The 144,179-nt window shown below is 44.3% G+C and overlaps 3 protein-coding genes across 5 annotated transcripts; 1 reads left to right on the plus strand and 2 right to left on the minus strand.

The window, feature by feature from the left end:
• Positions 1-33,435: 33,435 nt before the first annotated feature.
• On the minus strand, positions 33,436-71,569 carry abcb7 (ATP-binding cassette, sub-family B (MDR/TAP), member 7). Of its 2 annotated transcripts, XM_045717799.1 has the most exons (17): positions 71,378-71,558; positions 71,119-71,157; positions 65,085-65,162; positions 64,880-64,954; positions 61,183-61,302; positions 56,338-56,470; positions 54,865-55,133; positions 53,183-53,271; positions 52,917-53,004; positions 52,244-52,418; positions 51,441-51,598; positions 50,997-51,160; positions 47,277-47,406; positions 46,882-47,053; positions 42,510-42,613; positions 37,795-37,902; positions 33,436-36,393 (listed from the first exon to the last, which is right to left on the minus strand). In XM_045717799.1, the coding sequence occupies exons 1-17, from the start codon at positions 71,525-71,527 to the stop codon at positions 36,175-36,177; spliced, it is 2,271 nt and encodes a 756-aa protein (XP_045573755.1). In that variant the 5' UTR covers positions 71,528-71,558; the 3' UTR covers positions 33,436-36,174. The 2 variants fall into 2 exon arrangements, with proteins under 2 accessions (XP_045573755.1, XP_045573756.1); XM_045717800.1 differs by lacking the exon at positions 71,119-71,157 and having other exon boundaries at positions 71,378-71,569.
• Positions 71,570-72,106: 537 nt separating this feature from the next.
• Positions 72,107-87,929, plus strand: LOC106604078 (uracil phosphoribosyltransferase homolog). The gene is made up of 7 exons (XM_014198459.2): positions 72,107-72,502; positions 74,494-74,536; positions 74,640-74,709; positions 77,658-77,720; positions 77,859-78,020; positions 87,089-87,187; positions 87,285-87,929. Exons 1-7 carry the CDS (start codon positions 72,228-72,230, stop codon positions 87,389-87,391), a joined length of 819 nt encoding a protein of 272 aa, XP_014053934.2. The 5' UTR covers positions 72,107-72,227; the 3' UTR covers positions 87,392-87,929.
• A 3,653-nt stretch (positions 87,930-91,582) lies between these two features.
• zdhhc15b (zDHHC palmitoyltransferase 15b) lies at positions 91,583-116,886 on the minus strand. 2 transcript variants are annotated; one of them, XM_045717801.1, is made up of 11 exons: positions 116,628-116,886; positions 116,074-116,100; positions 115,857-115,951; positions 113,944-114,064; positions 113,556-113,625; positions 113,071-113,103; positions 106,112-106,232; positions 105,152-105,284; positions 104,374-104,500; positions 93,419-93,531; positions 91,583-92,142 (listed from the first exon to the last, which is right to left on the minus strand). In XM_045717801.1, the coding sequence occupies exons 1-11, from the start codon at positions 116,743-116,745 to the stop codon at positions 92,093-92,095; spliced, it is 1,008 nt and encodes a 335-aa protein (XP_045573757.1). In that variant the 5' UTR covers positions 116,746-116,886; the 3' UTR covers positions 91,583-92,092. The 2 variants fall into 2 exon arrangements, with proteins under 2 accessions (XP_045573757.1, XP_045573759.1); XM_045717803.1 differs by lacking the exons at positions 91,583-92,142; positions 93,419-93,531 and adding an exon at positions 93,849-93,906.
• Between the last annotated feature and the right edge of the window lie 27,293 nt (positions 116,887-144,179).

Raw genomic sequence — 144,179 nt, forward strand, 5'->3', positions numbered from 1 at the left:
TGGGGAGAATATGAACTATAAACTGGGGAGACTATGGGGAGAATATGAACTATAAACTGGGGAGGCTATGAACTATAAACTGGGGAGAATATGGGGAGAATATGAACTATAAACTGGGGAGAATATGGGGAGACTATGGGGAGAATATGAACTATAAACTGGGGAGAATATGGGGAGACTATGGGGAGAATATGAACTGTAATCTGCGGAGAATATGAACTATAAACTGGGGAGAATATGGGGAGAATATGAACTATAAACTGGGGAGAATATGAACTATAAACTGGGGAGAATATGAACTATAAATTGGGGAGAATATGAACTGTAAACTGGGGAGAATATGAACTGTAAACTGGGGAGAATATGAACTATAAACTGGGGAGACTATGAACTATAAACTGGAGAGAATATGAACTATAAACTGGGGAGACTATGGGGAGAATATTAACTATTAACTGGGGAGAATACGAACTGTAAACTGGGGAGAATATGGGGAGACTATGGGGAGAATAGAAACTATGAACTGGGGAGAATATGAACTATAAACCGGGGAGAATATGGGGAAAATATGAACTATAAACTGGGGAGAATATGAACTATAAACTGGGGAGAATATGAACTATAACCTGGGGAGACTATGAACTATAAACTGGGGAGAATATGAACTATAAACTGGGGAGAATATGAACTATAAACTGGGGAGACTATGAACTATAAACTGGGGAGCATATGAACTATAAACTGGGGAGAATATGGGGAGAATATGAACTATAAACTGGGGAGACTATGGGGAGAATATGAACTATAAACTGGGGAGGCTATGAACTATAAACCGGGGAGAATATGGGGAGAATATGAACTATAAACTGGGGAGAATATGGGGAGACTATGGGGAGAATATGAACTATAAACTGGGGAGAATATGGGGAGACTATGGGGAGAATATGAACTGTAAACTGGGGAGAATATGAACTATAAACTGGGGAGACTATGGGGAGAATATTAACTATTAACTGGGGAGAATACGAACTGTAAACTGGGGAGAATACGAACTGTAAACTGGGGAGAATATGGGGAGACTATGGGGAGAATATAAACTATAAACTGGGGAGAATATGAACTATAAACCGGGGAGAATATGGGAAAAATATGAACTATAAGCTGGGGAGAATATGAACTATAAACTGGGGAGAATATGAACTATAAACTGGGGAGAATATGGGGAGAATATGAACTATAAACTGGGGAGAATATGAACAATAAACTGGGGAGAATATTAACTATAAACTGGGGAGAATATGAACTATAAACTGGGGAGACTATGAACTATAAACTGGGGAGAATATGAACTATAAACTGGGGAGACTATGAACTATAAACTGGGGAGAATATGAACTATAAACTGGGGAGCCTATGAACTATAAACTGGGGAGAATATGAACTATAAACTGGGGAGAATATGAACTATAAACTGGGGAGACTATGGGGAGAATATGAACTATAAACTGGGGAGGCTATGAACTATAAACTGGGGAGAATATGGGGAGAATATGAACTATAAACTGGGGAGAATATGGGGAGACTATGGGGAGAATATGAACTATAAACTGGGGAGAATATGGGGAGACTATGGGGAGAATATGAACTGTAATCTGGGGAGAATATGAACTATAAACTGGGGAGAATATGGGGAGAATATGAACTATAAACTGGGGAGAATATGAACTATAAACTGGGGAGAATATGAACTATAAATTGGGGAGAATATGAACTGTAAACTGGGGAGAATATGAACTGTAAACTGGGGAGAATATGAACTATAAACTGGGGAGACTATGAACTATAAACTGGAGAGAATATGAACTATAAACTGGGGAGACTATGGGGAGAATATTAACTATTAACTGGGGAGAATACGAACTGTAAACTGGGGAGAATATGGGGAGACAATGGGGAGAATAGAAACTATGAACTGGGGAGAATATGAACTATAAACCGGGGAGAATATGGGGAAAATATGAACTATAAACTGGGGAGAATATGAACTATAAACTGGGGAGAATATGAACTATAACCTGGGGAGACTATGAACTATAAACTGGGGAGAATATGAACTGTAAACTGGGGAGAATATGAACTATAAACTGGGGAGACTATGAACTATAAACTGGAGAGCATATGAACTATAAACTGGGGAGACTATGGGGAGAATATTAACTATAAACTGGGGAGAATAAATTATGGGGAGACTATGGGGAGAATATGAAACTATAAACTGGGGAGAATATGAACTATAAACCGGGGAGAATATGGGGAAAATATGAACTATAAACTGGGGAGACTATGAACTATAAACTGGGGAGAATATGAACTATAAACTGGGGAGACTATGAACTATAAACTGGGGAGAATATGAACTATAAACTGGGGAGAATCTATAAACTGGGGAGACTATGAACTATAAACTGGGGAGCATATGAACTATAAACTGGGGAGGGGAGAATATGAACTATAAACTGGGGAGACTATGGGGAGAATATGAACTATAAACTGGGGAGGCTATGAACTATAAACCGGGGAGAATATGGGGAGAATATGAACTATAAACTGGGGAGAATATGGGGAGACTATGGGGAGAATATGAACTATAAACTGGGGAGAATATGGGGAGACTATGGGGAGAATATGAACTGTAAACTGGGGAGAATATGAACTATAAACTGGGGAGACTATGGGGAGAATATTAACTATTAACTGGGGAGAATACGAACTGTAAACTGGGGAGAATACGAACTGTAAACTGGGGAGAATATGGGGAGACTATGGGGAGAATATAAACTATAAACTGGGGAGAATATGAACTATAAACCGGGGAGAATATGGGAAAAATATGAACTATAAGCTGGGGAGAATATGAACTATAAACTGGGGAGAATATGAACTATAACCTGGGGAGACTATGGGGAGAAAATGAACTATAAACTGGGGAGAATATGAACTATAAACTGGGGAGAATATGAACTATAAACTGGGGAGACTATGAACTATAAACTGGGGAGAATATGAACTATAAACTGGGGAGAATATGAACTATAAACTGGGGAGACTATGAACTATAAACTGGGGAGCATATGAACTATAAACTGGGGAGACTATGGGGAGAATATGAACTATAAACTGGGGAGACTATGAACTATAAACTGGGGAGAATATGGGGAGAATATGAACTATAAACTGGGGAGAATATGGGGAGACCATGGGGAGAATATGAACTATAAACTGGGGAGAATATGGGGAGACTATGGGGAGAATATGAACTATAAACTGGGGAGAATATGAACTATAAACTGGGGAGAATATGGGGAGAATATGAATTATAAACTGGGGAGAATATGAACTATAAACTGGAGAGAATATGAACTATAAACTGGGGAGAATATGAACTATAAATTGGGGAGAATATGAACTGTAAACTGGGGAGAATATGAACTAGAAACTGGGGAGAATATGAACTATAAACTGGGGAGCCTATGAACTATAAACTGGAGAGAATATGAACTATAAACTGGGGAGACTATGGGGAGAATATGAACTATAAACTGGGGAGAATATGAACTATAACCTGGGGAGAATATGAACTATTAACTGGGGAGAATATGAACTATAAACTGGGGAGAATATGAACTATAAACTGGGGAGAATATGAACTATAAACTGGGGAGAATATGATCTATAAACTGGGGAGAGTATGGGGAGAATATGAAGTATAAACTGGGTAGAATATGAACTATAAACTGTGGAGAATATGGGGAGAATATAAACTATAAACTGGGAGACTATGAACTATAAACTGTGGAGAATATGAACTATAAACTGGTGAGACTATGGGGAGAATATGAACTATATACTGGGGAGAATATGAACTATAAACTGGGGAGAATATGAACTATAAACTGGGGAGAATATGAACTATAAACGGTGAAGAATATGAACTATAAACTGGGGAGACTATGAACTATAAACTGGGGAGAATATGAACTATAAACTGGGGAGAATATGAAATAGGAACTGTGTAGAATATGAACTATAAACTGGGGAGAATATGAACTATAAACTGGGGAAAATATGAACAATAAACTGGGGAGAATATGAACTATAAACTGGGGAGACTATGAACTATAAACTGGGGAGAATATGAACTATAAACTGGGGAGAATATGAACTATAAACTGGGGAGACTATGAACTATAAACTGGGGAGCATATGAACTATAAACTGGGGAGACTATGGGGAGAATATGAACTATAAACTGGGGAGACTATGAACTATAAACTGGGGAGAATATGGGGAGAATATGAACTATAAACTGGGGAGAATATGGGGAGACCATGGGGAGAATATGAACTATAAACTGGGGAGCCTATGAACTATAAACTGGGGAGAATATGAACTATAAACTGGGGAGAATATGAACTATAAACTGGGGAGAATATGGGGAGAATATGAACTATAAACTGGGGAGAATATGGGGAGACTATGGGGAGAATATGAACTATAAACTGGGGAGAATATGGGGAGAATATGAACTATAAACTGGGGAGAATATGAACTATAAACTGGGGAGAATATGAACTATAAATTGGGGAGAATATGAACTGTAAACTGGGGAGAATATGAACTGTAAACTGGGGAGAATATGAACTATAAACTGGGGAGACTATGAACTATAAACTGGAGAGAATATGAACTATAAACTGGGGAGACTATGGGGAGAATATTAACTATTAACTGGGGAGAATACGAACTGTAAACTGGGGAGAATATGGGGAGACTATGGGGAGAATATAAACTATAAACTGGGGAGAATATGAACTATAAACCGGGGAGAATATGGGGAAAATATGAACTATAAACTGGGGAGAATATGAACTATAAACTGGGGAGAATATGAACTATAACCTGGGGAGACTATGGGGAGAAAATGAACTATAAACTGTAGAGAATATGAACTATAAACTGGGGAGAATATGGGGAGACCATGGGGAGAATATGAACTATAAACTGGGGAGCCTATGAACTATAAACTGGGGAGAATATGAACTATAAACTGGGGAGAATATGAACTATAAACTGGGGAGAATATGGGGAGAATATGAACTATAAACTGGGGAGAATATGGGGAGACTATGGGGAGAATATGAACTATAAACTGGGGAGAATATGGGGAGAATATGAACTATAAACTGGGGAGAATATGAACTATAAACTGGGGAGAATATGAACTATAAATTGGGGAGAATATGAACTGTAAACTGGGGAGAATATGAACTGTAAACTGGGGAGAATATGAACTATAAACTGGGGAGACTATGAACTATAAACTGGAGAGAATATGAACTATAAACTGGGGAGACTATGGGGAGAATATTAACTATTAACTGGGGAGAATACGAACTGTAAACTGGGGAGAATATGGGGAGACTATGGGGAGAATATAAACTATAAACTGGGGAGAATATGAACTATAAACCGGGGAGAATATGGGGAAAATATGAACTATAAACTGGGGAGAATATGAACTATAAACTGGGGAGAATATGAACTATAACCTGGGGAGACTATGGGGAGAAAATGAACTATAAACTGTAGAGAATATGAACTATAAACTGGGGAGAATATGAACTATAACCTGGGGAGACTATGAACTATAAACTGGGGAGAATATGAACTATAAACTGGGGAGAATATGAACTATAAACTGGGGAGACTATGAACTATAAACTGGGGAGCATATGAACTATAAACTGGGGAGAATATGGGGAGAATATGAACTATAAACTGGGGAGAATATGGGGAGACCATGGGGAGAATATGAACTATAAACTGGGGAGAATATGAACTATAAACTGGGGAGAATATGGGGAGAATATGAACTATAAACTGGGGAGAATATGAACTATAAACTGGGGAGAATATGAACTATAAACTGGGGAGACTATGAACTATAAACTGGGGAGAATATGAACTATAAACTGGGGAGCCTATGAACTATAAACTGGGGAGAATATGAACTATAAACTGGGGAGAATATGAACTATAAACTGGGGAGACTATGAACTATAAACTGGGGAGAATATGAACTATAAACTGGGGAGAATATGAACTATAAACTGGGGAGACTATGAACTATAAACTGGGGAGCATATGAACTATAAACTGGGGAGACTATGGGGAGAATATGAACTATAAACTGGGGAGACTATGAACTATAAACTGGGGAGAATATGGGGAGAATATGAACTATAAACTGGGGAGAATATGGGGAGACCATGGGGAGAATATGAACTATAAACTGGGGAGCCTATGAACTATAAACTGGGGAGAATATGAACTATAAACTGGGGAGAATATGAACTATAAACTGGGGAGAATATGGGGAGAATATGAACTATAAACTGGGGAGAATATGGGGAGACTATGGGGAGAATATGAACTATAAACTGGGGAGAATATGGGGAGAATATGAACTATAAACTGGGGAGAATATGAACTATAAACTGGGGAGAATATGAACTATAAATTGGGGAGAATATGAACTGTAAACTGGGGAGAATATGAACTGTAAACTGGGGAGAATATGAACTATAAACTGGGGAGACTATGAACTATAAACTGGAGAGAATATGAACTATAAACTGGGGAGACTATGGGGAGAATATTAACTATTAACTGGGGAGAATACGAACTGTAAACTGGGGAGAATATGGGGAGACTATGGGGAGAATATAAACTATAAACTGGGGAGAATATGAACTATAAACCGGGGAGAATATGGGGAAAATATGAACTATAAACTGGGGAGAATATGAACTATAAACTGGGGAGAATATGAACTATAACCTGGGGAGACTATGAACTATAAACTGGGGAGAATATGAACAATAAACTGGGGAGACTATGAACTATAAACTGGGGAGCATATGAACTATAAACTGGGGAGAATATGGGGAGAATATGAACTATAAACTGGGGAGAATATGGGGAGACCATGGGGAGAATATGAACTATAAACTGGGGAGAATATGAACTATAAACTGGGGAGAATATGGGGAGAATATGAACTATAAACTGGGGAGACTATGAACTATAAACTGGGGAGAATATGAACTATAAACTGGGGAGACTATGAACTATAAACTGGGGAGAATATGAACTATAAACTGGGGAGCCTATGAACTATAAACTGGGGAGAATATGAACTATAAACTGGGGAGAATATGAACTATAAACTGGGGAGACTATGGGGAGTATATGAACTATAAACTGGGGAGGCTATGAACTATAAACTGGGGAGAATATGGGGAGAATATGAACTATAAACTGGGGAGATTATGGGGAGACTATGGGGAGAATATGAACTATAAACTGGGGAGAATATGGGGAGACTATGGGGAGAATATGAACTTAAACTGGGGAGAATATGAACTATAAACTGGGGAGAATATGGGGAGAATATGAACTATAAACTGGGGAGAATATGAACTATAAACTGGGGAGAATATGAACTATAAATTGGGGAGAATATGAACTGTAAACTGGGGAGAATATGAACTGTAAACTGGAGAGAATATGAACTATAAACTGGGGAGACTATGAACTATAAACTGGAGAGAATATGAACTATAAACTGGGGAGACTATGGGGAGAATATTAACTATTAACTGGGGAGAATACGAACTGTAAACTGGGGAGAATATGGGGAGACTATGGGGAGACTATAAACTATAAACTGGGGAGAATATGAACTATAAACCGGGGAGAATATGGGGAAAATATGAACTATAAACTGGGGAGAATATGAACTATAAACTGGGAAGAATATGAACTATAACCTGGGGAGACTATGGGGAAAAAATGAACTATAAACTGGGGAGAATATGAACTATAAACTGGGGAGAATATGAACTATAAACTGGGGAGACTATGAACTATAAACTGGGGAGAATATGAACTATAAACTGGGGAGAATATGAACTATAAACTGGGGATACTATGAACTATAAACTGGGGAGAATATGAACTATAAACTGGGGAGACTAAGGGGAGAATATGAACTATAAACTTGGGAGACTATGAACTATAAACTGGGGAGAATATGGGGAGAATATGAACTATAAACTGGGGAGAATATGGGGAGACCATGGGGAGAATATGAACTATAAACTGGGGAGACTATGAACTATAAACTGGGGAGAATATGAACTATAAACTGGGGAGCCTATGAACTATAAACTGGGGAGAATATGAACTATAAACTGGGGAGAATATGAACTATAAACTGGGGAGACTATGGGGAGAATATGAACTATAAACTGGGGAGGCTATGAACTATAAACTGGGGAGAATATGGGGAGAATATGAACTATAAACTGGGGAGAATATGGGGAGACTATGGGGAGAATATGAACTATAAACTGGGGAGAATATGGGGAGACTATGGGGAGAATATGAACTGTAAACTGGGGAGAATATGAACTATAAACTGGGGAGAATATGGGGAGAATATGAACTATAAACTGGGGAGAATATGAACTATAAACTGGGGAGAATATGAACTATAAATTGGGGAGAATATGAACTGTAAACTGGGGAGAATATGAACTGTAAACTGGGGAGAATATGAACTATAAACTGGGGAGACTATGAACTATAAACTGGAGAGAATATGAAATATAAACTGGGGAGACTATGGGGAGAATATTAACTATTAACTGGGGAGAATACGAACTGTAATCTGGGGAGAATATGGGGAGACTATGGGGAGAATATAAACTATAAACTGGGGAGAATATGAACTATAAACCGGGGAGAATATGGGAAAAATATGAACTATAAGCTGGGGAGAATATGAACTATAAACTGGGGAGAATATGAACTATAACCTGGGGAGACTATGGGGAGAAAATGAACTATAAACTGGGGAGAATATGAACTATAAACTGGGGAGAATATGAATTATAAACTGGGGAGAATATGAACTATAAACTGGGGAGAATATGAACTATAAACTGAGGAGAATATGAACTATAAACTGGGGAGAATATGAATTATAAACTGGGGAGAATATGAACTATAAACTGGGGAGAATATTAACTATAAACTGGGGAGACTATGGGGAGTATATGAACTATAAACTGGGGAGACTATGAACTATAAACTGGGGAGAATATGGGGAGAATATGAACTATAAACTGGGGAGAATATGAATTATAAACTGGGGAGAATATGAACTATAAACTGGGGAGAATATTAACTATAAACTGGGGAGACTATGGGGAGTATATGAACTATAAACTGGGGAGACTATGAAATATAAACTGGGGAGAATATTAACTATAAACTGGGGAGAATATGAACTATAAACTGGTGAGACTATGAACTATAAACTGGGGAGAATATGAACTATAAACTGGGGAGACAATGAACTATAAACTGGGGAGAATATGAACTATAAACTGGGGAGAATATGATCTATAAACTGGGGAGACAATGAAATATAAACTGGGGAGAATATGAACTAGAAACTAGGGAGACTATGAACTAGAAACTGGGGAGAATATTTACTATAAACTGGGGAGACTATTAACTATAAACTGGGGAGAATATGAACTATAAACTGGGGAGACTATGAACTATAAACTGGGGAGAATATGAACTATAAACTGGGGAGAATATGAACTATAAACTGGGGAGAATATGGACGATAAACTGGTTAGACTATGGGGAGAATATGAACTAGAAACTGGGGAGACTATGAACTATAAACTGGGGAGAATATGAACTATAAACTGGGGAGAATATGAACTATAAACTGGGGAGACTATGGGGAGAATATGAACTATAAATGGGTAGAATATGAACTATAAACTGGGGAGAATATGGGGAGAATATGAACTATAAACTGGGGAGACTATGAACTATAAACTGAGGAGAATATGAACTATAAACTGGGGAGACTATGGCGAGAATATGAACTATATACTGGGGAGAATATGAACTATAAACTGGGGAGACTATGAACTATAAACTGGGGAGACTATGAACTATAAACTGGGGAGAATATGAACTATAAACTGGGGAGAATATGAAATATAAACTGGGGAGAATATGAACTATAAACTGGGGAGACTATGAACTATAAACTGGGGAGAATATGGACTATAAACTGGGGAGACTATGGGGAGAATATGAACTATAAACTGGGGAGAATATGAACTATAAACTGGGGAGAATATGAACTATATACTGGGGAGAATATGAATTATAAACTGGGGAGACTATGGGGAGAATATGAACTATAAACTGGGGAAAATATGAACTATAAACTGGGGAGACAATGGGGAGAATATGAACTATAAACTGGTGAGGCTATGAACTATAAACTGGGGAGACTATGAACTACAAACTGGGGAGAATATGAACTATAAACTGGGGAGACTATGAACTAGAAACTGGGGAGACTATGAACTATAAACTGGGGAGAATATGAACTATAAACTGGGGAGAATATGAACTATAAACTGGGGAGAATATGAACTATAAACTGGGGAGACTATGGGGAGAATATGAACTATAAACTGGGTAGAATATGAACTATAAACTGGGGAGACTATGGCGAGAATATGAACTATATACTGGGGAGAATATGAACTATAAACTGGGGAGACTATGAACTATAAACTGGGGAGACTATGAACTATAAACTGGGGAGAATATGAACTATAAACTGGGGAGAATATGAAATATAAACTGGGGAGAATATGAACTATAAACTGGGGAGAATATGAACTATAAACTGGGGAGAATATGAACTATAAACTGGGGAGAATATGAACCATAAACTGGGGAGAATATGAACTATAAACTGGGGCAAATATGAACTATAAACTGGGGAGAATATGAACTATAAACTGGGGAGAATATGAACTATAAACTGGGGAGACTATGGGGAGAATATGAACTATAAACTGGGGAGAATATGAACTATAAACTGGGGAGACTATGAACTATAAACTGGGGAGAATATGAACTATAAACTGGGGAGAATATGAACTATAAACTGGGGAGACTATGGGGAGAATATGAACTATAAACTGGGGAGAATATGAACTATAAACTGGGGAGAATATGAAATATAAACTGGGGAGAATATGAACTATAAACTGGGGAGAATATGAACTATAAACTGGGGAGAATATGAACTATAAATTGGGGAGACTATGAACTATAAACTGGGGAGAATATGAACTATAAACTGGGGAGAATATGAACTATAAATTGGGGAGACTATGAACTATAAACTGGGGAGAATATGAACTATAAACTGGGGAGAATATGGACTATAAACTGGGGAGACTATGGGGAGAATATGAACTATAAACTGGGGAGAATATGAACTATAAACTGGGGAGAATATGAACTATAAACTGGGGAGAATATGAATTATAAACTGGGGAGAATATGAACTATAAACTGGGGAGAATATGAACTATAAACTGGGGAGACAATGGGGAGAATATGAACTATAAAATGAGGAGAATATGAACTATAAACTGGGGAGACTATGAACTATAAACTGGGGAGAATATGAACTATAAACTGGGGAGAATATGGGGAGAATATGAACTATAAACTGGGGAGAATATGAACTATAAACTGGGGAGAATATGAACTATAAACTGGGGAGAATATGAATTATAAACTGGGGAGAATATGAACTATAAACTGGGGAGAATATTAACTATAAACTGGGGAGACTATGGGGAGTATATGAACTATAAACTGGGGAGACTATGAACTATAAACTGGGGAGAATATGGGGAGAATATGAACTATAAACTGGGGAGAATATGAATTATAAACTGGGGAGAATATGAACTATAAACTGGGGAGAATATTAACTATAAACTGGGGAGACTATGGGGAGTATATGAACTATAAACTGGGGAGACTATGAAATATAAACTGGGGAGAATATTAACTATAAACTGGGGAGAATATGAACTATAAACTGGTGAGACTATGAACTATAAACTGGGGAGAATATGAACTATAAACTGGGGAGACAATGAACTATAAACTGGGGAGAATATGAACTATAAACTGGGGAGAATATGATCTATAAACTGGGGAGACAATGAAATATAAACTGGGGAGAATATGAACTAGAAACTAGGGAGACTATGAACTAGAAACTGGGGAGAATATTTACTATAAACTGGGGAGACTATTAACTATAAACTGGGGAGAATATGAACTATAAACTGGGGAGACTATGAACTATAAACTGGGGAGAATATGAACTATAAACTGGGGAGAATATGAACTATAAACTGGGGAGAATATGGACGATAAACTGGTTAGACTATGGGGAGAATATGAACTAGAAACTGGGGAGACTATGAACTATAAACTGGGGAGAATATGAACTATAAACTGGGGAGAATATGAACTATAAACTGGGGAGACTATGGGGAGAATATGAACTATAAATGGGTAGAATATGAACTATAAACTGGGGAGAATATGGGGAGAATATGAACTATAAACTGGGGAGACTATGAACTATAAACTGAGGAGAATATGAACTATAAACTGGGGAGACTATGGCGAGAATATGAACTATATACTGGGGAGAATATGAACTATAAACTGGGGAGACTATGAACTATAAACTGGGGAGACTATGAACTATAAACTGGGGAGAATATGAACTATAAACTGGGGAGAATATGAAATATAAACTGGGGAGAATATGAACTATAAACTGGGGAGACTATGAACTATAAACTGGGGAGAATATGGACTATAAACTGGGGAGACTATGGGGAGAATATGAACTATAAACTGGGGAGAATATGAACTATAAACTGGGGAGAATATGAACTATATACTGGGGAGAATATGAATTATAAACTGGGGAGACTATGGGGAGACTATGAACTATAAACTGGGGAAAATATGAACTATAAACTGGGGAGACAATGGGGAGAATATGAACTATAAACTGGTGAGGCTATGAACTATAAACTGGGGAGACTATGAACTACAAACTGGGGAGAATATGAACTATAAACTGGGGAGACTATGAACTAGAAACTGGGGAGACTATGAACTATAAACTGGGGAGAATATGAACTATAAACTGGGGAGAATATGAACTATAAACTGGGGAGAATATGAACTATAAACTGGGGAGACTATGGGGAGAATATGAACTATAAACTGGGTAGAATATGAACTATAAACTGGGGAGACTATGGCGAGAATATGAACTATATACTGGGGAGAATATGAACTATAAACTGGGGAGACTATGAACTATAAACTGGGGAGACTATGAACTATAAACTGGGGAGAATATGAACTATAAACTGGGGAGAATATGAAATATAAACTGGGGAGAATATGAACTATAAACTGGGGAGAATATGAACTATAAACTGGGGAGAATATGAACTATAAACTGGGGAGAATATGAACCATAAACTGGGGAGAATATGAACTATAAACTGGGGCAAATATGAACTATAAACTGGGGAGAATATGAACAATAAACTGGGGAGAATATGAACTATAATCTGGGGAGACTATGGGGAGAATATGAACTATAAACTGGGGAGAATATGAACTATAAACTGGGGAGACTATGAACTATAAACTGGGGAGAATATGAACTATAAACTGGGGAGAATATGAACTATAAACTGGGGAGACTATGGGGAGAATATGAACTATAAACTGGGGAGAATATGAACTATAAACTGGGGAGAATATGAAATATAAACTGGGGAGAATATGAACTATAAACTGGGGAGAATATGAACTATAAACTGGGGAGAATATGAACTATAAATTGGGGAGACTATGAACTATAAACTGGGGAGAATATGAACTATAAACTGGGGAGAATATGAACTATAAATTGGGGAGACTATGAACTATAAACTTGGGAGAATATGAACTATAAACTGGGGAGAATATGGACTATAAACTGGGGAGACTATGGGGAGAATATGAACTATAAACTGGGGAGAATATGAACTATAAACTGGGGAGAATATGAACTATAAACTGGGGAGAATATGAATTATAAACTGGGGAGAATATGAACTATAAACTGGGGAGAATATGAACTATAAACTGGGGAGACAATGGGGAGAATATGAACTATAAAATGAGGAGAATATGAACTATAAACTGGGGAGACTATGAACTATAAACTGGGGAGAATATGAACTATAAACTGGGGAGAATATGGGGAGAATATGAACTATAAACTGGGGAGAATATGAACTATAAACTGGGGAGAATATGAACTATAAACTGGGGAGAATATGAACTATAAACTGGGGAGACTATGAACTATAAACTGGGGAGAATATGAACTATAAACTGGGGAGAATATGAACTATAAACTGGGGAGAATATGAACTATAAACTGGGGAGAATATGAACTATAAACTGGGGAGAATATGAACTATAAACTGGGGAGGCTATGAACTATAAACTGGGGAGACTATGAACTATAAACTGGGGAGCATATGAAGTATAAACTGGGGAGACTATGGGGAGAATATGAACTATAAACTGGGGACTATAAACTGGGGAGAATATGAACTATAAACTGGGGAGAATATGAACTATAAACTGGGGAGAATATGAACTATAAACTGGGGAGACTATGGGGAGAATATGAACTATAAACTGGGGAGACTATGGGGAGAATATGAACTATAAACTGGGGAGAATATGAACTATAAACTGGGGAGAATATGAACTATAAAATGGGGAGACAATGAACTATAAACTGGGGAGAATATGAACTATAAACTGGGGAGAATATGGGGAGAATATGAACTATAAACTGGGGAGAATATGAACTATAAACTGGGGAGAATATGGGGAGACCATGGGGAGAATATGAACTATAAACTGGGGAGCCTATGAACTATAAACTGGGGAGAATATGAACTATAAACTGGGGAGAATATGAACTATAAACTGGGGAGAATATGGGGAGAATATGAACTATAAACTGGGGAGAATATGGGGAGACTATGGGGAGAATATGAACTATAAACTGGGGAGAATATGGGGAGAATATGAACTATAAACTGGGGAGAATATGAACTATAAACTGGGGAGAATATGAACTATAAATTGGGGAGAATATGAACTGTAAACTGGGGAGAATATGAACTATAAACTGGGGAGACTATGAACTATAAACTGGAGAGAATATGAACTATAAACTGGGGAGACTATGGGGAGAATATTAACTATTAACTGGGGAGAATACGAACTGTAAACTGGGGAGAATATGGGGAGACTATGGGGAGAATATAAACTATAAACTGGGGAGAATATGAACTATAAACCGGGGAGAATATGGGGAAAATATGAACTATAAACTGGGGAGAATATGAACTATAAACTGGGGAGAATATGAACTATAACCTGGGGAGACTATGGGGAGAAAATGAACTATAAACTGTAGAGAATATGAACTATAAACTGGGGAGAATATGAACTATAACCTGGGGAGACTATGAACTATAAACTGGGGAGAATATGAACTATAAACTGGGGAGAATATGAACTATAAACTGGGGAGACTATGAACTATAAACTGGGGAGCATATGAACTATAAACTGGGGAGAATATGGGGAGAATATGAACTATAAACTGGGGAGAATATGGGGAGACCATGGGGAGAATATGAACTATAAACTGGGGAGAATATGAACTATAAACTGGGGAGAATATGGGGAGAATATGAACTATAAACTGGGGAGACTATGAACTATAAACTGGGGAGAATATGAACTATAAACTGGGGAGAATATGAACTATAAACTGGGGAGAATATGGGGAGAATATGAACTATAAACTGGGGAGAATATGAACTATAAACTGGGGAGCCTATGAACTATAAACTGGGGAGAATATGAACTATAAACTGGGGAGAATATGAACTATAAACTGGGGAGACTATGAACTATAAACTGGGGAGAATATGAACTGTAATCTGGGGAGAATATGGGGAGACTATGGGGAGAATATAAACTATAAACTGGGGAGAATATGAACTATAAACCGGGGAGAATATGGGAAAAATATGAACTATAAGCTGGGGAGAATATGAACTATAAACTGGGGAGAATATGAACTATAACCTGGGGAGACTATGGGGAGAAAATGAACTATAAACTGGGGAGAATATGAACTATAAACTGGGGAGAATATGAACTATAAACTGGGGAAAATATGAACTATAAACTGGGGAGAATATGAACTATAAACTGAGGAGAATATGAACTATAAACTGGGGAGAATATGAATTATAAACTGGGGAGAATATGAACTATAAACTGGGGAGAATATTAACTATAAACTGGGGAGACTATGGGGAGTATATGAACTATAAACTGGGGAGACTATGAACTATAAACTGGGGAGAATATGGGGAGAATATGAACTATAAACTGGGGAGAATATGAATTATAAACTGGGGAGAATATGAACTATAAACTGGGGAGAATATTAACTATAAACTGGGGAGACTATGGGGAGTATATGAACTATAAACTGGGGAGACTATGAAATATAAACTGGGGAGAATATTAACTATAAACTGGGGAGAATATGAACTATAAACTGGTGAGACTATGAACTATAAACTGGGGAGAATATGAACTATAAACTGGGGAGACAATGAACTATAAACTGGGGAGAATATGAACTATAAAGTGGGGAGAATATGATCTATAAACTGGGGAGACAATGAAATATAAACTGGGGAGAATATGAACTAGAAACTAGGGAGACTATGAACTAGAAACTGGGGAGAATATTTACTATAAACTGGGGAGACTATTAACTATAAACTGGGGAGAATATGAACTATAAACTGGGGAGACTATGAACTATAAACTGGGGAGAATATGAACTATAAACTGGGGAGAATATGAACTATAAACTGGGGAGAATATGGACGATAAACTGGTTAGACTATGGGGAGAATATGAACTAGAAACTGGGGAGACTATGAACTATAAACTGGGGAGAATATGAACTATAAACTGGGGAGAATGTGAACTATAAACTGGGGAGACTATGGGGAGAATATGAACTATAAATGGGTAGAATATGAACTATAAACTGGGGAGAATATGGGGAGAATATGAACTATAAACTGGGAGACTATGAACTATAAACTGAGGAGAATATGAACTATAAACTGGGGAGACTATGGCGAGAATATGAACTATATACTGGGGAGAATATGAACTATAAACTGGGGAGACTATGAACTATAAACTGGGGAGACTATGAACTATAAACTGGGGAGAATATGAACTATAAACTGGGGAGAATATGAAATATAAACTGGGGAGAATATGAACTATAAACTGGGGAGACTATGAACTATAAACTGGGGAGAATATGGACTATAAACTGGGGAGACTATGGGGAGAATATGAACTATAAACTGGGGAGAATATGAACTATAAACTGGGGAGAATATGAACTATATACTGGGGAGAATATGAATTATAAACTGGGGAGACTATGGGGAGAATATGAACTATAAACTGGGGAAAATATGAACTATAAACTGGGGAGACAATGGGGAGAATATGAACTATAAACTGGTGAGGCTATGAACTATAAACTGGGGAGACTATGAACTACAAACTGGGGAGAATATGAACTATAAACTGGGGAGACTATGAACTAGAAACTGGGGAGACTATGAACTATAAACTGGGGAGAATATGAACTATAAACTGGGGAGAATATGAACTATAAACTGGGGAGAATATGAACTATAAACTGGGGAGACTATGGGGAGAATATGAACTATAAACTGGGTAGAATATGAACTATAAACTGGGGAGACTATGGCGAGAATATGAACTATATACTGGGGAGAATATGAACTATAAACTGGGGAGACTATGAACTATAAACTGGGGAGACTATGAACTATAAACTGGGGAGAATATGAACTATAAACTGGGGAGAATATGAAATATAAACTGGGGAGAATATGAACTATAAACTGGGGAGAATATGAACTATAAACTGGGGAGAATATGAACTATAAACTGGGGAGAATATGAACCATAAACTGGGGAGAATATGAACTATAAACTGGGGCAAATATGAACTATAAACTGGGGAGAATATGAACAATAAACTGGGGAGAATATGAACTATAATCTGGGGAGACTATGGGGAGAATATGAACTATAAACTGGGGAGAATATGAACTATAAACTGGGGAGACTATGAACTATAAACTGGGGAGAATATGAACTATAAACTGGGGAGAATATGAACTATAAACTGGGGAGACTATGGGGAGAATATGAACTATAAACTGGGGAGAATATGAACTATAAACTGGGGAGAATATGAAATATAAACTGGGGAGAATATGAACTATAAACTGGGGAGAATATGAACTATAAACTGGGGAGAATATGAACTATAAATTGGGGAGACTATGAACTATAAACTGGGGAGAATATGAACTATAAACTGGGGAGAATATGAACTATAAATTGGGGAGACTATGAACTATAAACTGGGGAGAATATGAACTATAAACTGGGGAGAATATGGACTATAAACTGGGGAGACTATGGGGAGAATATGAACTATAAACGGGGGAGAATATGAACTATAAACTGGGGAGAATATGAACTATAAACTGGGGAGAATATGAATTATAAACTGGGGAGAATATGAACTATAAACTGGGGAGAATATGAACTATAAACTGGGGAGACAATGGGGAGAATATGAACTATAAAATGAGGAGAATATGAACTATAAACTGGGGAGACTATGAACTATAAACTGGGGAGAATATGAACTATAAACTGGGGAGAATATGGGGAGAATATGAACTATAAACTGGGGAGAATATGAACTATAAACTGGGGAGAATATGAACTATAAACTGGGGAGAATATGAACTATAAACTGGGGAGACTATGAACTATAAACTGGGGAGAATATGAACTATAAACTGGGGAGAATATGAACTATAAACTGGGGAGAATATGAACTATAAACTGGGGAGAATATGAACTATAAACTGGGGAGAATATGAACTATAAACTGGGGAGGCTATGAACTATAAACTGGGGAGACTATGAACTATAAACTGGGGAGCATATGAACTATAAACTGGGGAGACTATGGGGAGAATATGAACTATAAACTGGGGACTATAAACTGGGGAGAATATGAACTATAAACTGGGGAGAATATGAACTATAAACTGGGGAGAATATGAACTATAAACTGGGGAGACTATGGGGAGAATATGAACTATAAACTGGGGAGACTATGGGGAGAATATGAACTATAAACTGGGGAGAATATGAACTATAAACTGGGGAGAATATGAACTATAAAATGGGGAGACAATGAACTATAAACTGGGGAGAATATGAACTATAAACTGGGGAGAATATGGGGAGAATATGAACTATAAACTGGGGAGAATATGAACTATAAACTGGGGAGAATATGGGGAGACCATGGGGAGAATATGAACTATAAACTGGGGAGCCTATGAACTATAAACTGGGGAGAATATGAACTATAAACTGGGGAGAATATGAACTATAAACTGGGGAGAATATGGGGAGAATATGAACTATAAACTGGGGAGAATATGGGGAGACTATGGGGAGAATATGAACTATAAACTGGGGAGAATATGGGGAGAATATGAACTATAAACTGGGGAGAATATGAACTATAAACTGGGGAGAATATGAACTATAAATTGGGGAGAATATGAACTGTAAACTGGGGAGAATATGAACTGTAAACTGGGGAGAATATGAACTATAAACTGGGGAGACTATGAACTATAAACTGGAGAGAATATGAACTATAAACTGGGGAGACTATGGGGAGAATATTAACTATTAACTGGGGAGAATACGAACTGTAAACTGGGGAGAATATGGGGAGACTATGGGGAGAATATAAACTATAAACTGGGGAGAATATGAACTATAAACCGGGGAGAATATGGGGAAAATATGAACTATAAACTGGGGAGAATATGAACTATAAACTGGGGAGAATATGAACTATAACCTGGGGAGACTATGGGGAGAAAATGAACTATAAACTGTAGAGAATATGAACTATAAACTGGGGAGAATATGAACTATAACCTGGGGAGACTATGAACTATAAACTGGGGAGAATATGAACTATAAACTGGGGAGAATATGAACTATAAACTGGGGAGACTATGAACTATAAACTGGGGAGCATATGAACTATAAACTGGGGAGAATATGGGGAGAATATGAACTATAAACTGGGGAGAATATGGGGAGACCATGGGGAGAATATGAACTATAAACTGGGGAGAATATGAACTATAAACTGGGGAGAATATGGGGAGAATATGAACTATAAACTGGGGAGACTATGAACTATAAACTGGGGAGAATATGAACTATAAACTGGGGAGACTATGAACTATAAACTGGGGAGAATATGAACTATAAACTGGGGAGCCTATGAACTATAAACTGGGGAGAATATGAACTATAAACTGGGGAGAATATGAACTATAAACTGGGGAGACTATGAACTATAAACTGGGGAGAATATGAACTATAAACTGGGGAGAATATGAACTATAAACTGGGGAGACTATGAACTATAAACTGGGGAGCATATGAACTATAAACTGGGGAGACTATGGGGAGAATATGAACTATAAACTGGGGAGACTATGAACTATAAACTGGGGAGAATATGGGGAGAATATGAACTATAAACTGGGGAGAATATGGGGAGACCATGGGGAGAATATGAACTATAAACTGGGGAGCCTATGAACTATAAACTGGGGAGAATATGAACTATAAACTGGGGAGAATATGAACTATAAACTGGGGAGAATATGGGGAGAATATGAACTATAAACTGGGGAGAATATGGGGAGACTATGGGGAGAATATGAACTATAAACTGGGGAGAATATGGGGAGAATATGAACTATAAACTGGGGAGAATATGAACTATAAACTGGGGAGAATATGAACTATAAATTGGGGAGAATATGAACTGTAAACTGGGGAGAATATGAACTGTAAACTGGGGAGAATATGAACTATAAACTGGGGAGACTATGAACTATAAACTGGAGAGAATATGAACTATAAACTGGGGAGACTATGGGGAGAATATTAACTATTAACTGGGGAGAATACGAACTGTAAACTGGGGAGAATATGGGGAGACTATGGGGAGAATATAAACTATAAACTGGGGAGAATATGAACTATAAACCGGGGAGAATATGGGGAAAATATGAACTATAAACTGGGGAGAATATGAACTATAAACTGGGGAGAATATGAACTATAACCTGGGGAGACTATGAACTATAAACTGGGGAGAATATGAACAATAAACTGGGGAGACTATGAACTATAAACTGGGGAGCATATGAACTATAAACTGGGGAGAATATGGGGAGAATATGAACTATAAACTGGGGAGAATATGGGGAGACCATGGGGAGAATATGAACTATAAACTGGGGAGAATATGAACTATAAACTGGGGAGAATATGGGGAGAATATGAACTATAAACTGGGGAGACTATGAACTATAAACTGGGGAGAATATGAACTATAAACTGGGGAGACTATGAACTATAAACTGGGGAGAATATGAACTATAAACTGGGGAGCCTATGAACTATAAACTGGGGAGAATATGAACTATAAACTGGGGAGAATATGAACTATAAACTGGGGAGACTATGGGGAGTATATGAACTATAAACTGGGGAGGCTATGAACTATAAACTGGGGAGAATATGGGGAGAATATGAACTATAAACTGGGGAGATTATGGGGAGACTATGGGGAGAATATGAACTATAAACTGGGGAGAATATGGGGAGACTATGGGGAGAATATGAACTGTAAACTGGGGAGAATATGAACTATAAACTGGGGAGAATATGGGGAGAATATGAACTATAAACTGGGGAGAATATGAACCATAAACTGGGGAGAATATGAACTATAAATTGGGGAGAATATGAACTGTAAACTGGGGAGAATATGAACTGTAAACTGGAGAGAATATGAACTATAAACTGGGGAGACTATGAACTATAAACTGGAGAGAATATGAACTATAAACTGGGGAGACTATGGGGAGAATATTAACTATTAACTGGGGAGAATACGAACTGTAAACTGGGGAGAATATGGGGAGACTATGGGGAGACTATAAACTATAAACTGGGGAGAATATGAACTATAAACCGGGGAGAATATGGGGAAAATATGAACTATAAACTGGGGAGAATATGAACTATAAACTGGGAAGAATATGAACTATAACCTGGGGAGACTATGGGGAAAAAATGAACTATAAACTGGGGAGAATATGAACTATAAACTGGGGAGAATATGAACTATAAACTGGGGAGACTATGAACTATAAACTGGGGAGAATATGAACTATAAACTGGGGAGAATATGAACTATAAACTGGGGATACTATGAACTATAAACTGGGGAGAATATGAACTATAAACTGGGGAGACTAAGGGGAGAATATGAACTATAAACTTGGGAGACTATGAACTATAAACTGGGGAGAATATGGGGAGAATATGAACTATAAACTGGGGAGAATATGGGGAGACCATGGGGAGAATATGAACTATAAACTGGGGAGACTATGAACTATAAACTGGGGAGAATATGAACTATAAACTGGGGAGACTATGAACTATAAACTGGGGAGCATATGAACTATAAACTGGGGAGACTATGGGGAGAATATGAACTATAAACTGGGGAGACTATGAACTATAAACTGGGGAGAATATGGGGAGAATATGAACTATAAACTGGGGAGAATATGGGGAGACCATGGGGAGAATATGAACTATAAACTGGGGAGCCTATGAACTATAAACTGGGGAGAATATGAACTATAAACTGGGGAGAATATGAACTATAAACTGGGGAGAATATGGGGAGAATATGAACTATAAACTGGGGAGAATATGGGGAGACTATGGGGAGAATATGAACTATAAACTGGGGAGAATATGGGGAGAATATGAACTATAAACTGGGGAGAATATGAACTATAAACTGGGGAGAATATGAACTATAAATTGGGGAGAATATGAACTGTAAACTGGGGAGAATATGAACTGTAAACTGGGGAGAATATGAACTATAAACTGGGGAGACTATGAACTATAAACTGGAGAGAATATGAACTATAAACTGGGGAGACTATGGGGAGAATATTAACTATTAACTGGGGAGAATACGAACTGTAAACTGGGGAGAATATGGGGAGACTATGGGGAGAATATAAACTATAAACTGGGGAGAATATGAACTATAAACCGGGGAGAATATGGGGAAAATATGAACTATAAACTGGGGAGAATATGAACTATAAACTGGGGAGAATATGAACTATAACCTGGGGAGACTATGAACTATAAACTGGGGAGAATATGAACAATAAACTGGGGAGACTATGAACTATAAACTGGGGAGCATATGAACTATAAACTGGGGAGAATATGGGGAGAATATGAACTATAAACTGGGGAGAATATGGGGAGACCATGGGGAGAATATGAACTATAAACTGGGGAGAATATGAACTATAAACTGGGGAGAATATGGGGAGAATATGAACTATAAACTGGGGAGACTATGAACTATAAACTGGGGAGAATATGAACTATAAACTGGGGAGACTATGAACTATAAACTGGGGAGAATATGAACTATAAACTGGGGAGCCTATGAACTATAAACTGGGGAGAATATGAACTATAAACTGGGGAGAATATGAACTATAAACTGGGGAGACTATGGGGAGTATATGAACTATAAACTGGGGAGGCTATGAACTATAAACTGGGGAGAATATGGGGAGAATATGAACTATAAACTGGGGAGATTATGGGGAGACTATGGGGAGAATATGAACTATAAACTGGGGAGAATATGGGGAGACTATGGGGAGAATATGAACTGTAAACTGGGGAGAATATGAACTATAAACTGGGGAGAATATGGGGAGAATATGAACTATAAACTGGGGAGAATATGAACTATAAACTGGGGAGAATATGAACTATAAATTGGGGAGAATATGAACTGTAAACTGGGGAGAATATGAACTGTAAACTGGAGAGAATATGAACTATAAACTGGGGAGACTATGAACTATAAACTGGAGAGAATATGAACTATAAACTGGGGAGACTATGGGGAGAATATTAACTATTAACTGGGGAGAATACGAACTGTAAACTGGGGAGAATATGGGGAGACTATGGGGAGACTATAAACTATAAACTGGGGAGAATATGAACTATAAACCGGGGAGAATATGGGGAAAATATGAACTATAAACTGGGGAGAATATGAACTATAAACTGGGAAGAATATGAACTATAACCTGGGGAGACTATGGGGAAAAAATGAACTATAAACTGGGGAGAATATGAACTATAAACTGGGGAGAATATGAACTATAAACTGGGGAGACTATGAACTATAAACTGGGGAGAATATGAACTATAAACTGGGGAGAATATGAACTATAAACTGGGGATACTATGAACTATAAACTGGGGAGAATATGAACTATAAACTGGGGAGACTAAGGGGAGAATATGAACTATAAACTTGGGAGACTATGAACTATAAACTGGGGAGAATATGGGGAGAATATGAACTATAAACTGGGGAGAATATGGGGAGACCATGGGGAGAATATGAACTATAAACTGGGGAGACTATGAACTATAAACTGGGGAGAATATGAACTATAAACTGGGGAGCCTATGAACTATAAACTGGGGAGAATATGAACTATAAACTGGGGAGAATATGAACTATAAACTGGGGAGACTATGGGGAGAATATGAACTATAAACTGGGGAGGCTATGAACTATAAACTGGGGAGAATATGGGGAGAATATGAACTATAAACTGGGGAGAATATGGGGAGACTATGGGGAGAATATGAACTATAAACTGGGGAGAATATGGGGAGACTATGGGGAGAATATGAACTGTAAACTGGGGAGAATATGAACTATAAACTGGGGAGAATATGGGGAGAATATGAACTATAAACTGGGGAGAATATGAACTATAAACTGGGGAGAATATGAACTATAAATTGGGGAGAATATGAACTGTAAACTGGGGAGAATATGAACTGTAAACTGGGGAGAATATGAACTATAAACTGGGGAGACTATGAACTATAAACTGGAGAGAATATGAAATATAAACTGGGGAGACTATGGGGAGAATATTAACTATTAACTGGGGAGAATACGAACTGTAATCTGGGGAGAATATGGGGAGACTATGGGGAGAATATAAACTATAAACTGGGGAGAATATGAACTATAAACCGGGGAGAATATGGGAAAAATATGAACTATAAGCTGGGGAGAATATGAACTATAAACTGGGGAGAATATGAACTATAACCTGGGGAGACTATGGGGAGAAAATGAACTATAAACTGGGGAGAATATGAACTATAAACTGGGGAGAATATGAACTATAAACTGGGGAAAATATGAACTATAAACTGGGGAGAATATGAACTATAAACTGAGGAGAATATGAACTATAAACTGGGGAGAATATGAATTATAAACTGGGGAGAATATGAACTATAAACTGGGGAGAATATTAACTATAAACTGGGGAGACTATGGGGAGTATATGAACTATAAACTGGGGAGACTATGAACTATAAACTGGGGAGAATATGGGGAGAATATGAACTATAAACTGGGGAGAATATGAATTATAAACTGGGGAGAATATGAACTATAAACTGGGGAGAATATTAACTATAAACTGGGGAGACTATGGGGAGTATATGAACTATAAACTGGGGAGACTATGAAATATAAACTGGGGAGAATATTAACTATAAACTGGGGAGAATATGAACTATAAACTGGTGAGACTATGAACTATAAACTGGGGAGAATATGAACTATAAACTGGGGAGACAATGAACTATAAACTGGGGAGAATATGAACTATAAACTGGGGAGAATATGATCTATAAACTGGGGAGACAATGAAATATAAACTGGGGAGAATATGAACTAGAAACTAGGGAGACTATGAACTAGAAACTGGGGAGAATATTTACTATAAACTGGGGAGACTATTAACTATAAACTGGGGAGAATATGAACTATAAACTGGGGAGACTATGAACTATAAACTGGGGAGAATATGAACTATAAACTGGGGAGAATATGAACTATAAACTGGGGAGAATATGGACGATAAACTGGTTAGACTATGGGGAGAATATGAACTAGAAACTGGGGAGACTATGAACTATAAACTGGGGAGAATATGAACTATAAACTGGGGAGAATATGAACTATAAACTGGGGAGACTATGGGGAGAATATGAACTATAAATGGGTAGAATATGAACTATAAACTGGGGAGAATATGGGGAGAATATGAACTATAAACTGGGAGACTATGAACTATAAACTGGGGAGAATATGAACTATAAACTGGGGAGACTATGGCGAGAATATGAACTATATACTGGGGAGAATATGAACTATAAACTGGGGAGACTATGAACTATAAACTGGGGAGACTATGAACTATAAACTGGGGAGAATATGAACTATAAACTGGGGAGAATATGAAATATAAACTGGGGAGAATATGAACTATAAACTGGGGAGACTATGAACTATAAACTGGGGAGAATATGGACTATAAACTGGGGAGACTATGGGGAGAATATGAACTATAAACTGGGGAGAATATGAACTATAAACTGGGGAGTATATGAACTATATACTGGGGAGAATATGAATTATAAACTGGGGAGACTATGGGGAGAATATGAACTATAAACTGGGGAAAATATGAACTATAAACTGGGGAGACAATGGGGAGAATATGAACTATAAACTGGTGAGGCTATGAACTATAAACTGGGGAGACTATGAACTACAAACTGGGGAGAATATGAACTATAAACTGGGGAGACTATGAACTAGAAACTGGGGAGACTATGAACTATAAACTGGGGAGAATATGAACTATAAACTGGGGAGAATATGAACTATAAACTGGGGAGAATATGAACTATAAACTGGGGAGACTATGGGGAGAATATGAACTATAAACTGGGTAGAATATGAACTATAAACTGGGGAGACTATGGCGAGAATATGAACTATATACTGGGGAGAATATGAACTATAAACTGGGGAGACTATGAACTATAAACTGGGGAGACTATGAACTATAAACTGGGGAGAATATGAACTATAAACTGGGGAGAATATGAAATATAAACTGGGGAGAATATGAACTATAAACTGGGGAGAATATGAACTATAAACTGGGGAGAATATGAACTATAAACTGGGGAGAATATGAACCATAAACTGGGGAGAATATGAACTATAAACTGGGGCAAATATGAACTATAAACTGGGGAGAATATGAACAATAAACTGGGGAGAATATGAACTATAATCTGGGGAGACTATGGGGAGAATATGAACTATAAACTGGGGAGAATATGAACTATAAACTGGGGAGACTATGAACTATAAACTGGGGAGAATATGAACTATAAACTGGGGAGAATATGAACTATAAACTGGGGAGACTATGGGGAGAATATGAACTATAAACTGGGGAGAATATGAACTATAAACTGGGGAGAATATGAACTATAAACTGGGGAGACTATGGCGAGAATATGAACTATATACTGGGGAGAATATGAACTATAAACTGGGGAGACTATGAACTATAAACTGGGGAGACTATGAACTATAAACTGGGGAGAATATGAACTATAAACTGGGGAGAATATGAAATATAAACTGGGGAGAATATGAACTATAAACTGGGGAGACTATGAACTATAAACTGGGGAGAATATGGACTATAAACTGGGGAGACTATGGGGAGAATATGAACTATAAACTGGGGAGAATATGAACTATAAACTGGGGAGAATATGAACTATATACTGGGGAGAATATGAATTATAAACTGGGGAGACTATGGGGAGAATATGAACTATAAACTGGGGAAAATATGAACTATAAACTGGGGAGACAATGGGGAGAATATGAACTATAAACTGGTGAGGCTATGAACTATAAACTGGGGAGACTATGAACTACAAACTGGGGAGAATATGAACTATAAACTGGGGAGACTATGAACTAGAAACTGGGGAGACTATGAACTATAAACTGGGGAGAATATGAACTATAAACTGGGGAGAATATGAACTATAAACTGGGGAGAATATGAACTATAAACTGGGGAGACTATGGGGAGAATATGAACTATAAACTGGGTAGAATATGAACTATAAACTGGGGAGACTATGGCGAGAATATGAACTATATACTGGGGAGAATATGAACTATAAACTGGGGAGACTATGAACTATAAACTGGGGAGACTATGAACTATAAACTGGGGAGAATATGAACTATAAACTGGGGAGAATATGAAATATAAACTGGGGAGAATATGAACTATAAACTGGGGAGAATATGAACTATAAACTGGGGAGAATATGAACTATAAACTGGGGCGAATATGAACTATAAACTGGGGGACTATAGAATATGAACTATAAACTGGGGAGAATATGAACTATAAACTGGGGAGACGGAGATATGAACTATAAACTGGGGAGAATATGAACTATAAACTGGGGAGACTATGAACTATAAACTGGGGAGAATGAACTATAAACTGGGGAGAATATGAACTATAAACTGGGGAGACTATGGGGAGAATATGAACTATAAACTGGGGAGAATATGAACTATAAACTGGGGAGAATATGAAATATAAACTGGGGAGAATATGAACTATAAACTGGGGAGAATATGAACTATAAACTGGGGAGAATATGAACTATAAATTGGGGAGACTATGAACTATAAACTGGGGAGAATATGAACTATAAACTGGGGAGAATATGAACTATAAATTGGGGAGACTATGAACTATAAACTGGGGAGAATATGAACTATAAACTGGGGAGAATATGGACTATAAACTGGGGAGACTATGGGGAGAATATGAACTATAAACTGGGGAGAATATGAACTATAAACTGGGGAGAATATGAACTATAAACTGGGGAGAATATGAATTATAAACTGGGGAGAATATGAACTATAAACTGGGGAGAATATGAACTATAAACTGGGGAGACAATGGGGAGAATATGAACTATAAAATGAGGAGAATATGAACTATAAACTGGGGAGACTATGAACTATAAACTGGGGAGAATATGAACTATAAACTGGGGAGAATATGGGGAGAATATGAACTATAAACTGGGGAGAATATGAACTATAAACTGGGGAGAATATGAACTATAAACTGGGGAGAATATGAACTATAAACTGGGGAGACTATGAACTATAAACTGGGGAGAATATGAACTATAAACTGGGGAGAATATGAACTATAAACTGGGGAGAATATGAACTATAAACTGGGGAGAATATGAACTATAAACTGGGGAGAATATGAACTATAAACTGGGGAGGCTATGAACTATAAACTGGGGAGACTATGAACTATAAACTGGGGAGCATATGAACTATAAACTGGGGAGACTATGGGGAGAATATGAACTATAAACTGGGGACTATAAACTGGGGAGAATATGAACTATAAACTGGGGAGAATATGAACTATAAACTGGGGAGAATATGAACTATAAACTGGGGAGACTATGGGGAGAATATGAACTATAAACTGGGGAGACTATGGGGAGAATATGAACTATAAACTGGGGAGAATATGAACTATAAACTGGGGAGAATATGAACTATAAAATGGGGAGACAATGAACTATAAACTGGGGAGAATATGAACTATAAACTGGGGAGAATATGGGGAGAATATGAACTATAAACTGGGGAGAATATGAACTATAAACTGGGGAGAATATGAACTATAAACTGGGGAGAATATGAACTATAAACTGGGGAGACTATGAACTATAAACTGGGGAGAATATGAACTATAAACTGGGGAGAATATGAACTATAAACTGGGGAGAATATGAACTATAAACTGGGGACAATATGAACCATAAACTGGGGAGAATATGAACTATAAACTGGGGCAAATATGAACTATAAACTGGGGAGAATATGAACTATAAACTGGGGAGAATATGAACTATAAATTGGGGAGACTATGAACTATAAACTGGGGAGAATATGAACTATAAACTGGGGAGAATATGGACTATAAACTGGGGAGACTATGGGGAGAATATGAACTATAAACTGTGGAGAATATGAACTATAAACTGGGGAGAATATGAACTATAAACTGGGGAGAATATGAACTATAAACTGGGGAGACTATGGGGAGAATATGAACTATAAACTGGGGAAAATATGACCTATAAACTGGGGAGACAATGGGGAGAATATGAACTATAAACTGGGGAGAATATGAACTATAAACTGGGGAGAATATGAACTATAAACTGGGGAGACTATGAACTATAAACTGGGGAGAATATGAACTATAAACTGGGGAGAATATGAACTATAAACTGGGGAGGCTATGAACTATAATCTGGGGAGACTATGAACTATAAACTGGGGAGCATATGAACTATAAACTGGGGAGACTATGGGGAGAATATGAACTATAAACTGGGGAGAATATGAACTATAAACTGGGGAGAATATGAACTATAAACTGGGGAGAATATGAACTATAAACTGGGGTGAATATGAACTATAAACTGGGGAGACTATGGGGAGAATATGAACTATAAACTGGGGAGACTATGGGGAGAATATGAACTATAAACTGGGGAGAATATGAACTATAAACTGGGGAGAATATGAACTATAAACTGGGGACAATATGAACCATAAACTGGGGAGAATATGAACTATAAACTGGGGCAAATATGAACTATAAACTGGGGAGAATATGAACTATAAACTGGGGAGAATATGAACTATAAATTGGGGAGACTATGAACTATAAACTGGGGAGAATATGAACTATAAACTGGGGAGAATATGGACTATAAACTGGGGAGACTATGGGGAGAATATGAACTATAAACTGTGAAGAATATGAACTATAAACTGGGGAGAATATGAACTATAAACTGGGGAGAATATGAACTATAAACTGGGGAGACTATGGGGAGAATATGAACTATAAACTGGGGAGAATATGAACTATAAACTGGGGAGAATATGAACTATAAACTGGGGAGACTATGAACTATAAACTGGGGAGAATATGAACTATAAACTGGGGAGAATATGAACTATAAACTGGGGAGGCTATGAACTATAAACTGGGGAGACTATGAACTATAAACTGGGGAGCATATGAACTATAAACTGGGGAGACTATGGGGAGAATATGAACTATAAACTGGGGACTATAAACTGGGGAGAATATGAACTATAAACTGGGGAGAATATGAACTATAAACTGGGGAGAATATGAACTATAAACTGGGGAGACTATGGGGAGAATATGAACTATAAACTGGGGAGACTATGGGGAGAATATGAACTATAAACTGGGGAGAATATGAACTATAAACTGGGGAGAATATGAACTATAAAATGGGGAGACAATGAACTATAAACTGGGGAGAATATGAACTATAAACTGGGGAGAATATGAACTATAAACTGGGGAGAATATGAACTATAAACTGGGGAGAATATGAACTATAAACTGGGGAGAATATGAACTATAAACTGGGGAGAATATGAACTATAAACTGGGGAGAATATGAACTATAAACTGGGGAGAATATGAACTATAAACTGGGGAGAATATGAACTATAAACTATATAAATATAATATATATATATATAAACTATAAATCAGGAACATTGGAAGGAGGAAGGATCTCGCCGCCCCGTGGCATCACCAAGGAAACTGGACTGGTAGAGAGGAGGAACCATACAGAATGGCTGGTGTGTTATCCATAGAAGACCCAATGAATAATGAACTAGATCCCTCAAACTCAACTCTGGACCTGCAAGCCAGTTCCACAGCGTTTTTTCATTGTTCCCCTCTGATCAGGGACTGATGTAGACCTGGGACACCAGGTGTGTACAAATAATTATCAGGTAGAACAGAAAACCAGCAGTACTCTGGACCTCGTAGGGTCAGAGTTGAATTACCCCTGGTCTATATGGTGGTGAGCTAGATCCCCCAGCAGTACTCTGGACCTCGTAGGGTCAGAGTTGAATTACCCCTGGTCTATATGGTGGTGAGCTAGATCCCCCAGCAGTACTCTGGACCTCGTAGGGTCAGAGTTGAATTACCCCTGGTCTATATGGTGGTGAGCTAGATCCCCCAGCAGTACTCTGGACCTCGTAGGGTCAGAGTTGAATTACCCCTGGTCTATATGGTGGTGAGCTAGATCCCCAGCAGTACTCTGGACCTCGTAGGGTCAGAGTTGAATTACCCCTGGTCTATATGGTGGTGAGCTAGATCCCCCAGCAGTACTCTGGACCTCGTAGGGTCAGAGTTGAATTACCCCTGGTCTATATGGTGGTGAGCTAGATCCCCCAGCAGTACTCTGGACCTCGTAGGGTCAGAGTTGAATTACCCCTGGTCTATATGGTGGTGAGCTAGATCCCCCAGCAGTACTCTGGACCTCGTAGGGTCAGAGTTGAATTACCCCTGGTCTATATGGTGGTGAGCTAGATCCCCCAGCAGTACTCTGGACCTCGTAGGGTCAGAGTTGAATTACCCCTGGTCTATATGGTGGTGAGCTAGATCCCCCAGCAGTACTCTGGACCTCGTAGGGTCAGAGTTGAATTACCCCTGGTCTATATGGTGGTGAGCTAGATCCCCCAGCAGTACTCTGGACCTCGTAGGGTCAGAGTTGAATATCACTGCTCTATATGGTGGTGAGCTAGATCCCCCAATTATCCCCCAGCAGTACTCTGGACCTCGTAGGGTCAGAGTTGAATATCACTGCTCTATATGGTGGTGAGCTAGATCCCCTAATTATCCCCCAGCAGGGGACAGGGAGGGTTAGGGTTTGTGGGGGTTACAAACCTCAGCCTGACCTTTCACCTCACAGTTAAGAGTTCATTCGGGGACAGAACGTTGGGGGCATGATGTCACCTGATCAAACAGACTAAAATAACAGCTGTTTCATTCAAGGGAAATCCTACATTGACCCAAATCGTCTTGAATGATCGGTCACACACACACACACACACACACACAATTAAGAAAGACATCCCCTTTATTGACTGACCGATCATAGGCAATATAATGTCACAGCTCTTTATTCAGGTTATCACACAAAAAGCCCAATGTCTTTTATAGAATTATACATATTACATTACTGCTGTACAACAAGCCCAACTAGTATTCTGCTCTAACGAACTGTACACGACCACAACATGAGAAATGACCCTCAAACAAGGCAATACCAAAACCCATGTGAATATCAGAACATTGTCAGACGATCTTTAAATCTAGAACATAGGTTGTTAGACAATCCAAAAGACACCATAATAAGTTTTAGTAAAAAAGGTAGAAATTAAATTGTGAATAGTATGTCCTCAGCTTTTTCAGATTAGCTTTATTCAAAACTCAAAAAGGCTGTGATCAACCTAGTATTATACAAACGGGTGGGTCTACGCCCAAATTAATTTGAAGTGATTGTGGTTGGCTGTGTTGTTGGCTGTGTGGTTGGCTGTGTGGGTGCCTGGCTGTGTGGGTGCCTGGCTGTGTGGGTGCCTGGCTGTGTGGGTGGCTGGCTGTGTGGGTGGCTGGCTGTGTGGGTGGCTGGCTGTGTGGGTGGCTGTGTGGGTGCCTGGCTGTGTGGGTGGCTGGCTGTGTGGGTGGCTGGCTGTGTGGGTGGCTGTGTGGGTGGCTGTGTGGGTGCCTGGCTGTGTGGGTGGCTGTGTGGGTGGCTGTGTGGTTGGCCTAAATTAAAACCAGATTCCAGCCGGTGTCTATTCCAGAAGTTACCACTGGCTAAATCTATGACGTTAAAAAGCCTATTTACTCTGTTCCATCGGACTGCGCAATCCACTGTCTCGTCAGCCCAGCCAGGCAATTTATAATCTTGATCTCCACTATAAAAATCATCTAGATATTATCTCATATTTCTTTAAGACTAACATTTAGTTTTCAACAGTGGACGTTTGTTAAAAACTTTTGTTTCTCTGGCATTTGCAACATTTCAATATTCAGATTCGATCTCTATCTGTCCCATAGTAACAAACGAGTCGGGACAAGACAGACAGGCAGCATTTTTCAGCCAGTCGAAATCATGAAATCAGCATGTTTATGGATATATACGAAGAAACGTCAATTGAAAAAAGGTCAAGTGAAATGAAGTGCAGCTGGTTTGCAGTCTTTCCATCTTCAGTTTGAAGTGATTGTGGCTGGCTCCTCTGAACAACAGTGTCCTGATGAGAGAGTACATTTTCTACGCCAGGTAAAATCGTGCCTCATTAGCTCATTGATATGGATGAACCCAAATAAATGTCTCTAGAAAACAGCTTAAACAAATGCAGCTACTTTGCTGTTATTCTGTGTGCACGGTTTGACGTGACAGTAAGTTAGCTGTAGTTGGCTAGCTAGCAAGCAAGGGATAAGAACCGATCGAACGACCAGCCGGCTCGGGTAGTAGATTTGTGTCGGGGCTATATCTCATGGAAGGATGAAATAGTATGAATGAATTCATGGAAATAATGATTTATATATTTTCATTAAAAAACGTTATTTCAGTAGGTTGGTAACTCGTTGTATAAAAGTGATAATGCCCTGGGAGCCGGTGTTAAAAGGATGCATTTGGTTATTGGCCTAACAACACGCGTACCAATACACCTTCCATTAAAACAGATAGGGCTCTTCAGTCAAGAACTACAACTACAGCCAGCCAGCCAGCCAGGTCTTCAACAGCCAGCCAGCCAGCCTTCAACAGCCAGCCAGGTCTTCAACAGCCAGCCAGTCAGCCAGGTCTTCAACAGCCAGCCAGTCTTCAACAGCCAGCCAGTCAACCAGCCAGGTCTTCAACAGCCAGCCGGCCAGCCAGGTCTTCAACAGCCAGCCGGCCAGCCAGGTCTTCAACAGCCAGCCGGCCAGTCTTCAACAGCCAGCCAGCCTTCAACAGCCAGCCAGCCAGGTCTTCAACAGCCAGCCAGCCAGGTGTTCAACATACTAGATGTTCCTGACAAGTCATGTTCTCTGATAAAGATCTCTACTCAATAAAACAGAGCTATGAAGGATGAAGTCTAATATTCATTATTTGTAATAAATTATCTTTAGGGAGGCGTGTGCGCTTCCTGTTCTTGGTGCAACCTTCTAAATCCCCCCCCCAAGTAAAGATTATTTTTGAGAAAAGGTAATTTTATAGCGATAGATATACCTGGACAATGCGTGTCTAGTTTTAGTCATAAGCCTTTTATTCCTGATATAGAGATATTTACAAATCCTTAAAATATAAAAACACCTACCTAGACTTCCCAACAATATGGAAGAACTAGTTAAAAATGTATTAAAATCAACATCAAGGCATCCATCTTCCTACAGGAGAACGCTGTCAGAAATACCTCCGCTTTCATCCCAAAAAGGCACCCTTTCCCCTATATAGTGCACTACTTCAGACCAGGGACTATAGAGTGTAGGGTGACATTTGGTACAGATCTTCAGAATGAAAACAGACAACATGATGTCATCCTATACAAGGTCTCTTATGCATGGTTTGAGCTGAGGATTGGCAGACTAACATTGCCTCTCTGTGGACATTAGCCAATGGCAGACAGCCTTTCTCCTCAGTCTCCTCTTCAGGCACCAATCGCCTTCTCAGGAGGAGCAAGGGGGAGGGTCTTGGCGTGGCAGGGGTGAGATGGGAGAGAGGTGTAAAGTACTGAGTGCAGGCTGTCAGTGGATGGAGGAGTAAGGGAGGACAGGTATTGAGGGAGGTGGCACCTCCTGTCCTTGTCTCTCCTCAGCAGGAGCAGTTCCCACAGCCCTTAACACTGTTCATGATCTCCTCCTGTAGTTTCTTCCGCTCCTCCTCCTTCTGGCTGAGCCTCTCTGGCTGCAGCTCCAATGGGCTGTTCTTACTGTTCAGTATCTTACTGTTCTGAGTGTTCCACAGATCAGCATAGAGAGAGCCTGGAGTAGCCAGGAGAGAATGGTGGTCCCCTCGCTCTGCTATCTTACCCTGGAGGAGGAGGGGGGGGAGACAGAGAGGGGGAGACAGAGAGGGGGAGACAGAGAGGGGGAGACAGAGAGGATTAGTCAGACTAAAGTCCCGTGTAAAAAGGACTTTGACACAGAATGCAGTATTGAATGGGAGACATACAGAATGAATGTTAATATCGAGTCCACAGTGAAGAACAGAGTCAACTCTCCTTCTCTCTGAAACTCTCCACACCAAACGCCTCACGCTACTGTTCTCTACTGACAAGCACGCGCTCTCACACACGGCCAGCAGCAGCACCCCCCCCCTCCACCTCCCCTCTCCGGTCCCCAGTCTCTCTCCCCTCTGCGGTCCCAGTCTCTCCCCCAGTCTCTCTCCCCTCTCGGTCCCCAGTCTCCCCCAGTCTCTCTCCCTCTGCGTCCCCAGTCTCTCTCCCCAGTCTCTCTCCCCTCTGCCGGTCCCCAGTCTCTCTCCCCAGTCTCTCTCCCCTCTCCAGTCTCTCTCCCCTCTCCAGTCTCTCTCCCCTCTCCAGTCTCTCTCCCCTCTCCAGTCTCTCTCCCCTCTCCAGTCTCTCTCCCCTCTCCAGTCTCTCTCCCCTCTCCAGTCTCTCTCCCCTCTCCAGTCTCTCTCCCCTCTCCAGTCTCTCTCCCCTCTCCAGTCTCTCTCCCCTCTCCAGTCTCTCTCCCCTCTCCAGTCTCTCTCCCCTCTCCAGTCTCTCTCCCCTCTCCAGTCTCTCTCCCCTCTCCAGTCTCTCTCCCCTCTCCAGTCTCTCTCCCTCCCCAGTCCCCAGTCTCTCTCCCTCTCCAGTCCCCAGTCTCTCTCCCCTCTCCAGTCCCCAGTCTCTCTCCCCTCTCCAGTCCCCAGTCTCTCTCCCCTCTCCAGTCCCCAGTCTCTCTCCCCTCTCCAGTCCCCAGTCTCTCTCCCCTCTCCAGTCCCCAGTCTCTCTCCCCTCTCCAGTCCCCAGTCTCTCTCCCCTCTCCAGTCCCCAGTCTCTCTCCCCTCTCCAGTCCCCAGTCTCTCTCCCCTCTCCAGTCCCCTCTCTCTCCCCTCTCCAGTCCCCAGTCTCTCTCCCCTCTCCAGTCCCCAGTCTCTCTCCCCTCTCCAGTCCCCAGTCTCTCCTCTAAGTAACATTGAGGCAGCGTATTGTAATGATTGGCCTATCCTATAAGGACGCGCTAAATCATTGTGCACACGTTACACATCATGAAATATATTGAGGCAAAAATTACAGAAACTAGCCTACAATTAGCAAAATAGACTTGTTGAATAAACATGAAATGTATTTCAATATGATTTAAAAATCTAGGCCAATGTAGCCTATACTTTAATTAAATACAGGACTGCAGGTTGACTAAAGTAGATCACTGGAGGACGTCTTTAAGCTCCCTCTCTGGACACATCACTATGAGAAGGTCGTCTTACCTTGTTGAGTACGATGATCTCGTCTGCGTCTACGATGGTGGACAGTCTGTGAGCGATGAACACCGACGTCCGGTCCTGGACCAGACCCTTCATGGAATTAAGAATGTTCTAGAAGTACACAGAATCACCATGAAGTATTAGAAATAGTTCTAAAACAGTTTACAACACAGGGACATCAAGTGTTAGAAATAGTTCTAGAAGGTTCCAGAACACAGGGACATCAAGTGTTAGAAATAGTTCTAGAAGGTTCCAGAACACAGGGACATCAAGTGTTAGAAATAGTTCTAGAAGGTTCCAGAACACAGGGACATCAAGTGTTAGAAATAGTTCTAGAAGGTTCCAGAACAGAGGAATATCAAATATTAGAAATAGTTCTAGAATGCCTAAGAGAAACACAGGAAAATCAAGTATAGATGCTGTTAAGGAGTTAAATGGAACACAGATATTCCATTGACCCGATTGGCACACAGTCAACAAATCTGACCAAACAAAGTGGATATTCGTCAAATCCTTAATGATTTATGTACAGTACACCAGTCAAAAGTTGACACCTACTCATTCAAGGGTTTTTCTTTATTTGTACTATTTTCTACATTGTAGAATAATAGTGAAGAGATCAAAACTATGAAATAACACATATGGAATCATGTAGTAACCAAAAAAAGTGTTAAACAAATCAAAATAGATTTTATATTTGAGATTCTTCAAAAGTAGCCACCCTTTGCCTTGATGACAGCTTTGCACACGCTTGGCATTCTCTCAACCAGCTTCATGAGGTAGTCACCTGGAATGCATTTCAATGAACAGGTGTGCCGTGTTAACCTGTTAGGGCTAGGGGGCAGTATTGACACGGCCGGATAAAAAAACGTACCCGATTTAATCTGGTTACTACTCCTGCCCAGTAACTAGAATATGCATATAATTATTGGCTTTGGATAGAAAACACCCTAAAGTTTCTAAAACTGTTTGAATGGTGTCTGTGAGTATAACAGAACTCAAATGGCAGGCCAAAACCTGAGAAGATTCCATGCAGGAAGTGGTCTGTCTGACAAGTTGTGTTTCATCTTGGCTCTTTATTGAAGACTGAGGATCTTTGCTCTAACGTGACACTTCCTACGGCTCCCATAGGCTCTCAGAGCCCGGGAAAAAGCTGAACGATATCGAGGCAGCCTCTGGCTGAAACACATTATCGCTTTTGGCAAGTGGCCGATCAGAGTACTATGGGCTTAGGCGTGTGCCCGAGTCGACCGAATGCTTTATTTTCTTTCGTCTGTTTACCTAAACGCAGATTCCCGGTCGGAATATTATCGCTTTTTTATGAGAAAAATGGCATAAAAATTGATTTTAAACAGCGGTTGACATGATTCGAAGTACAGTAATGGAATATTTAGAATTTTTTTGCCACGAATTGCGCCATGCTCGTCACCCTTATTTACCCTTTCGGATAGTGTCTTGAACGCACGAACAAAACGCCGCTGTTTGGATATAACTATGGATTATTTTGAACCAAACCAACATTTGTTATTGAAGTAGAAGTCCTGGGAGTGCATTCTGACGAAGACAGCAAAGGTAATAACATTTTTCTTATAGTAAATCTGACTTTGGTGAGTGCTAAACTTGCTGGGTGTCTAAATAGCTAGCCCTGTGATGCCGGGCCATCTACTGAGAATATTGCAAAATGTGCTTTCACCGAAAAGCTATTTTAAAATCGGACATAGAGTGCATAGAGGAGTTCTGTATCTATAATTCTTAAAATAATTGTTATGCTTTTTGTGAACGTTTATCGTGAGTAATTTAGTAAATTCACCGGCAGTGTTCGGTGGGAATGCTAGTCACATGCTAGTCACATGCTAATGTAAAAAGCTGGTTTTTGATATAAATATGAACTTGATTGAACAAAACATGCATGTATTGTATAACATAATGTCCTAGGGTTGTCATCTGATGAAGATCAAAGGTTAGTGCTGCATTTAGCTGTGGTTTGGGTTTATGTGACATATGCTAGCTTGAAAAATGGGTGTCTGATTATTTCTGGCTGGGTACTCTGCTGACATAATCTAATGTTTTGCTTTCGTTGTAAAGCCTTTTTGAAATCGGACAGTGTGGTTAGATTAACGAGAGTCTTGTCTTTAAAATGGTGTAAAATAGTAATATGTTTGAGAAATTTAAGTTATAGCATTTTTCAGGTTTTTGAATAACGCGCCACGGGATTACACTGGCTGTTACGTAGGTGGGACGATTTGGTGCCACCTACCCTAGAGAGGTTAAAAAAGTTACATTTGAGGATTTCTTTCCTTCTTAATGCGTTTTAGCCAATAAGTTGTGTTGTGACAAGGTAGGAGTGGTATACAGAAGATAGCCCTATTTGGTAAAAGACCAAGTATATATTATGGCAAGAACAGCTCAAATAAGCAAAGAGAAACGACAGTCCATCATTACTCTAAGACATGAAGGTCAGTCAATGTAGAAAATTTCAAGGACTTTGAAAGTTTCTTCAAGAGCAGTCGCAAAAACCATCAAGCGCTATGATGAAACTGGCTCTCATGAGGATCGTCACAGGAAAGGAAGACCCAGAGTTACCTCTGCTGCAGAGGATAAGTTTATTAGAGTTAGCAGCCTCAGAAATTGCAGCCCAAATAAATGCTTCACAGAGTTCTAGTAATAGACATTTCAATATCAACTGTTCAGAGGAGACTGCGTGAATCAGGCCTTCGAATTTCTGCAAAGAAACCACTACTAAAGGACACCAATAAGAAGAAGAGACTTGTTTGGGCCAAGAGAAACGAGCAATGGACATTAGACCCATGGAAATCTGTCCATTGATTTTTGGTTCCAACCGCCGTGTCTTTGTGAGACGCAGAGTAGGTGAACGGATGATCTCTGCATGTGTGGTTCCCACCGTGAAGCATGGAGGAGGAGGTGTGATGGTGCTTTGCTGATGACTGTGTGATTTATTGAGTATTCAAGGTACACTTAACCAGCATGGCTACCACAGCATTCTGCAGCAATAGGCCATCCCATCTGGTTTGGGCTTAGTGGGAATATCATTTGTTTTTCAACAGGACAATGACCCAACACACCTCCAGACTGTGTAAGGGCTATTTGACCAAGAAGGAGAGTGATGGAGCGCTGCATCAGATGACCTGGCCTCGACAACCCATTTCAAATAAAATGTTCAAATTGGTCACATACACGTGACTAGCAGATGTTAATGCGGGTGTAGCGAAATGCTTGTGCTTCTAGCTCCGACAGTGCAGTAATATATAACAAATGACACAACATATACACAATACACACACACATCTAAGTAGGAATGAATTAAGACTATATACATATGGACGAGCGATGTCAGAGCAGAACAGACTAAGATGCAGTCGAATAGTATTGTTGGATTCTGGGGGTAAACTTTGAACATTGTTATACTCAGAGAATAGGAACATCAGTTACAAAGGAGACATGAGGGGTGCCATATTGAAGCTTGGGAGGGGCTGAGTGCAGGGAAAACAAAACGCATGTGACAGTACTGATAAGGGACTGATAAGGGGAGAACCCATTGAAGGCTCATATCACTTAGTTCCCTGCTTAGCAGGAAGGATGCAGTGTTTAGAGATGAGGAGGAGACTCCACCCAATGTGGGGTCTGAATACCACCCCAGGGGAAGCCATGTCTTTGTTCTGAATTACAGCTGTAACGACCCTTTGGGAAGAATTAAACTTGGTTAAGCTTCTCTTGTGTCCGTGAGTTATTTACTCTGAAAAATCAGAACCTAACAGTATAGAATACAGTTTATACATACATAGATAACATACATACACTTGAGATGGAACTCAGAGTGAAGGAAAAGCAGCCAACAAGTGCTCAGCATATGTGGGATCTCCTACAAGACGATTGGAAAAGCATTCCAGGTGAAGCTGGTTGAGAGAATGCCAAGAGTGTGCAAAGCTGTCATCAAGGTGAAGGGAGGCTTTTTGAAGAATCTCAATTATAAAATATATTTTGATTTGTTTAACACTTTTTTGGTTACTACATGATTCCATGTGTGTTATTTCATAGTTTTGATGTCTGCACAATAATTTTAGTGTATAAAATAGTAAAAATAAAGAAAAATCCTTGATATATTTGGCTGTTTCTGCTGCATAACATGTAGAAGTTGTCACTTTTCAGGTTTAGAAGAAGTGACTGCTAAATGCTAACTCCCATTCGTATAAGCTGGTTAGCATAGCTAGCATACAGAAATCGTTGGTGGTAGTCAGATTGGTTAACGACGGCTGAACACGTGTTAGGGTTGACATCCATACAAGCATTATACTCCGATTTTGACTTCAACATAGTGTGAAACACACACATAAACAATAGCCTAATTTTGCTGGGGGGCAACGAGGAGATTCAGGACCTCCCCCCCACACACACACACACACACGTTTCCATGGCAATTCCATTGTTTTGGTCGAGTTCCATTGACCTGTTTACTGCATTCTATTATAAAATAGTTCTAGAACGTTGTAGAGAAACAGGAAGTATAAAAACATACACGTAATTCAGTATGAAACTATAAAAGGACACTTGGCCTATTCTCTCCAACTTCAGGGCACAGTGTACTCTTTCAATCCCCTAACATCTACGGAGTTGATTGGTTGGTTGGTAAGTTGAGCTGCAGAAGAGACAACAGGTGATTCTGTAGTGTGTGTGTGTGTGTGTGTGTGTGTGTGTGTTACCTCCTCAGTGATAGAGTCCAGTGAGGACGTAGCTTCATCGTACAGCAGTATAGGAGGGTTCTTCAGTATGGCCCTGGCTATGGCCACACGCTGCTTCTCCCCACCTGAAACGCACACAGCAAGTCAATGATGCTGTCTTGACACACACACACACACACACACACACACACACACACACAGCAAGTCAATAATGCAGTCCTGACACACTAGGCAACAGACAGGACAGGAAGCATATCTAGAACCAGGTCAGACTGGTAGATATAGGAAAGCCCCAGTAGGAGCTGCACCAGTCAGACTGGTAGATATAGAAAGCCCCAGTAGGAGCTGCACCAGTCAGACTGGTAGATATAGAAAGCCCCAGTAGGAGCTGCACCAGTCAGACTGGTAGATATAGGAAAGCCCCAGTAGGAGCTGCACCAGTCAGACTGGTAGATATAGGAAAGCCCCAGTAGGAGCTGCACCAGTCAGACTGGTAGATATAGAAAGCCCCAGTAGGAGCTGCACCAGTCAGACTGGTAGATATAGGAAAGCCCCAGTAGTAACAGAAAGTGTAGAACAGCCTGGCTGTTAGGAGCTACAGAGCCTTGGACTTTGATGACCTCATGTTAACTCTAGCTACAGTCACGTCCTCATCAACACCAGATACCAGGCTGGGTCCCTCTCCTGGTCCTTCTCCACTAGATACCAGGCTGGGTCCCCCTCCTGGTCCTTCTCCACTAGATACCAGGCTGGGTCCCTCTCCTGGTCCTTCTCCACTAGATACCAGGCTGGGTCCCCCTCCTGGTCCTTCTCCACTAGATACCAGGCTGGGTCCCCCTCCTGGTCCTTCTCCACTAGATACCAGGCTGGGTCCCCCTCCTGGTCCTTCTCCACTAGATACCAGGCTGGGTCCCCCTCCTGGTCCTTCTCCACTAGATACCAGGCTGGGTCCCTCTCCTGGTCCTTCTCCACTAGATACCAGGCTGGGTCCCTCTCCTGGTCCTTCTCCACTAGATACCAGGCTGGGTCCCTCTCCTGGTCCTTCTCCACTAGATACCAGGCTGGGTCCCTCTCCTGGTCCTTCTCCACTAGATACCAGGCTGGGTCCCTCTCCTGGTCCTTCTCCACTAGATACCAGGCTGGGTCCCCCTCCTGGTCCTTCTCCACCAGATACCAGGCTGGGTCCCTCTCCTGGTCCTTCTCCACTAGATACCAGGCTGGGTCCCTCTCCTGGTCCTTCTCCACTAGATACCAGGCTGGCTCCCCTCTCCTGGTCCTTCTCCACTAGATACCAGGCTGGGTCCCTCTCCTGGTCCTTCTCCACTAGATACCAGGCTGGGTCCCTCTCCTGGTCCTTCTCCACTAGATACCAGGCTGGGTCCCCCTCCTGGTCCTTCTCCACTAGATACCAGGCTGGGTCCCTCTCCTGGTCCTTCTCCACTAGATACCAGGCTGGAGCCCCCTCCTGGTCCTTCTCCACTAGATACCAGGCTGGGTCCCCCTCCTGGTCCTTCTCCACTAGATACCAGGCTGGGTCCCTCTCCTGGTCCTTCTCCACTAGATACCAGGCTGGGTCCCTCTCCTGGTCCTTCTCCACCAGATACCAGGCTGGGTCCCTCTCCTGGTCCTTCTCCACTAGATACCAGGCTGGGTCCCTCTCCTGGTCCTTCTCCACTAGATACCAGGCTGGGTCCCTCTCCTGGTCCTTCTCCACTAGATACCAGGCTGGGTCCCTCTCCTGGTCCTTCTCCACTAGATACCAGGCTGGGTCCCTCTCCTGGTCCTTCTCCACTAGATACCAGGCTGGGTCCCCCTCCTGGTCCTTCTCCACTAGATACCAGGCTGGGTCCCTCTCCTGGTCCTTCTCCACTAGATACCAGGCTGGGTCCCTCTCCTGGTCCTTCTCCACTAGATACCAGGCTGGGTCCCTCTCCTGGTCCTTCTCCACTAGATACCAGGCTGGGTCCCTCTCCTGGTCCTTCTCCACTAGATACCAGGCTGGGTCCCTCTCCTGGTCCTTCTCCACTAGATACCAGGCTGGGTCCCTCTCCTGGTCCTTCTCCACTAGATACCAGGCTGGGTCCCTCTCCTGGTCCTTCTCCACTAGATACCAGGCTGGGTCCCTCTCCTGGTCCTTCTCCACTAGATACCAGGCTGGGTCCCCTCCTGGTCCTTCTCCACTAGATACCAGGCTGGGTCCCTCTCCTGGTCCTTCTCCACTAGATACCAGGCTGGGTCCCTCTCCTGGTCCTTCTCCACTAGATACCAGGCTGGGTCCCTCTCCTGGTCCTTCTCCACTAGATACCAGGCTGGGTCCCTCTCCTGGTCCTTCTCCACTAGATACCAGGCTGGGTCCCCCTCCTGGTCCTTCTCCACTAGATACCAGGCTGGGTCCCTCTCCTGGTCCTTCTCCACTAGATACCAGGCTGGGTCCCTCTCCTGGTCCTTCTCCACTAGATACCAGGCTGGGTCCCTCTCCTGGTCCTTCTCCACTAGATACCAGGCTGGGTCCCCCTCCTGGTCCTTCTCCACTAGATACCAGGCTGGGTCCCTCTCCTGGTCCTTCTCCACTAGATACCAGGCTGGGTCCCCCTCCTGGTCCTTCTCCACTAGATACCAGGCTGGGTCCCTCTCCTGGTCCTTCTCCACTAGATACCAGGCTGGGTCCCTCTCCTGGTCCTTCTCCACTAGATACCAGGCTGGGTCCCTCTCCTGGTCCTTCTCCACTAGATACCAGGCTGGGTCCCTCTCCTGGTCCTTCTCCACTAGATACCAGGCTGGGTCCCTCTCCTGGTCCTTCTCCACTAGATACCAGGCTGGGTCCCCCTCCTGGTCCTTCTCCACTAGATACCAGGCTGGGTCCCTCTCCTGGTCCTTCTCCACTAGATACCAGGCTGGGTCCCTCTCCTGGTCCTTCTCCACTAGATACCAGGCTGGGTCCCTCTCCTGGTCCTTCTCCACTAGATACCAGGCTGGGTCCCTCTCCTGGTCCTTCTCCACTAGATACCAGGCTGGGTCCCCCTCCTGGTCCTTCTCCACTAGATACCAGGCTGGGTCCCTCTCCTGGTCCTTCTCCACTAGATACCAGGCTGGGTCCCTCTCCTGGTCCTTCTCCACTAGATACCAGGCTGGGTCCCTCTCCTGGTCCTTCTCCACTAGATACCAGGCTGGGTCCCTCTCCTGGTCCTTCTCCACTAGATACCAGGCTGGGTCCCTCTCCTGGTCCTTCTCCACTAGATACCAGGCTGGGTCCCTCTCCTGGTCCTTCTCCACTAGATACCAGGCTGGGTCCCTCTCCTGGTCCTTCTCCACTAGATACCAGGCTGGGTCCCCCTCCTGGTCCTTCTCCACTAGATACCAGGCTGGGTCCCTCTCCTGGTCCTTCTCCACTAGATACCAGGCTGGGTCCCTCTCCTGGTCCTTCTCCACCAGATACCAGGCTGGGTCCCTCTCCTGGTCCTTCTCCACTAGATACCAGGCTGGGTCCCTCTCCTGGTCCTTCTCCACTAGATACCAGGCTGGGTCCCTCTCCTGGTCCTTCTCCACTAGATACCAGGCTGGGTCCCTCTCCTGGTCCTTCTCCACTAGATACCAGGCTGGGTCCCTCTCCTGGTCCTTCTCCACTAGATACCAGGCTGGGTCCCTCTCCTGGTCCTTCTCCACTAGATACCAGGCTGGGTCCCTCTCCTGGTCCTTCTCCACTAGATACCAGGCTGGGTCCCCCTCCTGGTCCTTCTCCACTAGATACCAGGCTGGGTCCCTCTCCTGGTCCTTCTCCACTAGATACCAGGCTGGGTCCCTCTCCTGGTCCTTCTCCACTAGATACCAGGCTGGGTCCCCCTCCTGGTCCTTCTCCACTAGATACCAGGCTGGGTCCCTCTCCTGGTCCTTCTCCACTAGATACCAGGCTGGGTCCCTCTCCTGGTCCTTCTCCACTAGATACCAGGCTGGGTCCCCCTCCTGGTCCTTCTCCACTAGATACCAGGCTGGGTCCCTCTCCTGGTCCTTCTCCACTAGATACCAGGCTGGGTCCCCCTCCTGGTCCTTCTCCACTAGATACCAGGCTGGGTCCCTCTCCTGGTCCTTCTCCACTAGATACCAGGCTGGGTCCCCCTCCTGGTCCTTCTCCACCAGATACCAGGCTGGGTCCCCCTCCTGGTCCTTCTCCACTAGATACCAGGCTGGGTCCCTCTCCTGGTCCTTCTCCACTTGACAAACAGTCCGTTTTCTCTAAAGCACTGGTTGTAATTCGTTGTCTTTGAATGGTATTTGGAAGATTATCAAGGTTAAAGTTGAATCATTTTAAACAAAAGATTATTACGGCTTTACAAGCAGTCTACTACCATGTTATCTGTCCAAAGACAGCAGCGCCAAGCATCTCCCCCGTCCCTACCTGAGAGTTTGAGTCCCCTCTCTCCGACCTGAGTCTCGTATCCGTGTGGCATCCTGAGGATGGCGTCATGTATCCCTGCCAGCCGTGCCACCTGGTACACCTCCTCTGGCGTGGCGTTGATGTTCCCATACTGAAGGTTGTAGAAGATGGTGTTGTGGAAGAGCACTGCATCCTGGGTAGGAAGGAAGGGGTAGAGAGACAGCGACAGAGCGAGCGAGAAGAGGAAACGGTACAGTCAATCAATACTTTCAGCTCAACTTGAGGAGAGGGTACATCAGGAGAGGACAAAAATAAAACTGTTCTTTCAACATCTGCCCCATTGTTGTGGGAGTTTATTGTTGTCCAAGTCAACTTAATACAGGATCAATAAGTTAATCAAATCAAGGCAGTTTTACCTGTGGCACCACCCCTACGGCCCGTCGCAGGCTGTCCAGTCCAACGTCTCTGATGTTCTGTCCAGCGATGTAGATGTTTCCCTTCTGGGGCTCGTAAAACCGGAACAACATACGCATTATGGTGCTCTTCCTGAAACACAGAACTATTATCACTATGGTGCTCTTCCTGAAACACAGAACTATTATCACTATGGTGCTCTTCCTGAAACACAGAACTATTATCACTATGGTGCTCTTCCTGAAACACAGAACTATTATCACTATGGTGCTCTTCCTGAAACAACACAGAACTATTATCATTATGGTGCTCTTCCTGAAACACAGAACTATTATCACTATGGTGCTCTTCCTGAAACAACACAGAACTATTATCACTATGGTGCTCTTCCTGAAACAACACAGAACTATTATCACTATGGTGCTCTTCCTGAAACACAGAACTATTATCACTATGGTGCTCTTCCTGAAACAACACAGAACTATTATCACTATGGTGCTCTTCCTGAAACACAGAACTATTATCACTATGGTGCTCTTCCTGAAACAACACAGAACTATTATCACTATGGTGCTCTTCCTGAAACAACAGAACTATTATCACTATGGTGCTCTTCCTGAAACACAGAACTATTATGGTGCTCTTCCTGAAACACAGAACTATTATGGTGCTCTTCCTGAAACACAGAACTATTATCATTATGGTGCTCTTCCTGAAACAACACAGAACTATTATCACTATGGTGCTCTTCCTGAAACAACACAGAACTATTATCACTATGGTGCTCTTCCTGAAACAACACAGAACTATTATCACTATGGTGCTCTTCCTGAAACACAGAACTATTATCACTATGGTGCTCTTCCTGAAACAACACAGAACTATTATCACTATGGTGCTCTTCCTGAAACACAGAACTATTATGGTGCTCTTCCTGAAACACAGAACTATTATCACTATGGTGCTCTTCCTGAAACAACACAGAACTATTATCACTATGGTGCTCTTCCTGAAACAACACAGAACTATTATCACTATGGTGCTCTTCCTGAAACACAGAACTATTATCACTATGGTGCTCTTCCTGAAACACAGAACTATTATCACTATGGTGCTCTTCCTGAAACAACACAGAACTATTATCACTATGGTGCTCTTCCTGAAACAACACAGAACTATTATCACTATGGTGCTCTTCCTGAAACACCAGAACTATTATCACTATGGTGCTCTTCCTGAAACCACAGAACTATTATCACTATGGTGCTCTTCCTGAAACAACAGAACTATTATCACTATGGTGCTCTTCCTGAAACACAGAACTATTATCACTATGGTGCTCTTCCTGAAACACAGAACTATTATCACTATGGTGCTCTTCCTGAAACACAGAACTATTATCACTATGGTGCTCTTCCTGAAACAACACAGAACTATTCTTCACTATGGTGCCCTTCCTGAAACAACACAGAACCATTCTTCCCGTGGTGCTGTTCCTGAACGTAGAACCAATGACTTCTGGGAAATAGGACTGACATTATAAATATAGAGACTAAAGGTGCAGAGCGATGCTGAATAAGGGATTAAAGGTTAAAACCACAACCTGGAGAGGATTAGTTACATACAGGTTAGGAAGATAAGAGGCACATTTCCACTTCAACACTAGAACAGATTAGTGAAGCTGCCGTCCAATTATTTACCAAGTAGAGCTGGTTAAATAAGGGTTTATACAGAGACAGATTTCACACCCATTGACCACATTTACACACACACCAATATCCCGTTATTATTGGCATTTGGTAGGCCCCATTATAATTCCTGTCATTTGGTAGGCCCCATTATAATTACTATCATTTGGTAGGCCCCATTATAATTACTATCATTTGGTAGGCCCCATTATAATTACTATCATTTGGTAGGCCCCATTATAATTACTATCATTTGGTAGGCCATATTATAATTCCTGGCATTTGGAAAGGCATATTATAATTGTATTTTTTTTATTTAACTAGGCAAGTTTGTAAATAAGAATTTGTTCTTAACTATGACAGCCTACCGGGGAACAGTGGGTTAACTGCCTTGTTCAGGGGGCAGAACGACAGATTATTACCTTGTCAGCTCGGGGATTCGATCCAGCAACCTTTTGGTTACTGGGCCTCCTCCTCTAACCGCCAGGCTACCCGCCTCCTCCTCTAACCGCCAGGCTACCCGCCTCCTCCTCTAACCGCCAGGCTACCCGCCTCCTCCTCTAACCGCCAGGCTGCTACCCGCCTCCTCCTCTAACCGCCAGGCTGGCTACCCGCCTCCTCCTCTAACCGCCAGGCTGGCTACCCGCCTCCTCCTCTAACCGCCAGGCTGGCTACCCGCCTCCTCCTCTAACCGCCAGGCTGGCTACCCGCCTCCTCCTCTAACCGCCAGGCTGCTACCCGCCTCCTCCTCTAACCGCCAGGCTGGCTACCCGCCTCCTCCTCCTAACCGCCAGGCTGGCTACCCGCCTCCTCCTCTAACCGCCAGGCTGGCTACCCGCCTCCTCCTCTAACCGCCAGGCTGGCTACCCGCCTCCTCCTCTAACCGCCAGGCTGGCTACCCGCCTCCTCCTCTAACCGCCAGGCTGGCTACCCGCCTCCTCCTCTAACCGCCAGGCTGGCTACCCGCCTCCTCCTCTAACCGCCAGGCTGGCTACCCGCCTCCTCCTCTAACCGCCAGGCTGGCTACCCGCCTCCTCCTCTAACCGCCAGGCTGGCTACCCGCCTCCTCCTCTAACCGCCAGGCTGGCTACCCGCCTCCTCCTCTAACCGCCAGGCTGGCTACCCGCCTCCTCCTCTAACCGCCAGGCTGGCTACCCGCCTCCTCCTCTAACCGCCAGGCTGGCTACCCGCCTCCTCCTCTAACCGCCAGGCTGGCTACCCGCCTCCTCCTCTAACCGCCAGGCTGGCTACCCGCCTCCTCCTCTAACCGCCAGGCTGGCTACCCGCCTCCTCCTCTAACCGCCAGGCTGGCTACCCGCCTCCTCCTCTAACCGCCAGGCTGGCTACCCGCCTCCTCCTCTAACCGCCAGGCTGGCTACCCGCCTCCTCCTCTAACCGCCAGGCTGGCTACCCGCCTCCTCCTCTAACCGCCAGGCTGGCTACCCGCCTCCTCCTCTAACCGCCAGGCTGGCTACCCGCCTCCTCCTCTAACCGCCAGGCTGGCTACCCGCCTCCTCCTCTAACCGCCAGGCTGGCTACCCGCCTCCTCCTCTAACCGCCAGGCTGGCTACCCGCCTCCTCCTCTAACCGCCAGGCTGGCTACCCGCCTCCTCCTCTAACCGCCAGGCTGGCTACCCGCCTCCTCCTCTAACCGCCAGGCTGGCTACCCGCCTCCTCCTCTAACCGCCAGGCTGGCTACCCGCCTCCTCCTCTAACCGCCAGGCTACCCGCCTCCTCCTCTAACCGCCAGGCTACCCGCCTCCTCCTCTAACCGCCAGGCTACCCGCCTCCTCCTCTAACCGCCAGGCTGGCTACCCGCCTCCTCCTCTAACCACCAGGCTACCTGCCGTCCCAAAATAATTTCTGACATTCTATCAATGCAACACCGGTAAAGTTGTCTGTTTCGTTTAGAGGCCGGGTAGAAAACTCAACAACTCCAAAACAGTGGAAATATTGGTCCTGGGAAACATGTCCGATCTCAACAGTTTGACCAGTTTTAATGAAATAAAAACGCCTTTCTAAACGAGTACCTACCCTGATCCACTCCCTCCTACGATGGCCACCTTCTTCCCAGCAGGCACCTGGAATGAGACGCCCTCTAGAACCTTCTGTCCTTCCAGGTACTCAAAGTAGACATCCTCAAACCTGATGGTGGCATCTTGAGGGGTGACGGAGAGAGCAGGGGCCAGATCTGTCTCCTAGAGTAGAGAGACAAGAGAGTTAGGATAGACTAGTTAGTATAGACTAAACCTAACCTTTAAACCCTCCTGGGGGGGGGGTCACAAGGAGGACAGGGGCCAGCTCCTTCGCCTGTAGACAGACACACGAGAGGAACAAATACTGGACTATAAGTATAGAACCTAAACCCTTAGGAAAACTGTGTGCAGCTGGTCAGTAATTACAGTGTTCTAGATATGTGGGCTCTGAGTCAAAGGAAGTGCACTACATAGGGAATAGGGTGCAATTGGAATGCGTTACCTTGATCTTGGTGTCAATACTGAGCAGTGTGAAGAGGGTATTCATGTCGATCAGGGCCTGGCGTGTTTCTCTGTACACAGTGCCCAGGAAGTTAAGAGGCAGAGACAGCTGGAACAGCAGACCATTCACCATCACCAGGTCTCCTACTGTCATAGAGCCTGTCAACAACAACAGGAAGTTAAGAGGCAGAGACAGCTGGAACAGCAGACCATTCACCATCACCAGGTCTCCTACTGTCATAGAGCCTGTCAACAACAACAGGAAGTTAAGAGGCAGAGACAGCTGGAACAGCAGACCATTCACCATCACCAGGTCTCCTACTGTCATAGAGCCTGTCAACAACAACAGGAAGTTAAGGGTGGAGGGGGTTAGTTAGGGTGGAGGGGGTTAGTTAGGGTGGAGGGGGTTAGTTAGGGTGGAGGGGGTTAGTTAGGGTGGAGGGGGTTAGTTAGGGTGTAGGGGGTTAGTTAGGGTGTAGGGGTTAGTTAGGGTGTAGGGGGTTAGTTAGGGTGTAGGGGTTAGTTAGGGTGGAGGGGTTAGTTAGGTGGAGGGGTTAGTTAGGGTGGAGGGGTTAGTTAGGGTGTAGGGGTTAGGGTTAGTTAGGGTGGAGGGGTTAGTTATGGTTAGTTAGGGTGTAGGGGTTAGGGTTAGTTAGGGTGGAGGGGTTAGGGTTAGTTAGGGTGGAGGGGTTAGGGTTAGTTAGGGTGGAGGGGTTAGGGTTAGTTAGGGTGTAGGGGTTAGGGTGTAGGGGTTAGGGTGTAGGGGTTAGGGTGTAGGGGTTAGGGTGTAGGGGTTAGACTGACCTGCCATGATCCCCTTGCTAGCTAGCACCATGATACCAGTGAGGCCCACGCTGAAGATGGCACTTTGTCCAAAGTTGAGCATGGCCAGGGTATAGGTGGTCTTCAGGGAGGAGGACTCGTAGCTCTTCAGATAACCATCATACTTCTCTGCTTCGTACTTCTCATTGTTGAAATACTGGAACAGAGAGAAGCGGGAATTACGATGTGCACTTTGATCATGTCAGAAAAATTGTCCACATTTTACTGTCCCTCAGCCAACAAGATGAATAACGAACAGCTAAAAACACTAGCCTATGTCAAAATACTATAGTAGAAACGTTTAGGCTACCTATTGTATTGGTCAGCTTGTCAAGAAAGAAATAGCCTATTCCAAAACAGACTCTGGGACAGTGGTGGGACGATACATCCCAAATTCAAACAACCAGTAGGAATAGGCTACACACATTATTATTGATGCTTTGATGTTTGAGGTAGAGAAAGACAGGAGAGGTAGAGAAAGACAGAGGAGAGGTAGAGGACGACAGGAGAGGTAGAGGAAGACAGAGAGGTAGAGGAAGACAGAGAGGTAGAGGAAGACAGAGAGGTAGAGGAAGACAGAGAGGTAGAGGAAGACAGAGAGGTAGAGGAAGACAGAGAGGTAGAGGACGACAGAGAGGAAGAGAAACAGTCTCACCTTAACGGTCTCATAGTTCAGTAAAGAGTCAATCGCAGCGTTTCCTGCCTCGTTGTCTGCATTGTTCATCTCTATCCTGAACCGAGTCCTGGAGAACAAGATGGACGCCAAGGTTACACAGTTGGGAAGAATTCACAGGAAAAGGTAGCTTCAGCTTTTCTTTACTGCTAGCTATAAGTAAAGCCAACCACATATATGCCTAGTACAATGTAAACCAACAGGTAGCTAATGTAAAGGTCATCTGTCAACAACCTAGTGGACTGTACCTCCACTGTGTGACAGCAATGGTGAAGGCTGTATAAGCTCCCAGCGTACCTAGCGTCACCGCAGCAAATTCCACCCCGCATTTATAATACTGGAGAGACAGAGAGACATTTTAATATTGTACCAAGGAGGAAAACATAATGCTGAGTAACGAGGGAGAAAGCCATTAAAACTGGAGGTGGATAAAGACATTATCAAGGTATCACTTCCAACGGACTACCGGACCTGGAACAGAATAGCAAAAGTTAACCAACCACGTGTGAATTACAAGACTCTCTATTAGACTCACCAGTAAGGTAATAAATAAATAAATTACATTTCTGCTCATTTCAACATCAAATGGACTGTTGGAGAGGAAACTATTACTGTGAGACTGGTTCCTACTGCTAATGCTGTAAGGGCGCCGGTCCGGCCTGGTTCAATGCGGCCTGGTTCAACGGCGCCGGTCCGGCCTGGATCAACGGCGTTTGAACTAGTTATGACATTATTAGTGTGAAGAGGATAATAGCATCAACTCCAGCCTCCTTTCCATATGCTAACACGGGCTAATGCTAACACGGGCTAATGCTAACACGAGCTAATGCTAACACGGGCTAATGCTAACACGGGCTAATGCTAACACGGGCTAATGCTAACACGGGCTAATGCTAACACGGGGAACAGTCTCCAAAGTCCGCACGCTCTAATGCCGGGCATACACAACATGACTTTTCCCACGTTTTTGCAGACCCCGACAAATTTTCATGATCGGTGTGAAATCCTATAAACTTGGGCTAGGATCAGTATGTTGGAATTAGCGTAGTTTGAGTGAGTTTAAATGGTCTACAGCTGCACCATCGAGAGCATCTTGACTGGCTGCATCAACACTTGGTATGGAAATTACACCACCCTTAACCGCAAAGCGCTACAAAGGGTAGTGCGGATAGTCCAGTACATCACTGGGGCCGAGCTTCCTGCCATCCAGGACCTCTATACCAGGCGGTGTCAGAGGAAGGCCCAGTACATCACTGGGGCCGAGCTTCCTGCCATCCAGGACCTCTATACCAGGCGGTGTCAGAGGAAGGCCCAGTACATCACTGGGGCCGAGCTTCCTGCCATCCAGGACCTCTATACCAGGCGGTGTCAGAGGAAGAATTGTCAAAGACTCCAGCCACCCTAGTCAGACTGTTCTCTCTGCTACCGTCCAGACCAACAGGCTACGAGACCACTTGTTCCCCCAAGCCATGGTTTAGGGTTGGTACAGGGGCAGGGTCGGTACAGGGTTGGTACAGGGGCAGGGTTGGTACAGGGGCAGGGTCGGTACAGGGGCAGGGTCGGTACAGGGGCAGGGTCGGTACAGGGGCAGGGTCGGTACAGGGGCAGGGTCGGTACAGGGGCAGGGTCGGTACAGGGTCGGGGCAGGGTCGGTACAGGGGCAGGGTCGGTACAGGGTCGGTACAGGGTCGGTACAGGGGCAGGGTCGGTACAGGGTCGGTACAGGGTCGGTACAGGGTCGGTACAGGGTCGGTACAGGGTCGGTACAGGGGCAGGGTCGGTACAGGGGCAGGGTCGGTACAGGGGCAGGGTCGGTACAGGGGCAGGGTCGGTACAGGGGCAGGGTCGGTACAGGGGCAGGGTCGGTACAGGGCAGTGATATATCCTCCTACTCTACTGTCAAACTGACAGGCAGGAGGACTCTACCCACCAGGATAGCAGAGACCAGACCCATCTCCAGCGCAGTGGGTCCCAGGTTGAAGACAATAGCAGAGAGGACGAAGGAGATGCCCCTGGTGCCCCTGTCAATGGCCTTCGACAGCGCCCCCGTCTGGCGGGACAGGTGGAAGCCCAGGTCCAGGCTGTGGAGGTGCAGAAACACGTTCTTGGCGATGCGGCGGATGGAACTCTGGGCAACTTTCCCGAACACGGCGTTACGTAGCTCGTTGAAGAGGGCCGAACCGGCACGGGACACACCGTCTGGGAGGAGAGGGAAAGAGGATTTCATCGGAGAGAACGGCAAGCCAGCCTTTATAGAAATCAGAGACAAGAGATCAATTGATTTGATTGTTTAAGTCCTGGTTCAAATGTACATGGCTGACAAATATAGTTTGAGTTTATCGGAGAGGAGACTGTCCCAGACCAGGCCTGGCTGTGTCGTAACAGAGACCGTCCCAGACTAGAAGAATGATGTTCATTGAAGTTAGAAAGCTTCAAGTTCCTCGGCCAGAGTTAAAGGATGGAGGCAGTCATGGGCTGACAGGAAGGACTGGTCACCCAAACCCTGACATCAACATCTATTCACAAGCCACAGAGAGAGAGAGAACGGGGAGAGCAGAGAGAGAGAGAGAACGGGGAGAGAGAGAGAGAGCGGGGAGAGAGAGAGAGAGCGGGCAGAGAGAGAGAGAGCGGGCAGAGAGAGAGAGAGCGGGAGAGAGAGAGAGCGGGCAGAGAGAGAGAGAGCGGGAGAGAGAGAGAGAGCGGGAGAGAGAGAGAGAGAGAGGGAGAGCGAGAGAGAGAGAGAGAGCGGGAGAGAGAGAGAGAGAGCGGGAGAGAGAGACAGAGAGAGAGAGAGCGGGAGAGAGAGAGAGAGCGGGCAGAGAGAGAGAGAGCGGGCAGAGAGAGAGAGAGAGCGAGAGAGAGAGAGAGAGAGAGACAGACGGGAGAGAGAGAGAGAGCTATATTTATTCACATATATATATTCTACAAATATATATTTTACATATATAATATTTAAATATATTATTTTATATAATATTAATTTTACATATATATATACTATATATATATATATTCTTATATATATATATATATATATATTATTACATATACATATATATTAACATATTATAATAATTACATATATATATATTATATATATATATATTATAATACATATATATTTTTTACATATATATATTATATATATATTACATATTATTTCATATATATTATTATTCATATATATATCTATATATATATATACTATATATATATTATTATATATACATATTATATAATATATATATATTTTATATATATATATTATATATACATATATATATATATTATATACTATATAGAGATAATATATAAAGAGAGAGAGAGAGAGCGAGAGAAGGAGGGACGGGAGAGAGAAAAAAAGTGCCTTTCTGGTTTGTGTAGAAAAGTAGTTGGGACTTACAACCAATCAGAACAGCAGTTGCCATGGTAGCCACGGTGTTGGGGGCGTCGCTCAGGTTCAGCATGTGTCCTGACAGTCCATTCAGCTCGTCCACGGCAAACTTAAACATGAAGGGTACCATCACATTGGTCATCTAGGGAGACCGGAGAGAAAGTGGTGAAAACATGAACTTCCATTCTTCTGATGGTAGAAGCTAGGTGCAATAAGGCTGGCTGTGTGTGGGCTTGTCATACTATCCTGGTGGGGACTGGAGAACCCGAAAACTCCAGAGAGTAAAACAAGGTAAAGTCAACACTACACAGGTAAGCTAACAGTTCCAGAAATCAGGAACCGCAGTAAAGCTCTACGGACCTCTATATCTACAGGGCATTCAGAAGGCTCTATATATCTACAGGGCATTCAGAAGGCTCTATATCTACAGGGCATTCAGAAGGCTCTATATCTACAGGGCATTCAGAAGGCTCTATATCTACAGGGCATTCAGAAGGCTCTATATCTACAGGGCATTCAGAAGGCTCTATATCTACAGGGCATTCAGAAGGCTCTATATCTACAGGGCATTCAGTAGGCTCTATATCTACAGGGCATTCAGAAGGCTCTATATATCTACAGGGCATTCAGAAGGCTCTATATCTACAGGGCATTCAGAAGGCTCTATATCTACAGGGCATTCAGAAGGCTCTATATCTACAGGGCATTCAGAAGGCTCTATATCTACAGGGCATTCAGTAGGCTCTATATCTACAGGGCATTCAGTAGGCTCTATATCTACAGGGCATTCAGTAGGCTCTATATCTACAGGGCATTCAGTAGGCTCTATATCTACAGGGCATTCAGAAGGCTCTATATCTACAGGGCATTCAGAAGGCTCTATATCTACAGGGCATTCAGTAGGCTCTATATCTACAGGGCATTCAGAAGGCTCTATATCTACAGGGCATTCAGTAGGCTCTATATCTACAGGGCATTCAGTAGGCTCTATATCTACAGGGCATTCAGTAGGCTCTATATCTACAGGGCATTCAGTAGGCTCTATATCTACAGGGCATTCAGTAGGCTCTATATCTACAGGGCATTCAGTAGGCTCTATATCTACAGGGCATTCAGTAGGCTCTATATCTACAGGGCATTCAGTAGGCTCTATATCTACAGGGCATTCAGAAGGCTCTATATCTACAGGGCATTCAGAAGGCTCTATATCTACAGGGCATTCAGAAGGCTCTATATCTACAGGGCATTCAGAAGGCTCTATATCTACAGGGCATTCAGAAGGCTCTATATCTACAGGGCATTCAGAAGGCTCTATATCTACAGGGCATTCAGAAGGCTCTATATCTACAGGGCATTCAGAAGGCTCTATATCTACAGGGCATTCAGAAGGCTCTATATCTACAGGGCATTCAGAAGGCTCTATATCTACAGGGCATTCAGAAGGCTCTATATCTACAGGGCATTCAGAAGGCTCTATATCTACAGGGCATTCAGTAGGCTCTATATCTACAGGGCATTCAGTAGGCTCTATATCTACAGGGCATTCAGAAGGCTCTATATCTACAGGGCATTCAGAAGGCTCTATATCTACAGGGCATTCAGAAGGCTCTATATCTACAGGGCATTCAGAAGGCTCTATATCTACAGGGCATTCAGAAGGCTCTATATCTACAGGGCATTCAGAAGGCTCTATATCTACAGGGCATTCAGAAGGCTCTATATCTACAGGGCATTCAGAAGGCTCTATATCTACAGGGCATTCAGAAGGCTCTATATCTACAGGGCATTCAGAAGGCTCTATATCTACAGGGCATTCAGAAGGCTCTATATCTACAGGGCATTCAGAAGGCTCTATATCTACAGGGCATTCAGAAGGCTCTATATCTCTACAGGGCATTCAGAAGGCTCTATATCTACAGGGCATTCAGAAGGCTCTATATCTCTACAGGGCATTCAGAAGGCTCTATATCTACAGGGCATTCAGAAGGCTCTATATCTACAGGGCATTCAGAAGGCTCTATATCTACAGGGCATTCAGTAGGCTCTATATCTACAGGGCATTCAGAAGGCTCTATATCTACAGGGCATTCAGAAGGCTCTATATATCTACAGGGCATTCAGTAGGCTCTATATCTACAGGGCATTCAGAAAGTAAATCAAACCAGTGGACATTAGCTATATTTTTACTCAATCTACACAATCAATACCACATAATGACAAAGTGGAAACAGCTTTAGACATTTTTGCTAATTTATTTACAGAAGTATTCAGACCTTTTGCTATGAGACTAATTAGCTCAGGTGCTTCCTGTTTCCATTGACTATCCTTGAAATGTTTCTACAATTATAAAAAAAAATGTTTTGAGGTAGATGAGCTTTAATATTGCAGTTAGATTGTAGCATTTCCAATACCCCATATATTTTTTGTAAATATAAACTCAGCAAAAAAAGAAACGTCCCTTTTTCATGACCGTCAAAAGAAAGATGCCCAGGGTCCCTGCTCATCTGCGTGAACGTGCCTTAGGCAAGGAGGCATGAGGACTGCAGATGTGGTCAGGGGAATACATTTCAATGTCCGTACTGTGAGACGCCAAAGACAGCGCTACAGGGAGACGGGATGACCAGCTGATCGTCCTCGCAGTGGCAGACCATGTGTAACACCTGCACAGGATCGGTACATCCGAACATCACACCTGCGGGACAGGTACAGGATGGCAACAACAACTGCCTGAGTTACACCAGGAACGCACAATCCCTCCATCAGTGCTCAGACTGTCCACAATAGGCTGAGAGAGGCTGGACTGAGGGCCTGTAGGCCTGTTGTAAGGCAGGTCCTCACCAGACATCACCGGCAACAACGTCTCCCTATGGGCACAATCCCACTGTCGCTGGACCAGACAGGACTGGCAAAAAGTGCTCTTCTCTGACGAGTTGCAGTTCTCTAACCAGGGATGATGGTCGGATTCGCATTTATCATCGAAGGAATGAGCATTACACCGAGGCCTGTACTCTGGAGCGGGATCCATCATGGTCTGGGGCGGAGTGTCACAGCATCATCGGACTGAGCTTGTTGTCATTGCAGGCAATCTCAACGCTGTGCGTTACAGGGAAGACATCCTCCTCCCTCATGTGGTACCCCTCCTGCAGGCCCATCCTGACATGACCCTCCAGCATGACAATACCACCAGCCATACTGCTCGTTCTGTGTGTGATTTCCTACAAGACAGGAATGTCAGTGTTCTGCCTTGGCCAGCGAAGAGCCCAGATCTCAACCCCATTGAGCACGTCTGGGACCTGTTGGATCTGAGGGTGAGGGCTAGGACCACTCCTCCCAGAAATGTCCGGGAACTTGCAGGTGCCTTGGTGGAAGAGTGGGGTAACATCTCACAGCAAGAACTGGCAAATCTGGCGCAGTCCATGAGGAGGAGATGCACTGCAGTACTTAATGCAGCTGGTGGCCACACCAGATACTGACTGTTACTTTTGATTTTGAAGAAGCAACAAAATCCCCAAGAACCACTGTGAAAGAATTGCAGGGTGGAGTCTTGGGGTCACCAGGTTAAAAAAAAATCCACCTCCACAGGAAGGGTTTCCAGAAGAAAGCCCTTTCTGACCCCAAGACAGACGGAAGCGCTTGGAGTTTGCCAAACATAATTTAAATGATGACTGGAAGAAGGTGCTCTGGTCAGATGAGACCAAAATTGAACGTTTCGGTCAGATACAGCATCGGCATGTTTGACGTCGAAACAGAGACGCATACAAGGAGAGGCACCTCATACCCACGGTGAAATATGGTGGTGGGTCAGTGATGTTTTAATTCCAGAGGTCCAGGGACACTGGTTAAGATTGAAGGCATGATGAATTCGACCAAGTATCAGGCAATTTTGGCTGACAATCTGGTTTCCTCTGCCAGAAGGCTGGGACTTGGCCGTAGGTAGACTTTCCAACAAGACAATGACCCAAAACATACCTCAAGATCCACACAGAAATTGTTGTGTGACAACAAAATCAATGTATCTGCCCTTGCCATCTCAGTCGCCGGACCTCAATCCAATCAAAAGCCTGTGGGCTGAGTTGAAGAGGGCAGTTGATAAGCGCAAACCCAAGATTGTGAATGATCTTCAAAGGATCTGCATAGAGGAATGGTCCAAATGTGTTCCTTAACCTTGTCAAACATTACAGGAAAAGACACCATGCTGTTATCCCTGCCAGAGGAGCACTAAGTACTAAATGAGGAGTGACAATAATAATGAAACCTTGATTTTGGTGAAATATATTTTGTATTATTAAACAATTGTATGATTTTGGTTGGTTTCATTGAAACATTAATAAAGTACATTTTTTCACTTTGACATTATGGAGTATTATGTAAATCATACACACAAAAAATGTCAATCCCACATTGTAACAAAATGTGGAAAAGTTTGAAATGTATACTTTCTATAAGCACTGTACCACCAGCCAGCAGACGTGTCCCATCAGACTACCTCATCAGACTACCTTACCTCCAGCCAGCAGACGTGTCCCATCAGACTACCTCAGACTAAATCAGACTACCTCACCAGACTCCTACCTCACCAGACTCCTACCTCACCAGACTCCTACCTCACCAGACTCCTCCCTCACCAGACTCCTACCTCACCAGACTCCTACCTCACCAGACTCCTACCTCACCAGACTCCTCCCTCACCAGACTCCTACCTCACCAGACTCCTCCCTCACCAGACTCCTACCTCACCAGACTCCCTCACCAGACTCCCTCACCAGACTACCTTACCTCCAGCCAGCAGACGTGTGTGTGTGTGTGTGTGTGTGTGTGTGTGTGTGTGTGTGTGTGTGTGTCTCATCAGACTACCTTAGCTCCAGCCAGCAGCCCCAGGGCGATGGCTACTCTAGCCCGTAGATCAGGTCGGTCCTTGGGCCACACGTAGGACAACATGTTAGACATGATGGTCCTGGAATTCACCTCCTTCAACTGCCACCAGGACACAACAAAAACACAACAAGAAAAACACTTAGATGACATAACACTGCTTATTCACATGGCTCAGTTGGTAGAGCACGGAGGTTGCAAAGACAAGGACTGCGGGTTCGATTCCCGCTGGGGTCTCCCATACACATGACCAAGTCCCTTGGGATGAAAGCGTCTGCAAAATGTAATCCGTTATAATTTATGTGTGTTCCTCCGCACTGTGATCACAGAACAGGAAGGAAACGCATATAACGTCACAAGACTTAGGCAAAAAAGCTTCACTTGTCCAAAACATTGACTAATAATAATAATAATACTCAAAGGGAAAATGTAGATCGTTAATGACTAAGGTTGTTTTTATAACAATATGGCAAGACATTGTGTACTGGTTGTCCAATAGGATCCTGTAGTTCTCTGACAGACGGGGAAGGGAAAACTCCAGGCCCCAGGCAACCCACTGACACCTGATGCTTGGTGGTGGGGGGGGGGTGTATACGCCCAGGGAAACGGTGAGTAGACTGGCCATCTGTCTCCAGGTGGACAAGGAGAGCCTGCCTGACACTACATCTCCCAGAGGGCCGTAGGGCTGGGCAGCAGCTCAGCGACAGGAAGAGGACACTACATCTCCCAGAGTGCCGTAGCGCTGGGCAGCAGCTCAGCGACAGGAAGAAGTCTCTAGATGGACATCATCATCATCATCAAGGGCTTCCACCATTTTAAAGTAGTCATCTGAGTGGCGATTCGAATGGGTTGGGAGCGATCAGCCAATGATCACAGCATCATCTTCATGTTGTGTTGCCTATGATTTGTAAATAGCTTTAAGCCTCATCTCTGCCATCTAGTGGCCACAATAAATTACTGCCAACATTCGGTTCAGGACTCCAGCTCTGCAGGTGCCGGTAAATAACCAATATTACCATTGCACGTTTTCCCCCCCAAATACAAATAGAGATAGACTCGATGGTGCTGCCCATGTTGTCGCAGACGCCATAACGGCACAGATACAAAGATGAGTCCTCTATCTATCTCTATGCTACAGACCTGTCTCCAGGAAGACCCAGAGAGCGTGTCTGACATATCCACCAGGGGGCGCCAGCCAAGCTGAGGGGGCAGCACAACATGGCTGGCATCCCATCTGAGAGCCAAGATGGGCGTTTACCTGCTTTGTCAGCCAGCTGCCACAGGGGCCTGGCTAAAGCAACAGAGCTGCTGATGAGCAGCAACACCAAGCTGATTTTAGTAATGTGTGTGTAGTATGGTATACTGAAACTTTTACCTATTTTTTTGTCTCAGAAAAAATAAATAATGTTTTGATACTAGAATATTGGTTACGTTCAGTACTTCTGTCAAATGCATCTTACGTGATTGAGAGGGTCAAGTAGGTCTATCAGAACAGCCACTTTATAGCACGAAGAGCAGTCCCTGCTCCACTTCCTCATTCATTACTAGCGTTCCCCACTCATGCTGCACACAAGTATAATGTGACACGGCATGTAGAAATGTTGACACTGTTCACTACTATTCGCAAAACAATGTCCTACTGGCTAGAACCCTTTACAATGCAAGAAGGTATCTTCCATCTTTGTAGGATAACTTTCCTAGCTAGCTGACAGCTGAAGCTAACATTCATTCACTACCCTGGTACTTTGGTTATGATAATATGCAAACTAGAGGTATCATTATTCATTTGAGACTAAAGAGATTTTATTTATGTATTATATTAAGTCAAAATAAAAATAAAATGTGTTCATTGTTCATTCAGTATTGTTGTAATTGTCATTATTACCAGTCTATATAAAAATCGGCCGATTAATCGGTATCGGCTTTTTTTTGGTCCTCCAATAAATCGGTATTGGCGTTGAAAAAAAAACCCATAATCGGTCGACCTCTAATGCAAACCATGAAGCAAAATATGCAGATTTTCAAAGCTGATTGCCACCATAACTTAACCAATTCACTTAATCTCCCTTGCCACCATAATTTAACCAATTCACTTAATCTCCCTTGCCACCATAACTTAATTGACCTGGGTTTCCACTAGATTGCATAGCAACAAAGTAAGATTCCACAGCCACATTCTACCTCCAAATGACATCGTTTTTTCCTTAAAGAGACAGCGCAGACTTTTATAAAAAGGGATCGCTTCTTCCATGCAAATGTTGTTGATCAGTACAATAAAAATAATATGATCTCCTAGCAAGTTGCCAATAAAATACGTCCTAAATGGAAGGGAAATAGACTCCTCCGTAGCCCCAATGAAATCAGACTCAATGCATGACAGTCCTATTGAATATTATACTTTATAATTATTTATATTGTACTTTTTCCACCGCTGCTTTAAATCACAGGAGATATAACAAGACAAGACAATATAACAATCCGTTGTTGCTGGTCTAGTAGTGGAATTAAAGCTGCAATATATGTCACTTTCTGGGCGAAACAAATTCACATAGAAATGCGAGTTATAGATCTGTCATTCTAATTGAAAGCCAGTCTAAGAAGCAGTAGATCTGTTCTGTGTGCGCTTTTTCTATGCTTCCCGTTCTTAAATTTCGTTTTTGCATCTTACTTTTGTACACCAGATTCAAACAGCTGAAAATACAATGATTCTCAGTGGTTTAGATTGTATAATGATTCTCAGTGGTTTAGACGGTATAATGATTCTCAGTGGTTTAGATGGTACAATGATTCTCAGTGGTTTAGACGGTACAATGATTCTCAGTGGTTTAGATGGTACAATGATTCTCAGTGGTTTAGATGGTATAATGATTCTCAGTGGTTTAGATGGTATAATGATTCTCAGTGGTTTAGATGGTACAGTGATTCTCAGTGGTTTAGACGGTATAATGATTCTCAGTGGTTTAGATGGTACAATGATTCTCAGTGGTTTAGACGGTATAATGATTCTCAGTGGTTAAGACGGTACAATGATTCTCAGTGGTTTAGACGGTACAATGATTCTCAGTGGTTTAGACGGTATAATGATTCTCAGTGGTTTAGACGGTACAATGATTCTCAGTGGTGTAGATGGTTCAGTGATTCTCAGTGGTTTAGACGGTACAATGATTCTCAGTGGTTTAGACGGTATAATGATTCTCAGTGGTTTAGATGGTACAGTGATTCTCAGTGGTGTAGATGGTAGTGATTCTCAGTGGTTTAGACGGTATAATGATTCTCAGTGGTTTAGACGGTACAATGATTCTCAGTGGTTTAGACGGTATAATGATTCTCAGTGGTTTAGATGGTAGTGATTCTCAGTGGTGTAGATGGTATAATGATTCTCTACACAACAACTGCTTGTTTTGTCACAAACTATAAATTAGACGAACTCTTCGAATTTTAGCAGCCAGGAAATGGTGGAGCAATTGCAATAGGTCTTTTAACAGTTTTTGCTGGTCTACTGGTGGAATTCATTAACACAAACAGTTGGCTATGAAAGTAAAGGTGACACTTTCCCTGCAGAATTGAGTTAGGAACAAATGAATGATCACCTATTTTCTCTGTTTACATGCTGATCATGGAGCTAATAAAACACAACATGCTTCTGTTATAGAACATTTGGAAGTACTATTTTTCTTACCACATTTTTGGGGTCTGCGTTTAATCTTCCACCCGCACTTCCGTGCCAACATGTCCGTTCTGTCACCTGCAAATGCTGTGAACAAGCACACACACACACACACACACACACACACTATTAGAACTAGATTCTTCAGAGTTCATATTAAAACGTAATTGTTTCTGATTCCGTAAATGGCATAGGCTCCAATAACAATCTAACGTACCTTTGCAGCTTCCAGTAAACGTCTGCTGTTGTCATTCCTGTTGACTGTCCATGTGGATGTCCTCAGGTTGGGGCTCAGCTACAGGAGAGAGGGGAGGAGAGGAGAGACCAGAGGGGAGGAGAGGAGAGACCAGAGGGGAGGAGAGGAGAGGAGAGACCAGAGGGGAGGAGAGGAGAGGAGAGACCAGAGGGGAGGAGAGGAGAGGAGAGACCAGAGGGGAGGAGAGGAGAGGAGAGACCAGAGGGGAGGGGAGGAGAGACCAGAGGGGAGGAGAGGAGAGACCAGAGGGGAGGAAAGGAGAGACCAGAGGGGAGGGGAGGAGAGACCAGAGGGGAGGAGAGGAGAGACCAGAGGGGAGGAGAGGAGAGACCAGAGGGGAGGAGAGGAGAGACCAGAGGGGAGGAGAGGAGAGACCAGAGGGGAGGAGAGGAGAGACCAGAGGGGAGGAGAGGAGAGACCAGAGGGGAGGAGAGGAGAGACCAGAGGGGAGGAGAGGAGAGACCAGAGGGGAGGAGAGGAGAGACCAGAGGGGAGGGAGGAGAGACCAGAGGGGAGGGGAGGAGAGACCAGAGGGGAGGAGAGGAGAGACCAGAGGGGAGGAGAGGAGAGACCAGAGGGGAGGAGAGGAGAGACCAGAGGGGAGGAGAGGAGAGACCAGAGGGGAGGAGAGGAGAGACCAGAGGGGAGGAGAGGAGAGACCAGCGGGGAGGAGAGGAGAGACCAGCGGGGAGGAGAGGAGAGACCAGCGGGGAGGAGAGGAGAGACCAGAGGGGAGGAGAGGAGAGACCAGAGGAAAGGAGAGGAGAGACCAGAGGGGAGGGAGACCAGAGGGCAGGGAGACCAGAGGGGAGGGGAGGAGAGACCAGAGGGGAGGAGAGGAGAGACCAGAGGGGAGGAGAGGAGAGACCAGAGGGGAGGAGAGGAGAGACCAGAGGGGAGGAGCCCGTTTCAGTAAAAATGTACAGATCCAGACAGAAACATTCCTTCTTGTTGAACGATACCCCTGAGGGCTATGGGATAAAACAGCGGCCAAAAAGCATGCAAGTTCAAACACAGCCGGTGTCAGCTGAGGTCACACTGTACAGATAATATTTACCAGATTGTATTTAGGAGACAGAGGTTGTGAACATAACTAAGACTACAGAGTGGCGGTGGTAACCCTTACTGATGACCTGTGGGTCAAATCATTTCGTTTCAGCCATGACACCCACCATTTCAGAGAGTTCTGAAATATCTTCTGCAGTTAGGAATAGATCAGCATTCCTACAACATTATTTTCTTGAGATATAATTAGATTTCTGAGAAATTATACTAATTGACTGCACCCATATTGGCCATTTTAAATTTATAGGATCCAAATAATATTCAATTAATATGGTACCCGACATCCGATTTGGACCGAATGTTTTTCCAAACAATGAGGAAGACATGAGGAAACCAAAGACATGGTCAACAGCCCCTCACGGACCCCCCCATCCCCCCCGACCAGTACACAGTATCAGTTCAATGTTAGCTGTAGACTAGAACACTGGTCTGTATATCTTGGGTTTAACAGTACCTTGTGAAGGCTCTTCTATCATAACTGACCTCCAGACCTGAGTGCTTGACCCCGACCACCTTACTAGCAGAGCTAATCATTTGTATTAACATATTTCATGGCTGGGCCACTCAAGGACATTCAGACTTGTCATGAAGCCCCTCATGCGTTGTCTTGGCTGTGTGCTTAGGGTTGTTGTCCTATTGGAAGGTGAACCTTCACCCCAGTCTGGAGCAGGTTTTCATCAAAGATCTCTCTGTACTTTGCTCCATTCATCTATGCCTCGATCCTGACTAGTTTCACGGTTCCTGCCGCTGAAAAACATCCCCACATCATGATGCTGCCACCACCATGCTTCACTGTAGGGATGCTGCCACCACCATGCTTCACTGTAGGGATGCTGCCACCACCATGCTTCACCGTAGGGATGCTGCAACCACCATGCTTCACCGTAGGGATGCTGCCACCACCATGCTTCACCGTAGGGATGCTGCCACCACCATGCTTCACCGTAGGGATGCTGCCAGGTTTCCTCCAGACTTGACGCGTGGCATTCAGGCCAAAGAGTTCAATCTTGGTTTCATCAGACCAAACAGGATGCACCTGAGCTCAATTTCAAGTCTCATAGCAAAGGGTCTGAACACTTACGTAAATAAAGTATCTATTTTTTACTTCATAAATTTGCAAACATTTCTAAACACCTGTTTACACTGTCATTATGGGGTATTGTGTGTAGTGTGTAGAATAAGGCTGTGTAGTGTGCAGAATAAGGCTGTGTAGCGTGCAGAATAAGGCTGTGTAGTGCGCAGAATAAGGCTGTGTAGTGCGCAGAATAAGGCTGTGTAGCGTGCAGAATAAGGCTGTGTAGTGTGTAGAATAAGGCTGTGTAGTGTGCAGAATAAGGCTGTGTAGCGTGCAGAATAAGGCTGTGTAGCGTGCAGAATAAGGCTGTGTAGTGTGTAGAATAAGGCTGTGTAGCGTGCAGAATAAGGCTGTGCAGTGTGTAGAATAAGGCTGTGCAGAATAAGGCTGTGTAGCGTGCAGAATAAGGCTGTGTAGTGTGCAGAATAAGGCTGTGTAGTGTGTAGAATAAGGCTGTGTAGTGCGCAGAATAAGGCTGTGTAGTGCGCAGAATAAGGCTGTGTAGCGTGCAGAATAATGCTGTGTAGTGTGCAGAATAAGGCTGTGTAGTGTGTAGAATAATGCTGTGTAGTGTGCAGAATAAGGCTGTGTAGAATAAGGCTGTGTAGTGTGCAGAATAAGGCTGTGTAGCGTGCAGAATAAGGCTGTGTAGCGTGCAGAATAAGGCTGTGTAGTGTGTAGAATAAGGCTGTGTAGTGTGCAGAATAAGGCTGTGTAGTGCGCAGAATAAGGCTGTGTAGCGTGCAGAATAAGGCTGTGTAGCGTGCAGAATAAGGCTGTGTAGTGTGCAGAATAAGGCTGTGTAGTGTGTAGAATAAGGCTGTGTAGTGCGCAGAATAAGGCTGTGTAGCGTGCAGAATAATGCTGTGTAGTGTGCAGAATAAGGCTGTGTAGTGTGTAGAATAATGCTGTGTAGTGTGCAGAATAAGGCTGTGTAGAATAAGGCTGTGTAGTGTGCAGAATAAGGCTGTGTAGCGTGCAGAATAAGGCTGTGTAGCGTGCAGAATAAGGCTGTGTAGCGTGCAGAATAAGGCTGTGTAGTGTGTAGAATAAGGCTGTGTAGTGTGCAGAATAAGGCTGTGTAGTGCGCAGAATAAGGCTGTGTAGCGTGCAGAATAAGGCTGTGTAGTGAGTGTGCAGAATAAGGCTGTGTAGCGTGCAGAATAAGGCTGTGTAGCGTGCAGAATAAGGCTGTGTAGTGTGCAGAATAAGGAACACGTTCCACACTCGGGCGTCACGGCCACGCTTCCACATTAAGCAGTAGGCAGAACTTCACTGCAATCAAGACGAGGTCGCTTGGCGGAAATAAAATTAGAGGCTTTGTCGTCAGCAATACCTTCCATATATACATATAAAGAAAAGTATGCAAAAAGTAGGCAGAAAAACATGTTTGAAAGGTGTACAAATAACATTTGAGTTACACAATGAAATTGTTGATACTTGAGGATGATTTAAACATGAAGCATGAAAATGCTAATATAGGTCCCTTGTCCATAGACTGCGAACACAGTGAGGAAACCAATGTAATTGTGTAATTTGGGTGAACTATCCCTGTAGTATTGAGGGAGGAAGGGTCTTCCAACTTCAGCTAATAGCAGGAAGTGCACTATCTAGAGGTCAGAACCTGGTAATAAGAGGTGGTAACTTCAATTAGTAATGGTCTCTGAACAGGGGAAACAAACATCCAATTCACCGACTACATTACAGCTCTATACTACTTACCAGACAGAACTGATAATGTATACTGGTGAACAGTTCTCAAATTACAGCACTTTCTGTACATAGTACATGTAAATAGTCCCCCTCCCCATTTTAGAGGTCCAAAAGCATTGGGACCTTCACTTGTGTATTAAAGTAGTGAAAAGTATTCCCATATTCATAGCAACGACTATACATTTGTTGATGCTTTTTTAAAGTTCCATTTGATTGTGTTTCAGATTATTTTTGTGCCCAATTGAACTGAATGGTAAATAATGTATTGTGTCATTTTGGAGTCACTTTTTGATTGTAAATAAGAACAGAATGTTTCTAAACACTTCTACATTAATGTGGATGCTGCCATGATTATAGATAGTCCCTGAAGGAATTGTGAATAATGATGAGTGAGAAAGTTAAAACGCACAAATATCTTACTGTAGGAGTTTAGCACAGATACAGTCATGGGTCCCTTCATCTGACATGTTCACGTTCTGTTTTCCCTAAACAAGCGTTGTAACATGGACACAGTCGTCTGGGAAGAATAACCAAGGCCATTTAATCTTTAGTTTTTTTGACAATTATTTTCTCGCTAATATGAGAGATAAGGTCCTTATGCTTCCAAAACCGTACAGCAAGCGATTATATTTTAATTTAACAAGCAACGCATGTTAACATTCAGACCGAGCGTCAGGGATCTTAATTAAAAATGCCCCTTACAGAAGGCACCTTCGTCCAATCACTGATGGAACGGAGTCATGATGAAGGGCTAGAACGAGCCGTGTGTCAGGAACAAAATGGAGACAATGCTCCTGGTGGAAAACTATTTCACAACCTAGAGAGAAGATTTTAGGCATCAAGAGCTAGCTATGTGCCAGAACACACAGGATCATAGCATCTTTTATATGCGTTTTGTAAAAAACCACAGTGACAGTGTTGTCTAACAACTATGAGTAAAGTCTGTCCTCATACCAGTAGTACTAGCTGGCTTACAACCTGGGGTGTAATCATTAGTCCAAACAGTTGCAAAACAGAACATTTCTAGAGTTTCTATTGGACAAATTCAGGTAGGTCCCTCCCAGTTTCGTTCGCTTCCGTTTTAAGAAACGTTTTGCAACACAATTGGCCTAATGAATACGCCAATAGTGGTCTGCCAAGTTCATCCAATATCAGTCGGTTCAAGGTTTAGATGGGGTCTTATCTCACGGGAAATACTGTCCACTGACACTCTTTACTCTGTCAGTGCCAAAGTAGGCAGACAGCCTAGCGGTTAAGAGTGTTGGGTCGAATCCCTGAACCGACGAGGTGAAAGATCTGTCGATGTGTCCTTCAGCAAGACACTTAACCGTAATAACCCCAATTACTCCTGTAAGTCGTAAAAAGATAAGAGTTTCTACTAAATGACAACTGTAAATGCTCAACACGTGACCGACTCACTGGGGCCCACAAACTGTATACCTCGGTGACTAAAATTAACCCAGCAAGCTACGTATGAGGTGTAACTTTAGTTAGTTACCAAAGTATATTTAACTACTAGTTAGTTACCATAGTATATTTAGCTAGTTAGTTACCATAGTATATTTAGCTAGTTAGTCATCATAGTATATTTAGCTACTAGTTAGTTATCAAAGTATATTTAGCTACTAGTTAGTTATCAAAGTATATTTAGCTACTAGTTAGTTATCAAAGTAGATTTAGCTACTAGTTAGATATCAAAGTAGATTTAGCTACTAGTTAGATATCAAAGTATATTTAGCTAGTTAGTTACCAAAGTATATTTAGCTACTAGTTAGTTACCAAAGTATATTTAGCTAGTTAGTTATCAAAGTATATTTAGCTACTAGTTAGTTACCATAGTATATTTAGCTAGTTAGTTATCAAAGTAGATTTAGCTAGTTAGTTATCAAAGTAGATTTAGCTAGTTAGTTATCAAAGTAGATTTAGCTAGTTAGTTATCAAAGTATATTTAGCTAGTTAGTTATCAAAGTATATTTAGCTAGTTAGTTATCAAAGTATATTTAGCTAGTTAGTTACCAAAGTATATTTAGCTACTAGTTAGTTACCATAGTATATTTAGCTAGTTAGTTATCAAAGTAGATTTAGCTAGTTAGTAATCAAAGTAGATTTAGCTAGTTAGTAATGTGTCGAAATCACTTTCACCTCAACTTGCCGGTTACGTCGAGTAGCAGACATCGCTACCTACCGAGAAAAAACATGGACAACATGTTGTGAAAACATGCTGACCACAACCTTGGTTAACTTAACTTTCTGGTAACTGACACATATTACTATAACATAACTTATCAACACACGGGTCATCCCAGAACTGGAAAACGTTTTAACATGTTGACGTGCCCTTGTCAGTTTGTGTGGAAAGTGTGACTGTCAGAACAGCGTCCTTCTCTCTCCTCCTCCTCACCAAATAAGTAGTCTGTTGTTTCTGTTGTTTCCCATTCGGTTTGTTCCCTCCTCTCCAAACATGATAAAAACTTGTCTTTTGCAGTAAAATAGCTAATTTTCTTCTCTGCAGGTGTAAAAGGCTTTCCAGCGGGACCAACAGAGGAGCCATCTTGTCAAAGGAAAGCGGCTTCCGGAAACGAACAAACTTACGTCATTTCCTATTAGGATGAACTTTGACCCCCTGTCGTCATTCATTCATTCATTCATTTATTTATTTTTTAAGAAATAAAATCATAATATCTATCTATTTATGTGGCTATTTCGAAACATGTGGTCATTATATACCTAATTAAATAACATTTAGACGTTTTGCTTGTAATGTAGGGTGTTTACTCTTCTGATTGATAAGATTTCTAAACAATCACGTCCTAAGTGTTGTGGGAATTGTCGGCATTTATTTTTTATTTATTTATTTTTTATTAACAACAAATCAATACAGGAAGTACATGAGGGAACACAAGTATATATGGATAATATACAATGGACAATTGGGCTAGGGGGTACATTATCACATTACACAAGGACCTGAAGGGACATACATACACTTATAATTATAACAGCTTTTTTGTTAGTTGAGTATTTCGTTGTCTTAAAATACAGTTCAATTGCTTTTTGTAGGGTAAGAAAATGTGTATTTTGTTTTGTAAATGTACATTTGTGAATATGAAATTTGGCCAAAAGAATAATGAAATGAGCGGTTCATCTGTCGTCATTTCCTGAAACCAGGCGGGCGTTGCGACGCGTACGGCTCGTTGTCAACAAATATCTAACTTTATTCGGTTTTAACCATATACAGTGACTACAGCAAGATGCCCTGCCACAACCAGTCGTCAAATGACGTTAGTACCGGCCAAGAACATAACCTAACGAAGCATGTTCGGTTCGCAGCGAGCAGAAACGCCAGCAGCAGCGGTCTGGTGGCGCCATGCGCTGCAGCGGTGGATGACGGCAATAAACAGCCTTTCAACGGGAACTTACCGAATGGAGGTGGGCTCGGCCCTGATGTTTTAAACCTGGGACCTCAACTGAAACTGCTTCCTCTTAACAGTCAGATACTAGAATTACAGACCATCATCAGAGACAAGTGAGTGTTTGTCTTGGTGATCATGTTTCTATTTGGCTACGTGGTGTTTCAATTCAAATTGTATTAGTCACATGAGCTGAATACAACAGGTGTAGACCTCACAGTGAAATGCTGAATACAACAGGTGTAGCAGACCTCACAGTGAAATGCTGAATACAACAGGTGTAGTAGACCTCACAGTGAAATGCTGAATACAACAGGTGTAGTAGACCTCACAGTGAAATGCTGAATACAACAGGTGTAGCAGACCTTACAGTGAAATGCTGAATACAACAGGTGTAGTAGACCTCACAGTGAAATGCTGAATACAACAGGTGTAGTAGACCTCACAGTGAAATGCTGAATACAACAGGTGTAGTAGACCTCACAGTGAAATGCTGAATACAACAGATGTAGTAGACCTCACAGTGAAATGCTGAATACAACAGGTGTAGTAGACCTTACAGTGAAATGCTGAATACAACAGGTGTAGACTCCGGTACCGCTTGCCATGCGGTAGCAGAGAGAACAGTCTATAACCAGGGTGGCTATACCGCCTGGTATAGAGGTCCTGGATTGCAGGAAGCTTAGCCCCAGTGATGTACTGGGCCGTTCGCACTATCCTCTGTAGTGCCTTGTGGTCTGAGTCTGAGCAGTTGCCATAACAGGCAGTGATGCAACCAGTCAGGATGCTCTCGATGGTGCAGCTGTAGAACCTTTTGAGGATCTGAGGACCCATGCCAAATATTTTCAGTCTCCTGAGGGGGAATAGGTTTTGTCGTGGCCTCTTCACGACTGTCTTGGTGTGCTTGGACCATGTTAGTTTGTTGGTGATGTGGACACCAAGGAACTTGAAGCTCTCAACCTGCTCCACTACAGCCCTGCTTCCTCTGACCACTTTCTTATTGACCGAGTCACTGGTGCTTCCTGCTTTAATTTTTGTTTGTAAGCAGGAATCAGGAGGATAGAATTATGGTCAGATTTTCCAAATGGGGGGCGAGGGAAAGCTTTGTATGCCTCTCTGTGTGTGGAGTAGAGGTGATCTACAGTTGTTTTCTCTCTGGTTGCACATTTAACATGCAGATAGAAATTTGCATTAAAGTCCCCGGCCACTAGGAGCGCCGCCTTTTGGATGAGCGTTTTCCTGTTTGCGTTTGGTGGTATACAGCTCATTGAGTGCGGTCTTAGTGCCAGCATCAGTCTGTGGTGGTATGTAGACAGCTATAAAAAAATACAGATGAAAACTCTCTAGGTAGATATTGTGGTCTACAGCTTATCATGAGATACTCTACCTCAGGCGAGCAAAACATTGAGACTTCCTTAGATATTGTGCACCAGCTGTTATTTACAAAAATACATAGTCCTCCGCCCCTTGTCTTACCAGACGCCGCTGTTCCATCCTGCCAATACAGCGTATAACCAGCCAGCTGTATGTTGATACTGTCGTCGTTCAGCCACGACTCCGTGAAGCGTAAGATATTACAGTTTTTAAATGTCCCGTTGGTAGTTTAATCTTCCTCGTAGGTCGTTGATTTTATTTTCCAATGATTGCACGCTAGCTAGTAGAACAGAAGGCAGTGGGGGTTTATTCAGTCGCCTACGAATTCTCTGAAGGCAGTTCGCCCTCCATCCTCTTGTCTTCACTCAAATGACGGGGATCTGGGCCTGTTCCCGGGAAAGCAGTATGTCCTTCACGTCGGACTCGTTAAAGGAAAAACAAAAGGTTTCTTCCAGTCCGTGTAATCGCTGTTCTGAAGTCCAGAAGTTATTTTCGGTCATAAGAGACGGTAGCAGCAACATTATGTACAAAATAAGTTAAAAAAATAAAATAAAAAGTTAGAAACGACGCAAAAAAAAAAAAATAATAAAAACACAACCGGTTAGGAGCACGTAAAAACATCAGCCATCTTCTCCGGCGCCGTGGGCGTACTCAACTCTGAGGTGGGAGCAAGGTAACAAGATGCTGTGGCCTCAACAGGACAAATCATGTTTGTTAATTTTTTTTTTTGCAGGACAACCAGCAGAGGGGATTTTGTGTTCTGTGCAGACCGACTGGTAAGATTCCTTTTAATAAGAAGTCATCAGCTCAGCTAGTAACTACAGTTCATTGCCTGGAAAAATTGCATGAAGAGTTGGACCTGTTGATTTTCATCCTCAGATCAGACTGGTGGTGGAGGAAGGACTGAACCAGCTGCCCTACTCCGAGTGCACTGTGACCACTCCTACAGGTACTGACCCTTACTCCCTAACCCCTACCCAGGGTGCACTGTGACCACTCCTACAGGTACTGACCCTTACTCCCTAACCCCTACCCAGGGTGCACTGTGACCACTCCTACAGGTACTGACCCTTACTCCCTAACCCCTACCCAGGGTGCACTGTGACCACTCCTACAGGTACTGACCCTTACTCCCTAACCCCTACCCAGGGTGCACTGTGACCACTCCTACAGGTACTGACCCTTACTCCCTAACCCCTACCCAGGGTGCACTGTGACCACTCCTACAGGTACTGACCCTTACTCCCTAACCCCTACCCAGGGTGCACTGTGACCACTCCTACAGGTACTGACCCTTACTCCCTAACCCCTACCCAGGGTGCACTGTGACCACTCCTACAGGTACTGACCCTTACTCCCTAACCCCTACCCAGGGTGCACTGTGACCACTCCTACAGGTACTGACCCTTACTCCCTAACCCCTACCCAGGGTGCACTGTGACCACTCCTACAGGTACTGACCCTTACTCCCTAACCCCTACCCAGGGTACACTGTGACCACTCCTACAGCAGGGTTTCCGCTAGACGTTTTTGTTATGAATAAAATTGGCGCAGGCCAATTGTCTGGGAGAAGAATAAAATCCCATTGTGAAATAATGTTTTTTATCTTCTTCATTGATGGAAATACATTCTTCTGGACATGCTTATCGGTCTATGGGGTTATTTGCATCATTTAGTGGAATTAAATTGGCGCGTGTACAGTATATTCGCTACGTGTTTTCATTATCTATGCATCTTGTTCGTCCCACCGTACAGCATCCAGATACCGAGCCTTTTTGAGTGGAAAAAAATCTGCAAGACAGTGCAAGAGCTGCTGCGTTGTGGGAACTTGGAAAAATACGAGGTTGAATCATGACGTCAGTGATCTTCAGGTCGGAAAGTCGGGGCTCTAGAAAGATACCCGAGTTCTCGCGTTGGAATTCTGAGTTAGAGGGGAAAAGGGGGAAAAATATAAAAATATCCCAGTTGTTTTGAACGTGGAATGTGAAAGGAAGGCATGTTTTATCAGCGCTATAAACACCACTTCCCAATGAGCTGGAGGAAGTACGCATTTTGAAAACATGTACTTAGTTGTTTGAAATGTGAACGTTTTGATACATATGAGGCGTGTCTTATCTTGCTTTAAAGTAGCCTGTTAGAAAATAGATCTAAATATCTAATGGCTGTTTGTTTTTTTCTTCGTCTTTGTCAATAATAATGGCTGCCGTTTTACGGTCCCCAATTGTGCTATTTTGTGTGTTTTTTTTTTTTTTTTTGCGTAACTTATTTTGTACATAACGTTTCTGCCACCGTTTCTTGTGACTGTAATTAGCTTCTAGATATCAGGACAGCGATTACTCGCCCCGAACTGGAATACGGTTTGTTTTCTATAACGAGTCGGACGCGAAGGATTTACTCCAGACACCCCCGACAAGGCCGTCGTCCCCGTCATTCGCAGGAGAAAGACAGGGATCCGACGGCGAGCGGGTCGTCTGCCTTTACCATCGGTCCTATTAGCCAACGTGCAATCATTGGATAATAAAATAGATGAACGACGGGCACGTATGTCCTACCTACGGTACATTAACTGTAATATCTTATGTTTTACTGAGTCGTGGCTGAACGACGACATGAATAACATACAGCTAGCAGGTTTTACGCTGTATCGGCAGGATAGAACAGCAGCCTCTGATAAGACAAGGGGCGGAGGACTATGTATATTTGTAAATAACAGCTAGTGCACGAAATCTAAGGAAGTCTCGAGGTTTTGCCTGCCTGAGGTAAAGTATCTCATGATAAGCTGTAGACCACACTATTTACCAAAAGAGTTCTCATCTATATTATTCGTAGCTGTCTACCACCACAGACCGATGCGCTGGCGCTAAGACTGCACTCAATGAGCAAACAGGAAGACGCTCATCCAGAGGCGGCGCTCCTAGTGGCCGGGGACTTTAATGCAGGGAAACTGAAGTCCGGTTTCCCTCATTTCTACCGGCATGTTAAATGTGCAACCAGAGCGGAAAAATAACTCAAGACCGCCTTTACTCCACACAGAGACGCGTACAAAGCTCTCCCTCGTCCTCCATTTGGCAAATCTGACCATAATTCCATCCTCCTGATTCCTGCTTACCTCACGTCGTTGCATCCACGACTTGCATGTTCTGTTTATATGAGTTACCATATTCTAAATGTGATTTCTGAACATTCTGAACACCTACACGCCGACCCCTCTCCTCTACACGCCGACCCCTATCCTCTCCACGCCGACCCCTAACCTCTCCACGCCAACCCCTAACCTCTCCGCGCCGACCCCTAACCTCTCCACGCCGACCCCTAACCTCTACACGCCGACCCCTATCCTCTCCACGCCGACCCCTATCCTCTCCACGCCGACCCCTAACCTCTCCGCGCCGACCCCTAACCTCTCCACGCCGACCCCTAACCTCTACACGCCGACCCCTATCCTCTCCACGCCGACCCCTATCCTCTCCACGCCGACCCCTAACCTCTCCGCGCCGACCCCTAACCTCTCCACGCCGACCCCTAACCTCTACACGCCGACCCCTATCCTCTCCACGCCGACCCCTATCCTCTCCACGCCGACCCCTATCCTCTCCACGCCGACCCCTATCCACTACACGCCGACCCCTATCCTCTACACGCCGACCCCTATCCTCTACACGCCGACCCCTATCCTCTACACGCCGACCCCTATCCTCTACACGCCGACCCCTATCCTCTCCACGCTGACCCCTAACCTCTCCACGCCGACCCCTAACCTCTCCACGCCGACCCCTATCCTCTCCACGCCGACCCCTATCCTCTCCACGCCGACCCCTAACCTCTCCACCTATCCTCTACACGCCGACCCCTATCCTCTACATGCTGCTGATACCGTTCTCCTTCGTCTCTCTCCAGGACACATGTATGAAGGTGTAAAGTTTGAGAGAGGTAACTGTGGAGTCAGCATCATGAGAAGTGGTGAGTCCAAGACAAGCAACCTTTCTGCTACCTGTAGGTCACAGTTTCCCCTCAACTGCAAAATTATGTCTTTTTTTTTTTTTCTGCTTCTTTTCCAAGTTATTTCACATAGGAACCTGTGTCTGTCCATCCCCCCAGGTGAGGCCATGGAGCAGGGTCTGAGAGACTGTTGTAGGTCCATCCGCATCGGGAAGATCCTGATCCAGAGTGATGAAGACACCCAGGAGGCTAAGGTCTACTATGCCAAGTTCCCCCCAGACATAAACAGGAGGAAAGTGCTGCTCATGTACCCAATACTGAGTAAGTAAAAACATCTCTGTCAAAGGGGTAGATATTACAGATGTCTTGAATGTTGGGGCGTTTTTCCTGGAGGGTTTTTTTTTTTCAGTCGGTGCTAATGGTGAAAAAGTAGCACTTCCTGTTGTTAACACGTCGTCATTTAACTTTAGGTCAAATACATTAGAAGCAGCAGTCAGTCAAACTCCAGACCCTCATAGCCCAGCAGGTTATGCTTCTGGTCCCACAACACAAAAAATAGACATTTGTGATGGTTTATATTAACCATTTCCCCGTCAGCTGGCCACATATCGGGAGAAAATAATGGTTTCTGAAAATACCTAAAGTTCCACTTTGAAGGGAGTCCTTTATTCACCTCCTTAACAGACAGCATTCAAACCATTTTATTTTTAATGATGTACAGATTATGATTTGCTTGATCCCTTTTTAGTGCAGATTTAACAATTGCTTCTGGTGCTATTCGTAAGATCTGGAGGGCAGTCCTCCCCCTCCTCATGGATCCTTCTGACCTAGATAACTAACACCCAATTTATAAACTCTCTTGCCTTGCAAACTTATTAAAATGACTGGAAAACTCTCAGCTAATAACTTCAAATGATATTCTTAATGTGCATCAGTAATAAATGAAATATCACATTTTACATAATTATTCAGACCCTTTACTCAGTACTTTGTTGAAGCACCTTTGGCAGCGATTACAGCCTCAAGTCTGGTGTGTCTTCTCGGGTATGACGCTACAAGCTTGGCACACCTGTATTTGGGGAATTTCTCTCAATCTTCTCTGCAGATCCTCTCAAGCTCTATCAGGTTGGATGGGAAGCTTTACTTTGCTCCATTCATCTTTCCCTCGATCCTGACTAGTCTCCCAGTCCCTGCCACTGAAAAACATCCCCACAGCATGATGCTGCCACCACCATGCTTCACCATAGGAATGGTGCCAGGTTCCCTCCAGACGTGACGCTTGACATTCAGGCCAAAGAGTTCAATCTTGGAAAGACGCACACCTAAGGTCTAGAGGTCGACCGATTATGATTTTTCAACGCCGATACCGATTATTGGAGGACCCAAAAAGCCGATACCGATTATTGGAGGACCCAAAAAGCCGGTACCGATTATTGGAGGACCCAAAAAGCCGATACCGATTTTAATTCTCAGATTTTTTTTTTGTAGATTTCTTTTCGATTTTTTTATTTTTATTATTTATATATATATATATATATATATATATATATATATATATATATATATATATATATATATATATATATATATATATATATATATCAGAGAATTAAAGGAGGAACACTTTTATTTCAACTTAATATAATACATAAAGAAAATCTATTTAGTCTCAAATAAACAATGAAACATGTTCAATTTGGTTTAAATACAAAAACACAGTGTTGGAGAAGAAAGTAAGTGTATTATGTGTAAAAAAATAAATAAAACTAACGTTTCAGTTCGTTGCTCAGAACATACAGATCCAGATATAATGTTACCAGACTGCGACCCGGTACTGCTGCTAGATCCAGATATAATGTTACCAGACTGCTGAATGACCCGGTACTGCTGCTAGATCCAGATATAATGTTACCAGACTGCTGAATGACCCGGTACTGCTGCTAGATCCAGATATAATGTTACCAGACTGCGACCCGGTACTGCTGCTAGATCCAGATATGTTACCAGACTGCTGAATGACCCGGTACTGCTGCTAGATCCAGATATAATGTTACCAGACTGCGACCCGGTACTGCTGCTAGATCCAGATATGTTACCAGACTGCTGAATGACCCGGTACTGCTGCTAGATCCAGATATGTTACCAGACTGCGACCCGGTACTGCTGCTAGATCCAGATATAATGTTACCAGACTGCTGAATGACCCGGTACCGCTGCTAGATCCAGATATAATGTTACCAGACTGCTGAATGACCCGGTACTGCTGCTAGATCCAGATATAATGTTACCAGACTGCGACCCGGTACTGCTGCTAGATCCAGATATAATGTTACCAGACTGCTGAATGACCCGGTACTGCTGCTAGATCCAGATATAATGTTACCAGACTGCGACCCGGTACTGCTGCTAGATCCAGATATAATGTTACCAGACTGCGACCCGGTACTGCTGCTAGATCCAGATATAATGTTACCAGACTGCTGAATGACCCGGTACTGCTGCTAGATCCAGATATGTTACCAGACTGCGACCCGGTACTGCTGCTAGATCCAGATATAATGTTACCAGACTGCTGAATGACCTGGTACCGCTGCTAGATCCAGATATAATGTTACCAGACTGCTGAATGACCCGGTACTGCTGCTAGATCCAGATATAATGTTACCAGACTCCTGAATGACCCGGTACCGCTGCTAGATCCAGATATAATGTTACCAGACTGCTGAATGACCCGGTACTGCTGCTAGATCCAGATATAATGTTACCAGACTGCGACCCGGTACTGCTGCTAGATCCAGATATAATGTTACCAGACTGCGACCCGGTACTGCTGCTAGATCCAGATATGTTACCAGACTGCGACCCGGTACTGCTGCTAGATCCAGATATAATGTTACCAGACTGCTGAATGACCCGGTACTGCTGCTAGATCCAGATATAATGTTACCAGACTGCGACCCGGTACTGCTGCTAGATCCAGATATAATGTTACCAGACTGCTGAATGACCCGGTACTGCTGCTAGATCCAGATATAATGTTACCAGACTGCGACCCGGTACTGCTGCTAGATCCAGATATAATGTTACCAGACTGCGACCCGGTACTGCTGCTAGATCCAGATATGTTACCAGACTGCGACCCGGTACTGCTGCTAGATCCAGATATAATGTTACCAGACTGCGACCCGGTACTGCTGCTAGATCCAGATATAATGTTACCAGACTGCTGAATGACCTGGTACCGCTGCTAGATCCAGATATAATGTTACCAGACTGCGACCCGGTACTGCTGCTAGATCCAGATATAATGTTACCAGACTGCGACCCGGTACTGCTGCTAGATCCAGATATAATGTTACCAGACTGCTGAATGACCCGGTACTGCTGCTAGATCCAGATATGTTACCAGACTGCGACCCGGTACTGCTGCTAGATCCAGATATAATGTTACCAGACTCCTGAATGACCCGGTACCGCTGCTAGATCCAGATATAATGTTACCAGACTGCTGAATGACCCGGTACTGCTGCTAGATCCAGATATAATGTTACCAGACTGCGACCCGGTACTGCTGCTAGATCCAGATATAATGTTACCAGACTGCGACCCGGTACTGCTGCTAGATCCAGATATGTTACCAGACTGCGACCCGGTACTGCTGCTAGATCCAGATATAATGTTACCAGACTGCTGAATGACCCGGTACTGCTGCTAGATCCAGATATAATGTTACCAGACTGCGACCCGGTACTGCTGCTAGATCCAGATATAATGTTACCAGACTGCTGAATGACCCGGTACTGCTGCTAGATCCAGATATAATGTTACCAGACTGCGACCCGGTACTGCTGCTAGATCCAGATATAATGTTACCAGACTGCTGAATGACCCGGTACTGCTGCTAGATCCAGATATGTTACCAGACTGCGACCCGGTACTGCTGCTAGATCCAGATATAATGTTACCAGACTGCGACCCGGTACTGCTGCTAGATCCAGATATAATGTTACCAGACTGCTGAATGACCCGGTACTGCTGCTAGATCCAGATATGTTACCAGACTGTGACCCGGTACTGCTGCTAGATCCAGATATAATGTTACCAGACTGCTGAATGACCCGGTACCGCTGCTAGATCCAGATATAATGTTACCAGACTGCGACCCGGTACTGCTGCTAGATCCAGATATAATGTTACCAGACTGCTGAATGACCCGGTACTGCTGCTAGATCCAGATATAATGTTACCAGACTGCTGAATGACCCGGTACTGCTGCTAGATCCAGATATAATGTTACCAGACTGCTGAATGACCCGGTACTGCTGCTAGATCCAGATATAATGTTACCAGACTGCGACCCGGTACTGCTGCTAGATCCAGATATAATGTTACCAGACTGCTGAATGACCCGGTACTGCTGCTAGATCCAGATATAATGTTACCAGACTGCTGAATGACCCGGTACTGCTGCTAGATCCAGATATGTTACCAGACTGCGACCCGGTACTGCTGCTAGATCCAGATATAATGTTACCAGACTGCTGAATGACCCGGTACTGCTGCTAGATCCAGATATAATGTTACCAGACTGCGACCCGGTACTACTGCTAGATCCAGATATAATGTTACCAGACTGCTGAATGACCCGGTACCGCTGCTAGATCCAGATATAATGTTACCAGACTGCGACCCGGTACTGCTGCTAGATCCAGATATAATGTTACCAGACTGCGACCCGGTACTGCTGCTAGATCCAGATATAATGTTACCAGACTGCTGAATGACCCGGTACTGCTGCTAGATCCAGATATAATGTTACCAGACTGCTGAATGACCCGGTACTGCTGCTAGATCCAGATATAATGTTACCAGACTGCTGAATGACCCGGTACTGCTGCTAGATCCAGATATAATGTTACCAGACTGCGACCCGGTACTGCTGCTAGATCCAGATATAATGTTACCAGACTGCGACCCGGTACTGCTGCTAGATCCAGATATAATGTTACCAGACTGCGACCGGTACTGCTGCTAGATCCAGATATAATGTTACCAGACTGCTGAATGACCCGGTACTGCTGCTAGATCCAGATATAATGTTACCAGACTGCGACCCGGTACTGCTGCTAGATCCAGATATAATGTTACCAGACTGCGACCCGGTACTGCTGCTAGATCCAGATATGTTACCAGACTGCTGAATGACCCGGTACTGCTGCTAGATCCAGATATAATGTTACCAGACTGCGACCCGGTACTGCTGCTAGATCCAGATATAATGTTACCAGACTGCGACCCGGTACTGCTGCTAGATCCAGATATAATGTTACCAGACTGCTGAATGACCCGGTACTGCTGCTAGATCCAGATATAATGTTACCAGACTGCTGAATGACCCGGTACTGCTGCTAGATCCAGATATAATGTTACCAGACTGCTGAATGACCCGGTACTGCTGCTAGATCCAGATATGTTACCAGACTGCTGAATGACCCGGTACTGCTGCTAGATCCAGATATAATGTTACCAGACTGCGACCCGGTACCGCTGCTAGATCCAGATATAATGTTACCAGACTGCTGAATGACCCGGTACTGCTGCTAGATCCAGATATAATGTTACCAGACTGCTGAATGACCCGGTACTGCTGCTAGATCCAGATATAATGTTACCAGACTGCTGAATGACCCGGTACTGCTGCTAGATCCAGATATGTTACCAGACTGCTGAATGACCCGGTACCGCTGCTAGATCCAGATATAATGTTACCAGACTGCGACCCGGTACCGCTGCTAGATCCAGATATAATGTTACCAGACTGCTGAATGACCCGGTACTGCTGCTAGATCCAGATATAATGTTACCAGACTGCGACCCGGTACTGCTGCTAGATCCAGATATAATGTTACCAGACTGCGACCCGGTACTGCTGCTAGATCCAGATATAATGTTACCAGACTGCTGAATGACCCGGTACTGCTGCTAGATCCAGATATGTTACCAGACTGCGACCCGGTACTGCTGCTAGATCCAGATGTAATGTTACCAGACTGCTGAATGACCCGGTACCGCTGCTAGATCCAGATATAATGTTACCAGACTGCGACCCGGTACTGCTGCTAGATCCAGATATAATGTTACCAGACTGCTGAATGACCCGGTACTGCTGCTAGATCCAGATATAATGTTACCAGACTGCGACCCGGTACTGCTGCTAGATCCAGATATAATGTTACCAGGCTGCTGAATGACCCGGTACTGCTGCTAGATCCAGATATAATGTTACCAGACTGCGACCCGGTACTGGTGCTAGATCCAGATATAATGTTACCAGACTGCTGAATGACCCGGTACTGCTGCTAGATCCAGATATAATGTTACCAGACTGCGACCCGGTACTGCTGCTAGATCCAGATATAATGTTACCAGACTGCGACCCGGTACTGCTGCTAGATCCAGATATAATGTTACCAGACTGCTGAATGACCCGGTACTGCTGCTAGATCCAGATATAATGTTACCAGACTGCGACCGGTACTGCTGCTAGATCCAGATATAATGTTACCAGACTGCGACCCGGTACTGCTGCTAGATCCAGATATAATGTTACCAGACTGCTGAATGACCCGGTACTGCTGCTAGATCCAGATATAATGTTACCAGACTGCGACCCGGTACTGCTGCTAGATCCAGATATAATGTTACCAGACTGCTGAATGACCCGGTACTGCTGCTAGATCCAGATATAATGTTACCAGACTGCGACCCGGTACTGCTGCTAGATCCAGATATAATGTTACCAGACTGCGACCCGGTACTGCTGCTAGATCCAGATATAATGTTACCAGACTGCGACCGGTACTGCTGCTAGATCCAGATATAATGTTACCAGACTGCGACCCGGTACTGCTGCTAGATCCAGATATAATGTTACCAGACTGCGACCCGGTACTGCTGCTAGATCCAGATATAATGTTACCAGACTGCGACCCGGTACTGCTGCTAGATCCAGATATGTTACCAGACTGCTGAATGACCCGGTACTGCTGCTAGATCCAGATATAATGTTACCAGACTGCTGAATGACCCGGTACTGCTGCTAGATCCAGATATAATGTTACCAGACTGCTGAATGACCCGGTACTGCTGCTAGATCCAGATATAATGTTACCAGACTGCTGAATGACCCGGTACTGCTGCTAGATCCAGATATAATGTTACCAGACTGCTGAATGACCCGGTACTGCTGCTAGATCCAGATATAATGTTACCAGACTGCGACCCGGTACTGCTGCTAGATCCAGATATAATGTTACCAGACTGCTGAATGACCCGGTACTGCTGCTAGATCCAGATATAATGTTACCAGACTGCTGAATGACCCGGTACTGCTGCTAGATCCAGATATAATGTTACCAGACTGCTGAATGACCTGGTACCGCTGCTAGATCCAGATATAATGTTACCAGACTGCGACCCGGTACTGCTGCTAGATCCAGATATAATGTTACCAGACTGCTGAATGACCCGGTACTGCTGCTAGATCCAGATATAATGTTACCAGACTGCGACCCGGTACTGCTGCTAGATCCAGATATGTTACCAGACTGCTGAATGACCCGGTACTGCTGCTAGATCCAGATATAATGTTACCAGACTGCTGAATGACCCGGTACTGCTGCTAGATCCAGATATAATGTTACCAGACTGCGACCCGGTACTGCTGCTAGATCCAGATATAATGTTACCAGACTGCGACCCGGTACTGCTGCTAGATCCAGATATAATGTTACCAGACTGCGACCCGGTACTGCTGCTAGATCCAGATATAATGTTACCAGACTGCGACCGGTACTGCTGCTAGATCCAGATATAATGTTACCAGACTGCGACCCGGTACTGCTGCTAGATCCAGATATAATGTTACCAGACTGCGACCCGGTACTGCTGCTAGATCCAGATATAATGTTACCAGACTGCTGAATGACCCGGTACTGCTGCTAGATCCAGATATAATGTTACCAGACTGCGACCCGGTACTGCTGCTAGATCCAGATATAATGTTACCAGACTGCTGAATGACCCGGTACTGCTGCTAGATCCAGATATAATGTTACCAGACTGCGACCCGGTACTGCTGCTAGATCCAGATATGTTACCAGACTGCTGAATGACCCGGTACTGCTGCTAGATCCAGATATGTTACCAGACTGCGACCCGGTACTGCTGCTAGATCCAGATATAATGTTACCAGCACCCTAGCACTGAACTGTGTGTGTCCAGGTAACACGGGTTAGTCATCATGCACCCTAGCACTGAACTGTGTGTGTCCAGGTAACACGGGTTAGTCATCATGCACCCTAGCACTGAACTGTGTGTGTCCAGGTAACACGGGTTAGTCATCATGCACCCTAGCACTGAACTGTGTGTGTCCAGGTAACACGGGTTAGTCATCATGCACCCTAGCACTGAACTGTGTGTGTCCAGGTAACACGGGTTAGTCATCATGCACCCTAGCGCTGAACTGTGTGTCCAGGTAACACAGGTTAGTCATCATGCACCCTAGCACTGAACTGTGTGTGTCCAGGTAACACGGGTTAGTCATCATGCACCCTAGCACTGAACTGTGTGTGTCCAGGTAACACGGGTTAGTCCTCATGCACCCTAGCACTGAACTGTGTGTGTCCAGGTAACACGGGTTAGTCATCATGCACCCTAGCACTGAACTGTGTGTGTCCAGGTAACACGGGTTAGTCATCATGCACCCTAGCACTGAACTGTGTGTGTCCAGGTAACACGGGTTAGTCATCATGCACCCTAGCGCTGAACTGTGTGTGTCCTGTCTTTGGGGCACCATTAAACTGAAGACATGTTTATCAAAATAACTCCGTTATTATTATTATTATTATTATTACGCGATTAAACTGATTAATCGTTTAACTGTAATTAACTCTCAACGTATTCCAAATATCTTTATCCTTATTAATACATTTTATACAACCATTTAGATTCAAGTCCCATAGCTGAGGCTATTATATAAACAGTATTATGGTAATATGGCCATATTGTCTCTTCTGAGTATCACAAAATTGTACCAAGCGGACCAGTTCGTAGCTGGATTCTTCACCGATCTTTTATACCTTCTCCAGAACATAAATGTCGTTCGGTTCCCCAATTCTGTGAGTTGGAAGAATTTCCTGTGTCTCTCTATGAAACTCCTCTCTGTCTCAAATGGCCTGGGTGGGGGGAGGTAGGTTGGGGGATGGTGCAAGGGGGAGGGGTCAACTGTCCTCCCTGTACTCAAAGAGGGCAACGTCATGACACCAGGTACAGGTAACACTGTGTGTGTGTGTGTGTGTGTGTGTGTGTGTGTGTGTGTGTGTGTCCAGGTACAGGTAACACAGTGATCGAGGCAGTGCAGGTGTTGATTGAGCATGGACTCCAACCCAAACACATCCTCCTCCTCTCTCTCTTCTCCACTCCACACGGTAGGTAACACTCTCCTCCTCTCTCTCATCCTCCCTTTATTCAGCCTCTATACATCCCTCCTCCACTATCTTCTCCTTTCTCTACTTCTCTGTCTAGGAGCCAAGGCCATCCTCCAAGAGTTCCCAGAGATCACCCTGCTCACCACAGAGCTGCACCCGGTCGCCCCCACACACTTTGGACAGAAGTACTTTGGCACAGAATGACGAACACACCACACTAGACCTCACCACACTAGACCTCACCACACCAGACCACACCGCACTAGACCTCACCACACTAGACCTCACCGCACTAGACCTCACCACACTAGACCTCACCACACTAGACCTCACCACACTAGACCTCACCGCACTAGACCTCACCGCACTAGACCTCACCGCACTAGACCTCACCGCACTAGACCTCACCACACTAGACCTCACCACACTAGACCTCACCGCACTAGACCTCACCACACTAGACCTCACCACACTAGACCTCACCACACTAGACCTCACCACACTAGACCACACCACACTAGACCTCACCACACTAGACCTCACCACATTGTCGTGTCTTTGGCTATTGAGTGATATGACATGCTATTCTATAAAATCCTTTCTCTGTAATTAATATTACCTGATTAAGCTAATCAGGTAAATGTAATTAACTACAAAGTCGGGGCACCACGGAAAAATGTGTAAAGAGCTGTTATCTTCTGAATAAACTCTTAAAGACTTGGTAATCTTTACATCAATGGCAGTCAATATTTAATCGTTACCTTGTTTAGTCTCATCTGAAAGTGGTACATTCTTGGTTATCTTCACGAACCCTGACTAACAAGTTGAATCAGCAATACAAAATTTGGTTTAATTATTTATTTACTAAATACCTAAATAATCACACAGAATGTATCATAAATTGATTACAAATTGTGTCCATAAAGGAAAACGTCCCTGGCGGACAGAACAGATACGACGGCTGGTTAAACAAAGAAAAGGGGGTTGGGTTTGAGTGAAAGAGCGGGAAGACTGAGGAACGAAGGGAATCTTATGCGTTCTAAAACAACATACAATCAATGATGCAGTAGAAGAAAAAAAAATAAGACTATATACAATGTGAGCAAATGATGTGAGATAAGGGAGGTAAAGGCAAAAAAATGCCATGGTGGCAAAGTAAATAAAGTATAGCAAGAAAAACACTGGAATGGTAGATTTGTAGTTTGAAGAAAGTTCAGAGATAAAATATAAATAATATGATGCAAAGGAGCAAAATAAATAAAATAAATAAATACAGTAGGGGAAGAGGTAGTATTTTGGGCTAAATTATAGATGGGCTATGTACAGGTGCAGTGATCTGTGAGCTGCTCTGACAGCTGGTGCTTAAAGCTAGTGAGGGAGATAAGTGTTTCCAGTTTCAGAGATTTTTGTAGTTCGTTCCAGTCATTGGCAGCAGAGAACTGGAAGGAGAGACGGCCAAAGGAGGAGTTGGCTTTAGGGGTGACCAGAGAGATATACATGCTGGAGCGCGTGCTACAGGTGGGTGCTGCTATGGTGACCAGTGAGCGGAGATAAGGGGGGACTTTACCTAGCAGGGTCTTGTAGATGACCTGGAGCCAATGTGTTTGGCGACGATTATGAAGCGAAGGCCAGCCAACGAGAGCGTACAGGTCGCAGTGGTGGGTAGTATATGGGGCTTTGGTAACAAAACGGATGGCACTGTGATAGACTGCATCCAGTTCGCTGAGTAGAGTATTGGAAGCTATTTTGTAAATGACATCGCCGAAGTCGAGGATTGGTAGGCTGGTCAGTTTTACGAGGGTATGTTTGGCAGCATGAGTGAAGGATGCTTTGTTGCGAAATAGGAAGCCAATTCGAGATTTCACTTTGGATTGGAGATGATTGATGTGAGTCTGGAAGGAGAGTTTACAGTCTAACCAGACACCCAGGTATTTGTAGTTGTCCACAAATTCTAAGTTAGAACCGTCCAGAGAAGTGATGCTGGACAGGCGGGCAGGTGCAGGCAGCGATCGGTTGAAGAGCATGCATTTAGTTTTACTTGTGTTTAGGAGCAGTTGGAGACCACGGAAGGAGAGTTGAATGGCATTGAAGCTCGTCTGGAGGGTTGTTAACACAGTGTCCAAAGAAGGGCCAGAAGTGTACAGAATGGTGTCGTCTGCGTAGAGGTGGATCAGAGATTCACCAGCAGCAAGAGCGACATCATTTATGTATACAGAGAAAAGAGTTGGCCCAAGAATTGAACCCTGTGGTACCCCCATAGATGTCTGGTGGTAAATTGGATACATTGAAGTATCATTGTGTGTGTTAGATTGGATACGTCGTCCGTCCTCTCCTAGCCCACGTTTACAGCGGCTGCTGCTAACTCAACGGCTAGGAGGTATCACTTCTGGAGTGAATAAGAGTTCAAAGTTCATACCAAGTTGCCGTACTTTTAAGCTCGTGTTATATTCTGGCTGGTATAGTCGAAATTCATCCTTTCGGCGTGTCGATCGTCACCTGAACATTATTTCTTTAGGTTATTATCTGAGCCTTTTTAACGTCGGACCATTGTCCTCGGAACAGGAAGTAGAATTTTCGTCAACAGGTTTATATAGTGGTGAAAGAAGGGCGTGTTTCATAGTTTACAACTCATGCCTGTTCAGTTGGGCGGGGCCAACTGTCCCACCCGAACACCACCTCCTCTCAGCGACGGGAAGACATATCACTCAACATCCATGAAGATCCACCCTCTCTTCACTCTCTCCCACACAGACAATCATCAAACACTGAATCATTCACACAACTCAAGATATACAGATATGAGTGTAAATGAACATTGACAGCATAAGGAACATTTTTTGCTGAATAGAAGAGACGACATAACCCTCATCAATAACTTGTTTTTGTCTGTTCGGAGTAGATGGCTCGTCTCCGTTGGAAGAACAGCGGTATTGAATTATCTCGTCATGATGTTAAACCAATATAAATACACAGAAAGGGGCGCATGAATCAAGCATCAGAGTAGAGGCTCTGACCTTCTGGAACACGTTACACGCACAGGAGCCTGGTCCTAGATCAAATTTATTTATATAGCCCTTCGTACATCAGCTGATATCTCAAAGTGCTGTACAGATCAGATCAGACGGGTCAGTTCTGCCTTCTAGATCAGCTCTCTGAAACGCTTGACACAGACAGCACTGGACCTACCTTTTATAACAGCTTTGTCCCGGTCCAGACAAGGCCCTTAGCTCCTCCTCAAGTCTGCATCCCAAATGGCACCCTATTCCCTATACGGTGCACTACTTTTGACCAGAGCCTTATGGGTAATAGGATGCCATTTGGGATGCAACCCAGGACTGACTACCTAAGCTAAGGAGTAGGAACTAGGGTCTGCTTCTGGAGTGGAGCGGGTTGAGAGCTTCCAAGTTCCTTGGTGTCCACACCACCAATGAACGATCATGGTCCAAGCACACCAAGACAGTCGTGAAGAGGGCACGACAAAACCTATTCCCCCTCAAGAGACTGAAAAGATTTGGCATGGGTCCTCAGATCCTCAAAATGTTCTACTGCTGCACCATCGAGACCATCCTGACTGGTTGCATCACTGCCTGGTACGGCAATTGCTCGGCCTCCGACCGTAGTGCATACGGCCCAGTACATCACTGGGGCCAAGCTTCCTTCCATCCAGGACCTCTATACCAGGCGGTGTCAGAGGAAGGTCCTAAAAATTGTCAAAAACTCCAGCCACCCTAGTCATAGACTGTTCTCTCTGCTACCACACGGCAAGCGGTACCGGAGCACCAAGTCTAGGACCAAAATGCTCCTTAACAGTTTCTACCCCCAAGACATCAGACTGCTGAACAATTAATCAAATGGCTACCGGGACTATTTGCATTGCACCCCCCTCTGTTTATTATCTATGAATAGTCACTTTAATAACTCTACCTACATGTACATATTACCTTAACCGGTGCCCCTCCACATTGACTCTGTATCGGTACCCCCTGTATATAGCCTCCACATTGACTCTGTACCGGTTCCCCCTGTATATAGCCTCCACATTGACTCTGTACCGGTACCCCCTGTATATAGCCTCCACATTGACTCTGTACCGGTACCCCCTGTATATAGCCTCCACATTGACTCTGTACCGGTACCCCCTGTATATAGCCTCCACATTGACTCTGTACCGGTACCCCCTGTATATAGCCTCCACATTGACTCTGTACCGTAATACCCTGTATATAGCCTCTTTATTTTTTTATTTTAGTAAATACTTTAACATTTATTTTCATTAAAACTGCTTTGTTGGTTAAGTGCTTGTATTCAGCATTTCACTGTAAGGTTGTATTTGGTGCACGTACCATTTGATTTGCGCAGGGGCATCATCTTTACAAGACAAAGGAACAACAGGTGTATGGCCATAGGATGGCAACAAATACATTGGTGGTTTTAATGGGCTTTCTCCATTCTGATTGGGCCTTAAGGGCCCTGCATATGGAATAATGATAATACATTTACATTTGTAGATCTCTTTTCATTTAAAGATGTAAATCACAAAGCTATTTACATTAACAAAATACGGGCAAAAAAAAACAAAAAAAAAACTGTCGAGAAATTAAAAGCCAGGTAGCAGCCTAGTACTATATAAGATACACAATAATACAGGAGAGGTAGGGAGACAGTGCTAGACATGGTCTTTCTCTTAAAACAATCGTGTAATGTGATATAGCGGTTGACTTCTGTTCCCCGACACATTGTCCTTCCTCCATGGTGAACTGAAAACTATACATGATATTGAGATGGTGACATCTGAAAACGTTTTGGCTGCACGTTGAGTTCTTCCGTGTGTCTGATGGTCCCTCAGGGTAGGTTTGTCAGCCTCCTCAGGGTACTGCACCCTTTATAAAGGTCCATAAAGTGATCCTACTCCTCTTCGTCCATCTCTACGGTAACAGAGGGATCCCTGTCACCACCTGGAAAATACAGATTCATACAGGAACATAGTTTTATTCAAAGTTCAACCCGCCCCCCCCAAAAAAAAACCACAACAATTTCAAGATTTTACTGAGTTATAGTTCATATGGAGGAAATTAGTCAATTGAAATAAATTCTTTGGGTCCTAATCTATGGATTTCACATGACTGGGTAATAAAGGTATGCATCTGTTAGTCACAGATACCTTAACCAAAAGGGTCAGGGAGTGGATCAGAAAACCAGTCAGTATCTGGTGTGACCACCATTTGTCTCATGCAGCGTGACACATCTCCTTCCGAGTGTTGATCAGGCTGTTGATTGGTGGAATGTTGTCCCACTCCTCTTCAATGTCTGTGCGAAGCATCCCAAACGCGCTCAATGGGTGACATGGCTGGTAAGCACGTAGGACTGGGACATTTTCAGCTTCCAGAAATTGTGTACAGATCCTTGCGACACGGAGAAATGCTCACTAACAGGGTTGTAAATAAATTTGTGCACAGAATTTTAGAGAAATAAGCGTATGGAATATTTGTTTTATTTCAGCTCATGAAACATGGGACCAACACTTTACATGTTGCATTTATATTTCTGTTCAGTGTCGCTTCCCCAGACAGACAATATTATATAATTCAGAAATCACATTAATTAATGCAATACCACATCTGTCCTAATTTAGTATACAGAACAAAAATATAAAATGCAACATGAAACAATTTCAATGATTTTAGTTAGTTACAGTTCGTAGAAGGAAATCAGTCAATTGAAAAACTCATTAGGCCCTAATCTATGGATTTTCACATGACTGGGAGGACATAGGCCCAATCACAATGAGTTTTTCCCCACAAAAGGACTTTATTACAGACAGAAATACTCCTCAGTTTCATCATCTGTCCGGGTGTCTGGTCACCGACGATCCCACAGGTGAAAACGCCGGATGTGGAGGTCCTGGGCTGGTGTGGCTACACGTGGTCTGCGATTTTGAAACCGGTTGGACGTACTGCCAAATTCTCTAAAACGACGTTGGAGGCGGCTTATGGTAGAGAAATTAACATTAAATTATCCGGCAACAGCTTCGGTGGACATCCCTGTAGTCGCCATGCCAACTGCACGCTCCTTCATAACTTGAGACATCTGTGGCATTGTGTTGTGTGACAAAATTGCACATTTTAGAGTGGCCTTTTATTGTCCCCAAGCACACGGTTGAACCACCACCACATCATATATTCTTCCCTGATAGAAATTCATCTAAGAAATCAGTCCTATTGGCCTCCTTACCTATGTTGTCGTCCTCTGACTCCTCTTCCTCATCCCATTTCTCCTCATTGGCTAATAGAGAAGTTGAGGACTCACTCAGGCTCTTCAGAGGGAAGTAGTGGCCGTCTCCTTGGCTGGGCAAAACAGAAACACAGACAGGATGGGGTTAAATATCCATAGTCAGGGGGAAGTAGTGGCCGTCTCCTTGGCTGGGCAAAACAGAAACACAGACAGGATGGGGTTAAATATCCATAGTCAGGGGGAAGTAGTGGCCGTCTCCTTGGCTGGGCAAAACAGAAACACAGACAGGATGGGGTTAAATATCCATAGTCAGGTGGAAGTAGTGGCCATCTCCTTGGCTGGGCAAAACAGAAACACAGACAGGATGGGGTTAAATATCCATAGTCAGGTGGAAGTAGTGGCCATCTCCTTGGCTGGGCAAAACAGAAACACAGACAGGATGGGGTTAAATATCCATAGTCAGGGGGAAGTAGTGGCCGTCTCCTTGGCTGGGAAACACGAATTGGGCCACAGTGTCTCCTGACCCCTCCTGTCTCAGCCTCCAATATTTATGCTGCAGTAGTTTACGTGTCGGGGGGCTAGGGTCAGTCTGTTATATCTGGAGTATTTCTCCTGTCTTATCCGGTGTCCTGTGTGAATTTAAGTATTCTCTCTCTAATTCTCCTTCTTTCGGAGGAGGACCTGAACCCTAGGACCATGCCTCAGGACTACCTAGCATTATGACTCCTTGCTGTCCCCAGTCCACCTGGCCGTGCTGCTGCTCCAGTTACAACTGTTCTGCCTGCGGCTATGGAACCCTGACCTGTTCACCGGACGTGCTACCTGTCCCAGACCTGCTGTTTTCAACTCTCTAGAGACAGCAGGAGCGGTAGAGATACTCTCAAAGATCGGCTATGAAAAAGCCAACTGACACTTACTCTTGTGTTACTGACTTGTTGCACCCTCGACAACTACTATGATTATTATTATTTGACCCTGCTGGTCATTTATGAACATCTTGGCCATGTTCTGTTATAATCTCCACCCGGCACAGCCAGAAGAGGACTGGCCACCCCTCATAGCCTGGTTCCTCTCCACCCGGCACAGCCAGAAGAGGACTGGCCTCCCCTCATAGCCTGGTTCCTCTCTAGGTTTCTTCCTAGGTTCTGGCCTTTCTAGGGAGTTTTTCCTAGCCACCGTGCTTCTACACCTGCATTGCGCAGCTGATGTAAGAAGGTCACATACAGTTGAAGTCGGAAGTTTACATACATTTATGTATAAACCTCCAGGAACAGGGTATCTCTCCAGGAACAGGGTTGGAGTGTAAACCTACAGGAGGGTATCTCTCCAGGAACAGGGTTGGAGTGTAAACCTCCAGGAGGGGTATCTCTCCAGGAACAGGGTTGGAGTGTAAACCTCCAGGAGGGTATCTCTCCAGGAACAGGGTTGGAGTTAAAACCTCCAGGAGGGTATCTCTCCTGGAACAGGGTTGGAGTGTAAACCTCCAGGAGGGTATCTCTCCAGGAACAGGGTTGGAGTGTAAACCTCCAGGAGGGGTATCTCTCCAGGAACAGGGTATCTCTCCAGGAACAGGGTTGGAGTGTAAACCTCCAGGAGGGGTATCTCTCCTGGAACAGGGTTGGAGTGTAAACCTACAGGAGGGTATCTCCTGGAACAGGGTTGGAGTGTAAACCTCCAGGAGGGGTATCTCTCCAGGAACAGGTTTGGACAGCCCTGTGGTAGGAGCCCTCAAACTAATCTCTGGATTTTGAAGCCAGTTCCACAGCGTTTTTCATTGTTCCCCTCTGATCAGGGACTGATGTAGACCTGGGACACCAGGTGTGTACAAATAATTATCAGGTAGAACAGAAAACCAGCAGTACTCTGGACCTCGTAGGGTCAGAGTTGAATTACCCCTGGTCTATATGGTGGTGAGCTAGATCCCCCAGCAGTACTCTGGACCTCGTAGGGTCAGAGTTGAATATCACTGGTCTATATGGTGGTGAGCTAGATCCCCCAGCAGTACTCTGGACCTCGTAGGGTCAGAGTTGAATTACCCCTGGTCTATATGGTGGTGAGCTAGATCCCCCAGCAGTACTCTGGACCTCGTAGGGTCAGAGTTGAATTACCCCTGGTCTATATGGTGGTGAGCTAGATCCCCCAGCAGTACTCTGGACCTCGTAGGGTCAGAGTTGAATTACCCCTGGTCTATATGGTGGTGAGCTAGATCCCCCAGCAGTACTCTGGACCTCGTAGGGTCAGAGTTGAATATCACTGCTCTATATGGTGGTGAGCTAGATCCCCCAGCAGTACTCTGGACCTCGTAGGGTCAGAGTTGAATTACCCCTGGTCTATATGGTGGTGAGCTAGATCCCCCAGCAGTACTCTGGACCTCGTAGGGTCAGAGTTGAATTACCCCTGGTCTATATGGTGGTGAGCTAGATCCCCAGCAGTACTCTGGACCTCGTAGGGTCAGAGTTGAATTACCCCTGGTCTATATGGTGGTGAGCTAGATCCCCCAGCAGTACTCTGGACCTCGTAGGGTCAGAGTTGAATTACCCCTGGTCTATATGGTGGTGAGCTAGATCCCCCAGCAGTACTCTGGACCTCGTAGGGTCAGAGTTGAATTACCCCTGGTCTATATGGTGGTGAGCTAGATCCCCCAGCAGTACTCTGGACCTCGTAGGGTCAGAGTTGAATTACCCCTGGTCTAGAGGATATGATGTAAGGATTAAGGGTCTAGGGGTTAAGGGTCTAGAGGATAGGATGTAAGGGTCTAGGGGTTAAGTTAAGGCCAAGGGGTTAAAGGTCAGGTTAGATGAGGTAGAGGTTAGAGGGTAGGGGGTAGAGGGTACAGACTAGAAGTTAGAGGGTAAAGGTTAGGGGGTAGAGGGTAGGGGTTAGGGGTTAGAGGGTAGGGGTTAGGGGGTAGAGGATAGGGGTTAGAGGGTAGAGGGTAGGGGGTAGAGGGTAGGGGTTAGAGGGTAGGGGTTAGAGGGTAGGGGTTAGAAGGTAGGGGTTAGAAGGTAGAGGGTAGGGGGGTAGAGGGTAGGGGTTAGGGGTTAGAGGGTAGGGGTTAGAAGGTAGAGGGTAGGGGTTAGGGTCTAGGATGTAGGGGTTAGAGGGTAGGGGTAGAGGGTAGGGGTTAGGGGTTAGAGGGTAGGGGTTAGAGGGTAGGGGTTAGAGGGTAGGGGTTAGAGGGTAGGGGTTAGAGGGTAGGGGTTAGAAGGTAGAGGGTAGGGGTTAGAGGGTAGGGGTTAGGGGTTAGAGGGTAGAAGGTAGAGGGTAGGGGTTAGGGTCTAGGTTGTAGGGGTTAGAGGGTAGGGGGTAGAGGGTAGAGGGTAGGGGGTAGAGGATAGGGGTTAGAGGGTAGAGGTTAGGGGTAGAGGTTAGGGGGTAGAGGATAGGGGTTAGAGGGTAGAGGTTAGGGGGTAGAGGGTAGGGGGTAGAGGATAGGGGTTAGAGGGTAGAGGTTAGGGGGTAGAGGGTAGGGGTTAGAGGTTAGGGGGTAGAAGGTAGGGGGTAGAAGGTAGGGGGTAAGGGTTAGGGGTTAGAGGGTAGAGACTAGAAGTTAGAGGTTAGGGGTTAGGGTCTAGGATGTAGGGGTTAGAGGGTAGGGGGTAGAGGGTAGGGGTTAGGGTCTAGGATGTAGATGGTAGGGGCTAGGGTCTAGGGGGTAGAGGGTAGGGATTAGGGGGTAGAGGGTAGGGTCTAGGGGTAGAGGGTAGGGGTTAGGGTCTAGGGTAGGGGTTAGAGGGTAGGGGCTAGGGGTAGAGATTAGGGGTAGAGGGTAGGGGTTAGGGTCTAGGGGGTAGAGGGTAGGGTCTAGGGGTAGAGGGTAGAGTCTAGGGGTAGGGGTTAGAGGATAGGGGTTAGGGTCTAGGGGGTAGAGGATAGGGGTTAGAGGATAGGGGTTAGGGTAGAGGGTAGGGGTTAGGGTCTAGGGGGTAGGGTAGAGGGTAGGGGTAGGGTCTAGGGGTAGGGTCTAGGGGGTAGGGTCTAGGGGTTAGGGTCTAGGGGTTAGGGGTAGGGTCTAGAGGGTAGGGGTAGGGGTAGGGTCTAGGGGTTAGGGGTTCGGGTCTAGGGGGTAGAGGTTAGGGGTAGAGGTTAGGGGTTAGGGTCTAGGGGGTAGGGTCTAGGGGGTAGGGTCTAGGGGTTAGGGTCTAGAGGGTAGGGGTTAGGGTCTAGGGGGTAGAGGGTAGGGGTTAGGGTCTAGGGGGTAGAGGGTAGGGGCTAGAGGGTAGGGGTTAGGGTCTAGGAGGTAGAGGTTAGGGTCTAGGGGTTAGGGTCTAGGGGTTAGAGGGTAGGGGTTAGAGGGTAGGGGTTAGGGGTAGGGTAGAGGGTAGGGTCTAGGGGTAGGGTAGAGGGTAGGGGGTAGGGTCTAGGGGGTAGAGGGTAGGGGGTAGGGTCTAGGGGGTAGGGGTTAGGGTCTAGGGGGTAGGGTAGAGGGTAGGGTCTAGGGGGTAGAGGGTGGGGGTAGGGTCTAGGGGTAGGGGGTAGAGGGTAGGGGTTAGGGTCTAGAGGGTAGGAGTAAGAGGGTAGGGGTTAGGGTCTAGGGGGTAGAGGCTAGGGGGTAGAGGGTAGGGTCTAGGGGTAGGGGTTAGGGTCTAGGGGGTAGGGTCTAGGGGTAGGGGGTAGAGGGTAGGGTCTAGGGGGTAGGGGGGTAGAGGGTAGGGGGTAGGGGTTAGGGTCTAGGGGTAGGGTCTAGGGGGTAGAGGGTAGGGTCTAGGGGTAGAGGGTAGGGTCTAGGGGTAGAGGGTAGGGGGGAGGGTCTAGGGGGTAGAGGGTAGGGTCTAGGGGGTAGGGTCTAGGGGTTAGAGGGTAGGGTCTAAGGGGTAGAGGGTAGGGGTTAGGGTCTAGAGGGTAGGGGGTAGGGTCTAGGGGTAGAGGGTTAGGGTCTAGGGGTTAGGGTCTAGGGGGTAGGGGTTAGGGGTAGGGGTTAGGGGTTAGAGGTTAGGGGGTAGGGGTTAGGGTCTAGGGGTAGAGGGTTAGGGTCTAGGGTCTAGGGGGTAGGGGTTAGGGGTTAGAGGTTAGGGATTAGGGTCTAGGGTCTAGGGGTAGGGGTTAGGGGTTAGAGGTTAGGGGTAGGGATTAGGGTCTAGGGGGTAGGGATTAGGGGGTAGGGGTTAGGGTCTAGGGGTAGGGGTTAGAGGTTAGGGGGTAGGGGTTAGGGTCTAGGGGTAGGGATTAGGGGTAGGGGTTAGGGTCTAGGGGGTAGAGGGTAGGGGGTAGGGTCTAGGGGTAGGGTCTAGGGGTTAGGGGTAGGGTCTAGAGGGTAGGGGTAGGGTCTAGGGGTAGGGGGTTAGGGGTAGGGTCTAGGGGTTAGGGTCTAGGGGTAGAGGGTAGGGGTAGGGGTTAGGGGGTAGGGGGTAGGGTCTAGGGGTAGGGGGTAGGGTCTAGGGGGTAGGGGTTAGGGTCTAGGGGGTAGAGGGTAGGGGTAAGGGGTCTAGGGGGTAGGGGTTAGGGTCTAGGGGGTAGAGGTTAGGGGGTAGAGGGTAAGGTCTAGGGGGTAGGGTCTAGGGGGTAGGGTCTAGGGGTAGGAGTTAGAGGGTAGGGGTTAGAGGTTAGGGTCTAGGGGGTAGGGGTTAGGGTCTAGGGGTTAGGGTGTAGGGGCTAGGGGTTAGGGGCTAGGGTCTAGGGGTTAGGGGTTAGGGGGTAGGGGCTAGAGTCTAGAGGGTAGGGGGTAGGGTTTAGAGGGTAGGGGTTAGGGGGTAGAGGGTAGGAGTAAGAGGGTAGGGTCTAGGGGTAGGGGTTAGGGGTTAGAGGTTAGGGCGTAGGGGTTAGGGTCTAGAGGGTAGGGTCTAGGGGTTAGGGTCTAGGGGTTAGGGGTAGAGGGGTTAGGGGTAGGGTCTAGGGGTTAGGGGTAGAGGTTAGGGGTAGAGGTTAGGGGTAGAGGTTAGGGGTAGGGTCTAGGGGGTAGGGTCTAGGGGTAGGGTCTAGGGGTTAGAGGGTAGGGGGTAGGGGTTAGAGGGTAGGCGTTAGGGGGTAGAGGGTAGGGTCTAGGGGTAGGGGTTAGAGGGTAGGGGGTAGGGTCTAGGGGGTAGGGTCTAGGGGTAGGGGTTAGGGTCTAGGGGTAGGGTCTAGGGGGTAGGGTCTAGGGGTAGGGGGTAGGGTCTAGGGGGTAGAGGGTATGGGGGTAGAGGGTAGAGGGTAGGGTCTAGGGGGTAGAGGGTAGGGGGTAGGGTCTAGGGGTTAGAGGGTAGGGTCTAGGGGTAGGGATTAGGGGGTAGAGGGTAGGGTCTAGGGGTAGGGTCTAGGGGGTAGAGGGTAGGGGTTAGAGGTTAGGGTCTAGGGGTTAGGGTCTAGGGGTAGGGTCTAGGGGGTAGAGGGTAGGGGGTAGGGTCTAGGGGGTAGGGTCTAGGGGTTAGAGGGTAGGGGTAGGGGTTAGAGGGTAGGCGTTAGGGGCTAGGGGGTAGAGGGTAGGGTCTAGGGGTAGGGGTTAGGGTCTAGGGGGTAGGGTCTAGGGGGTAGGGTCTAGGGGGTAGGGGGTAGGGTCTAGGGGTAGGGTCTAGGGGGTAGAGGGTATGGGGGTAGAGGGTATGGGGGTAGAGGGTAGGGGGTAGGGTCTAGGGGTAGGGTCTAGGGGGTAGAGGGTAGGGTCTAGGGGGTAGGGATTAGGGGTAGAGGGTAGGGGGTAGGGTCTAGGGATTAGGGGGTAGAGGGTAGGGGGTAGGGTCTAGGGGTAGGGTCTAGGGGTAGGGTCTAGGGGTAGAGGGTAGGGGTTAGAGGGTAGGGGGTGGGGGGAGGGTCTAGGGGGTAGAGGGTAGGGGGGAGGGTCTAGGGGGTAGAGGTTAGGGGTTAGGGTCTAGGGGTTAGGGTCTAGGGGGTAGAGGGTAGGGGTTAGGGTCTAGGGGGTAGGGTCTAGGGGGTAGGGGTTAGAGGGTAGGGGGTAGGGGGTAGGGGTTAGGGTCTAGGGGTAGGGTCTAGGGGGTAGGGTCTAGGGGGTAGGGGGTAGGGTCTAGGGGGTAGAGGGTAGGGGGTAGAGGGTATGGGGGTAGAGGGTAGGGGGTAGAGGGTAGGGGGTAGAGGGTCTAGGGGTAGGGTCTAGGGGTAGGGTCTAGGGGTAGAGGGTAGGGGGTAGAGGGTAGGGGGTAGGGTCTAGGGGTAGGGATTAGGGGGTAGAGGGTAGGGGGTAGGGGTAGGGTCTAGGGGGTAGGGTCTAGGGGTAGAGGGTAGGGGTTAGAGGGTAGGGGGAGGGTCTAGGGGGTAGAGGGTAGGGGGAGGGTCTAGGGGTAGAGGTTAGGGTCTAGGGGTTAGGGTCTAGGGGTTAGGGTCTAGGGGGTAGGGTCTAGGGGGTAGAGGGTAGGGGTTAGGGTCTAGGGTCTAGGGGGTAGGGGTTAGGGGGTAGGGTCTAGGGGTTAGAGGGTAGGCGTTAGGGGCTAGGGGTTAGAGGGTAGGGTCTAGGGGTAGGGGTTAGAGGGTAGGGTCTAGGGGTAGGGTCTAGGGGGTAGAGGGTAGGGGTTAGGGTCTAGGGGGTAGAGGGTAGGGGGTAGGGTCTAGGGGGTAGAGGGAGGGTCTAGGGGGTAGGGGTTAGGGTCTAGGGGTAGAGGGTTAGGGTCTAGGGTCTAGGGGGTAGGGGTTAGGGTCTAGGGGTTAGGGTCTAGGGGGTAGGGGTTAGGGGTTAGAGGTTAGGGGGTAGGGGGTAGGGGTTAGGGTCTAGAGGGTAGGGTCTAGGGGTTAGGGTCTAGGGGTTAGGGGTAGAGGGTTAGGGGTAGGGTCTAGGGGTTAGGGGTAGAGGGGTTAGGGGTAGGGTCTAGGGGTTAGGGGGTAGAGAGTAGGGGTTAGGGTCTAGGGGGTAGAGGGTAGGGGGTAGAGGTTAGGGGTAGAGGTTAGGGGGTAGAGGTTAGGGTCTAGGGGTTAGGGGTAGGGTCTAGGGGGTAGAGGGTAGGGGTTAGAGGGTAGGGGTTAGGGGGTAGAGGATAGGGTCTAGGGGGTAGAGGGTAGGGGTTAGAGGGTAGGGGGTAGGGGTTAGAGGTTAGGGGGTAGAGGTTAGGGGTAGAGGTTAGGGGTAGGGTCTAGGGGGTAGAGATTAGGGTCTAGGGGGGGTAGGGGTAGGGGGTAGGGGTTAGGGTCTAGGGGTAGAGGTCAGGGGGTAGGGTCTAGGGGTAGGGTCTAGGGGTTAGAGGGTAGGGGGTAGGGGTTAGAGGGTAGGGTCTAGGGGGTAGGGGTAGAGGGTAGGGTCTAGGGGTAGGGGTTAGAGGGTAGGGGGGTAGGGGGTAGGGTCTAGGGGGTAGAGGGTAGGGTCTAGGGGTTAGGGTCTAGGGGGTAGGGTCTAGGGGTAGGGTCTAGGGGGTAGGGGTGGGGTCTAGGGGTAGGGTCTAGGGGTAGAGGGTAGGGGGTAGAGGGTAGGGGGTAGGGTCTAGGGGGTAGAGGGTAGGGGGTAGAGGGTAGGGGGGTAGGGGGTAGGGATTAGGGGGTAGAGGGTAGGGGTAGGGTCTAGGGGTAGAGGGTAGGGGTTAGAGGGTAGGGGGTAGGGTCTAGGGGTTAGGGTCTAGGGGTAGAGGGTAGGGGGGAGGGTCTAGGGGTAGAGGTTAGGGTCTAGGGGTTAGGGTCTAGGGGTAGGGTCTAGGGGTAGAGGGTAGGGGTTAGGGTCTAGGGGTAGGGTCTAGGGGTAGAGGGTAGGGGTTAGGGTCTAGGGGGTAGAGGGTAGGGGGTAGGGTCTAGGGGGTAGAGGTTAGGGTTAGGGTCTAGGGGGTAGGGGTTAGGGTCTAGGGGTTAGAGGGTAGGGGGTAGGGGCTAGGGGTTAGAGGGTAGGGTCTAGGGGGTAGGGGTTAGAGGGTAGGGTCTAGGGGGTAGGGTCTAGGGGTAGAGGGTAGGGGTTAGGGTCTAGGGGTAGGGGGTAGAGGGTAGGGGAGGGTCTAGGGGTAGGGTCTAGGGGTAGAGGGTAGGGGGGTAGAGGGTAGGGTCTAGGGGTAGAGGGTAGGGGGTAGGGGTTAGGGTCTAGGGGTAGGGTCTAGGGGGTAGAGGGTAGGGTCTAGGGGGTAGAGGGTAGGGGGAGGGTCTAGGGGGTAGAGGGTAGAGGGTAGGGTCTAGGGGTTAGGGTCTAGGGGTAGGGTCTAGGGGGTAGGGGGGTAGGGGGTAGGGTCTAGGGGTAGAGGGTAGGGGTAGGGGTTAGGGTCTAGGGGGTAGGGTCTAGGGGGTAGAGGGTAGGGGGTAGGGGTTAGGGTCTAGGGGGGTAGGGTCTAGGGGGTAGAGGGTAGGGGGTAGGGTCTAGGGGTAGGGTCTAGGGGGTAGAGGGTAGGGGTTAGGGTCTAGGGGGTAGGGTCTAGGGGTAGGGGTTAGGGTCTAGGGGTAGGGGTAGGGTCTAGGGGGTAGGGTCTAGGGGTAGGGGTTAGGGTCTAGGGGTAGGGTCTAGGGGTAGGGGTAGGGTCTAGGGGTAGGGTCTAGGGGTAGAGGGTAGGGGGTAGGGGTTAGGGTCTAGGGGGTAGGGTCTAGGGGTAGAGGGTAGGGGGGAGGGTCTAGGGGTAGGGGTTAGGTCTAGGGGGTAGGGTCTAGGGGTTAGAGGGTAGGGGGTAGGGTCTAGGGGTAGGGGTTAGGGTCTATGGGGTAGGGGTAGGGTCTAGGGGGTAGAGGGTAGGGGTTAGGGTCTAGGGGGTAGGGTCTAGGGGTAGAGGGTAGGGGGTAGGGTCTAGGGGTAGAGGGTAGGGGTTAGGGTCTAGGGGGTAGGGTCTAGGGGGTAGGGGGTAGGGGGTAGGGTCTAGAGGGTAGGGGTAGGGTCTAGGGGTAGAGGGTAGAGGGTAGGGGGTAGAGGGTAGGGGGGAGGGTCTAGGGGTAGGGTCTAGGGGGTAGGGGGAGGGTCTAGGGGTAGGGGTTAGGGTCTAGGGGGTAGAGTCTAGGGGTAGAGGGTAGGGGGTAGGGGTTAGGGTCTAGGGTCTAGGGGGTAGAGGGTAGGGTCTAGGGGGTAGAGGGTAGGGTCTAGGGGGTAGAGGGTAGGGGTTAGGGTCTAGGGGGTAGGGTCTAGGGGGGTAGGGTCTAGGGGGTAGGGGGTAGAGGGTAGGGTCTAGGGGGTAGGGGGTAGGGTCTAGGGGTAGAGGGTAGGGGGGAGGGTCTAGGGGGTAGGGTCTAGGGGTAGAGGGTAGGGGGGAGGGTCTAGGGGTAGGGTCTAGGGGGTAGGGTCTAGGGGGAGGGTCTAGGGGTAGAGGGTAGGGGGGAGGGTCTAGGGGGTAGGGTCTAGGGGTAGGGTCTAGGGGGTAGGGTCTAGGGGTAGAGGGTAGGGGGAGGGTCTAGGGGTAGGGGGTAGGGTCTAGGGGGTAGAGGGTAGGGGGAGGGTCTAGGGGCTAGGGTCTAGGGGGGAGGGTCTAGGGGGTAGGGGGGAGGGTCTAGGGGTAGGGTCTAGGGGGTAGGGGTTAGGGGTAGGGTCTAGGGGGTAGGGTCTAGGGGTAGAGGGTAGGGGGGAGGGTCTAGGGGGTAGGGGTTAGGGTCTAGGGGTAGAGGGTAGGGGAGAGGTCTAGGGGTAGAGGGTAGGGTCTAGGGGGTAGGGTCTAGGGGGTAGAGGGTAGGGGGTAGAGGGTAGGGGGAGGGTCTAGGGGTAGAGGGTAGGGTCTAGGGGGTAGAGGGTAGGGTCTAGGGGTAGGGGGTAGGGTCTAGGGGTAGGGTCTAGAGGGTAGGGTCTAGGGGGTAGGGTCTAGGGGGTAGAGGGTAGGGGGGAGGGTCTAGGGGGTAGAGGGTAGAGGGTAGGGTCTAGGGGTAGAGGGCAGGGGTAGAGGGTAGGGTCTAGGGGGTAGAGGGTAGGGGGTAGGGTCTAGAGGGTAGGGGGTAGAGGGTAGGGTCTAGGGGGTAGAGGGTAGGGGGTAGGGTCTAGGGGGTAGAGGGTAGAGGGTAGGGTCTAGGGGTAGAGGGTAGGGTCTAGGGGGTAGAGGGTAGAGGGTAGAGGGTAGGGTCTAGGGGGTAGAGGGTAGGGTCTAGGGGGTAGAGGGTAGGGGGTAGAGGGTAGGGTCTAGGGGGTAGAGGGTAGAGGGTAGGGGGGAGGGTCTTACCTGGTGCAGATCGGTAGAAACCAGAGTCTCTTGTTCTCTCCAAACACCTGCTGCAGGTTCCTCCTGATCCCCACATTGAAACCATTACGGTCTGGTCCTGTAGGGAAGACTGGAGCAGAGAATGCCTCTGGATGAGGGAGAGGAGGGGAGAGGGAGGAGGGGGGAGAGGGAGGAGGGGAGAGGAGAGAGGGAGGATGAGAGGGGAGGGAGAGGAAGGGAGGGGAGAGGGAGGGAGGAGGAGGGAGGAGGGGAGAGGAGAGGAGGAGGGGAGAGGAGGAGGAGAGGGAGGAGGGGGAGAGGGAGGAGGGGAGAGGGAGGAGGGAGAGGAGGAGGAGGGGAGAGGGAGGAGAGGGAGAGGAGGAGGAGAGGGAGGAGGAGGAGGGGAAGGGAGGAGGAGAGGGAGAGGGAGAGGAGGAGGGGAGAGGGAGGAGGGGAGAGGGAGGGGAGGAGAGGGGAAGGAGGAGGGGAGAGGGAGGGGGAGAGGGAGAGGGGGAGGAGGGGGAGAGGGAGGAGGGGGAGAGGGAGGAGGGGGAGAGGGAGGGGGAGAGGGAGAGGGGAGGGGAGAGGGAAGGGAGGGGGGAGGGGAGAGGGAGGGAGGGAGAGAAGAAAAGAGGAATAGACTTCAGTAGTTGTTTCTCCATGAAAGTGAAGACCTACATTGCTAACTCCTTGGAGCTGCTCTTATTGAACTCAAAATGGCAGCTTGTGTGTATTACCTAGTGTGGACCTGTTCTGGACGACCAGCCAGCAGTGGTAACCCAACAGCTGTGTGTATTACCTAGTGTGGACCTGTTCTGGACGACCAGCCAGCAGTGGTAACCCAACAGGAACATGAGACTGACCAAGAACATCAACGCTACGAACATCAGGAAGAGAACGTGGAACTTAGCGGGTCCGTTTGGCAGGTCCCCCTGTAGGAGAACACACACAGACCGGAGAACAGCAGGAGGTCATGTGATCTGACTGTCGACACGGCTGACATCAATATGTTACTATGGTTACGCCAGCAGGAAGTCATGTGATCTGACTGTCGACACGGCTGACATCAATATGTTACTATGGTTACGCCAGCAGGAAGTCATGTGATCTGACTGTCGACACGGCTGACATTAATATGTTACTATGGTTACGCCAGCAGGAAGTCATGTGATCTGACTGTCGACACGGCTGACATCAATATGTTACTATGGTTACGCCAGCAGGAAGTCATGTGATCTGACTAGCTCTGTAATGCAGTGGATAGGAGTGTCTGCTAAATGACTGTGGGAAATGGAGCCCTATTCTCTACACAGCGCTTCACTGTTGACCAGAGCTCTGTGGACCCTGGACAGGAGTAGGGTACTATATAGGGAATAGGGGGGATTTTGAGACGTCCACCTGAGCTCTATGGGCCCTGGACAGGAGTAGGGTACTATATAGGGAATAGGGGGGATTTTGAGACGTCCACCTGAGCTCTATGGGCCCTGGACAGGAGTAGGGTACTATATAGGGAATAGGGGGGATTTTGAGACGTCCACCTGAGCTCTATGGGCCCTGGACAGGAGTAGGGTACTATATAGGGAATAGGAGGGATTTTGAGACGCAGCCTGTATATAGGGAATAGGAGGGATTTTGAGACGCAGCCTGTATATAGGGAATAGGGGGGATTTTGAGACGTCCACCAGAGCTCTATGGGCCCTGGACAGAAGTAGGGTACTATATAGGGAACAGGGGGGATTTTGAGACGTCCACTACTCACCACCCAGAAGTTGATGAAGTATCTGAAGACGGAGGCAGAGATGAACACACAGTAGACCATGGAGTACGACAGGAAGAGCAGAAAGAACTTGTAGTTGGAGAATCCCACACAGTTATTCACCCTGGAGAGAGAGAGACAGTTATTCACCCTGGAGAGAGAGAGACAGTTATTCACCCTGGAGAGAGAGAGACAGTTATTCACCCTGGAGAGAGAGAGAGACAGTTATTCACCCAGGAGAGAGAGAGACAGTTATTCACCCAGGAGAGAGAGAGACAGTTATTCACCCTGGAGAGAGAGAGACAGTTATTCACCCTGGAGAGAGAGAGACAGTTATTCACCCTGGAGAGAGAGACAGTTATTCACCCTGGAGAGAGAGACAGTTATTCACCCTGGAGAGAGAGAGACAGTTATTCACCCAGGAGAGAGAGACAGTTATTCACCCAGGAGAGAGAGACAGTTATTCACCCTGGAGAGAGAGAGACAGTTATTCACCCTGGAGAGAGAGAGACAGTTATTCACCCTGGAGAGAGAGAGACAGTTATTCACCCAGGAGAGAGAGAGACAGTTATTCACCCTGGAGAGAGAGACAGTTATTCACCCTGGAGAGAGAGAGACAGTTATTCACCCTGGAGAGAGAGAGACAGTTATTCACCCTGGAGAGAGAGAGACAGTTATTCACCCTGGAGAGAGAGAGACAGTTATTCACCCTGGAGAGAGAGAGACAGTTATTCACCCTGGAGAGAGAGAGACAGTTATTCACCCTGGAGAGAGAGAGACAGTTATTCACCCTGGAGAGAGAGAGACAGTTATTCACCCTGGAGAGAGAGAGAGACAGTTATTCACCCTGGAGAGAGAGAGAGACAGTTATTCACCCTGGAGAGAGAGAGACAGTTATTCACCCTGGAGAGAGAGAGACAGTTATTCACCCTGGAGAGAGAGAGACAGTTATTCACCCTGGAGAGAGAGAGACAGTTATTCACCCTGGAGAGAGAGAGACAGTTATTCACCCTGGAGAGAGAGAGACAGTTATTCACCCTGGAGAGAGAGAGAACAGTTATTCACCCTGGAGAGAGAGAGACAGTTATTCACCCTGGAGAGAGAGAGACAGTTATTCACCCTGGAGAGAGAGAGACAGTTATTCACCCTGGAGAGAGAGAGACAGTTATTCACCCTGGAGAGAGAGAGACAGTTATTCACCCTGGAGAGAGAGAGACAGTTATTCACCCTGGAGAGAGAGAGACAGTTATTCACCCTGGAGAGAGAGAGACAGTTATTCACCCTGGAGAGAGAGAGACAGTTATTCACCCTGGAGAGAGAGAGACAGTTATTCACCCTGGAGAGAGAGAGACAGTTATTCACCCTGGAGAGAGAGAGACAGTTATTCACCCTGGAGAGAGAGAGACAGTTATTCACCCTGGAGAGAGAGAGACAGTTATTCACCCTGGAGAGAGAGAGACAGTTATTCACCCTGGAGAGAGAGAGACAGTTATTCACCCTGGAGAGAGAGAGAACAGTTATTCACCCTGGAGAGAGAGAGAGACAGTTATTCACCCTGGAGAGAGAGAGAGACAGTTATTCACCCTGGAGAGAGAGAGACAGTTATTCACCCTGGAGAGAGAGAGACAGTTATTCACCCTGGAGAGAGAGAGAGACAGTTATTCACCCTGGAGAGAGAGAGACAGTTATTCACCCTGGAGAGAGAGAGACAGTTATTCACCCTGGAGAGAGAGAGACAGTTATTCACCCTGGAGAGAGAGAGACAGTTATTCACCCTGGAGAGAGAGAGACAGTTATTCACCCTGGAGAGAGAGAGACAGTTATTCACCCTGGAGAGAGAGAGACAGTTATTCACCCTGGAGAGAGAGAGACAGTTATTCACCCTGGAGAGAGAGAGACAGTTATTCACCCAGGAGAGAGAGACAGTTATTCACCCTGGAGAGAGAGAGACAGTTATTCACCCTGGAGAGAGAGAGACAGTTATTCACCCTGGAGAGAGAGAGACAGTTATTCACCCTGGAGAGAGAGAGACAGTTATTCACCCTGGAAAGAGAGAGACAGTTATTCACCCTGGAAAGAGAGAGACAGTTATTCACCCTGGAGAGAGAGAGACAGTTATTCACCCTGGAGAGAGAGAGACAGTTATTCACCCTGGAGAGAGAGAGACAGTTATTCACCCTGGAGAGAGAGAGACAGTTATTCACCCTGGAGAGAGAGAGACAGTTATTCACCCTGGAGAGAGAGAGACAGTTATTCACCCTGGAGAGAGAGAGACAGTTATTCACCCTGGAGAGAGAGAGACAGTTATTCACCCTGGAGAGAGAGAGACAGTTATTCACCCTGGAGAGAGAGAGACAGTTATTCACCCTGGAGAGAGAGAGAGAGAGACAGTTATTCACCCTGGAGAGAGAGAGACAGTTATTCACCCTGGAGAGAGAGAGACAGTTATTCACCCTGGAGAGAGAGAGACAGTTATTCACCCTGGAGAGAGAGAGACAGTTATTCACCCTGGAGAGAGAGAGACAGTTATTCACCCTGGAGAGAGAGAGAGACAGTTATTCACCCTGGAGAGAGAGAGAGACAGTTATTCACCCTGGAGAGAGAGAGACAGTTATTCACCCTGGAGAGAGAGACAGTGATGATCTAATACCCAATAAACAGACTGTATTAACCACCATGGACAGTGATGATCTAATACCCAATAAACAGACTGTATTAACCACCATGGACAGTGATGATCTAATACCCAATAAACAGACTGTATTAACCACCATGGACAGTGATGATCTAATACCCAATAAACAGACTGTATTAACCACCATGGACAGTGATGATCTAATACCCAATAAACAGACTGTATTAACCACCATGGACAGTGATGATCTAATACCCAATAAACAGACTGTATTAACCACCATGGACAGTGATGATCTAATACCCAATAAACAGACTGTATTAACCCACCATGGACAGTGATGATCTAATACCCAATAAACAGACTGTATTAACCACCATGGACAGTGATGATCTAATACCCAATAAACAGACTGTATTAACCACCATGGACAGTGATGATCTAATACCCAATAAACAGACTGTATTAACCACCATGGACAGTGATGATCTAATACCCAATAAACAGACTGTATTAACCACCATGGACAGTGATGATCTAATACCCAATAAACAGACTGTATTAACCACCATGGACAGTGATGATCTAATACCCAATAAACAGACTGTATTAACCACCATGGACAGTGATGATCTAATACCCAATAAACAGACTGTATTAACCACCATGGACAGTGATGATCTAATACCCAATAAACAGACTGTATTAACCACCATGGACAGTGATGATCTAATACCCAATAAACAGACTGTATTAACCACCATGGACAGTGATGATCTAATACCCAATAAACAGACTGTATTAACCACCATGGACAGTGATGATCTAATACCCAATAAACAGACTGTATTAACCACCATGGACAGTGATGATCTAATACCCAATAAACAGACTGTATTAACCACCATGGACAGTGATGATCTAATACCCAATAAACAGACTGTATTAACCACCATGGACAGTGATGATCTAATACCCAATAAACAGACTGTATTAACCACCATGGACAGTGATGATCTAATACCCAATAAACAGACTGTATTAACCCACCATGGACAGTGATGATCTAATACCCAATAAACAGACTGTATTAACCCACCATGGACAGTGATGATCTAATACCCAATAAACAGACTGTATTAACCACCATGGACAGTGATGATCTAATACCCAATAAACAGACTGTATTAACCACCATGGACAGTGATGATCTAATACCCAATAAACAGACTGTATTAACCACCATGGACAGTGATGATCTAATACCCAATAAACAGACTGTATTAACCACCATGGACAGTGATGATCTAATACCCAATAAACAGACTGTATTAACCACCATGGACAGTGATGATCTAATACCCAATAAACAGACTGTATTAACCACCATGGACAGTGATGATCTAATACCCAATAAACAGACTGTATTAACCACCATGGACAGTGATGATCTAATACCCAATAAACAGACTGTATTAACCACCATGGACAGTGATGATCTAATACCCAATAAACAGACTGTATTAACCACCATGGACAGTGATGATCTAATACCCAATAAACAGACTGTATTAACCACCATGGACAGTGATGATCTAATACCCAATAAACAGACTGTATTAACCACCATGGACAGTGATGATCTAATACCCAATAAACAGACTGTATTAACCCACCATGGACAGTGATGATCTAATACCCAATAAACAGACTGTATTAACCACCATGGACAGTGATGATCTAATACCCAATAAACAGACTGTATTAACCACCATGGACAGTGATGATCTAATACCCAATAAACAGACTGTATTAACCACCATGGACAGTGATGATCTAATACCCAATAAACAGACTGTATTAACCACCATGGACAGTGATGATCTAATACCCAATAAACAGACTGTATTAACCACCATGGACAGTGATGATCTAATACCCAATAAACAGACTGTATTAACCACCATGGACAGTGATGATCTAATACCCAATAAACAGACTGTATTAACCACCATGGACAGTGATGATCTAATACCCAATAAACAGACTGTATTAACCACCATGGACAGTGATGATCTAATACCCAATAAACAGACTGTATTAACCACCATGGACAGTGATGATCTAATACCCAATAAACAGACTGTATTAACCACCATGGACAGTGATGATCTAATACCCAATAAACAGACTGTATTAACCACCATGGACAGTGATGATCTAATACCCAATAAACAGACTGTATTAACCACCATGGACAGTGATGATCTAATACCCAATAAACAGACTGTATTAACCACCATGGACAGTGATGATCTAATACCCAATAAACAGACTGTATTAACCACCATGGACAGTGATGATCTAATACCCAATAAACAGACTGTATTAACCACCATGGACAGTGATGATCTAATACCCAATAAACAGACTGTATTAACCACCATGGACAGTGATGATCTAATACCCAATAAACAGACTGTATTAACCACCATGGACAGTGATGATCTAATACCCAATAAACAGACTGTATTAACCACCATGGACAGTGATGATCTAATACCCAATAAACAGACTGTATTAACCACCATGGACAGTGATGATCCATCTAATACCCAATAAACAGACTGTATTAACCACCATGGACAGTGATGATCCATCTAATACCCAATAAACAGACTGTATTAACCACCATGGACAGTGATGATCTAATACCCAATAAACAGACTGTATTAACCACCATGGACAGTGATGATCTAATACCCAATAAACAGACTGTATTAACCACCATGGACAGTGATGATCTAATACCCAATAAACAGACTGTATTAACCACCATGGACAGTGATGATCTAATACCCAATAAACAGACTGTATTAACCACCATGGACAGTGATGATCTAATACCCAATAAACAGACTGTATTAACCACCATGGACAGTGATGATCTAATACCCAATAAACAGACTGTATTAACCACCATGGACAGTGATGATCTAATACCCAATAAACAGACTGTATTAACCACCATGGACAGTGATGATCTAATACCCAATAAACAGACTGTATTAACCACCATGGACAGTGATGATCTAATACCCAATAAACAGACTGTATTAACCACCATGGACAGTGATGATCTAATACCCAATAAACAGACTGTATTAACCACCATGGACAGTGATGATCTAATACCCAATAAACAGACTGTATTAACCACCATGGACAGTGATGATCTAATACCCAATAAACAGACTGTATTAACCACCATGGACAGTGATGATCTAATACCCAATAAACAGACTGTATTAACCACCATGGACAGTGATGATCTAATACCCAATAAACAGACTGTATTAACCACCATGGACAGTGATGATCTAATACCCAATAAACAGACTGTATTAACCACCATGGACAGTGATGATCTAATACCCAATAAACAGACTGTATTAACCACCATGGACAGTGATGATCTAATACCCAATAAACAGACTGTATTAACCACCATGGACAGTGATGATCTAATACCCAATAAACAGACTGTATTAACCACCATGGACAGTGATGATCTAATACCCAATAAACAGACTGTATTAACCACCATGGACAGTGATGATCTAATACCCAATAAACAGACTGTATTAACCACCATGGACAGTGATGATCTAATACCCAATAAACAGACTGTATTAACCACCATGGACAGTGATGATCTAATACCCAATAAACAGACTGTATTAACCCACCATGGACAGTGATGATCTAATACCCAATAAACAGACTGTATTAACCACCATGGACAGTGATGATCTAATACCCAATAAACAGACTGTATTAACCCACCATGGACAGTGATGATCTAATACCCAATAAACAGACTGTATTAACCACCATGGACAGTGATGATCTAATACCCAATAAACAGACTGTATTAACCACCATGGACAGTGATGATCTAATACCCAATAAACAGACTGTATTAACCACCATGGACAGTGATGATCTAATACTCAATAAACAGACTGTATTAACCACCATGGACAGTGATGATCTAATACCCAATAAACAGACTGTATTAACCACCATGGACAGTGATGATCTAATACCCAATAAACAGACTGTATTAACCACCATGGACAGTGATGATCTAATACCCAATAAACAGACTGTATTAACCACCATGGACAGTGATGATCTAATACCCAATAAACAGACTGTATTAACCACCATGGACAGTGATGATCTAATACCCAATAAACAGACTGTATTAACCACCATGGACAGTGATGATCTAATACCCAATAAACAGACTGTATTAACCCACCATGGACAGTGATGATCCATCTTCAGGACACACCTGCAACAGACAACACATATATCACTGGTTTAAAGTAAGCAACTACCATTGGAAAATGTAAGAAAATTCAGCATTCAATCAACGTAAAAAGGCGTGCAACTTTTTTTCATTACTCTGAAAAAAACTGTAAAGAGATGCATTTTGGGGGTTCAAATGTCTGTCGATAGACAACGGCAGTAAACAGGTCCAATTCATTATATACACAGCCCATTTATCAATCAGGCCCCAAGGGAAGGAAGATTCTAGTAGCTGGCCAGAGTGTTTAGTCATCATCATTAACAGGACAGGTGTTGTTCTCCAGGTAAACAAGAGATACTAATGCTGTCCAATCAGAGGTGGACTGGTGTCACCTTTCTAACGCTGTCCAATCAGATCAGTGTTATCTGTACACAGACAGGAAGACAGGTATGGGTCTGTGTGTATAATGACAGCAGCGGGTGGAGGAGACTTACATTTCACAGACAGAGCAATGGTGACTGCGGTCAGGCTTCAGCACCTGGCACCGGTCACAGAACCTGATAGCTGAGGGGAGACAGACAGACAGACAGACAGACAGACAGACAGACAGACAGACAGAGACAGAGAACGAGACAGAGAGAGAGAGAGACAGAGAGAGAGAGACAGAGAGAGAGACAGGTCATATGATCCTTCCTTATCTTCCAGACACTAACTGATCGGTACAGTCAGTTGCTGGCGTGTTGTAAATGTTTAATAGGAGGTTTGCTAACAGGACTGGAAAAGCTTGGTTGCGTCCCAAATGGAACCCGTGTTCCTCGTATAGTGCACTACAAAGGGAATAGGGAGCCATTTGGGTCGCTGCTTTAGATATGAGCGGTTCACCTCCAGACGTAGCTCTAGTGAAGATGGGGAGACTCTTAGCGATGTCCACCAGGATCTGTTTCTGAGCATCAGGCCTCTCCTCCATCTCGTAACGCTCCTTATCGGAGTACGACAGCTGGAACTGGAACCAACAAACACATTATAATGCTCTACTACTGCTCATAAGCAATTATGAGCCTTGATGAAGCATGTGTTGTCAAGCATCTGTGAATGTATTGTAATGTTTTAAAATTGTATAAACTGCATTAATTTTGCTGGACCCCAGGAAGAGTAGCTGCTGCCTTGGCAACAGGAACTAATGGAGATCCATAATAAACCCCAGGAAGAGTAGCTGCTGCCTTGGCAGGAACTAATGGGGATCCATAATAAACCCCAGGAAGAGTAGCTGCTGCCTTGGCAGGAACTAATGGGGATCCATAATAAACCCCAGGAAGAGTAGCTGCTGCCTTGGCAGGAACTAACGGGGATCCATAATAAACCCCAGGAAGAGTAGCTGCTGCCATGGCAGGAACTAATGGGGATCCATAATAAACCCCAGGAAGAGTAGCTGCTGCCTTGGCAACAGGAACTAATGGGGATCCATAATAAACCCCAGGAAGAGTAGCTGCTGCCTTGGCAACAGGAACTAATGGGGATCCATAATAAACCCCAGGAAGAGTAGCTGCTGCCTTGGCAGGAACTAATGGGGATCCATAATAAACCCCAGGAAGAGTAGCTGCTGCCTTGGCAGGAACTAACGGGGATCCATAATAAACCCCAGGAAGAGTAGCTGCTGCCTTGGCAGGAACTAATGGGGATCCATAATAAACCCCAGGAAGAGTAGCTGCTGCCTTGGCAGGAACTAATGGGGATCCATAATAAACCCCAGGAAGAGTAGCTGCTGCCTTGGCAGGAACTAACGGGGATCCATAATAAACCCCAGGAAGAGTAGCTGCTGCCATGGCAGGAACTAATGGGGATCCATAATAAACCCCAGGAAGAGTAGCTGCTGCCTTGGCAACAGGAACTAATGGGGATCCATAATAAACCCCAGGAAGAGTAGCTGCTGCCTTGGCAACAGGAACTAATGGGGATCCATAATAAACCCCAGGAAGAGTAGCTGCTGCCTTGGCAGGAACTAATGGGGATCTATAATAAACCCCAGGAAGAGTAGCTGCTGCCTTGGCAGGAACTAATGGGGATCCATAATAAACCCCAGGAAGAGTAGCTGCTGCCTTGGCAGGAACTAATGTGGATCCATAATAAACCCCAGGAAGAGTAGCTGCTGCCTTGACAGGAACTAATGGGGATCCATAATAAACCCCAGGAAGAGTAGCTGCTGCCTTGACAGGAACTAATGGGGATCCATAATAAACCCCAGGAAGAGTAGCTGCTGCCTTGACAGGAACTAATGGGGATCCATAATAAACCCCAAGAAGAGTAGCTGCTGCCTTGGCAACAGGAACTAATGGGGATCCATAATAAACCCCAGGAAGAGTAGCTGCTGCCTTGACAGGAACTAATGGGGATCCATAATAAACCCCAAGAAGAGTAGCTGCTGCCTTGGCAACAGGAACTAATGGGGATCCATAATAAACCCCAGGAAGAGTAGCTGCTGCCTTGACAGGAACTAATGTGGATCCATAATAAACCCCAAGAAGAGTAGACACACACCAGTCGTTACTATGCAGTTAGTGTAATGTAGCCAAGTCAGCTAATGACTGCTGTCTGAACACATAAATCTGATTTGGTCACTTTGTAACTTGCTGTTTGAACAGTCAGTATTCCAAAACAGATATGAAAAAAAGAAGGGAAAAAAAAAACTAATTTTAGCATTAAGGCCTGCAGTGTGAACAAGCTAAGTCTTTACGATGTCTTGCTTGGCCATGTAGGCCTATTCCAGATGGGATAAACCATCAACAATGATCTCCTACCTTCTTGCAGGGTGAGGCAGGAGGAGTGAAGATGGCCTTCCAATAGGTCCAGGAGAACATCACAAAACACACGTGGAACACCAGTAGGTAGGCCACTGGAAACACAGACAGATACAACACTTAGGAAACCTCGACTGTTAAGCTGATATTCAAGTGTCTACAAGATGTCAGATGACTATTCTGACCATTGATTAGGTATATGTGTTTAAAAACTCACCCTTCTCCAATGTGTTGCTGATAGTGACTGTAAAGAACACACATTGGACAATTGTGAATTATTGACATGCAGACAGCAGTACTTCCGATAGATATTTGGTAGTTGAAGCAGCTAACACTTGGGTTGTGAAGACAGCAAAACAACATGTTACAGTGTTTACTTCACACCTGTACTTACAGGTAGCTAACTAACATACTGTCTTATCACAACATAGTTAGCTACATTCCGGAACGTTAATTGCCTTTAATAAATATATAGCTAGCTAGCTATTTGTTTATTTGCTAGATTTGGTAGGTAAATGTAACAACAGTATAATTCGTTCTCAAATGGAATTGGAAACAACAACAAAAAACAGTACAATATGGTCACTAGCTAGATTTATAAAGACTAATTTATAAACGCTTCCTGGTTAGCATGATGCTAGGTTTAGCTAGCAGGTTTAAAGAGCTTTTTGTATTGGGCATCACTGCGTCGGAAACGTTAGCTAGCTAGCTAGCATCGCGGACAAAACGACGAAAACATAAACAGACAACAGTCATAATCCCCATACTTACATAAACATAGCTCAAACACATAGGCGTAGTAGGACCACAGCACCACGGAGGTGATTATGAGGACAGGTATCCAGGAAAACACCCGGGCACAGCATCTCAGACCTCGGGAAAGAGCCATTATCCATCTCCGACCAAACTGGCTCCACAATCATATTCTCAGCACTCCGCTCCACTCCACGATTCCATTCCACTCTACTCCGTTCCACTCCGCTCCGATCCACTCCACTGCTTCTTTCTTCCTTCCTCCTTCTCCTCCTCCTCCTCCTTCTTCTTCTTCTATGGAAACATGGAGGTCCGTAAACAATCGTTTAAGTGCATGCCGCCACCCATTGTGCTGGAATGTATGATCAATCATGATCTGCCCAATTCTGTACAACCAGAAAATATGAAAATAAATAAATAAAATAAATACATGAAAATAAAATTCTAAGCCAAATAAATCCCTAACTTATAACTCCCCCTCCCCCAAAACCCCTCCCAAACCCCATTCAAATGTATCTATATCATGCTGAAAACACACCCTTAGGATTGTTCAGCACGTCAACAACCATTTCAACAGTAACATCTGTTACTCGTCTTCACTGACGAGTCGCGGTTTTGTCTCACCGGGGGTGATGGTCGGATTCGCGTTTATCGTCGAAGGAATGAGCGTTACACCGAGACCTGTACTCTGGAGCAGGATCGATTTGGAGGTGGAGGGTCCGTCATGGTCTGGGGCGGTGTGTCACAGCATCATCGGACTGAGCTTGTTGTCATTGCAGGCAATCTAAACGCTGTGCGTTACAGGGAAGACATCCTCCTCCCTCATGTGGTACCCCTCCTGCAAGCTCATCCTGACATGACCCTCCAGCATGACAATGCCACCAGCCATACTGCTCATTCTGTGCGTGATTTCCTACAAGACAGGAATGTCAGTGTTCTGCCATGGTCAGCGAAGAGCCCAGATCTCAACCCCATTGAGCACGTCTGGGACCTGTTTGATCTGAGGGTGAGGGCTAGGACCATTCCTCCCAGAAATGTCCGGGAACTTGCAGGTGCCATGGTGGAAGAGTGGGGTATCATCTCACAGCAAGAACTGGCAAATCTGGTGCAGTGCATGAGGAGGAGATGCACTGCAGTACTTAATGCAGCTGGTGGCCACACCAGATACTGACTGTTACTTTTGACCCCCCCTTTGTTCAGGGACACATTATTCCATTTCTGTTAGTCACATGTCTGTGGAACTTGTTCAATTTATGTCTCAGTTGTTGAATCTTGTTATGTTCATACAAATATTTACTCATGTTAAGTTTGCTGAAAATAAACACAGTTGACAGTGAGAGGACGTTTCTTTTTTTGCTGAGTTTACATATCTGCACATCAAATTCAGGAACGAAAACACCTGCTCCTGTGAGCCCCACTATTTGTGTCCTTGGATCCATCTGTGAAAAGCTATAAAAAAAAGCATAAAAACTTCTACCAATGTAATTGTCAACCAGTTTCCCTTTATCACTGACTTCTGACCCAATCTTTCCTTTTCAAGGTTAGATCAACAACAGGATCTGGGAGTAACCGTGGAGGAGCATCCCCTATCACCACTGAACGGCCAACCTCCAACTCCCTCAAACCACTCTCATCAGCAAGCTTTCCAACTGTCCAACCAAAACCACTGCCTTGTCTACTAGTATATTCCCAACAGTCATCTAGAACAGTAGCAGTGTGACGCTCAACCTCACAGCTTTTCAACCCAATAAGCTAATCACGTTTTTATTTTTTTTATTTTTTTACAAAGGCATCTCTCCTGACTCCACATACAGATGTTGATTTAAATGCACCAATACAACAACAACAAAAAGCTATATACTGGATTCTGTCCAGCTTCTGAACCCCGTAATCAATTGTCATCCTGATCAGAGCTCTATAAATATCCATCAACGATTGTCTGTCAGCACCCCATTCATAACCCCATTCATAACTCCATTCATTACCAGAGACCGAGCGCATTAAATTCACCACCTTCTTTGCACTTTGTTTCAACATTTAGGACATTATCTTTCCATGTATATCGCTCATTGAACCATAGACCCAAGTATTTATACTTAGAAACCCTCCCCATAGGCTGTCCATAACAGAAACAACTGAATTATATCAGCAACTTTCTTTTTTCGAGAAGAACAGAGAAGACATCGCCACTGACAATTTAAAACCCCAGTCAATCAAACATTTTTAACCATCTACTAGTTGCTTGTTGAATAGATTTGATCACACGAGAGACATTCCTTCCCCTCTTCCAAAATAGCTCCATCATCAGCATATAGGGAAGCCCCAATACCCCAATACCTACATTCAAAAACACATCATTAATCATAATGTTGAACAAAGTAGGACTGACAGCACTGCCTTGAGGAATACCTCAATACGATTAAATAAGAAGGCCGAAACCCAGTTATATAACCAATACCACCAATACCAAGTCTTTCCATCTTAATCAGTAGGCCTTCTCACCTCTCTCCACGTAGTGTCATAAGCCTTTTCGATGTCAAAAAAGACAGCAGCCATTACTTCTTTCATGATTATAGTTTGTGCTATTTACAGATTGGCTGTGTACAGGTACAGTGATCGGTAAGCTGCTCTGACAGCTAATGTTTAAAGTTAGTGAGGGAGATATAAGACTTCAGAGACTTTTGCAATTCGTTCCAGTCATTGGCAGCAGAGAACTGGACGGAAAGACGGCCAAAGGAAGAATAGGCTTTGGGAGTGACCAGTGAAATATACCTGCTGAAGCGTATGCTACAGGTGGGTGTTGCTATGGTGACCAGTGAGCTTTACCTAGCAAAGACTTATAGATGACCTGGAGCCAGTGGGTTTGGTGACGAATATGTAGTGAGGGCAACGAGAGCATACAGGTCGCAGTGGTGGGTAGTATATGGGGCTTTGGTGACAAAACGGATGGCACTGTGATAGACTGCATCCATTTTGCTGAGTAGAGTGTTGGAGGCTATTTTGTAAATGACATCGTCGAAGTCAAGGAGTGGTAGGATGGTCAGTTTTACGAGGGTATGTTTGGCAGCATGAGTGAAGGAGGCTTTGTTGTGAAATAAGAAGCTGATTCTAGATTTCATTTTGGATTGGAGATGCTTAATGTGAGGCTGGAAGGAGAGTTTACAGTCTAACCAGACACCTTGGTATTTCTAGTTGTCCACATATTCTAAGTTAGAACCGTCCAGAGTAGTGATGCTGGACAGGCGGGCAGCAATCGGTTGAAGAGCATGCACTTAGTTTAACTAGCATTTAAAAGCAGTTGGAGGCCACGGAAGGAGAGTTGTATGGCATTGAAGCTCATTTGGAGGTTTGTTAACACAGTGTCCAAAGAAGGGCCAGAAGTATACAGAATGGTGTCGTCTGCGTAGAGCTGGATCAGAGAATCCCCAGCAGCAAGAGCGACATCATTGATGTATACAGAGAAAAGAGTCGGCCCGAGAATTGAACCCTGTGGCACCCCCATAGAGACTGCCAGAGGTCCGGACAACAGGCCCTCCGATTTGACACACTGAACTCTGTCTGAGAAGTAGTTGGTGAACCAGGCAAGGCAATCATTTGAGAAACCAAGGCTGTTGAGTCTGCCGATAAGAATGCGGTGATTGACAGGTCGATGAAGACGGCTGCACAGGACTGTTTTTTATCGATGGCGGTTATGATATTGTTTAGTACCTTGAGCGTGGCTGAGGTGCACCCATGACCAGCTCGGAAACCAGATTGCATAGTGGAGAAATTACGGTGGGATTCGAAATGGTCGGTGATCTGTTTGTTAACTTGACTTTCAAAGATTTTAGAAATGCAGGGCAGGATGGATATAGGTCTATAACAGTTTGGGTCTAGAGTGTCTCCCCCTTTGAAGAGGGGGATGACCGCGGCAGCTTTCCAATCTTTGGGGATCTCAGACGATACGAAAGAAAGGTTGAATAAGCTAGTTATAGTGGTTGCAACAATTTCGGTGGATCATTTTAGAAAGAAAGGGTCCAGATTGTCTAGCCCAGCTGATTTGTAGGGATCCAGATTTTGCAGCTGTTTCAGAACATCAGCTGTCTGGATTTGGGTGAAGGAGAAGTGGGGGAGGTTTGGGAGAGTTACTGTGGGTGGTGCTGGGCTGTTTACCAGGGTAGGGGTAGCCAGGTGGAAAGCATGGCCAGCTGTAGTAAAATGCTTATTGAAATGATCGATTATCGTAGATTTATCGGTGGTGACAGTGTTTCCTATCCTCAGTGCAGTGGGCAGCTGGGAGGAGGTGCTCTTATTCTCCATGGACTTTACAGTGTCCCAAAACTTTTTGGAATTTGTGCTACAGGATGCACATTTCTGTTTGAAAAAGCTAGCCTTAGCTTTCCTAACTAACTGAGTATATTGGTTCCTGACTTCCCTGAAAAGTTGCATATCGCGGGGACTATTCGATGCTAATGCAGAAAGCCGCAGGATGTTTTTGTGCTGGTTAAGGGCAGTCAGGTCTGGAGTGAACCAAGGGCTATATCTGTTCTTAGTTCTACATTTTTTGAAAGGGGCATGCTTATTTAAGATGGTGAGGAAAGCACTTTTGAAGATCAACCAGGCATCCTCTACTGACGGGATGAGGTCAATATCCTTTCAGGATACCCGGGCCAGGTCGATTAGAAAGGCCTGCTCGCTGAAGTGTTTTAGGGAGCATTTGACAGTGATGAGGGGTGGTCGTTTGATCGCGGACCCATTACGCACGCAGGCAATGAGGCAGTGATCGCTGAGATCCTGGTTGAAGACAGCAGAGGTGTATTTAGAGGTCAAGTTGGTCAGGATGATATCTAAGAGGGTGCCCATGGTTATGGATTTAGGGTTGTACCTGGTAGGTTCCTTGATAATTTGTGTGAGACTGAGGGCATCTAAATTATATTGTAGGATGGCCGGGGTGTTAAGCATATCCCAGTTGATGTCACCTAACAGTAGAATCTCTGAAGATAGATGGGGGGCGATCAACTCATATGGTGTCCAGGGCACAGCTGGGGGCTGAAGGGGGTCTTTAACAAGTGGCAACAATGAGAGACTTATTGTTATTATTCTTATTATTATTCTTGCTTCTGGAAAAGTGGATTTTTAAAAGTAGAAGCTCGAATTGTTTGGGCATAGACCTGGATAGCATGACAGAACTCTGCAGACTATCTCTGCAGTAGATTGCAACTCCGCCCCCTTTGGCAGTTATATCTTGTCAGAAAATGTTGTAGTTGGGGATGGAAATTTCAGAATTTTTGGTGGCCTTCCTAAGCCAGAAGTCAGACACGGCTAAGACATCAGGGTTGGCGGAGTGTGCTAAAGCAGTGAATAAAACAAACTTAGGGAGGAGGCTTCTGATGTTAACTGGAATGAAACCAAGGCTTATACGGTTACAGAAGTCAACAAATGAGAGCGCCTGGGGAGTGGGAGTGGAGCTAGGCACTGCAGGACCTGGATTAACCGCCACATCACCAGAGGAGGAGTAGGATAAGGGTACGGCTAAAAGCTATAAGAACCTGGGGAATGGGAGTGGTGCTGGTGGCTGCAGGGCCTGGATTAACCTCTACATCACCAGAGGGACAGAGGAGGAGTAGGATAAGGGTACGGCTAAAGGCTATAAGAACCTGGGGAATGGGAGTGGTGCTGGTGGCTGCAGGGCCTGGGTTAACCTCTACATCACCAGAGGAGGAGTAGGATAAGGGTACGGCTAAAGGCTATAAGGACTGGTCGTCTAGTGCGTTCTGAACAGAGAGTAAAAGGAGCAGATTTCTGGGCACGATAGAATAGATTCAAGGCATAATGTACAGACAAGGGTATGGTAGGATGTGAATACAGTGGTGGTAAACCTAGGCATTGTAATGATGAGAGGTTTTGGACCATTCCTCATAGTTCCTCCATTCTGCCTAATAGTTCCTCCATTCTGTCTAATAGTTCCTCCATTCTGTCTAATAGTTCCTCCATTCTGTCTAATAGTTCCTCCATTCTGTCTAATAGTTCCTCCATTCTGTCTAATAGTTCCTCCATTCTGTCTAATAGTTCCTCCATTCTGCCTAATAGTTCCTCCAGTCTGCCTAATAGTTCCTCCATTCTCCATTCTGCCTAATAGTTCCTCCATTCTGTCTAATAGTTCCTCCATTCTGCCTAATAGTTCCTCTATTCTGCCAAATAGTTCCTCCATTCTGCCTAATAGTTCCTCCATTCCTCCATTCTGCCTAATAGTTCCTCCATTCTGCCTAATAGTTCCTCCATTCTGTCTAATAGTTCCTCCATTCTCCATTCTGCCTAATAGTTCCTCCAATCTGCCTAATAGTTCCCCCATTCTGTCTAATAGTTCCTCCATTCTCCATTCTGCCTAATAGTTCCTCCAATCTGTCTAATAGTTCCCCCATTCTGTCTAATAGTTCCTCCATTCTGTCTAATAGTTCCTCCATTCTGTCTAATAGTTCCTCCATTCTGCCTAATAGTTCCTCCATTCTGCCTAATAGTTCCTCCATTCTGCCTAATTTTGAAGATAAACTTGTTGTTAACATCTCTAGGGTAGGGGGCAGTATTTTGACGTCCGGATGAAAGGCGTGCCCGTAGTAAACTGCCTGCTACTCAGGCTCAGAAGGTAGGATATGCATATTATTAGTAGATTTAGATAGAAAACACTCTGAAGTTTCTAAAACTGTTTGAGTGATGTCTGTGAGCATAACAGAACTCATATGGCAGGAATAAACCAGAGAAAAATCCAACCAGGAAGTGTGGAAATCTGAGGTTTGTAGTTTTTCAAGTGATTGCCTATACAGTATACAGTGACTTAGGGTTCATTTTACACTTCCTAAGGCTTCCACTAGATTTAAACAGCCTTTAGAATGTTGTTTCATGCTTCTACTGTGAATAGGGAGAGAATAAGAGCTCCTGGAAGTAGATGAGTGAGAAAATGACATGAGCTCAGTGGCGCGCACTCACATGAGAGTTAGCTGTGTTCCTTTTCTTTTTTGAAGACAAAGGAATCGTCCGGTTGGAATATTATGGAAGATTTATGATAAAAACATCCTAAAGATTGATTCTATACATCGTTTGACATGTTTCTATGAACTGTAATATAACTTTTTTGACTTTTCGTCTGAACTTAATGCGCGAGCACGGCGCATTTGGAGTACTCGACCGAACGCGCGAACAAAAAGGAGGTATTTGGACATATATATGGACTTTATCGAAACAAATGAACATTTATTGGGGAACTGGGATTCCTAGGAGTGCATTCCGACGAAGATCATCAAAGGTAAGTAAATATTTCTAATATTATGTCTGAGTTTTGTTGACTCCACAAAATGGCGCTTTGGTTTCGTGTCTGAATGCTGTACTCAGATTATTGCAGTGTGCTTTCGCTGTAAAGTCTTTTTGAAATCTGACACAGCGGTTGCATTAAGGAGAAGTGTATCTATAATTCTTTGAATAACAGTTTAATATTTTATCAACGTTTATGATGAGTATTTCTGTAAATTGATGTGCTCATTCACCGGAAGTTTTGGGAGGCAAAACATTTCTGAACATTACACGCCAATGTAAAATGGGTTTTTTGGATATAAATATGAACTTTATCGAGCAAAACATACATGTATTGTGTAACATGAAGTCCTATGAGTGCCATCTGATGAAGATCATCAAAGGTTAGTGATTCATTTTAGCTGTATTTCTGGTTTTTGTGACGCCTCTCCTTGCTTGGAAAATGGCTGTGGGGTTTTTCTTGTCTAGGTGCTGTCCTAACATAATCTATTGCTATGCTTTCACCGTAAAGTCTTTTTGAAATCGGACAATATGGTTGGATTAACAAGAAGTTCATCTTTAAAATGGTGTAAAATAGTTCTATATTTGAGAAATTTGAATTATGAGATTTTTGTTGTTTTGAATTTGGTGCGCTGCTATTTCACTGGCTGTTGGCAGTGTGTCCCGCCGGTGGGACGCTAGCATCCCACATACCCCAGACAGGTTAACCTCTTACATCTAGACGTACCGCTAGCGGAACACCTGCTCCAATATCCAATGATAGGGCGTGGCGCGAATTACAAATTCCTCAAAAATCCCAAAACTTCAATTTTTCAAACATATCACTATTTTACACCATTTTAAAGACAAGACTCTCCTTTATCTAACCACACTGTCCGATTTCAAAAAGGCTTTACAGCGAAAGCAAAACATTAGATTATGTCAGCAGAGTACCCAGCCAGAAATAATCAGACACCCATTTTTCAAGCTAGCATATAATGTCACAAAAAACAAAACCACAGCTAAATGCAGCACTAACCTTTGATGATCTTCATCAGATGACACGCCTAGGACATTATGTTATACAATACATGCATGTTTTGTTCAATCAAGTTCATAATTATATCAAAAAACAGCTTTTTACATTAGCATGTGAAGTTCAGAACTAGCATTCCCACCGAACACTTCCGGTGAATTTAGTAAATTACTCACGATAAACGTTCACAAAAAACATAACAATTATTTTAAGAATTATAGATACAGAACTCCTTTATGCAATCGAGGTGTCCGATTTTAAAATAGCTTTTCGGTGAAAGCACATTTTGCAATATTCTGAGTAGATAGCTCGCCATCACAGGGCTTGCTATTTTGACACCCACCAAGTTTGACCCTCACCAAACTCAGATTTACTATAAGAAAAATTGGATTACCTTTCCTGTTCTTCGTCAGAATGCACTCCCAGGACTTCTACTTCAATAACAAATGTTGTTTGGTTCCAAATGATCCATAGTTATATCCAAATAGCGGCGTTTTGTTCGTGCATTCAAGACACTATCCAAGGGTGACGAAGGGTTACGCGCCCGACGCGTTTCGTGACAAAAAAAATCTAAATATTCCATTACCGTACTTCAAAGCATGTCAACCGCTGTTTAAAATAAATTTTTATGCTATTTTTCTCGTAAAAAAATGATAATATTCCGACCGGGAGTCGTTGTTTTCGTTCAAAGACGAAAGAATAAAAACATGGGGTCGCCTCGTGCATGCGCCTCAGTCTCATTGTCCTCTGATCGACCACTTACCAAAGGCGCTAATGTTTTTCAGCCAGGGGCTCCAAAGACATCATTCAGCTTTTTCCCGCCTTCTGAGAGCCTATGGGACCCGTAGGAAGTGTCACGTTACAGCAGAGATCCCTTGTTTTGGATAGAGATGATCAAGAAGGCCAAGAAATGGTCAGACAGGGTACTTCCTGTACAGAATCTTCTCAGGTTTTGGCCTGCCAAATGAGTTCTGTTATACTCACAGACACCATTCAAACAGTTTTAGAAACTTTGGAGTGTTTTCTATCCAAAGCTAATAATTATATGCATATTCTAGTTTCTGGGCAGGAGTAATAATCAGATTAAATCGGATACGTTTTTTATCCGGCCGTGAAAATACTGCCCCCTATCCATAACAGGTTAATCCCACCATAGTGTCCGATTTCAAAAAGGCTTTACAGCAAAAGCACACCAAACGATTATGTTAGGTCAGCGCCTAGTCACAGAAAAACACAGCCATGTTCCAGCCAAAGAGAGGAGTCACAAAAAGCAGAAATAGAGATAAAATGAATCACTAACCTTTGATGATCTTCATCAGATGACACTCATATGACTTCATGTTACACAATACATGTATGTATTGTTCGATAAAGCTCATATCTATATCCAAAAATCTCAGTTTACATTACGTTATGTTCAGTAATCTTTTGCTTCCAAAACATCCGGTGATTTTACAGAGAGCCACATCAATTTACAGAAATACTCATCATAAACGTTGATGAAAATACAAGTGTTATGCATGGAACTTTAGATAAACTTCTCCTTAATGCAACCGCTGTGTCAGATTTCAAAAAAGCTTTACCGAAAAAGCACACCATGCAATAATCTGAGTACGGCGCTCAGACACAAAAACAAGCCATACAATATCTCCGCCATGTTGGAGTCGACAGAAGTCAGAAATAGCTATTATAAATATTCACTTACCATTGATGATCTTCATCAGAATGCACTCCCAGGAATCACAGTTCCACGATAAATGTTTGTTTTGTTCGATAAAGTCCATCCTTTATGTCCAAATACCTCCTTTTTGTTCGCGCCTTCAGTTCACAAATCAAAATTCACGACGCGCAGGCCAGACGCAAACTCAAAAAATTCCATTACAGTTCGTAGGAACATGTTAAACGAAATAATCAATCTTTAGGATGTTTTTATCATAAATCTTCAATAAGATTTCAACCGGAGAATTCCTTGTCTTTAGAAATGCAATGGAACTCAGCTACCGCTGAAGCTCATGCCCATCTGGCAGACCCCTCATTCAATCAGCTCTTTTTCTCCCCCACTTCACAATTGAAGCCTCAAACAAGGTTCTAAAGACTGTTGACATCTAGTGGAAGCCGTAGGAAGTGCAATATGACCCCACAGACACTGTATATTGGATAGGCCAAAACTTGAAAAAACTACAAACCTCATATTTCCCACTTCCTAGTTGGATTCTTTCTCAGGTTTTTGCCTGCCATATGAGTCCTGTTATACTCACAGACATCTTTCAAACAGTTTTAGAAACTTCAGAGTGTTTTCTATCCAAATCTACTAATAATATGCATACCTTAGCTTCTGGGCCTGAGTAGCAGGCAGTTTACTCTGGGCACCGTATTCATCCAAGCTACTCAGTACTGCCACCCAGCCATAAGAAGTTAATGAGCAAGCCTGCCTTCATGAACTGGCCTCCATAAAATGGTATAGAATCAGCTTGATCCCCTCTGTCGAAGATGCTTGGACCTTCTTTTTTGATATTTTCAATGATATTGTTAACAAACACGCCCCCATAAAGAAAACAAGAATTAAAAACAGGTTCAGCCCCTGGTTCGACCGTGATCTGGCAGAGTTACTCCACCTCAAGAATTGCATTTGGCGAAAGGCTCGGCACACGCATATTCAGGCTGACTGGCTCTCGTTCAGGCAAATGAGAAATAAATGCACTCAGGCTATCCGGAAGGCCAAAGTTAGTTACTTTAAGGAGCAGCTGCAAAGTTAGTTACTTTGAGGAGCAGTTCTCTCTCTGTGCGTCTAACCCCAAGAAGTTCTGGAAAACGGTTAAAGACCTGGAGAATAAACCCTCCTCCTCACAGCTGCCCATGTCCCTTAATGTTGATGATGTTGTTGCTGACAAGAAGCACATGGCTGAGCTCTTTAATCACCACTTCATTTAAGTCAGGATTCCTATTTGACTCAGCCATGCCTCCTTGCCCATCCAAAATTTCCTCATCTCCCACCCCTTCTAATGCGACTATCCCCTATGCTTCTCCCTCTTTCTCCTCTGCCCCACTACAAAGTTTCTCCCCGCAGGCAGTCACTGATTCCGAGGTGCTAAAGGAGCTCCTTAAACTTGATCCCCCAAAAAAATCTGGTTCAGATGGTTAAGAACCTTCTTTAAGGTTGCTGCCCCTATCATCGCCAAGCCCTATCTCTGAACTTTTTAACCTGTCTCTCCTTTCTGGGGAGGTTCCCATTGCTTGGAAGGCAGCCACTGTTCATCCTTTATTTAAAGGGGGAGATCAAGCTGATCCTAACTGTTATATACCTATTTCTATTTTGCCCTGTTTATCAAAAGTGTTGGAAAAACTTGTCAATAATCAACTGACTGGCTTTCTTGATGTCTATAGTATTATCTCTGGTTTGCAATTTGGTTTTCACTCAGGTTATGGATGTGTCACTGCAACCTTAAAGGTCCTCAATGATGTCACGAGCGGCTAGATGTCTCTTCACCATTCAGCCATCAGATTTGCCACCAATGCTCCTTATAGGACACATCACTGCACTCTATACTCCTCTGTAAACTGGTCATCTTTGTATACATGGTCATCCCTGTTAACTAATCTCCAGATGAGCTTCAATGCCATACAACTCTCCTTCCGTGGCCTACAACTTCTCTTAAATGCAAGTTAAACTAAATGCATGCTCTTCAACCGATCGCTGCCCGTACCTGCCAGCCCGTCCAGCATCACTACTCTGGACGGTTCTGACTTAGAATATGTGGACAACTACAAATACCTAGGTGTCTGGTTAGACTGTAAACTCTCCTTCCAGACTCACATTAAACATCTCCAATCCAAAATTAAATCTAGAATCAGCTTCCTATATCGCAACAAAGCATCCTTCACTCGTGCTGCCAAACATACCCTCGTAAAACTGACTATCCTACCGATCCTCGACTTCGGCGATGTCATTTACAAAATAGCCTCCAACACTCTACTCAACAAACTGGATGCAGTCTATCACAGTGCCATCCGTTTTGTCATCAAAGCCCCATATACTACCCACCATTGCGACCTGTACGCTCTCGTTGGCTGGCCCTCGCTTCATACTCGTCGCCAAACCCACTGGCTCCAGGTCATCTACAAGTCTTTGCTAGGTAAAGCCCCACCTTATCTCAGCTCACTGGTCACCATAGCAGCACCCACCTGTTGCACGAGCTCCAGCAGGTATATCTCACTGGTCACCCCTAAAGCCAATTCTTCCTTTGGCTGCCTCTCCTTCCAGTTCTCTGCTGCCAATGACTGGAACAAACTGCAAAAATCGCTGAAACTGGAAACACTTATCTCACTAGCTTTAAGCACCAGCTGTCAGAGCAGCTCACAGATCACTGCACCTGTACATAGCCCATCTGTAAACAGCCCATCTATCTACCTACCTCATCCCCCATACTGTAATTATTTATTTATCTTGCTCCTTTGCACCCCAGTATCTCTACTTGCACATTCATCTTTTGCACATCCTACCATTCCAGTGTTTAATTGCTATATTGTAATTACTTTGCCACTATGGCCTATTTATTGCCTTAACTCCCTTATCCTACCTCATTTGCACATGCTGTATTATGTAGATTTTTCTACTGTATTATTGATTGTATGTTGTTTTACTCCATGTGTAACTCTATGTTGTTGTTTGTGTCGAACTGCTTTGCTTTATCTTGGCCAGGTCGCAGTTGCAAATGGGAACTTGTTCTCAACTAGCCTACCTGGTTAAATAAAGGACTTGTTCTCAACTAGCCTACCTGGTTAAATAAAGGACTTGTTCTCAACTGGCCTACCTGGTTAAATAAAGGACTTGTTCTCAACTAGCCTACCTGGTTAAATAAAGGACTTGTTCTCAACTAGCCTACCTGGTTAAATAAAGGACTTGTTCTCAACTAGCCTACCTGGTTAAATAAAGGTGAAATAAAATAAATAAACCCATTGGGAGACCCAGTGGTTGATGCTTATTTATAAAACCCTCTTAGGCCTCACTCCCTCCCATCTGAGATATCTACTGCAGCCCTCATCCTCCCCATACAACACCCGTTCACTCCCTCCCATCTGAGATATCTACTGCAGCCCTCATCCTCCACATACAACACCCGTTCACTCCCCCCTATCTGAGATATCTACTGCAGCCCTCATCCTCCACATACAACACCCGTTCACTCCCCCCTATCTGAGATATCTACTGCAGCCCTCATCCTCCCCATACAACACCCGTTCACTCCCTCCCATCTGAGATATCTACTGCAGCCCTCATCCTCCCCATACAACACCCGTTCACTCCCTCCCATCTGAGATATCTACTGCAGCCCTCATCCTCCACATACAACACCCGTTCACTCCCCCTATCTGAGATATCTACTGCAGCCCTCATCCTCCCCATACAACACCCGTTCACTCCCCCCCCTATCTGAGATATCTACTGCAGCCCTCATCCTCCCCATACAGCACCCGTTCACTCCCCCTATCTGAGATATCTACTGCAGCCCTCATCCTCCACATACAACACCCGTTCACTCCCCCTATCTGAGATATCTACTGCAGCCCTCATCCTCCACATACAACACCCGTTCACTCCCCCCTATCTGAGATATCTACTGCAGCCCCTCATCCTCCCCATACAACACCCGTTCACTCCCCCCCTATCTGAGATATCTACTGCAGCCCTCATCCTCCCCATACAACACCCGTTCACTCCCCCCCTATCTGAGATATCTACTGCAGCCCTCATCCTCCCCATACAACACCCGTTCACTCCCCCCTATCTGAGATATCTACTGCAGCCCTCATCCTCCACATACAACACCCGTTCACTCCCCCCTATCTGAGATATCTACTGCAGCCCTCATCCTCCCCATACAACACCCGTTCACTCCCCCCTATCTGAGATATCTACTGCAGCCCTCATCCTCCCCATACAACACCCGTTCACTCCCCCCCATCTGAGATATCTACTGCAGCCCTCATCCTCCCCATACAGCACCCGTTCACTCCCCCCTATCTGAGATATCTACTGCAGCCCTCATCCTCCCCATACAACACCCGTTCACTCCCCCCTATCTGAGATATCTACTGCAGCCCTCATCCTCCACATACAACACCCGTTCACTCCCCCCTATCTGAGATATCTACTGCAGCCCTCATCCTCCCCATACAGCACCCGTTCACTCCCCCCTATCTGAGATATCTACTGCAGCCCTCATCCTCCACATGCAACACCCGTTCTGCCAGTCACATTCTGTTAAAGGTCCCCAAAGCACACACATCCCTGGGTCGCTGCTCTTTTCAGTTCGCTGCAGCTAGCAACTGGAACGAGCTGCAACAAACACTCAATCTGGACAGTTTTATCTCAATCTCTTCATTCAAACATTTTAGTCATTTAGCAGACGCTCTTATCCAGAGCGACTTACAGTAGTGAATGCATACATTTCATACAATTTCATACATTTTTTTCCTGTGCTGGCCCCCCGTGGGAATCGAACCCACAACCCTGGTGTTGCAAACACCATGCTCTACCAACTGAGCTACAGGGAAGGCTTCGAAGACTCAATCATGGACACTCTTACTGACAGTTGTGGCTGCTTTGCGTGATGTATTGTTGTCTCTACCTTCTTGCCCTTTGTGCTGTTGACTGTGCCCGATAATGTTTGTACCATGTTTTGTGCTGCTACCATGTTGTGTTGCTACCATGTTGTTGTCATGTTGTGTTGCTACCATGTTGTGTTGCTGCCATGTTGTGTTGCTGCCATGTTGTGTTGCTGCCATGTTGTGTTGCTGCCATGTTGTGTTGATGCCATGTTGTGTTGCTGCCATGTTGTGTTGCTGCCATGTTGTGTTGCTGCCATGTTGTGTTGCTGTCATGCTGTGTTGTCATGTGTTGCTGCCATGTTGTGTTGTCATGTGTTGCTACCATGCTGTGTTGTCATGTGTTGCTACCATGCTGTGTTGTCATGTGTTGCTGCCATGTTGTGTTGTCATGTGTTGCTGCCATGTTGTTGTCATGTTGTGTTGCTACCATGTTGTTGTCATGTTGTGTTGCTACCATGCTGTGTTGTCATGTGTTGCTACCATGCTGTGTTGTCATGTGTTGCTACCATGTTGTTGTCATGTTGTGTTGCTGCCATGTTGTGTTTTATCATGTTGTGTTGCTACCATGCTGTGTTGTCATGTGTTGCTACCATGCTGTGTTGTCATGTTGTGTTGCTACCATGTTGTGTTATCATGTGTTGCTACCATGCTGTGTTGTCATGTGTTGCTGCCATGCTGTGTTGTCATGTGTTGCTGCCATGCTGTGTTGTTGCCTTAGGTCGCTCTTTATGTAGCGTTGTGTTTTGTCAGCAGGCCTTTTGGTAGGCCGTCATTGTAAATAAAAACGTGTTCTTTAACTGACTTGTCTAGTTAAATAAAGGTTCATTATTTTAAAAACTTTTTTAAAAATGTGTTTGACATCTAGCACTCTGTTCTGTTCATACGTTACATGATTACTCATGGAAACAGTGATAGCTCTCCTCCAGAATTCATGGGCCAGTCCCAAATGGCACCTTATTCCCTATGTAGTGCACAACCTTTGACCAGAGCTTATCGGGCCCATAGTGGTCAAAAGTAGTGCACTGTAAAGGGAATAGGGTGCTATTTAGGAGGTGACCATGCTTTACTGGCCTGGGCTGGGGCATGGTTATGTCACCATAATTCTGTGACCACTTAAAACCAAGCTGAGCTGAGCTCACATTTGTTGAACAATAGTAAAAAAAAACAACACTAGCCAATCGTATCCACCATGTGTAGACGTTACACCTGGTTACCAGCAGTGGGCGCTACAGGACCAAGCTAAACCCAATGAGGCCGAGCAGCTGAACTCCCCTTATCGCTGACTATGTTTACATGCACACCAATACCCCGTAATTTTTCTTGTGATGCTCAAGTGTTCTGTTTTTTGAGTTTCCGCATATAAACACCACATCCTGTTTACTATAAACCTGAATAAGCTGCTATCAGAGTTTAAATAAACCTGAATAAGCTCCTATCAGAGTAGAAACCGGAAAAAGCTGCTATCAGAGTAGAAACCGGAAAAGGCTGCTATCAGAGTAGAAACCGGAAAAAGCTGCTATCAGAGTAGAAACCGGAATAAGCTGCTATCAGAGTAGAAACCGGAATAAGCTGCTATCAGAGTAGAAACCGGAATAAGCTGCTATCAGAGTAGAAACCGTAATAAGCTGCTTAGGATATGCTGATATTAGACTGGATACTGTGGCATGTAAATGACTTTTCCTTCTACTGTCGTTTGTCTGCCAGGTTCAGTTTATCACAATAGTATCACGACAGTATCACCATAATGTACAGGACCAGTCGAAAGTTTGGACACACCTACTCATTCAAGGGTTTGTCTTTAATTTTTACTATTTTCTACATTGTAGAATAATTGTGAAGACATCAAAACTATGAAATAACACATAGTGTTCAAATCTGTCATCAAGGCAAAGGGTGGAAGAATCTAAAATATAACATATACTGTATTTTGATTTGTTTAACACTTTTTTTGCTTACCACATGATTCCATGCGTGTTATTTAATAGTTTAATTGTCTTCACTATTATTCTACAATGTAGAAAATAGAAAAATAAAGACAAACCCTTGAATGAGTCGGTGTGTCCAAACTTTCGACTGGTACTGAATATACTGAATAAAAATCTCCACAGTATATAATATCATCATAGTATAACCATAGTATATAGTATCACCATGGTATATAGTATCACTGTAGTATATAGTATCACCAAAGTATTACCATAGTATCATCATAGTGTATAGCATCACCATAGTATATAATATCACCATAGTATATAGTATCACCATAGTATATAGTATTGCCATAGTATCACCATAGAATATAGTTTTACCATAGTATCACTATAGAATATAGTTTTACCATAGTATCACTATAGAATATAGTTTTACCATAGTATCACCATAGTATATAGTATTACCATAGTATATAGTATCACCATGGTATATAGTATCACTGTAGTATATAGTGTCATCAAAGTATTACCATAGTATCATCATAGTGTATAGCATCACCATAGTATATAGTATCACCATAGTATATAGTATCACCATAGTATATAGTTTTACCATAGTATCACCATAGTATATAGTATCACCATAGTATATCGTTTTACCATAGTATCACCATAGTATATAGTTTTACCATAGTATCACCATAGTATATAGTTTTACCATAGTATAACCATAGTATATAGTTTTACTATAGTATCACCATAGTATATAGTATCACCATAGTATATAGTTTTACCATAGTATCACCATAGTATATAGTTTTACCATAGTATCACCATAGTATTGTCACGGGTGTCGTAGTGTAGAGACCAAGACGCAGCGGGAAAATGTACACTCATCTTTTTCTTTATTGGTGTAAGGTGCAGACCCCGGAGACACCTCACACCAATAACCAAAATAAATCCCCCTACTAAAGGGAGGGGGGAGGGTGGCTGCCGTCAACGACGGCACTGTGCTACACCCCCCCTCCCCAAACCTCCTACAGTGGAGGTGGCTTAGTGGGCCGACTCTGGGAGCTCCGGACAGTGGGCCGACTCTGGGAGCTCCGGACAGTGGGCTGACTCTCCTGGTTCTGGACAGTGGGCCGTCTCTCCTGGTTCTGGACAGTGGGCCGTCTCTCCTGGTTCTGGACAGTGGGCTGACTCTCCTGGTTCTGGACAGTGGGCCGTCTCTCCTGGTTCTGGACAGTGGGCCGTCTCTCCTGGTTCTGGACAGTGGGCCGTCTCTCCTGGTTCTGGACAGTGGGCCGTCTCTCCTGGTTCCGGACAGTGGGCCGTCTCTCCTGGTTCCGGACAGTGGGCCGTCTCTCCTGGTTCCGGACAGTGGGCCGTCTCTCCTGGTTCCGGACAGTGGGCCGTCTCTCCTGGTTCCGGACAGTGGGCCGTCTCTCCTGGTTCCGGACAGTGGGCCGTCTCTCTTGGTTCCGGATACTCTGGACGAGGCACTGTCGTCGGAAGCTCGGGACTGGGCTGGCGCACTGGAAGCCTGATGCGTGATGCTGGTACCGAATGTGCCAGACTGGGGACACGCACCTCAGGGCTAGTGCAGGGAGCAGGAACAGGACGAGTTGGACTGGGCTGAACCACTGGAAGCCTGGTGCGTGGTGCTGGTTTAGGAGACGCCAGACTATGGATACGCACCTCAGGGTCAGCACGAGAAGCAGGAACTGGATATACCGGGCCATGGGTAAGTACTGGAGGTCTGGAGCGCACCTCTTGCACAACCCGTCCTGGCTGGATGGAAATAGCAGCCCTGCACGAGCGGAGTGCTGGTACAGGGCGAACTGGGCTGTGCAGAGGCCTGATGGCTGCCGTGTGCGTAGAGCAGGCGTAGGGTAGCCTGGGCCTAGGAGGCGCACTGGTGGCCAGATGTGCTGTGCAAGCATCCTCCTTCCAGGCTGGATGCCCACTCTAGCACGGCACTTGCGAGGTGCTGGGATCGCTCGCATCGTGCGCACTTCTGCATACCCCGGCACTCTCCCCTCCAGTTGCTTCCCATAATAAGCACGGGGAGTTGGCTTGCGGCTCAATACTGGCCCCGTCAAACTACCAGTGTGCCCCCCCCCAAAAAAATATTATTGGGGGTGCCTCTCGTGCTTCCCCATCGGCGCGTATAAAGCCTCATACCAGCGCCGCTCCGCCTTGGCTGCCTCTATCTCCTCCGGTGGGCGACGGTATTCCCCAGCCTGGTGCCATGGTCCAGACCCGTCCAGAATCTCCTCCCACGTCCATGATTCCCGACAGTCCTTCTGTTGCTGCTCCCTCCTCCGCTGCTTGGTCCGTGGTTGGTGGGAGATTCTGTCACGGGTGTCGTAGGGTAGAGACCAAGACGCAGCGGGAAAATATATACTCATCTTCTTTTTTATTGGTGAAGAAGGAAAACACATAAAACGTATACAAAAACACAAACGAACTGGACAGTCTCGTCAGGCACAACAGCTAAACCAGAACAATCTCCCACAAAAACCCATGAAAAAACAAACTCCTAATTATATAGGACCTTCAATCAGAGGCAACAATAACCAGCTGCCTCCAAACTCCTAATTACAGGACCTTCAATCAGAGGCAACAATAACCAGCTGCCTCCAAACTCCTAATTACAGGACCTTCAATCAGAGGCAACAATAACCAGCTGCCTCCAAACTCCTAATTATAGGACCCTCAATCAGAGGCAACAATAACCAGCTGCCTCCAAACTCCTAATTATAGGACCCTCAATCAGAGGCAACAATAACCAGCTGCCTCCAAACTCCTAATTACAGGACCCTCAATCAGAGGCAACGATAACCAGCTGCCTCCAAACTCCTAATTACAGGACCCTCAATCAGAGGCAACGATAACCAGCTGCCTCCAAACTCCTAATTACAGGACCTTCAATCAGAGGCAACAATAACCAGCTGCCTCCAAACTCCTAATTATAGGACCCTCAATCAGAGGCAACAATAACCAGCTGCCTCCAAACTCCTAATTATAGGACCCTCAATCAGAGGCAACGATAACCAGCTGCCTCCAAACTCCTAATTATAGGACCCTCAATCAGAGGCAACGATAACCAGCTGCCTCCAAACTCCTAATTACAGGACCTTCAATCAGAGGCAACAATAACCAGCTGCCTCCAAACTCCTAATTATAGGACCTTCAATCAAAGGCAACAATAACCAGCTGCCTCCAAACTCCTAATTACAGGACCTTCAATCAGAGGCAACAATAACCAGCTGCCTCCAAACTCCTAATTACAGGACCTTCAATCAGAGGCAACAATAACCAGCTGCCTCCAAACTCCTAATTATAGGACCCTCAATCAGAGGCAACAATAACCAGCTGCCTCCAACTGAAGGTCCAACCCCAATTAACTAAACATAGAAATACAAAAGACTAGATAGAACATAGAAATATACTAACATAGAACAATGACTAACAAACCCCGGACTAATAAATCAAATACCCCCTCTACCTAAACACATACACAAAACACACCCTGAACCACATAAAACAAACACCCCCCTGCCACGTCCTGACCAAACTACAATAACAAATAACCCCTTTACTGGTCAGGACGTGACAGTACCCCCCCCCCAAAAAAAAGGTGCAGACCCCGGATGCACCTCACACAAATAACCAAAATTAAAATCATTATATAGTATTACCATAGTATCACCATAGTATATAGTATCACCATAGTACATAGTATTACCATAGCATCACCATAGCATCACCTTAGTTTATAGTATTACCATAGTATATAATATCACCATAGTATATAATATCACCATAGTATATAATATCACCATAGTATATAATATCACCATAGTATCACCATAGTATATAGTATCACCATAGTATATAGTTTTACCATAGTATCACCATATCATCACCTTAGTATATAGTATCACCAAAGTATATAGTATCACCATAGTATATAGTTTCACAATAGTATATAATATCACCATCGTATCACCATAGTATATAATATCACCATAGTATCACCATAGTATCACCATTCTATAATATATTACCATATTATCACCATAGTATATAGTATTACAATAGTATATAGTTTCACCATTGTATATAGTATCTCAATAGTATCACCATTGTATATAGTATTACCATTGTATCACCATAGTACATGATATCACCATTGTATCACCATAGCATGTAGTATTGCCATAGTATATCGTTTTACCATAGTATCACCATAGTATATAGTATTACCATAGTATCACCATAGCATCACCTTAGTTTATAGTATCACCATTGTATATAGTATCACCAAAGTATTTCCATAGTATCACCATAGTATATAGTATTGAAATAGTATCACCATAGTATATAGTTTTACCATAGTATCACCATAGTATATAGTATTACCATAGTATCAACATAGAATCACCTTAGTGTATAGTATCACCATTGCATATAGGATTACCATAGTATCACCATAGTATATAGTATTGCCATAGTATCACCATAGAATATAGTATTACCATAGTATCACCATTGCATCACCTTAGTTTACAGTATCACCATAGTATATAATATCACCATAGTATATAATATCACCATAGTATATGGTATCACCATAGTATCACCATAGTATATAATATCACCATAGTATATAGTATCACCATTGTATATAGTATTACAATAGTACATAGTTTCACCATAGTGTATAGTATTACCATCGTATCACCATAGTATATGGTATCACCATAGTATCACCATAGTATATAGTATTGCCATAGTATCACCATAGAATATAGTTTTACCATAGTATCACCATTGCATCACCTTAGTTATCACCATAGTATATATTTAGTATCACCATAGTATATAATATTACCATAGTATCACCATTGCATCACCTTAGTTTACAGTATCACCATAGTATATAATATCACCATAGTATATAGTATCACCATTGTATATAGTATTACAATAGTATATAGTTTCACCATAGTGTATAGTATTACCATCGTATCACCATAGTATATGGTATCACCATAGTATCACCATAGTATATAGTATTGCCATAGTATCACCATAGAATATAGTTTTACCATAGTATCACCATAGTATCACCATAGTATCACCATAGTATATAGTATTGCCATAGTATCACCATAGAATATAGTTTTACCATAGTATCACCATAGCATCACCTTAGTTTATAGTATCACCATAGTATATAGTATCACCATAGTATATAATATCACCATAGTATATAATATCACCATAGTATATAATATCACCATAATATCACCATAGTATATAATATCACCATAGTGTATAGTATCACCATTGTATATTGTATTACCATAGTATCTTCATAGTATATAATATCACCATAGTATATAGTATCATCATATTATATAATATCACCATAGTATATAGTATCACCATATTATTTAGTATTACCATAGTATCACCATAGTATACAGTATCACCATAGTATATAGTATCACCATATTATTTAATATTACCATAGTATCACCATAGTATATAGTATCACCATATTATATAGTATTACCATAGTATCACCATAGTATATAGTATCACCATATTATATAGTATCACCATAGTATATAGTATCACCATATTATATAATATCACCATAGTATATACTCTGCTCAAAAAAATAAAGGGAACACTTAAACAACACAATGTAACTCCAAGTCAATCACACTTCTGTGAAATCAAACTGTCCACTTAGGAAGCAACACTGATTGACAATAAATTTCACATGCTGTTGTGCAAATCGAATAGACAACAGGTGGAAATTATAGGCAATTAGCAAGACACCCCCAATAAAGGAGTGGTTCTGCAGGTGGGGACCACAGACCACTTCTCAGTTCCGATGCTTCCTGGCTGATGTTTTGGTCACTTTTGAATGCTGGCGGTGCTTTCACTCTAGTGGTAGCATGAGACGGAGTCTACAACCCACACAAGTGGCTCAGGTAGTGCAGCTCATCCAGGATGGCACATCAATGCGAGCTGTGGCAAGAAGGTTTGCTGTGTCTGTCAGCGTAGTGTCCAGAGCATGGAGGCGCTACCAGGAGACAGGCCAGTACATCAGGAGACGTGGAGGAGGTCGTAGGAGGGCAACAACCCAGCAGCAGGACCACTACCTCCGCCTTTGTGCAAGGAGGAGCAGGAGGAGCACTGCCAGAGCCCTGCAAAATGACCTCCAGCAGGCCACAAATGTGCATGTGTCTGCTCAAACGGTCAGAAACAGACTCCATGAGGGTGGTATGAGGGCCCGACGTCCACAGGTGGGGGTTGTGCTTACAGCCCAACACCGTGCAGGACGTTTGGCATTTGCCAGAGAACACCAAGATTGGCAAATTCGCCACTGGCGCCCTGTGCTCTTCACAGATGAAAGCAGGTTCACACTGAGCACGTGACAGACGTGACAGAGTCTGGAGACGCCGTGGAGAACGTTCTGCTGCCTGCAACATCCTCCAGCATGACCGGTTTGGCGGTGGGTCAGTCATGGTGTGGGGTGGCATTTCTTTGGGGGGCCGCACAGCCCTCCATGTGCTCGCCAGAGGTAGCCTGACTGCCATTAGGTACCGAGAGGAGATCCTCAGACCCCTTGTGAGACCATATGCTGGTGCAGTTGGCCCTGTGTTCCTCCTAATGCAAGACAATGCTAGACCTCATGTGGCTGGAGTGTGTCAGCAGTTCCTGCAAGAGGAAGGCATTGATGCTATGGACTGGCCCGCCCGTTCCCCAGACCTGAATCCACTTGAGCACATCTGGGACATCATGGCTCGCTCCATCCACCAACGCCACGTTGCACCACAGACTGTCCAGGAGTTGGCGGATGCTATGGTATCACCATAGTATATAGTATCACCATAGTATATAGTATCACCATATTATATAGTATTACCATAGTATCACCATAGTATATAATATCACAATTTTATATAATATCACCATAGTATATAGTATCACCATAGTATATAGTATCATCATAGTATATAATATCACCATTGTATATAGTATCATCATAGTATATAATATCACCATAGTATATAGTATCACCATTTTATGTAGTATTACCATCGTATCACCATAGTATATAGTATCACCATAGTATATAGTATCACCATAATATCACCATAGTATATAATATCACCATAGTATATAGCATCACCATAGTATATAGTATCACCATAGTATATAGTTTTACCATAGTATCATCATAGTATATAGTATCACCATATTATATAGTATTACCATAGTATCACCATAGTATATAATATCACCATATTATATAGTATCACCATAGTATATAGTTTTACCATAGTATCATCACAGTATATAGTATTACCATAGTATATAATATCACCATATTATATAGTATCACCATAGTATATAGTTTTACCATAGTATCATATCATCATAGTATATAGTATCACCATATTATATAGTATTACCATAGTATCACCATAGTATATAATATCACCATATTATATAGTATCACCATAGTATATAGTTTTACCATAGTATCATCACAGTATATAGTATCACCATATTATATAGTATTACCATAGTATCACCATAGTATATAATATCACCATATTATATAGTATCACCATAGTATATAGTTTTACCATAGTATCATCATAGTATATAGTATTACCATAGTATATAATATCACCATATTATATAGTATCACCATAGTATATAGTTTTACCATAGTATCATGACAGTATATAGTATTACCATAGTATATAATATCACCATATTATATAGTATCACCATAGTATATAGTTTTACCATAGTATCACCATAGTATATAGTATCACCATAGTATCACCATAGTATATAATATCACCATAGTATATAATATCACCATAGTATATAGTATCACCATAGTATATAATATCACCATAGTATATAATATCACCATAGTATATAGTATCACCATAGTATATAGTTTTACCATAGTATCATCATAGTATATAGTATCACCATAGTATATAGTATTTCCATAGTATCACCATAGTATATAATATCACCATATTATATAGTATTACCATAGTATCTCCTTTGCTGTTCAGATGGGAGCAGTTATAGTTGGAATGGTAACTGAAGTCTGGACGCTGACTGTAGACCTCATGTAGATTATTGTACTATTAACAGCTGCAGAATGAATTGCTTCTTGCATTAAACAGGAGTGGGGAAATATGATTTATTTAATCTTGAGAAAATGCGAATGTGCGCTAAAGGACCGTGTTGTGTTGCCTAAACGTCAGCGATATAAAAGCTGACAGTATTTCACTTTCAACCACATAAAAATATGCTTCCATGACAAACTGTAATACTTTTAGAAACATGTTGGACTGTTATCACAGCTTTCCATTTCCTGGAAAATGATAAACAAACTGTTGTCATTTGTCATTGTTTTGCTCAGAGAATCTCCCTGGTCCATGAACGTCTGGCTCTGCGAGAGAAGCAGAAATGACAAAAGTAGATTGTTGATTCATTCTATCAATTCATGACAATATCCATGACAATATTCAAGGCTTTATTTAGTATTCTAGAGCATGAAGTACAGACAGAAGAGAAGTTGTGTGTACCTAATTACAGACAGGTTGACCTACAAATAGCCTTCAAAATGTCACAAATTATATTGAAATTAGGTTTAAACCTTTTTTGTCCTGCACCCCATGTCAAAAAATCTTTCGGCCGTCCCTGATCAAATTACGAATATTGGGTTTATACAGGGATACTCGTGAGCAAGATATAAAAGGTACATGTAAACAGCTTATTCTGAATTAAGACCTTATGGGGCATATGAGTTATTATGTGGAATACTCTGCGGCATGTAAACGTGGTCACTGCTTCTCATTCAAGTTGACTCCCAAAAGGTACACTTTTCCTTATTAAAGTCCACAACTTTTTGACCAGAGCCCATGGGACTTTTGAGACACATCTTCAAACTGCTTCCCAACCATTTCCTGTCCAGTCCTCCCCATCTAAAATGAACTGGGTTCTGGTCATTCATGTATACAGGTGTGTTTCTGCTCCTATACGGTTGTGGATCCTTCATGTCTAGCTTTTGCATGTCATTTGCTTCATGTATCAGCAAAGCTGCTTGAAGTGGTGTCACACCTACAACTGCAACTCAAATTGTTGCTTTGTGTTACTCTCAGCCTAAAATGATTGTTGTTTTGTGTTACTCTCAGCCTAAAATGATTGTTGGTTTGTGTTACTCTCAGCCTAAAATGATTGTTGGTTTGTGTTACTCTCAGCCTGAAATGATTGTTGCTTTGTGTTACTCTCAGCCTGAAATGATTGTTGCTTTGTGTTACTCTCAGCCTAAAATGATTGTTGGTTTGTGTTACTCTCAGCCTAAAATGATTGTTGGTTTGTGTTACTCTCAGCCTGAAATGATTGTTGGTTTGTGTTACTCTCAGCCTGAAATGATTGTTGGTTTGTGTTACTCTCAGCCTGAAATGATTGTTGGTTTGTGTTACTCTCAGCCTGAAATGATTGTTGTTTTGTGTTACTCTCAGCCTAAAATGATTGTTGGTTTGTGTTACTCTCAGCCTGAAATGATTGTTGCTTTGTGTTACTCTCAGCCTGAAATGATTGTTGCTTTGTGTTACTCTCAGCCTGAAATGATTGTTGCTTTGTGTTACTCTCAGCCTAAAATGATTGTTGGTTTGTGTTACTCTCAGCCTGAAATGATTGTGCTTTGTGTTACTCTCAGCCTGAAATGATTGTTGCTTTGTGTTACTCTCAGCCTAAAATGATTGTTGGTTTGTGTTACTCTCAGCCTGAAATGATTGTTGGTTTGTGTTACTCTCAGCCTGAAATGATTGTTGGTTTGTGTTACTCTCAGCCTGAAATAATTGTTGGTTTGTGTTACTCTCAGCCTGAAATGATTGTTGGTTTGTGTTACTCTCAGCCTGAAATGATTGTTGGTTTGTGTTACTCTCAGCCTGAAATGATTGTTGGTTTGTGTTACTCTCAGCCTGAAATGATTGTTGTTTTGTGTTACTCTCAGCCTAAAATGATTGTTGGTTTGTGTTACTCTCAGCCTGAAATGATTGTTGCTTTGTGTTACTCTCAGCCTAAAATGATTGTTGGTTTGTGTTACTCTCAGCCTGAAATGATTGTTGCTTTGTGTTACTCTCAGCCTAAAATGATTGTTGGTTTGTGTTACTCTCAGCCTTAAATGATTGTTGCTTTGTGTTACTCTCAGCCTAAAATGATTGTTGCTTTGTGTTACTCTCAGCCTAAAATGATTGTTGGTTTGTGTTACTCTCAGCCTGAAATGATTGTGCTTTGTGTTACTCTCAGCCTGAAATGATTGTTGCTTTGTGTTACTCTCAGCCTGAAATGATTGTTGGTTTGTGTTACTCTCAGCCTGAAATGATTGTTGCTTTGTGTTACTCTCAGCCTAAAATGATTGTTGCTTTGTGTTACTCTCAGCCTAAAATGATTGTTGGTTTGTGTTACTCTCAGCCTGAAATGATTGTTGCTTTGTGTTACTCTCAGCCTGAAATGATTGTTGGTTTGTGTTACTCTCAGCCTGAAATGATTGTTGGTTTGTGTTACTCTCAGCCTGAAATAATTGTTGGTTTGTGTTACTCTCAGCCTGAAATGATTGTTGGTTTGTGTTACTCTCAGCCTGAAATGATTGTTGGTTTGTGT

This window comes from Salmo salar, chromosome ssa05 (genome assembly GCF_905237065.1).
Source record: "Salmo salar chromosome ssa05, Ssal_v3.1, whole genome shotgun sequence".
Classification (NCBI taxonomy): domain Eukaryota; kingdom Metazoa; phylum Chordata; class Actinopteri; order Salmoniformes; family Salmonidae; genus Salmo; species Salmo salar.

Excerpts from the sequence above, each read along its gene's own strand:
- abcb7 (XM_045717799.1), bottom strand. The coding sequence starts at position 71,527 with ATGGCTCCTCTGTTGGTCCCGCTGGAAAGCCTTTTACACCTGCAGAGA. Across the intron at positions 53,005-53,182 it reads ATTGCTGTCACACAGTGGAG|GACTCGGTTCAGGATAGAGA; the intron begins GTACAGTCCACT and ends CTTGTTCTCCAG. Across the intron at positions 36,394-37,794 it reads AGATCATCGTACTCAACAAG|GGTAAGATAGCAGAGCGAGG; the intron begins GTAAGACGACCT and ends CTCCTCCTCCAG.
- LOC106604078 (XM_014198459.2), top strand. The coding sequence starts at position 72,228 with ATGCCCTGCCACAACCAGTCGTCAAATGACGTTAGTACCGGCCAAGAA. Across the intron at positions 77,721-77,858 it reads AGTCAGCATCATGAGAAGTG|GTGAGGCCATGGAGCAGGGT; the intron begins GTGAGTCCAAGA and ends CCATCCCCCCAG. Across the intron at positions 78,021-87,088 it reads GCTCATGTACCCAATACTGA|GTACAGGTAACACAGTGATC; the intron begins GTAAGTAAAAAC and ends GTGTGTGTCCAG.
- zdhhc15b (XM_045717801.1), bottom strand. The coding sequence starts at position 116,745 with ATGGCTCTTTCCCGAGGTCTGAGATGCTGTGCCCGGGTGTTTTCCTGG. Across the intron at positions 115,952-116,073 it reads CAGCAACACATTGGAGAAGG|TGGCCTACCTACTGGTGTTC; the intron begins GTGAGTTTTTAA and ends CTGTGTTTCCAG. Across the intron at positions 104,501-105,151 it reads CCAGAACAGGTCCACACTAG|AGGCATTCTCTGCTCCAGTC; the intron begins GTAATACACACA and ends TCCCTCATCCAG.